We start from the raw sequence: 144,179 nt of genomic DNA, 5'->3' as shown, positions 1-144,179 counted from the left end.
TGTCTCTGTCCAAGTACTTTACATGCAGAGAGGCAAACCCAGTGAGGATGCATGGGATGTCATTTAAGGGAAAATAGTGCTACTTCTTGCTTTGAGTTTTGCTTTAGGTTGAGGTTTCCAAATGGGCAGCAGAAAAATGCCACTTGTGATAGAATTGGTAATTTTTTTTAGATATTTTTAAAGTAGAATCAGAAGCTCACTAAAAATAGAATTTCAGGGAATTTTATATGTATTTTCTTTAATGCACATTTTGACTAAGGATTACAGGGCCATCAGGTATTTAGGCACTTATTACAATATTGGGATATAAGCTCAGTGTTTGTCTCAGGCTCAGAAAAAGATTTGTTGTTATAAGTGGATCAGCTCATGTCTGCTGAATCTAGCTCTACCCAGAATGCAGCAAGAGCTAATGCTTCCCTTCACATACTTCTGTTCAAAGAGCCATGGCTTAATGGAACAGGCCAGTGCCTTATTTACCCAAATGAAAAGAGAGTTGTGTTGAATTCACTGCATAAGGAGTTCAAATAACTTATAGAAAATTGTCATAAACATGAAGATAAAGAGACCCAACCAGCTGGATTAAAAAGGTCTTGCATTGAAATTAGGTTTTCCCATAAATTGATTTTAAAGATTACCTGGGGCAGAGTAAGGAAAAGGCAAGGGTGATCCTCCAGCCTGAAGTTCAGGCCCCCAACCAGGGTCCCAGTGAAGAGCTCTGTATTTGAGGAAGGACCGGGCTGTATTTGCACAGACTCTTCTCTGCCGTGTCTCGTACAGGGCTCCCGGTTCCCCAAACCCTCTGTGTTACAGGCCTGTTTGGGTAGGCCCTGCCTCCCAGCTGATGTGAGTTCAGTTCAAGCAACGCACATAGCTTGAAAACCAAGCTGTGAGATGGGGCGGGTGAGCACTTTCTCAGTACTGAGCCAGGGAAGTCCAGCTAACGTCTGAGTCTGGGTACATAGAGGAAGATCCTCCAATTTCTGAGGTTATGCACAGCCTTTGTATACACTTTTCTTTAAACAGCTGAATAAAACACAGAAGTGATCCTTAGAATAAAGATGAGAAGCTGGGTCTTTTCTTTCCTAACCTGCAAATTGGGGAGCAAAACCGGGAAGGTTCTTGTTATTATTTAAGAAAAATAACAATAAAAAACACATTTTATGAAAACCTGTTGTAGAGAAGACTTACTTTATTAAAATGCCTAATAAATTACTTAAAAATCATATTATCAACAAAAGTGCAGTTTATTAGAGCATTTTCTGTATTACTAATGTGGGAAGTAGGTATGCTAGGCATTTGGATCATAGGTATGACTTCAGAATAGGGTTGATCCTGGACAGATACAAATATTGCAGTCAGCAGCAGCTGGCTTGTAGTCTCTTTTTAGACCTATTTGTTAAGAAGAGTGCAGCCTTTCCTTTGTACACATAATATTCTGCCATGTAGTAACAAAATAAGTGGAGATGAATTAATGCATTATTAAAGCATCTTATTAATAAAATAACAATTCAGAAACATCTGCTTGCGCAAACTCATTTAGTGAATAAACCAGTCTTTGGATACTTGTGGAGATACAGTACATGCAAAATATCACCAGCGGTCTTACCATATTTTACCAACTAATTTGAAAGAGTGTAATTTATTGATACATAACACTGACATTATTTTAATGCAGGCCCAAGCAAATATATTTCTTTCTCAATTTCTCTAAGATTACAGTTACTTTATACTTCATGCAAATAAGGCTAATGAGGTTCACTACTTTAATAACATCTTTTTCTAATCTCAGAAGTAATTACCATCAACCACTTAGTGTAGATTGGACATTTGGTGTATATTTGATGAAAACAGAATGTCTACACTAATGAAAATGCAAATGATGTTTTTTATTTGTATTCACTTATAGGAGATACCTGCAATGTTTAGTGTTTTTTTGTATTAAACAAAGAAAATAGCTGGAGATTAAATTAGCTACAGTTTATTAAAAAAATCCCATGAATTGCCACCACACAGCTCTCAGTCACAGTATTAGATTCTATCTTTTTCCTTTTGGTTCTCTGCTGATGATCATTTTCAACACCACTGTTTGTCATGGAATGTATTCAGTAAAAAGCTAGAGAGTGAATGTCTTGTTTGAATTTTTTTTCAATACTAGTGATACAAGAATGGTCACCTGTACACGAACGGCAAGACTATAAGACAGTACAATAGGAAGTGTAACCTGCACACAGAAAAATGGAATATTTTTGTATCAGGTAAAGATTCACCAATAGAATATGATCCAAGTTCCATTAATTTAAGGATTTTATGACCTCACTATGCTGCTGTTTTCCCCAAAGCTAGTTGTTTGGAATTACAAACAAATTTTTACACAGTCTAGACAAGCTCTGATCTTCTTTTGCAAATTCTATAGAATTATGTGGACTTTACTGTTCTTTTATGTCCTGCTAAAGAATTGATCAGAATGGCTCAACAAGTGGTATAGAAAAGATATATTTTTCAGTACATTCCATAATAATTGTCTACAACACCTATAACATTTCCCTCCTCTTTTTTAGAATGTCCTGGACTTTGGAAGTCCTAATTTCATGGCAGTTTCATTGATTCTCCATATTAAAAAAAAAAAAAAACCCTAAAACATCTTTAAAATTCTTGCTGCAGCCTGTGGCGGACTGATGAATGAATTTTTTGCCTTAAACATTTCTTGGTGCATGGGGTGCAGGCAGGCCACAACCCCGAACAAGCCATCTGTCCCTGACGGAAACAGGACTGGGCTGCTGCGACCCCCGAGATGGTCTCCCTGCGACCACCCGGGACACACCGAGCCTGCACTGAACGAGACCACAATCGGGCAGAGACTCTGGGATCTGGACTGTAAATTATTGTCCGTTTTTAGCACAACTTCTATAAAACCTGCTTGGCATGAGTGGCTAAATTTGCTGAAGCCTTAGGCCGCACTCCCTAGTTTGGGGAGAAAGGGCCCAGAGCTGCTGCAGGCGGGAATGATAAGGGCGTTACCAGCAATTTGCATTCCTGTGCACTGCTGAAACAGTGCTAATTGCTGGAGTTATCACCTTCTTTGTCAGGACCTTGAGAGCTAATGGCTGGACCTAAGAATGGAGACACACCTGTCAGCAGAAACGGCAACAGTAAACGGCCTACCTAGGGACAGTGATGAGACCCAGTAAGGAGCAGGAGACCCCAGACCCAAATATTACTATTGGTCTGAACTACCACGTGAGGGGTGGGAAAACTTAATTTGAAAAAGCTATAATTGCCGAGGGATTTCTTTGTTTGCCCCCCCCCTCTCGCCCCCTCTCTCGTCCCTCGCTCCTCGTCCCTCGCCGGAGGCCCCCCAGCTTGAGCTGTGATTCCATCGGACTCAGCGGAACATCATCGGCCTCGGAGTGGTGGTAGCTAGCTTCCTCTCTCCTTTTCCAACTTTTCTCTATCTTTTCCCCTTACCCTTGTTCCCTTTTTCCCTTCGCCTCCCCTTCGCCTTCCCCCCCCACACACACACGCCTTTTCTCCCCACTTCGTGAAAAATAAAGGTAAAAGGTTGTACGATATTTGACCGGTTTTAGCGTCTTAATCTCGTCCTTGGGATCGTAACGAAACCCTCCCGATATTGGATCGGGACACAGCCCTAAACCCCTAGTAGACTTTCTTTCTGGTCTGTTATAAACTCTTAATAGCATCAGTACGAGAGTCACTCAAGAAAGACTTTGCCTGCTCACTATTGTCTTCACTCAGACTCCACCAGTAGCACGCTGAAGCATTTGTCCTCATATATCCTAGTGTGTGTAAATTTACTTTCTTCATAAGCAACAAAAAACTCTGTATCACTACTGGATAAAGTACCTTGGACACCAGTGATGTCCTCTGGATTTGAAATATTAAAAACCTGCTAGCTACCCATTTTCTCATACAATTTAATGCATATGGCGTAAATTTGTTTAAAAGAGTAGGTCAATCGACCTGTGTCAAAGGAGGACTCCAGTTTAGCCGGCTTCGTATTTCTTTTCTGTTAGATGTTTTGAGCACAGGCTACTAAGAATTTCTCTTTTTAAGATACGTCTTTAAGCAAGTATGTGGCTGAATGAAATATACACTGAACAGCCAAACTTTTCTCAGTTATATTCTTGGGATGATCCTCAGCAATATTTTGCCTTACCAGCTGAAAGAAAACCCTAAGGAAAAAAAAATCTATAGCAATTAAATAATCATATAATATGTAAAAGAACACAATCAAGAAATAAAGATTAAGCCTCTCTTGAAAATCAGCTTACGCTGTAAATTCTGTTATAGATTTGGTTGGTTTTCATGCTGAGTAGAAAAAGTCAGGTATAATAAGAGTCAGATGAATCAACATGGCTTAGTATTAAATGAAGATAAAAATAAAACAAGTAAACATGAAAAGAAAATTGAAAGATCAATTGATGTGAGCAATAAACTTCAATGCTTTTTTTGAAGCATAACCTCAGAAAAGAAAGAATAATAAACAGCAAGAACATCTAGATTAATAAGAACAGTGATGAGCCAAGATGACTACAGTATTTTGAAAATTGTTTTCTGGCACTTTCTTCCCTTTATATGTTAGAATAAAAACATATAATTTTTTTGCAATAGAGTAGCAAGCAGCAATTTTACAGCATTTGACACTAGAATGCTTTATAAAAAGAAGTAAAAAAAACCATTATGAATGAGGATGAGAAGTTAAATGGTTGCATTTTGTTACTTTGGGGTCATTAAGTGAACATACATACTTTCCATATATAATTGGGTAAGAAAAAATTACTATGTAGTATACTCAGAATAAAGTTAAAGTCTTTTTATTATTACTATTATTATAATTTTCCAAAGCAACTGATGAAAAGATAACAAATTCTATGAAATACTTTGAAATCATTAAGAATAAATCTTTTGTTGAATTTTGACTTATGCTTTATTTTAATACAATGCCATTAGACCTTTTAGACTCCATCTGACCGTGTTAATGATTATCTTTCTTCTCATCTTAGTGGTTATTAGGCACTATGGCCCTTACTTCAGGAAAGCTGGGAGCACGTTAACGCTGTTGAAGTAGAAGCTCAGCATGAAATTAAGTAAATGCTTATGAGTTCTGTTAAATTAGAAGAGGTTGCTGAATCAATGTGTTAGGCTTCATCTGGACTGTAAAACATACATGTTCTGAAGTTAACAAATATGAGTTCACTCATACATCCTGACCCATATCAGCTGAGGAGATGACCGTGTATCATTTCTACATTTCTTTGTTATTAATTCCACTTCCACACAAACACAACATGATTTAGTGAACTCCTGATGGTCTATCAGGCTTCTGATCTGGATGAGTGGACGAAGACTCTGGGCTTCCTTGTGGCATCTCTCAAATAGAAAAGTATAGTTACAGCTGTAGAAATTCAAAGAGACAAATCATATGGAAAGAACAGTCTGACTGGTCACTTTGAGGTAACGATCTGTTCCAAACATAATGTAATTTGAGGTGGTTTGTTTCCTGTCTGGAATTTCAGGGAGGCATTATGTGGAAATAATTCATCTTGTAGGTTTCTTTTTACCCCAGTTGGGGTTGTTTTGCTCATTGTATTTACTTTGTTACCTAGAGTTATTGAGCATTGGCTCCTTAATTACATTGATTAGAATTAATCTTCCTCAAATTTAGCTGCCCGAACGTTAAGCATGTTGAAGACTACAGTGAGTCGCTGAGTTGGATAAATACGTTGTCACAAAAAAGTCCTTTGCATTATGAGGAGTGAAAGAGAGTTCCAGAAAGAGTTAAGAGAGAGACCAGCTGAATGCATAGGGCATTGTAAATAATTGCAGTGAAAATAAATGTAAAACTTTTGGGGAAAAAAACAAATAAACAAACAAAAAAAACCCCTCCAAACATATCTGAACTGCAAAACATTCATTTGTTAGCATGTCCCTGGTCTGATTAGGGAGCCTATTTAGAGCAAACTACAGTTCCCTTTCAACCAGGATGTCCAGTTTTCTTTTAAGTTAAACTGTGGTGTGAGAGGGAGACAGTGAACATTTATGTCTTATTCTGACTTGGTATCTAGATACACAACTTTATTCAAAAGTTGAAAAGTGCTGTCACTAGACAGATTTTGACATTGGTTTAATTCTGGCCATAACAGAATGAACAAAGATTGCTATCCTAATACTTCTTTTGCTGAGAAAACCTGCACTGAGGTACATAAAAAGAAGAAATAAACAGCTACTGCAAGCAAAGAAGTTAATTCATTTACTCTCTGGAGGACCAAGGACTGCCTGTGAATCACATGTCTACTGATGTTCTTTGTGGGTACAGCAGCTTTACTGCTCAAGGCTATGGCTTCAGGGTCCTGCCTTCATGGCTATGCTCCTGGTACCACTTTAGTTATCGTATCTGTCTAACCTTAATTTTCACTTGAGAGATTGTATTTATGGAGTGAATAGAAATTGAAAACGTTATTTAAACTTCTAACACATTATCAGCCAAATGTTTTTGTTGATTCAAAACAGTTTTATTAATCAACTCAACCAATGGTTTCCACAGACTCTTAAAAAAAGGGGAATCTATTTTTTATCTCACTCAGGTGTTTCTGATTCATGGGATTTTAAATGTGTGAGCACTGTTAAAGGCTACTTTCATCTCTAGTTTATCTCCTTTTTTTTGTCCCCAGATACAGTTCAGCTATTTTTGATTTTACATCTCCATAAAATGAGCTGTTAATGATGTTGGTGTAGGTTTATGGATTTGTTGGATAACCTAAACAAACAAACAAACAAACAGAAGTTTAGGCATCTTTATGTGGTCAGCTTGTTAATCTAGACTGGTCTTTGAGCAGGGGTATGTAGCTTTAGCAGTACTAGTCAGCTGTTATACAAATATCTCTGTTCTCATACAAGAGAGAATGTCTTCTGTCAGCTTCATAATGAGGAAGTGGTATCAGGTAGCACACAAACACTGCCAAACTGAAGTCCATAGTTCTGTTTTTCCCCATTCTTCCTCAACATCAATCTCCCTGATCTCACAAGTAAATACATTAGCACAAATCTCTCCCTCACCCTCCATAACTGTCTGATCAAGTGAAGAATGCAGACATCAACACCAAAAAAAAGCAGATATAAAGTCTAACCTATTTGATGACTTGGCATACCTACTTAATGCTTTCTTTATTGTTGTCATTAAGAAATGGAGGATTAAACTGTTTCTCACAAAAATACTAGATTTTTCTCAATATTGTTCTTCATATTTTTCAATATTTTTATTTCTTCATATTTTTCAACTGAGATACTAAATATAATCAAGCTTCATTAGAGCTAAACATATTTCCTCTCTAGAGTCTAATGTTTTCAAATGTGTATTCTGCATTAGGTTCCCAGAGAAAGAGGATTTTGAAATGTTCTCTTGGCACTTTGAGATATGTGAGGCGTTCATATAGAAATTTCTGTAGCTTTTTGAAAATGAGAGACATATCCTAAATCACAGCCTCATAACACTGATCATATGTTTGTTACTTGGAGGAGGAAAGCATTCTTGTGTTAAGTATTTCAAGGTTGAACCTTGGGTATTAATTTTAAAAAATGAGCTTTTCTAATTTTCAGAGTACCTCATTTGACAGGTATAAATGGTTTATTTGTCCACTTAGCTTACTTTTATGCAGAGCTAATGGTCCTGAGAAATTCAGAGAGTCTTTCTTGAGTTCTCAGCAAGAACACCACTAATGGGCAAAGGTGGTGGGGAGGGAAGAGTGAGAGTGATGACTCCTGCATTAGTTTTATCATATGCTGAGATGACTCCTGCATTTCATACACACAAGTCCAGGCTCTCTGATGTCTGCAGGAGAATGTGATAGGTTCTCAAACACCTTGTACCATAAGGGAAAGATGCCTGTGGCTACTGTGGCACAAGGCCTTTTAAAAGTTCATGGAAAGTCTGGTCAACTTATAACTTTTCATAGGATGGACATGTTCCCACAACTAGCCTTGGGGATATCCTGTTTGTTAGGGTTGTCTTCTGTCAGGGCTATGACGTTCATGTGGTACTTTCTAAGTCCTAGTCTGTGGGACTTTTACTCCTTTCATTATTGATTAAAAGTGTATCATGCGAGAAGGTAGGTGTGTGCCAAGACTGGAAAAATTGAGATTGTTTCTGGTCCAGGTAGAAAACCATTAATTTCAAGTGAATAAACATACTAATTTGTCTACAAAATTTAGATGATGATGTCTTTTAGCTGTAGGGGATGTCTCACTACCTCTGAATTAAGTAGAAGAAATGTAGCCAAGAGCTTTTGATCAGTGCAAAAATTACAAGTTATTTTGAATTTTGGATATCACAACATAGATTTTAATTAAGGCAAAACACCTGAGAGGCTACTTTGCAAATATCAATATAGCACGGAAATCCAGGAATTTCAGCACAAGAAGATTAAATACCTTGTCAAAGGTCACTTAGCAAACCAGAAAGAATCAGAACTGGAAATCAAATCTCCTTACAAACCTGTATTTCCTGTTCCAAGAGAAAAGACTTTGTTCTGTTATCCTTTCTTAGTAAAGTAATATATTCCTTATTAATTTTAAATAAAAGATAAAAGCTCTGTGTTTCTTCACTCTATGATATAAAAGAAAACATTAATAAAATACCATCTAGAAAGGGAACATAAGATTAGAAGTAATGCTTCAGCCACAGGGCCTTCCTTGAACTGTAGCAAAATATTGAACAACATTAGATTAGTGTTGCTTCTAATCTTTTAATTTCCTTTTATTTTTTTCAAGACTTTTAAAAATCCCAAATTCAAATGATCTGGGGACTTGGTCTCTTGAGTACAACAAAGAGTTACAATGCCTTTAATAATACTATGCCCCAAGCCTTTTACTCAAAAACAATTTTAGTTTACGTTTAAGTGTTCCTACCAATATATCACATCTATCTGATTTTCTTACAGTCTTTATTCATTCACCCCCTAGAAAAGAACATAAGCATATGCTGCACTTTGAAATAAGTCCAATATGTTTCTTTACTTGCTTGCTTGTTTTGGGGGTTTTGTTTGTTTGCTTGCTTTTCTTTCCAATGAAACAGGCATCAGTGTGCTTTGCTGGCATAAAACTCCAGAAGAACTGCTACAAGGGACACAAGATAGCAGCTCTTTAAAATAATTGTCTTATGCCTACCTTTATTTGAAATATATATATATATATATGTATATACATATATCAATGAAAAATAAATGTCATGAAAAGCAGAAAAAATTGAAAAACTATGACCTGTCCAGCTGTATTTACCTCCCTTTTGTTCTCCGTAACTTTTTGAAACATTCATATATGGAGCATTATTTTTTTCGGAAAGAAAACTCTTTATTACTTTCAAGACTGTGCTTGAGCCCAGCTTTACCTTTATCCAAACTGGCTGCACAGAAATCAGCTTTTAGAGGCAGACTTACTGAAAGCTTCCAAACAAGGAATGCAGAGCACTGTAAGGTCATTTTATATAAAACCAAAAATGACTTATTTTTCAGTCTGGCTAAAACTGCCTGGTTGCCATAGGTCCATCACTATGAACTATTATGATTTGAAATCTTATTATGAGACCAGCATCCAGCAGTCAAGTTGATCCCCTAAAATTTCAGAAAATTCCAGCATTTATGTCTCAGGACACTGCAGATACATGTGCAGTACATTACAGACTATGTTTACACTTCTAAGCTACAGGCAGCCTGGTGCAAGCACACAGATTGCAAGTCATAGTGAAAGTTTTGCCATAGCTCCTTGTCTAACTCTACTCACCATGCAATCTGTGTGCTGAGAGGGCCGGCTCCCAAATCCTATATCATTTTGGAGACATGTAAACAAGATTTATGTTTTAACTAACAACTAAGGATGAATCACCTTTTATCCTAAAACCTGTGCGACCTACAGAGTCTGCTGGCAAAGTTCTGAAGTGTTTTTGAAAGAGCGGATCCATTGCTGTTTTGTATGACTCTGAGGAGTCTAAACAACACTGTTTTATTTTAATCACAATGTAAAGAATGAGAATAATGAAAAGTGGCACCTCTACAATGAGAAGGCATGTCTAGAAGAAGATCAGACAGAAGTCTATCACAGAAATGCTAAACATGCTCAAGAGAAAACTGTAAATTCAGGTTTAGTTTCATCATATGCTAACCTCAAGTCTTAAAAGTCTGACATAGTGGTGGAAATTAAAAGTAAATCTGGAAAGATAAATAGGTGAAAGAGAACTATATCTGATAAGCTCTTTGGCTGTACTCAATTGTTTACAATAGTAGTTTTCATAATTTTACTGAAGAGCTGTGTCCTCTCTCTAAATTTCATTTCTTATTAAGAATAAAGGAAGGAGAAGAAGCTGGCAGAAATCCTTCAGTCAAAGAGGTAAATATACTGTTGAAAATGCACTTAAGAGAGAAAATAAGTAGCCTTTTCACTTTTTGTGTAATTAGTTGTAATATAGCAACAGGAAGGGTATAGAGAGCAAATTTTGGATGGCACAGCATCTTTCATTGAAGCACATTCATGAAAATCTTAGTGATAAGGACACTAAACACTGACAACAAAGTTAGCATTGTTGAGTTCCACATTCATTTTCTCTCAGTGATTTCCGTATCTGATTTCATCAGTTTTTGAATTTGAAAGTTGATTTCTTTTTGTTGTTTTTGTCCTCTCTAACTGCCAAATACATATATGCCACCAGGCATGTGAAATGAAAGCTGTGTGATTTCTAACTTCTAAAAAATTCCAAAGCACGTGCACTAAACATTTAGCTGATAATTTTTCCTGTTGGTATTCAAGCAGAAAACAATAATACTGTTGTGCTTTTTTTTTAATAACCATGCTACTTTTTAAGTTGATGCGTAAGTAAAACCTTCTTTGATTTGGAAAATAGCATTTGTATCTAAAAACTGCTTAAACTCACAAAAAAATGGAAGGGAGGAGAGGAAATAACATGTTGCATTGTATTTCTCAGATAGTTACACTATTAGCCACTACATTTTATTTTTAGATGTGCCAATGAGCATATCTGTAAAGTAATAGCTTCTATGACTTACAAGTGTCAGATGTTATCTATTGCAAGCCAGGGAAGAAAAACATCTCTTCTCTATGCTCTCGTTATCTTTCATGGTGCATAGGCAAAAAAGAAGCACTCTGAAATAGACGATTTTAATAGAAGCCAGTGTTTGATATGAAAAGTGAACACTGACGAGCCTTCCATCAAATCAATTATCTGAAATTTGTAAATAAATTACTCAAAATTGCTCATCTCTGCAGATTTGTGATGTCGCTACTTGGTTTCCATGTTTAGAATTTGGCGCTAACTATTTATTACCAACATGAATTTGGAAGTTAGTCTATGAAATCAACGCCCTTATAAATGACTGGAAAGACCTTTCTATGAATGCTAATTTAGCACTAATTACTTTCTTTATTTCTCTGAAATCCTAGATCATTTTCCAGAATTCTCTTACTCTTTGGATATGACAGTTTAATGATCTAGCATCTAGAGAACTACGTATTCTAAATGTAACAAAATTGTGGTACATATTCTTGAGTCTAAGTGTAAAATAAATTAATTGATCTAAGGCTGTTGAAGCTGTTCCAGTTGTCTAGATGTGTCAGAACACAATAATAAAAATAACAAAAAGTAATTTAGAGCATGCTTTTAATTCAGGAGGCAAATAAAAATAGACTCAAACGCAAGTAGATGTAGATGAAGTAGATGAAATATTATTAGCCTGCTCTACAGATAGCAAATCTGATCAAGAATATTCTCAAAGTTTCTGGCGTTCTTCTAGAGGCTCAGAAGTTTACCTGCATGACGTTTCGTTGTGTCACTGGCATACAATTACAGTAGAACATAGAGAATAAAAGAAAAATAAAATCCTGGAAGTATGATAATCAATTTAAATATCTACATTTTATGAAAAAGAATTAAAGTGTTTTAGCACATTATATAGATCTTTAATAGAGGCTTGTGAGGAACTAGGGATAACTTAGATATTTTCCCCGCCACACTACATATGGCAGTGTGGGTCAACGGTTAAATAATACATGAGCCATAAGCAGTGCTGTACAGGGTAGTTATTCTTCTGAAAAAGTTAATTCAAAGAAATGGTAGAAGTGGGAAAAGTTATTGGTGAAATGTAAGGACAAATGTTGCAAAATTAGGCTACCTGAAAATCATAGAAACTGTTGCTGAACTGAAACAAACAATTAGTTCGGCAGAGGAAAGAACAAACTATGAGAGAAATGCACTAAGACCTCACACAGAAATAGAAAGAAATAATAAAAAAAAGATTTTTGTATTTTAAACTAAGATTTTCATGGAAGATTTTTCATTTCCTTTGAACTTTTCTTTATCATTTCATTTTTCAACCCCTCTCCCAAAGCAACAAAAATACCAGAAATATTTAGTTGTTAGGTATAAAATTTTGATTACTTGGGCTTTCAATGATTTCTCATTAAAAAAGATTACATTTTTAAGTCTGAATACTTCATCTATTTTTAAAAATGAAAATACGCTGATAGCGGCTTCTTACAAATAGATGTTAACATATAACACAATAAAAATATTGTCTTTTAAAAGCAATGCCAAAAAAGGATGAAACTGATAAAGAAAGAAGTTAATATTATACTTTCAAAGTCAATGCTTGAAAGCTTAGACTGAGTGGACAAGAAACACATCAAAACAGCTGTTAACACAGACTGGGACTGTCTTGCTCTCCTCTGACCTCATGTTCTTATCCTGTCATACCTGACAAACTCATGTGAAAGTCATGCCATAGTCTCAGATTTTCATTAGCAAGACATATATCTACAAAACTGATATAATAACTGCAAAAAACCTCACCCCAAAGACCTCTACTAAGAACTTGAAAAAAAAGAAGTCATTTCAGTGAAACTGAATGAGCGAGTGCCATCGACAGTGATACTTGATGATGTAAATCCTGTCACATACGGAAAAAAAAAGAATTTGTCATTCCTACCTGGTGCCAACTATCTGCCCTGGGATATCAGCTAAGCAGCCTGATCAACCCAAAGGACCCTTCCTATACAATTTTGTAAAGCGCAGTCAGAGAGAAAGAATTCCAGCTATGTGGGATCCTCTCTCAGGACGGCCTTACATGGAATTTTAGAATATTTTGGAATTTTGGATTGCCCATTACACAGACAGTACAGGGAAAGCTTGTCATGCTTTAGAGAAGTTTAAGCTGCAACAGTCTTCCTTGGGGCTAACAATTTAACTATTTGAGCACTAGGTTATTTTCTTTACATCAATTATCACGCTTAGTCTACTGTCAGCCAGGCAAACTACCATATAGGCAGTGAAGTTTATTCTGAAAACCACATAATCTTCAGACAGCCTGAGGTCACTACGGTCAATAATCTTTGCTTTTGTTCTCTAATTAACTGTCTGTATGAGTGGGAAAAACACTATACACAAAAAGCACAAATCTCATATCTCTCAGTCTTTGAGAAAGAGTCAAAAATGTGTGTGGTACTCAAAAACATCACCAAGGTTTTTCATACAGATTACAGATGTAGAAACATAACCTCATCATGCAGAAAGTGGAGTCTCTTCCCTTGACCCCTACACAAACAACTTCTTTCACTGATTTATGAAGTCTATCATCTTAGCAGAACGAGTCTGGTAACAAGTTACCTTGGTGTGCCCCCTAGTGCTGCAGAAGCCTATATCTGCTCTCCATGTGATCTGCACTGAGGAGGGCAAGGCATTTTGCGTAAGCTCTGACCTCCTCACCAACAAGAAGGATGAGACTGCTACTTCTCACAACTCTAAGCTTTACCGCCCTTAAGAGGAACCTGATTATTTCATTTACGGTTCCCATTTTCTGGCCTTTGGCTCTCCTACAGAAGTTACTGCAGCCCCAGAACAGCAGGAGACCTGCTGTGGCAGAGAAACAATGAAGCTCAGTCCATGACCCCTTTTATTCTTTTCTCTTTTTCCATCATATGAATCCTTCCTTCATTCTTTTTGTTAGACATCTTTTTATGTAATGCTTTCTCTTTCTTTGATTTCTCAACTTGTGCAGTATTTCAAAGCTCTTCATTTACAGCAATAACAGTTCTCCATTAGCTGGGATCTCTCGTTCTTCATTCTTTTTATTTGCAACAGTAATAATAGCAAAACAAAACAAGCATCTGCTCAACTGTAGTAAATTATCTGTCTTTCCATACTTTGTGCAGAGTAAAAGTATCTGAAGCTTATTTCATACTGTGAATGTTTTCAGGCTATAGTCTGCCCAACATAAGTATCGCTTAGAGGCAAAATTTAACTTTTGTTCTTTCATCGCTAGTTTGAAGTGTACAACTACTCTCCCATAAAATTCTGTAATATCCAGTCCTGAGTTTCTATAAGTCTTATATGACCAATTACTTACAAAACAGAGCACCACTTGAAGAAACATGTGATTTATAATGCAAGGTCCACTTCTGCAATTTGCAGTGCTATTGAATGCTGTTAGAATGGTTAAATCACAAAATCCTAATGTTTTTTCCTCTGAGAAGCTGCTCTTTTGAATTTGACCTTTAAGAGTATATTATATCTAGCAGAACAAGCTTGGGCTAGGCTAATACTACAGTTCCTCTCTGCAGAGAGGTACAGGCAGGCAGATAAAGGTGTGTCAGGGCAGCCGCATGTGAGCCGGTTACAATTCTGAAGCTGCATAAAGGAGCTGAGTTGAGCCCAAGTTAACATACTTTCTTCTTAACAAGGGTTTATTTCTATGCTTGAGTTTCTAAAACTGCAGCTGGCTATGCATACATATAGATGAGCATAGTCATGGTGACAGGAGAGGATCACCTCTTACCTCTATCCCACTTCCGTTGCCTTCTCAGCAGTGTCTCCTATAGGAGAGCACACTAAATAACTTTTTGTGCTGCATTAGGCATCACTTAACAGTGCATTTTGGGTGAACTTGTCAAATCTTCCTGGACCCTTGCAGAGAAGCCCTTATTATCTACATCTGCATTACAGTAAATTATTTCCAGCTCTTGAAGAGTGTGGATTGACAACCAGGCTAACTTTTTTTTTACAGTTACCTTTACTGTGACTATAATTTTAGTAATAGGAGGTAAAAGCAGCTTATGAGGCAGGTACATGATGCATTTACATTAGAATGGTTGGAAAAAAAAAAAAAAAAGATGTGAGTCTGAGCTTATAGTCCAACCGAATTGATGAGCATTTCTAATAACTACAGGTGGAACTGCCTTGGAATATATAAACCTTCAGTTCCATAATGGATCTATACCCACTTCAGGAAGAATGTCTCCTGAAAGCATCAAATTTAGCCTATCACATATAGAAAATAAATAAAGAAATGTCTAGCCCATAACCAGACAGCTCTCACTTTTTACAGACCAAATACCCCAGGTTGCTTTTGGGTGATGGCTGGTCAGCTTGGGATTCAGAAAGGAACCCTTGCTGGATATTTTTTGAACATGACTATTCATATTTATCTAATGTCCCCAAGCCAATAAAAGCCTTTAAGCCAGTAAGTTTTCAAAACTGTGAGAGGACCTCTGATAACTTTCAGATACTCAATATTTGTTTCTTTCCCCCTCATCTTCCTTGGCTGAGCCCATAAGCATAAACCACAAAGAAACCTGATTTGTGGATGCTATATTAACAGTTATGTGTGATTCAGCAGAAGTTTCACTTGGAGAGGAAAACAACTGTGAAATATGGAAGTCTGCAAGCTTTGTGCGAGTCTATTTTGAAATTAATCCTTTAAGAAAGAATAAGAACTATTTGCAGAATTGGTTTATTAGAAGCTGAAAAAAAAAAAGAAGAGAATTTGGAATAAAGACATTTTATGTGAGAGTAGTGTATTCCTAACCAACATGTTCAAGTGATAATGGATATAAACTTATTAAAACCTAGAGTTAAATATCCCATCCAGCTGCCACTGAAAAGTTAATCACAGTGTGAAGCTAATCCTGGATATCAGGATTTTCCCACCAATAAATTCTGCAGTGTATAAAGTAGACCCTACTGTAGCACATCTATGCTTTACATGCTAAGACTTGAACCCATATGAACCATCTTAACTTTAAAAAAGAAAAGAAAGAAAAGAAAGAAAGAAAATGAAAAAGAAGCACAATAATCAGCATTCAAGTTAATATAGGAGCATGAAAGGATCTATATAATCATCTACTTGGTGGAAGCTGCTTGTGCAATAATTCTCAGTAAGCAGTGGCTCTTCAGGTCTCTTGTAGAGCAATAAAAATTCACTACTTAAATAGATGAAAAACAATTTTCTACAATCAGCAGAAAAGTAAAAAAACCCAGGAGATATAGCTATATGTCATTTGGATGGTTTCAATAACTTTACAAAATAAGTTCAGCTGATGAAGGCTTTCCACACTGCACATGAACATACTGCAACAATGAAGATATATTAGAGTGGTGTTCAGAAATCAAGAGCTTAATCTTACCATTTACTCTCATGTTTTGCAATGAGATGCAGAAACATAAGAGCAAACTGATAAGGTTCTCAACAAAGTTTTTAGACTGGTCCAGCAATGGAGAATAGCCCTGATATAATAAAAGTGTTGGGTTTTCAGAATTGTTTCTGTAGCATACCAATCTATAAAACTGTTATGTTAAAGCATACAAATACAAATAGACTTAATGAGCCCATGTGCTCCTGCAGAATTTCCAACACTGTTATTATTTAGTGAGTTTTCCCCCTCCATTAGTCTAAGCAAACCTGCCTGAAATATTACCACTAGTAAACAGCTCTGTATTAAAAAAAAAAAAAAACCTGCAAATATCACCATAATGACATTATTTTAATGACTGTTCTAATATGGTTTCTAACAGTATAGATGATTGATTGCTCCTAGCTAACAATCCTGTCTCAGTAAAACTGAAAATATCTTTTAAGAAAATCAGTAGGTACATTTTTTCTTTTCTTTTTTTTTTCATATAGGACAGGGTTAAGTATGCACTGGGGGTTCAGTGTATCAGTTTCAGGTGGTAGGGATTTAGAACATGTGCTGTAAATTGGATAATTAGCTTTTTGATGAGGAAGCATGCAGGGTGAAAAAGAGGCATCTGAGACCAGAAGAAGGAAGTTTTTGAAAGCTATAATGTTAGACTGATCAGGACTGTTGCCTGGAATGTGTCCCTGCTCAAAGATTAACTTAAAAACTTGAAGTGAAGATGGGGTTGAAGAAGATAATTGCTCACAGAAATTGTTTTCCTATGCTTCAGGTTGTTATCACATATGAATTTTTTGAAAGCTCAGAGCATGGTTCAGAGGCGTAGTGTCATTTTAAAACAATCACAGGGGAAAGAAAATTGGTGTTTGTATCTCAGATTCATCTCTAAAGCTTACCTTTGAATTTTTTTTTTTTTAACATCTGTAAAAGTTTTGTTGTTATTGTTGATTGTTTTTACTTTTGGTTACCTGATGTGACTTTGTCTTAATTTTCATCTTGAGTTAAATGCCTTCTTTCCTGCTCACCTGTGTTCTTTTTTTAAGGTACAGGCTGTAGGGATTTCCCTACAGCAGCTGTTAAAAGAAATAGTAAGAAGATAAGTATACAAGAAAACCCTTCAGATGTACCTGGGTTCAACAAAACTTTTTCTGGGGATGTGCCTGCTTCTGAAAATAGCTGGGAATATTACAACCCCAGTAAGTCAAAAAATTCACATATGCTCTATTGCTTCAAACTGTGATCAAAGAAGGAAATAAGCAAGAATTGTGGGTTTTAGGGGATGTTATTTATCTTATCAAAAAAAAAAAAAAAAAACCAGAGGCTTTTATGCTTTCTCTGTTGACATATGTATATTTCAGTGTTGGTAAGAAAGTTGTTTGCACGTCTTAAATCATCAAAAAACAAACAAAAAGCCTATCCTTTGAGCTCACCAGTGTACTAACAGCTTTCCAGATAAGCAGATGGTTGTGCTACTTATCGTGTAACTTTTCTTTTTCTTAACTAGAGTGTTTCTGGATATAACTATTACATTTAGAAAAACTTGTCCCTAAAGTTAAATTGGCTAACACTGCTTTCCCTTCTGAGTTAGCTAAACAAAAGAGATGATAGTGAGAATCATCTTGTGTATGAAACTACACTCAAGCAGCTACTACATCCTTAAGTACAGTAGTGGTATCTGTATCATTCTGTATTTCTACTGTTTTAAGCTTAATGAATTCATCCTACTATATGTAGATAGTTTAGTCAAAAGGACCTATTTAGGTGGCCTAGTCTAAAACTCAGCCTGAAATGAACTACTATTGATCTCTTGCTGACAGAGGTTTCTTTGACTCAATTGAATGTTTCCATCCCTGCAAGGAAGGGGGTTATTGAAGAGGTGAGAGTGCTTGGAATGCCTAACTTTGTTCTCTGTTAAAAGCTTAAGGAGACAAAACTGCTCGTTGGGGAGGTAAGCATGCTATTGCCTTTTGACTGGACGATGGTAGCCCTAAGTTACTGTCTGTCTGATTCTAAATTGTAAGAATATTTCATATTTGCAAGTAGGTAACACATGGCACTTCTGGTATGTTTGGATTCAGGATGAAGTGAAAGTCACCTCTGCCAGAGCAAAACACCTACAAATAGTCCTATAGAGTTGCAACTCCTTATCGTTTCAGCCTCTCACAGAACTAACTGTTGGTTAGCCCATTCCTCTAGCTTTTTCAGGTCCTTAAGGGCAGCCTTACCCTTTGGCATATTGAGTGCTTCTATCAATTTGGTGTTCAATGTGAACTTACTAAAGGTGCCCTCCATACCATTGTCCAGGGCTTTGTTGAAGATGGTAAACAGCATTAGGCCCAGTACCAGTCCCAAAGGAATGCCACTAGTTGGCTGTCTGCTGAACTGTGAAGTGTTGACCTCAATCCTTTGAGTCTAGTGATTCAACCATTTTTTCATCCACATTACGGTCTACCCATACAAACCACACTGATATTTTTCAACTTCTCTCCCCAAAGCTGTTGCTAGCCATAGATTCCTAAGAGGCCTGAAGTAAGATCTATTTCCATTCTTGTATGCCTGAACAACATTTTTATATTCTTCCTGAGTAGCCTGTCTCTGCTTCCACCTTCTCTATGCTTCTTTTTTGCATTTCTGCAAATAAAGCAGGCATGACAGAAAGACAGCTTGGCTGAATGGGCACCAACTGCATTCCTGCACCAACTATATTTTAATGAGGTTGGTTTTGATGATCAACTAGCTCCTCTGGGTGCTTTTCTTCTTCAGAGTAGTGTCCCAGGGATAATATTTACCTGTTTTCTGAATAAGCTGAAATCTACTCTTCTGAAATCCAGAATCTTTATTCTGCTATTTACTTTCCTTGCTTGCTTCAGGAATTTTAACATCTTCAAGTGGTCACAGCAGACAGGTTTTCCACGAGTGGTCAAATCCTTGACCATTTCTGGGTGAAGGACAGCACCTCCTGTAATCAGCCCTTCCAAAACATGCACCGAACAGTTGTTATCTGTGCATGCTAGAAATCCCCTGCTTTGCGTGCACCCTGTGCAAGGACACTGTGTTGCATCTCTAGCAGATGTTGGTGTGGCTGAAGTCCACTATGAGAACAAATAGGACTTTTTGTCAATTATTTTGTTTGTTGTTTGTTTGTTTTTCTCTCTTCTTGTGTAAATTATCATACGGATTTGGTCATCTTTTGCTTAAACAACTCCCAGAGACAGGAACATCCATTCTTAAATATTTTGAAAGAAACTATCAGACTTCAACTGTCAAATGATTTTGAATGTAAATGATTAAAAATAAGAATAAGGAGTTGGGTTGGACCACCTGTACCAGTGATTCTAGGCTCCTATGAGTGTATGTAATGATATTGGAAATATCTTCTACCTTAGAAACATCTTTGCCACTATCAGGTCCCTGTTAGGAGCTACAAAATGATTTCCAGTATGTTGTCATGAGCTTAAGAGATGTAGTAAAATATCTATAACATGCTGCTCTAAGAAAAGAAGATGATAGTAAGCATCTCTGATGTCTCAGCAACAGCTAGAATGTTGTTAGTTGTCTATAATGGTATTTTGTGCCCTACAAAGGGGAAGTGTGGATACGTGGTTTCCTTTGTTTGTTTTTTTGGGGTGTGTGTGTGTGTGTGTGTGTGTCTGGATCACAGAAAGGAACATCAAGAAAATGCTCAAACCAAAAAGTGCACACCTGTCAGAATTCTTTAACCTACTAGATCAATAAGTAGGAGTAACCTGAAAACCTAAAACTGATTAAGATTGTGCAGTATGGTCTCTGGAGTAAAGCCAAAAAGTGTGAATTTTACAGGAAACCTCAGGAACAGTTGACTTATGCCCTGGACACTGCAAAATAAAATTAGAAAGGTGGTACAAACTGGATGGGCTAATTGGTGTCAGGAAGTATTCCTTTTCATTTACTCTGCTACTCTGGCCTCACCCATGTTATCAACTTTATCATTAGCCTGCAAGGACTTGCTCCATCTGCAAGGACTTGCTCCATCTCCAAGGGTTGAAGTGGAGCGCCATGGTGGTCTGCTAGAGCAGATATTTGGTGCATTTCGATTGCCCACACAATGATTTACATTATGATGTTCTCCTCCTGGACAGCAGAAAAGGAAAGCAAGAAAGCACTAAATAGATTTTTTTTTTTTTTTCCTATGAGTATCTCCTGTCTCTGAAATTTTTTGAATATCCGTACTACAAATGCTGTTTCTGAACCCATTTTTGAGTTCCAAAAGTTTTGCAAGTATGTAGCAGAAGGATTCACTTGGTGGATCTTCTTCTGAAATATTTGCTATCTAATAATTAGGTCCTTATTGTGCTACACCTTCTTCTCCCAGTTGCAGTAAGTATCGCAAAATGCTTCTAGAAAAAAAAAATGTAGGCTTCAATTTTTATTTATTTATTGGAAACACTTCGAACTCTTTAACGTATAGGGGCACTCAGAAGGCTGAGGAACTCTTGAGCTTCAGGCAGGGATTTGCAAACTAAAAGGTATGGTGAAAAGGCAGGAATTTCATATTATGAATTTATTGTTATGGAATGCCAAGGATGTAAACACATTTCTAGCAAATATGTGCAAATCATATTGCTTCTAATATTGGTTACTTTGCCCCTGCTAACACAGAACAACAGAAGTATCAGTTCTAACCTCTTCTTTCAGAGCTGACCACTCTTCCAGAAATACTTGAAATTGCAGAATGAGGTTACTTGGTGCTTGATGGTGATTTCTCTTTGAAAACCTTCTATGGAGTGTATAGCCTTATAGCCAAGTAACTATGGAGATGACACTGCTTGTAACTGGCCACAGGCTTGGTGTTGGGTTAACAACATAGGCCTCAGGACCTGCCAGCTATTGCCTGGACTTGTCTTGGTCTGACTGGAGATCTGTTTTACCTTGTTTAACCATAATAGTCACCTTATCACTAGATAATTGCTTTTATCTAATTTATTTTAGCTTTGCTTAGCTTTGTATTATTGTGTGGTGTAACTGTGTGTGTATAAATATGTACCTATTAATTGATATTACTAACAAGTAGTTATTTTGTGTAGAATCAGCTATCTATGACACTGGAATAAAATGTAGTATGGAGGAATACTGGCATGGAATGAGACTAGAAGCCTTGAAATTATGAACATGAGCATATGAACAGCTCACCAATGGTTAATTACCACTCATTAAAGGTATGCAACCTTGGAAGCTGGGTAAAACCAGCTTTAGGGGTAACATGACAAATAAGTATGTAACACATGTTAAATGCACCATACATAATACTTTCAGACTTGCAAACCAATGAAGAAAGATCAAGGCATGGAGCATGTTAGCAAACATATAAAAATGCCCCCAAGTAGCTCTTCGCACAAAAAGGAAGGCACAATCAACATGAATATTATATTCTCCCTGGCAAAAGACCAGCAATGCTGATGACTTGTGGCACCAGAGAAAAGGAATAGATAATAGAAGTTTGAGTATATGTCATTTAAACTGTATATAATTTGAACTTGTGTTAGTATCGTTATAATTGGACTAATAATAACTTCAGTCAGACTAACAAATTCTTGCCTTTGAAACAAGTATGTTTCCATTTCCTATAAAAAGATTTTGTTTGTAATAAATTGGAGGGAGTTCAAGTAACCTACTATGCAACTTGGATGGAACTAATTGATAATACTCAATGGAGAATGCCATAAACACTTCATCTCTCTTCCCTTTATCTCATTTCATTTTGCTTCTCTACAATTACCTGTTCAGCCTTAGTCATAGGCTGTCCTTTACAAAGTTCTCATAAGGAGGAATTCTGTGATACCTACATTTACTAGGACTTTCTGTTCCATTCCCTTTAAGGCAAGGCAGGGTCAAGGTGGACCTAGAAAAGTGTTATATAAGGGGAGAGGACAGTGTGCTCTAGCACATGCAGAAGACTTTTTTTTTTTTTTTTTTTTTTTTTTTTATGGAGCCTTCTCCTTGAGCTGTGCCTTTAACTTACACTTCTTAAAAAAACAAAACAAAGCACTCATGCCCTCCTTATCTAGTTCCTGAGGATGGGGGGAAGCATCATAAATAAGAAGCTAATAGCTTTTCACCTTTGGCAGTGATCACAGTCAAGTTATTCAAAGTGATCTACAAAAGCAGAACAGCTTAGGTGAACACAACATTTTTATTTAAAATGACTATTCAGATATATCAAGGAAGCACAAGCAGAGCTGCAAAAATTAACTAAAATGTGTAGTCCAGGGAGCTGAGCAGTAGACTGAATATTTCAGGACCTACATCTTGTTTCCAGCTTGGCAGCACACCAGCTACATGAATCATTTGACCTTTCTTGGCCTTGATTTCATGTCTCTTTCTCTGCCTTTCCTGAAATTTATGATTGCAAAATAGCTACTTCCAAGAGGAGCTGACTGTGAAACCTTTAGCTGTTAGTAGAATACAATAAAGCAATACTAATCACTCAAGACTGCCAGATACTACTGTCAGAGAAAAATATTTGTTAAATTGCTAAAAATGATCCCAGCCATATTTGAAGGTATGAAGACAAAGCAAAATCCTTGCATCCGTATCAGGGTAAAGAAAGCAGATGAAGCTTTGGGAGTGGTTCATCAGTGGGTTAGAGTTCTCAGTGATGTGAAGGAGACTTGTCCACAGGAGTCCTTCACTGTAGAATGTCTGTCAAGTATAAGCTGGTCATGTAAAGATGCTGTGCTCATTTTGCAGTCCCATAGAGTATCCATCCTGCCCCAAACTTTTGGGACATGTGAGGGAGCGGTATACTGGATCCACAGCAAAAGAGAACGCAGGATAGGAAGGAAGGGATTCATCTCAACTCGAATAATCTAAATTATAGACTTTGACTTTAATCTAGTTATCTAGGCTTCTGCTAGTGAATCGCATGACACTGGCACTTCCAGACAGTGATTCCAAGCATTCAAGTCAGAATAGATGAATAACTTGCATTAATTTTTAGACGGCTAAAGTTGGATGAGATGAACAGCTGCGAAATCTGTGTATTTTGTGGTGACAGAAATGAATTTACTCATAATAACATTGGAAGAGTGCATCATATTTGTATGGGTAGGTTTGTATATCTTTAAGTTTCATTCAAAAAATTTCTGTAGTATCCTTTTATCTATGTAAATACCAGTGTTTTTTTTATAAACCAATCCTATTTGAATCCACACATGCAATATCGTTTAGATTACAGACTTAATATTATTAAAGCATCACCTAAATGACAATTAAAATGTTTCAGTATTAATAGCCATTGACATTCATTCCTGGTCTCTGCTATTGGAGATTTTTGTGAGACAGTGATGGTTCTTAATTTTATTTATGCTTTTAGTGCCATTGCTGATGAATATGCTCCTGAACCTTTTGCATATTTCTGACTAGTGCTATAGTCTATGTGCTGTGGGGAAGGGTTTCATACTGATCTCATGGATAAGTGGTCTCTCTGCTTGTATGTGTATTGTTCCTGTACGCACTGTAGGTAAATCTTACTGTTCTTTGTAATCTGTGTGTATGAGACATAGGGCTGATATAAAGCCTAATGTGACCTTTTTTTTTTCTTTTCTAAATGAATGAAAGGATGTAGATTATTGTTGTAAAATGTTTCAACTTTTTTATAAACACAAATCCACTATATTTTTCTTTATAAAATATAGATTTATAGTTTTTTTCTGGTAGAGAAATCTTCCAGACTTTATTAATAATTGCTCTATTTTTATTCTTTCTTTCTTTTTCCATACAATTACTATTCATTCATATTTTGGATCAAGGGTAAAATGCATTCTTTGCCAGTATGTAAAATCACATAATCTTCAACTTTTTTTCCTCAGAAAGCATACATTAAAACTGACTTTGAAGCATAAAATGCACACTGTCTTTTCAGAAATATTTTACTCTCATCTGACAGGGTTACCCCATACAGTTAAGGATGAGTGTTGAAACAACCGCATTTTCAATGCAAATTTTGAAAGCAAAGCTAGGAGTGTAATGACAGTATCTGTGAGAAAAGACAGTAGGAAAATTATGTGAATTAAAGACTAAGTTTATCCTCAGTGGCAACTAGGAGAGCTTCGCAGTGTTATGCTAATAAAAAACTACATACTGATATACAAAATTAAAATCAAATTAAACCATTTTATTGTGGGTGAATTGATGAAAAAGATCCCCTTTTCCAGTCTCAACAGTAGTCTAAAATTGTGATGTGCTATCAGTAAGCACATTCTTTTTTCATTTTTTTTACTTTGAAAAGCTGTATTTTTAACATTTATTAGAATATGAATAGTCTTCATTTCCTTGACTTTAAATACTAAAACTGATAACCAAACACTTTAAGCCCCTGTGAGCTAGCACCAAAAAAGAAAACCTCTTTTCATATATTTACCAGTTCTTAATCTTTCTCATACCATGTTATAGAAAAAGAAGTCTATAGGAACATCTCTCCAAAGTACTCATAAAGAAAAGCAGTATGTATGATCATACCTCCTTTGACCAGTTGATAGTCTCCCTTACCATTCCCTCAGACAGGTTGTGAGCTGCAGAGTATAAATTTACCATCCACTATCACACTTGTACTTTTCCTTTTTGTCCCTATTGCAGATAATTCCAGCTATTAACTAATTTTAAAAGATAAGAGTAATGGAGGACTCTCTTGGGAAAACCATTCCACAGTTTAATAGATCTCATCATCAGAAACTTCAGCTTATAATTTACCCTTTGTTAATTTCATACTATTAAGTCTTGTGATCGCTTATGTGTTTACTTTTGGCTTCCTCAGAATTTTTACTTTCTTCAAATAAATAGAAACTTCCATAAAACCTTTCTGCAATCATTGCTGAGCTAAATTATGTACAGTATATCAAAAGATGTACAAACATCTTAGGCGTTACTTGGTCAGTTCAGTGATTTCTTTCCTTTCTCATATGTGGAAATAAATCAATAAGTTTTACTTTGAATATTGGGAATCCAATAAGTTGAGGCCCAGCAGCAACTGGAAATAACTTCTTACTTTGTGACAAAATACTCCCTGTCCCTGCTGTACAAACACAGTCTTAAGCCTTTTCAGCTAAAGGTTATTTAATAAACACAGTAAGGTCTTTCATATAGAAGTCACTGGTATGACAATGGGATGTGTTGTTTACAAAAGTTATTTATCATTAAAGTTAATTGTTTACAGTGAATGGAGGAAATTGTAATACCAGTGCAAACATGCTTAGGTATTTGAGGCTATTTCCCCATCTAAACATACAAAATCTCTAGATTGACAGAAGTTCAGAGGCTGCTATCATTTTTGTACTAAATACAAACTGAAAGTCTGAGGAATTAAGTCCACTGGGACCATTTGTGGAGGAAGGACTTATGCAGGGTTTTGAAACCTAATCTCTAAAATATACTTCTTGCCATCTCCAAACAAGTGCTTGCAGTTACTCTCTTTTTCTCTATCCCTCTCCATGAAGAAAATTATTAAAATGCACAATACTATCTCAGCTAGGAATTATTTTGACATATCTGTTTGAGAGCCACTGAATACAAGTATTAGAGCCATTAACACAAAGCTTTTTTGTTGTACCTCTCTCAGAGACATTTTGGACCCGCTCATCCATATCGGAGTCTTAGCATCAGACTAGAGAGAGACAGTTTTTCCTTAGGAAGCACACGCTGCTTCATCTGCTCTTAGTCAGATGACCCCAGTATTTTTCCAATTATGAATATCATGAATAATGCTTCTGCCCTTACCAGACTTCTCGTCAGAAATCTCTCCTGATTTTCAAACTCCTCCATGTGTTTTATTTTTTATCTGACAGGAATTTAAACTCTGCACTGGCACCTTTCCACTTAGCCTGCATCCCTTCCTTTTCTTTAATAAACAGCAATTGTAGCAAACATCGCATGCTTGTATATTACATTCCTTTTTGTTCTTGTATAAGCTTTGTCTACTTCTCTAATATATTCAGTAGTGCTTACCTTAGAACTTATTAAGAAAAAAGGAAAAAGAAAAAACACTTCATTTTCTTTATCCTGATGCCAGTTTTCATCTGTGGAAATATTTCAGCTGATTATATGATGCAGATGTTATAAAATAAGCAGCTGATGGAAGAGAGTTTCAGAATGATGGGATCATTTTCTCAAGAACTGGGTTAACATTAAAGCATTTTACTATCTTATTATCTAATCTTGTACATAAAGATTTATGTTCACCATCTTAGCATTTTAAAGATCTTTAATACTGTTACAATAAAATTGAGTACTGCAGCTAATTTTATACTCCATAATAAAAAAAATCTGTGCTGGTAAATCAGTCATTTTTAAACTCTTAATAAAAGTAAAAATAGCCAGATGTGGATAGTATTTTGTTGTAAGTACACTGATATATAATATAGTTGATTGCAGTATTTAAGTTGAATGTTGATTCTAACTTGAACTAATTTTTTTTGTATATTGTAGTTGCTAAATTAATTATTGGTTTTAGGCACTTACCAATAGTTCCATTAAAAAAAATTAGAAGATACTTGCTGATGTTGTAATAGGTCTTTATTTTTACATTGATAAGAAAAAATGCTTTATCATTCTAAGAAAAATAAATAGATAATTCTGTAAGTCCTTCTGGCAATTGTTTTAGAATGTCTAAGGTCTATTTTTTCACATAAGTATATTTATATAATGAAGCATTATACAAATATGCATGTTTTAACTTTGGTTAAATTAATATATTCAACAGCAAAAGTCTGTCTTAACTTTGGAAATAGTTTAAAGCTTACAGATGATAAAATATTTACAATATTCATTTATGGCTTCTAGTCCTCTTGTTGTACTTGCAGGATCCAGATTTTCAACACCCAGAACTGGGCCTAGATTTTCAAAGAAGCACAGTTTGTGTTCAGGCACCTAAATAACAACTAGATTTTCAAAATGGGAAGTGCCCATCCCTCAGCTCATGACACTCCGGGCATGATTTTCCAAAAGACGTCCACATCCAACAGTTTCTAGAAGAAAAAATTTATTTTGGTGCTTAAATGTGGCCTGATCTGTGTTTAAAAATCCAGAGTTGGTTTTGGTTGCTAAGCACTCGAAAAAAATAAAAAAGATAATAAAAAAATAAAATAAAAACAAAATAACTAATCCCTCACACTGCTATGGGAAGCATACATGCTTGCAAGCTGTTTAAATTGAGGTCCCCAGTCTGTAAGGTACTCATAATTCTGCTCCATATCTGACATGTTTGAGCCTAAAGAGCTGAGGGATCCAGCCAAAGAGCCAGTCCCCTCAAAAGCATATGTTTGAAGTGAGTCGTATGGAGGAGCACTAGGATCAGTATTAGCTTCTTCAAGCTTTTCTAAAATGAATTGCCTGAACACTGCACTGTCGGGTCCAACCTGCAGAGACTGTCTGTAGAGGCTGTGGATTTCTGTGGTGACGGTCTTTCGAGGTTTGTGCATCCTCATGACAGTACCGGTCCTCAGTGCTGAAATATCAAAAGCTTCTGTGTCCTCCTCTCCACCTCCTTCATCATCATACCTGACAATGTTCTCTCTGAATTCTTCCATTTTCTCCGAAAACAGAGACTTCTGCTGCTGCTGCCTTATGGCTACAATTGCCAAAATGAAAACTGGCAAGAAAACAAAAACACAAAGGAAAAAATAAACAGAACCAGAGACTCTGAACATGCTTGGAAACACCTAAAAACTGGTAATGTGTCTTAATATCGGTGCTATTGCAAAGTGAAGCTATCTTCACAGATTTATAGAGCTGTAATCTTTATGGATTTTATGGTTTTGAGATGAACATAGCGTGTGATGGTAAAATGGTTACAAAGGGAGTTATAAAATGGGTGAATGAAATGGAGCCATTCTTTGGGTAAATGAGAGTTTGAAGCAGTGAATAGAACACAGGTTACGCTTTTTGAAACTGCTTTGCTTTATCATCTAATATATCAATTCCACATTCAAAATTTAATTTCTTTATCTCTCTCTCTCTCTTTCTCTCCCTCCCCATATCTCCCTCTCAGATCAAAGCCTGAGGAAGGACAGATGAAAAATGAAAGAGAGTTAGTGAGATATCCTCCTCAACTGGTAGGAAATAGTGCAATTACACAGACTATTTAGGGTGTGGTTCAATTATTTCTATTACATTGGTTTGGATATTTGAAGACTCACCAAATTTTGGGAGGTGTTGTAGAAATGCTTAGTTACCACCAAGACCTGTGAATCAGAGCAGCTTGTTTCTCACATATTTGAACTCTTAGACTTATTTTCTTGTTTTTTCCCCTTTATTTAGAAGCATTATTCTTTTTTAATATTAGCTCATTTCACTCTGAGCTGAGTTATCCATTTCAAGTACTCTATTTACAGAAATTAATGACTTCACTTTTTAACTAAATTTAACTGCAGTTCTATTTAATAAATAAGTAGATTGTGAACTACAACTCTTTACTTGAGACATAATATGACAAAACTGCTACCATATTTTACCTCACTCATGGGAATGAGATACCTGAAGTATTTTATTTCTCTGTATTTATTATATATTGTACCATGTGAGTGGGAAATATTAACACCAAACTTGACAACACTGGAAAAATAAATTTCTACAATACTATGCTACATTTACAAAATAGAAGGAGTAGTTTCAGTTCTCCAAACCCTTTGCATGATGAACTCTTCTAATAATAAATATGATGATACTGGCTAAAAGAAAAAAAAAAAAAAAGAACCTTTGGATTTCAGACTATAAGTGACAAAGCATATTATGTAAAAAACATTTCTTATCTAATTTTAAATAACCAACAAAATACTTTACATGATTTAATGCATTTCAAATATGCATGTCTGTGAAGAGTGTGGTAGATTGGTTTCTTTCTGTTTGTAATTGATGCGTGTGTTTGTACTTCTGCTTTGACTTTTGTGGTATACATTGTTCCATAATGCACCAAGGGTTAATTCCATCTGCAGAAAGGATCTCTCTGCAAGTAATCCCGAAGCCCTTGATGAATATTTCCATTGATGACCTAAACAATGCAGCGATAGTGCCTGATCCTCACCCCTTTAAGTGCATAAAACAAAGTGACCAGGCCCAGATGTACCACTGCAATCAAAGAAAACCTTGAAATTCATACTAGGTGACCTGTAAACTCACACCGACTGCAAGGTGTAATACAGTGATGTTAGTCAGGAAAGCTGCTTTCCTGTGCCAATAATGAAGGTTGCCTGGGACAAGGGAAACTCCGATTCAGATAAGGTGACTCTGGAACTGCGAGTGAGTCTAGAAACCGCAAATCTCAATCATCTGCTCTGGTTTTCTCTGTTGGAAACCAGGAGATGGTAGTAGGGGAACTCGTATTTTCCTGGACTTTGATATGGAGTCAGGATATGGCTAAAGTCTGCTCAAGGGGACTGTCATCTAGACATAGTAATTGTGAGCTACTCTTGTTTTAATCCCTATTCTAGCTACTAAGTGTATTCTTAGAGAGAAATAAAAAACATTCTGATTTTTTGTAGGCCATTGTATTTCTGCAGTTCCTGCATGCCACATAATCCTGATAGCCCAAGGTCATGTAAAGATGCTGATTCACAGTTAATAGATAAAGGTGCTGCTTCTGGGCAACTCGAATGAGTTTGTGGGACTGAACCGTAGGGTTCTGTTCTGCGAGAAATTTCAATAAGTTCTCACCAAGAGATTCAGTCAGGAGGCCAAAGGTTCAACAACAAGAAATAATCAGAGCCAGCTTCTATTCCTTACAGTAAGGAAAATCAAGCCATAAGCTTACAGACAGAATGAGGAATATGGGTGATCTTTAATATGTTTAACTTTGTTTTTTGTTGGTACAAAGTCAAAATAATTCCATTAACTTTGTTGGACTTGTCTTTCTTTTTGCATTGCTACAATGACAGATCTAAATACAGCATCAGAATAGAGCTGCCAGCCTTCATTTTCAAGCCTCACAGCTTTCCTATGGTTAGTGATGATATGCTTAGTGTTGTATGCTGTTATTTATAGACTAGTAGAGGTCATACTGTATAATGAGGGTAGATAAAAGAATGTTCTTTACCTGAATATCCTACATGGAAAAAAGTAGGATCTACTTAAAACTGCTTTGTAATTCTTTCAGAGACAGAGAAGTTTAAAAAATATTACTAATTTTATTTGGTCTCATTAAGAAATACATTGGGAGAATAATTATTCATGAAAGTTTTCTTTCTTAAGGCAATGTAATTTCTGTTACTATTACTTCTTTCTTTCCTGACATTACATTGTGTAACTAGGTATTACAATGCAGTTTTCTTGTTTGTTTTGTTTCAACAAAATTCTAAAAGTAGGGAAAAATATAACTTATGCTAGGTCTGCAGTTTATAATAATGATTTGATATCATGCCATTTTAAATCAGTGAAATCCCGATTCTATCTGTTTTCTGAATTTGGAGTTGTTTGTTTGAAAAGTTTCATTTCCAGTAGAAAAAACTGTTTCCTCATCATGACTCATCAGTTGTTTTGTGATATTTTTGGATACAGCATTTTATGACATGTTTATTATATGGCATAATGTGGACATGCCGTATTATTACACAAAAAACAGGGAGTTTGAAGTCTTTCTTTGTTTCTTTACTGAGTCTGGCCTCCAGGCCAAAGACCACCATCAGTGACCAAGCTCTAAACTCAGTCACTTGCCTGGGAACACAGATCTAGTCTACTAACTACCTCACTCCTTTTTCATTTTTGGCCTCAGAAACTAGCATACCTTAACCTGCCTACCTCTGATAGGCACAGAGTTTGAGGATGGGCATTTAACCCTTGGAGCATGAATAGAAGTTCAGTATGCCAACTGTTATAATGTGTCTGTGTCATCACATAATTTGGTATCCAAGTGCTGCAGGAATAAAAGGTTCTATATCCCGTTGCTGAAAGATAACAAACCCATCATAGAAGGGTTTCCTGCTCACTCCATTGGTGAGAATTCTGTTTCCTGGCTGTTGTCACTCCACTAGGGCTTGTGGCAGCTGTAGCCCTGTGGAGGGCAGGAACAGCCAGCCTCGGATGGTGGGACTGGTTTTGTGGGTGGCCATTCACCAGGTATGCGCGACAGGGGCTTCTCTCTGCAGAGGTACAAGCATGCCTCACAAGCCACCATTCTTACGTATTTAGACAGCTCCCAAACCCACATCTCACATCCACGGCTTCCTAAATGTAATGGAGGCTAATTTGAAGTCTCCTGAGAGGAAGAAGGTGATGCCCAACACTTGAAGAAGTCTGAAGATGCTACATTATTAATTGAGAGAAACTCCCTGTTTATTTCTAGAGCTAATATTGCTTCCTGATAGTATCAGGGTCCTTTTTTTTTCCTTTTATTATTTTGTTCTGCATGTTATTATTTGCTCTACAGTTGATATAGCTAAGGCAGGATGAGTAGGGTTCTGCTCATACTAATCTAATTCTAATACAGCCTTTGGCTTTCCAAACCTTTATTACTACTACTGCTGGAGGAATAAGAAGGACCATAACTCTACAAAAGCCAACTCTTAGGGCCTTGGTTTTTTTTTGTTTTTTGTTTTTTGGTGTTTTTTTTGGCTTAAAACCAGAGAAAAGAAAACTTACAGTCAAGAAAATAGCAGAGAAATGAAACATTTGCCTTATTGTTATTTTTCTCAGTAGGACAGTACTTCCAGTCTTCCACTCTAGGGGACATCTTTGCCACATAATAAAGACTACTGCAAAAGGAAGCAAAGTTATTTCACTTACTAGTACTTACCTAGGAGAATTAGTACGCAAGCCAAAACAGCAACTAAAGCTTCTGTACGCAGACCCATGGAATACATGAAAGCTCCATATCGACAAAAGAAGATGTTAACTTCAATGTCACAGTCACAGACAGTGATAGTTAGAGTGTTTGTGCTTGTAAGTGGTGGGGTTCCATTATCCAGAATTAAGATTGGCAGGTAGAAAGAAAGCTGCTCTTGTCTGCTGAAGCCATATTTTGCTGTGAAAATTCCAGCAGTGTTATCTAGAAGATAAATTATATGCATGATATACATTTATCACTTTTTAACAATGGCAATAAAATCCAGTGATATCTGACTGTACTATTTTAAAACAATGGTACTGTGCAAAACTGCGTATTAAAAAAGGTAAGAGAGTTAAGCCACGTGCTGATAAGTGTTATTTTGGTGTCAATCCTGAATAATTGCATTTATTTTGACAGATATATTCAAGGTGCAATAGGAGCTCTTTTTTTATTGTTCAAAGATAAGAAAGAAAAATACTCATTCAGTATCTAATGCCTGCTCAGACTAGGTTCTTAAAATGGTTCCATGTAACCAGCTGCTACCAGTCCTGCAGTTCACAGATGAACTATAGACAGTTTACCAATCAAAAGGCTCTGGAAGTGTGTCTGATAGCACAGAGAGAAGGCAGGTGGCAAGGGAAAGGAGAGAAAGCAATAAAAGAGTGCCCTAAAATAGTCATTTGTTCATTCCTTGACTTAAAACTGGAGTTAGCTGAACTCATACTACTTAAACTAGGGAGGCTCTTGTCTTGCTTTGTATTTAACTATTAGTGTTCAGAAATTAGCTCTGTCTGAAGCCTAATAAGTAGTATAAGTGTACCTTCTGCCGCATATCCACTAATTCAAATTTGAAACTTGTCTTAGATTTATTTTTCCAACAAGCTAAATTATCCCTGCCTAAATCTGTGTATAATGAAAAGAAAAAAAAGAAACATATAGAAAGAAGAAAACATATATGAAAAAAGAAAAAAAATGGATAAAACATATAAATATGTACATGCTGGGATTTTTAATCATGGCAGGAGGAATTATTGCATGTATGTACATAGAAAAAACATTTCTACAATTATCTATCCAAACAGTCTATCAAAGTTAACTACCTCATATTTAAGTCCACCTGGGGTTCTTAGTCATAGTTCAGAGGCTAATTATGAGATAAAATGCTCCAGATATGTACACTAATTTTTGCTTTTGTCTAAGACTATCCCAGTCTACCCAGGTATTTCTGTTAATTGCAGCAGAAAGGGAAAGACTGATGGCTGACCCTACTATGTTTGAAAAGATTATTTCCCCACCGATAGCCATCGAAAGGAATCAGACCTACACTCTTCTGTGTAGCTCTGCTTGGAACTTGTGCAGGATGCCAAAGAGATGGGAAAGCTCACTGTATTGTACGCAATTTGACATTAATGTAGCAAGTTTTCTCCCGGCAGTGAGAGAGAGGTTAATGAAGCTGGGAAATGAAATACACACTAAAACATTGACTTTAACTCTGGCAATATTGAGAAAAGTAGTGTGCCATTTAACACAGTCTGAACTTTCCAAAACTTATTCCCATTGATTTATTCACCCAGTCAGAACATTCAAATAATTAACAAAGTCAATAAGAACAATGTGTACTTTAGCTGAGTCTGAAGAAGCTCTTCTTCATAGTCTCAGCAGACTGAATTTAAGTGGTCTTCTTTCCTGAAATTCCATCAGCTATTAAACTTAAGTTTTCACTTCAGGTTGGGTTTGGTTTTTGTCACTCTATAGCATTATTCTTAAGAATCTCAATTGATCCAGATCCGAATAGCATTAAAATACATATAGAAGACATTCATATGATGTCATCAGTAATCAGTATACATGATTTAAAATGTGTTAGGAAATAAGATTACATTCTTAGGTATTTGTTTTTAGAATTTTGGTTTTGCTGCAGTAAAAAAGTAACACACCTGCATTAAAAGCAATTTTCTGTTTCTGGCAATCTTGTTTCTTAGAAAGACCAGTGATTTTAATATGAAAGTTTATATTTCCACATGCTACATTAAGAAAACAATGATTAAGGAACCCCAGTCTGTTTTTGATCTCAATTTTTCTTTCTTTCTTTTGGAATAAAACTATTTTTCTCTGTTTAGGTTACTTGGTTAAAAGGGGGGGGGGGCATAAAACAAAAACCCAACCTCCTAAACTCTTTAGGATTACTGAATTATTGTTAGGAAATGAGCCTCATGATATGTTCATCTCTTATACCAACATTTCTACTTTCTTTTTTTTCCTTTTTTTAATAAAATTGGTGACGCTGGTACCATTAGAAGCATGACTCTCATTAGGAAGGTCTTAAAGAGCCTATATGAGTGACACTACCTTGATTATCTTTGACAATAAAATGTGAGTTGTTTGTGGCCTCCTCAGCCAAGGAGAAGAAAAAATGATGACCTTCTACTGAATCATCTTGATCCACTGCACTTATGTTCTGAATTAGCTGGAAACATAGATAAACAGAATTATTTAAGAATAAAAGTATTTACTTGTTTTTTAAAACAATAAAAAGGCATATTGTGCTATATTAAACTGTTGATGCTGGAGATGGGCTCTGTGAATATATGTGCATGTTATATGCACTCACAAATACACACATGCCATACCCAAACAAGTCTCACTGAGACTTGCTGATGTTCTAATATGTATTAAATCATTCTGCAAATATGCTGCTTTGATTTTTCATCTGTTTGAGAGAGGTAGGCATTAAAACTTTGAGAAAATATGAAAAATTTACCAGATCAAAAGACAAGGAGTAGGGGTAAATAAAGTTTCCCTTAAAAAAAAAAAAATATATATATATATATATATACAGTATTTTGTCTTTTCTTTTTTCCCAAGATGAAAGTATATCATTCTATATTTGAACAAATCCCTCTATATGAAACCCATTTCCTTCCAGCCCACAAGACACATTGACATCATTTGGCTTGTATACTGCAGTTGCAGTAAGTGAGATATGATTATAAGCTCATGTGCTGAATTGTTGATTCTGGATATTATAACAGGTTGATTATGGAATTCCTTGGAAGGGTTCCCCCCCCCCCCCCACAAGAAAACAAAAGAGCTTTCTCTTACAAATACATTAAACCAGATTGCCATATGCCAGATGAAAAGCAAAATTTACATTTTAGCATTAAAAAGAATATCGTTCATCTTTGTAAATAAACAAACACATTCTAGTTAATATAATTAGTAATGTTTCTGGTTACAAAGAGCTAATATTTGTCACTTTTATCAGTGAATATTCAGTGACTCAAGCATCACAGCATATAATAGCCAGAGAAGATCCTCACCAATCAGGAGGAGAGCAATCTGATGCAAGCCCATCAAAACTGAGAAATGATAACATCCATTTTAAACTCAGACTCTTTTTTGTCAGTCACCTCATGCTTTGTAGATATTTGTACCCAAGAGATTTCAAGTCTCAACTCCCCTCAGACAGGTGGCACCTGAATGCTACAAGGGCTATTTTAGAAGCAAAAATAGTTGTAAGTCAATGGAAGTAGACACCAGCCTTCAACCTGTGTCTTTGAAAACCCTTTCCCGATTAAACTATTTTTCAGTCAAAGATCTAAGATTTCAACACACATTCTTTTCCTTTTCAAACAAGTTGAGTTTGATGAAATCATCACAGCAGAGTGCAAAATGTGGTACATACCATAGAAGCATTGTGTTCTTTGCGCTTTGTCCTTTTTATACATGAAATTTATTTCAAATCTATATTTTGACCCCATAGACAAATGAGGACTTCTGAGATTTTTTTTTATTGCCACTAACGAGATGAGTGATTGCTCCGCGATGTACCTGGTAACAGTGTACAAAGAACGAAGCTTCTCGAGAAAGTTTTCCCTTTCTTCAGAGCAAAAAAATTACATAGCTAAGGTGATGTAAATAAGCAAGTATAGGCACAAGAGTCAAGAAATCAGAGTAGTGTAATAACCGATCCCTAATATTATTTTGAGAGTAAATCATTATTTTTTTTTTTTCATGGAATATAATTCCTAAGTATCAAGAGCAGTTAAATTTCAACAGCAATAGAGACTGAAACTCTATACATCCAGTCTAAAACAGGAACAGGTAGCACATTTTCCTAATATTATTTGGCTATATACCTCAATAAATTAAGCAGACTTTGCAGGTCTTTGCTGAGGATTTGCTAGTGACTTCATGTTTACTGATGAGAAAAAGCTTAGTATGGATGTGTTTGTCCCTACAATTCAGGGTTGATGAAGCTAGACTCAATATACAGGTTAATACAGCAATATTGTGCAGTAATACAGATGTCTTAGTCACATCTAATATACTCTTATTCTTAGCTTGGCTCTTAAATAGGGAAGAGCACCTCATGAATTCAGCTCTACCATACTAATGAGATATCTGAGTTGACTTATTCAGAGCTTGGTCATGTACCCCTGCTTAGCAGACTGTTTCTTCTACAGTCCTAGAATTTTCTTAAACTCAAAACCAAGTTTCTATTTGTTTATGATTTCAGTGGCATCTTTTTCTATTTGGACAGTAATGTGAATTTCAAGGAAATGGGTGGAAAAAGGGTTTGAGCAGACTGTTTCAAAATCTATTGCAAAAGTTGTTGCCCATTATTTGCAATTGTTATGAGCAATTTAGCATAAATCTTATGGTTACTGGGTTAATGAATCATACGATCATTTTTCACCAGTGTGTGTAACGATGTAGCTTACTAAGACCCTGATTCTGAGATAAGAATCATGGAAATTTCAAATTTCCTTATTTACTACAACTTACAAAAATGTGTTAACTATAGATGTGATTTTTATACTCCCATTTTTCATTCTGATTAATAGTTATTTAACCAGATATTCGCCATATGTTTGGAAATTATATTTTTAGGAATCTATCATTTTCCCCTATAAATTTTAGCTATATGTGAATCAAATCAATATAACTCTGAGGAGCACGTCTGGCCTGAAGAAAAATTCCATTGTTTGATCTGTCCTGTACTGTTCTACACAAACTTAAGGTTCCTTATGGCTTTCTAAGTAAACAAAGAAAGTAGTGTAAATGGCATGTTGCTTCTGCAAGATTATACCATATTGTGACATTGACTTGGCTGAAATTTAATTGTTGTAGAAGTTTTCACTTCAAATCTCATTAATCTAGAAGCTTAATAATCCAGTATCCCATTTGTAAAACTACATTTCTCTAAAACTGAGATTAATTTAGTGGATTCTTTTTGAAAATCTGATTGAAGTTTATGATGGCTTGGCTTCATTCATTGTTTCTGTCCAAAAATACTGTGAACCCTGCTGGGGACAGCTGTGTTCCTTTCAGCAAAGGTTAGTGAGACTTGTCATAATTTCACAAAAAACTGGTGGCCTAGGATAACTCACTTCTTGAATCCATCTGATTAGTGGACACTTTCCACCATAAACATCATCAGTGGTGAAGTCTAAGATGTTGGTAACAGCCTTGATATCTCAATGCTTAATTATTTTGTATAGAAGGGATTTTCCATTAACCTTCTGAATAGCTACTGGAGTATTGTTTGTCCTGCAAAGAGCAGGTCATGGAGTAGCTGACTTCCTGATATTCTTAATGAAAATTCATTGAAAATGTATTTCCTCAGTCCAAGTTGTCTCACTGAATTGGAATTATGGAAAGATCTAGAAGGAATGGTAAAACTTCTCTGTTAAAGTCCTTTCTCTCCCCCAAGTTCAGCTTAAGGCATAGACTGCCCATCTGAAAAAGAGTGCTCATTAATTTTGATGCTACAGTTCTCTGAGATTTGGAGTCCTTTGTATGTACTTCCATGCAAAACTGTAATATTAAAAAAAGCCTTGCCGTTCCCATGTTCCCATTAGATAGAAGGAAATAAGAACTGATTGGCTACCTCTCTCCTTATACTTCATAATTGTAGCAATATCTTAAGAAGATTCTTGTTTTCTGGTTTTTTTTTGTTTTTTTTTTTTCCACTCAACTTCCCTCAATGAAGTGTAGAGCTGTGCTGTGTTTTACAGGATGTAGGAGACCAAATCATACATCTGTTTTGGGAGTATATAACTGCTTTTGTTCAAACTGGCAGAGGTCTTGCAAGCAGCTGGATTTTTCTCATGCCATGAAGGAACACTTCCTTTGCTTAATAATGTTTGATGACCAGCAGTTTGACACATGTAAAAGGCAAAATATCTACTGTCATAATGAACACCTGCATTCTCCAAGCAGACCTTCTACCTGAAGACCACAGTCTCTTTTGGCTGCCCCTATCCCTTTATAGAGGAGCAGGTTGGCACAACATTGATCTGAGTAGGTCTCTGGACCTACTTCAAGATATTTCTGCTCAGCTATAAATAAAATGGTGAAGAACTCAGCAATGGAATCACTATTATCAAATTCATGCCATGATATTTAAGTAAGTCTCTTTGTTTTTATATGCTAGCAAACTGTCTTTACCTATTCCATTCCTGTATGATCTGATACTGTTCAATCATGATCCATATAAAAAAGAATAAGGAATTTACCATGGACAACTGAGTCCACATTCTCAAAATGTTACACTCTGTCCATCTGCAGGCAAAACTTCGAGTAAGGATCTGCTAGAATATATGACATTTCCAGGGCTTTACCCACCTTTTTATACTCTAAAGAGATGCCCTCCTTACTTTTCTTTCTTTCTTTTTTTTTTTTTTTTCATCACTGCTGCTTGGATGTTTTTAACAAAACAAGGTGCAATAACAAGTATTGTCTTTCTAACCCATCAATTTAACTTCTCCACTATCAAAAATATTTTTACACCATGACTGGAAAGGATCTGTTTTGGTGAACTGCTCATTTTTAAATTAGTCATATAACCCTAGAAACTGGTATTCTTAAAGTTTCACCCCCTTTTCTTCTAGGGCCATTTCATATTAGTACTCTTTACTTTTACAGTAACTGATGACTATTTTATTAAATGCTAAGTACTGAGTAAATAAATGAGTTTTTGTTCTTATCTGTAACTGTAAGTGTTTAATGCATAATCACTTCTTTGAATCTAATAAAAACTACTAAGTAAGCTGCAACATCAAAGTCAGTTCATACATGATCCTCAAATTACAGAAATTCAGAACTGCCAGAATAAATATATGTTAGAGAAGGCAGTGCTAATTCAAAATGTAGGTGTATTCAGTGCAGCTTGTCTTTAGCCAAAATATGTTTCTTGCATGATACAAAGAAAGACCAATATCTACAAGGGAATTGAAATTACCATACATACAACTGGATACATTCTGGATGCTCAGCTTGCTTACATGTGGCCTGCAAAGATGTTTGATGTAGCTTATTTCAAGCTCTCAAGCTGCAGCTTCAGGCTGAGTCAATTAATTAATGCCTTGGGAGTAAAGCTTACTGGATCAAATCCTTTCCTGCTGGGTTGTCTGTAGTGTTACTTTCTGGACAGATTTGGTCCATTTTGTTTCCTGACCAATTTTATAGATTATTGTCTGTAGAATTCAGTAGTTTGTTGAACAATATGTGTTGTTCTACACACACATAAAGGAAAGCTACAAAGAACTCACACTACATCATGGCCTTCTCTTACCATCATAGACAACACAGTTATAAGGGCAAAAAGATCCAATGTGAATCAAAATGGAATCCTGCATTTGGATGGCTTATAAACATAATTTGATTAGATCTGATATTAGCTATTGCTACAATAGAGTAGAATTCTATTTTACATAGCAATTTTCATGCTCAAGGTATTTTGAAAGTAATATATTTAATAGTTGCAGTGCAGTGAAAGTGGTTTTACAATGTGCAAAAGAACTATTTGTGGTTAGTGTACAGCTGGCATGGATTATAGGACTGTTCAGAAGAATAACAAAAAGTGGATAGTGTAAAATTCATTAAAAATGTCTGACAAACATGATGAATGGATTTAGAATGTTGCCAAAAATACCTTTTCCTTTACATCCATTTTTTTGTTAAACTCTTGTTTCAGATGATAGTCCCAAGAACCCAAATCTAATCCTTCTGTTTGAATGTCTTCCAGAGGCTAAACTAAAGTTGTCTGTACCTTGCGCAAAACCATAGTGCAGGGACATGAAGATCAACACTCATTCAATAAAACAGACAAAAATTTTTTGATAATATTTCATAGAATAAAAAACTTCAAAGCAAGCATTTTGTTCTTAAGCTATTGTTCACTGCCTCTGAGTTTGGATAATTAAGACAACCCTTCTTAATTAGTTTTATTCATGATTTTTCTTTATGATGGCCTAGTATACTTTAGGACTATGCACGAATAATTTATATATCACATGACTCTGTGTTGCTTTAATATAAACCTGGCTGACACCAAGCAAAAGCCCTCCAAGCTCAATAAGACAATCCATTTTTTCACAAAGTCTTTCCCCCTGCAGTGCTTTTCCTTCCTTCCCCCCAGACACTGTAAGCTGAGGAGTACAAATGCATTTTGGAGTATCCCACCACCACAGCTCAGACACAACTCAGCAGAGATAAGGAAAGGAAATGAATTCCAGAGGTGCAGAATGTCTCGGGGAATATCCCTCAGCATGTCTTTTTCCAGTTAAATTGGAAGAGATAGCTACTTTAGATATACTATTTTATTTTACTTTCTATACAAGCTCTGATTGTAACTCATAACATGAAAGCAGTTTCCTGAACTGTTTTGAATTGATTGTAGAAATATGGCCAAATTAAGATATTTAATTGCCTGATTGTGCCCTTCAGTTGCTTAAACTAATTCTTCTGAAATGCAAATTATATTATTCAGTGGACAACCACTTTTAAACCTCTTAGCTTCTAGCTGATGAAAATAAATAAACATTTTATGTAAGTAAAAAGTAAAAAGATGAATAACAACTGTGAAGGAGTGTTAAAAACATCAACTATCAATTCTGGTTTAAATCTTAAGCATTAAATAAAATATAATCTCTGACTGATAATTATGCACTTCAGTTACAGCTTCCTTTTGTTCTTCCTAAGAACATTTGTTAATGGGAAGTTTATTTAGCATTGCTCTCTTTGAATGGCCTCCAAAGGCTTAGCTAATGTTGCCTATAACTCTCACAAAATTATAGCAAAAAAAAAATCTTATTTAGAGTAAGTGTTTTTGCCCATCCTTTTCCTCCCTCATTCAGGTGTTATAATTTTATGCAGGAATAATCCTTTATTCTACTCCCAAAGAGTTGTTTTTTATCATCATTATTATTACTATTGCTATTATTACTACTACTACTAGTTTTCCTTCTCCTCTTTACAGTGACTTACCAGTAGATCTTAAAATACTTCAAGAATAGCTTCATTTGTTTTCATAAAGTAGCCACTACTGGAGTAACAGATATTATCTAACACTAAACAGCTATGCAGTGATACCAGTCTTAGAAAATCAACTATCAGGCTTTTTACATAGTAAGCAATTGCAAAACATGACCATTTTATAAGCATCTATATTTAATTTTGTGGTATTCTGTTCTTTAACTTGAATCATTAACACAGCAAGCCTGATGATTTAGGAAATCTGTTTCTGTGTACTTTAATTTTTTTGTTGATGCAATTAGTTTATTGCTATGAAACAGAAGTTTCATAAAACAACGATCTATGGACTCCATCATTTGCTGAGATGGATGGTGTCAGTAAGACAGGAGACAATGACGTGTCCTTTGCTTTGATGACTGTTCTTTGACCTGACAATGAGTTAGCTGAAGGCTAGAGAACTGGCTTGCTCCAAATACCTCTAAACCAGGATAGCATTTTCAGAGTGGAAGATTCCCAAATGTAGAACAAGTGAACCAGGTGCTGGTAGAGGAACATATAAACAGATGCTGAAAGCTATAAAGGAATTACTTAGGCAACAGGGAAAGCTTTATTTAACTGCTCACTAATCAAGGTCAAAGTAAACCAAGCCATTGTAAAGAGAGAGGCCCTGGGATTCAGAAGTCAAAACAAAGCAAAACCATTCGAACAGGAGTGTCATGGTTATCGCAAAGGTCTCTTTTGTATGTCCAAAGAATGCTTTAGAGTAGTGGAAGAAAGTAGATTTTCTATGTCTACAGCTTTCTATTGTTCATGTTGTACCTTTTTTGTTTTACTATTAAAAAATGTGTTTTTCTTTTTGGTTTTCTTTTACAATGTTCTTTTAGAATCCTGAGCAGAGTCTGGCTGTATGCTTGTGGCCACTTTGGGGCTTAGACAGCAAAACTGGATCACTTACAAAAACGTATAGCTGAGGAGGAAAGCAGGTAAAGGAAAATGAAGTTTCAGCAGTGTACCTGGGGGATTAGGACAGCAATCTGATGTGACTGCATTCACTGTGGAAACGATAGTGAACTTGTAAGCAGGAAATGAGGAGAACCTCAAAGGAAGGATACTTCCTTGACACAGCAGTTTCGTAAGTAGCCATCTAGGGAAGGTATTGCAAAGGCCATGACTTAAGATCTTTAGCCTTCCACTGAATTAGACAGGGTTTGAATGTAGTTTACAATGAACAATTTATAACCAAAGTATTCTGAAAAAAAAAAACCATTCTTCTAGACTATGCTATCTTGTTGCTGAAATTTCCATGCCTATTTTTTTCGCTTCTGTGGCGTTACCATAATTCATATCTGTCTTTTATGTTGTTTGGTTCTTTTTAGAAGTTTCATTCTGTACTTCTCTATCATCAGTTTTGGCAGACAAACAATGAAATGTACTGGTTTTGTTTTAGAGAGGGGAAAAAATGCACGCCCATTTTCTCAAACCTAAATTTCAAACTACACATCTATCTAGCAATAGAACTACATCTATCTAGCAATAGAACTAATTTTGGAAATAGACAAAATACAGCCTGTGCTTGCAATATAGAAATAATCAATGTTAAAAGGAAATCACGACACCTCCGATCATTTGTCTAGTTTATTTCAATGAGAAAAATGGTGATTAACTCCTTTGCACTTACCTGGCCAGAAAATGCATTTTCACATACAAATGTTTCATAGTATTTAGGGAATTCTGGTGCATGGTCATTAACATTGAGAACTTGGATGTACACATTTGCTTCTGAAATCTTTTCTGGATTTCCTAATGGTTAAAAAAAAGAAAGAAATCTAAAGTTGTAAGTAATCTACTACCTATTTTAAAGAAATGTACAAATTAGAAATCTTTACTTAATTCTTACACCAAAGAAAATAGTCACTGAGACCTACAGATACATTTTATATTATATCTTTTTAAATATACCTGTTCAAATATATCCTATAATATGATTTCTTAGTATGTTTCTGATTGGGTTTTTGCTCCAATCTCATAATCTAAATTTCCAGCATCAATCAGACAGTGTTTTCTTGATTTCTAGGGTCGTATTTACAAAAAGTTTTTTTTTTTTTAAACCCATCAAGTTAAATTACAATAGCATGTATAGAAATATATAAGCATATTTTATACAAAATACTGCATTTGTTCAGTCATTCATTTACCAGGTTGGAAACTGATTTAATGTAAAAGTCTGATCTGGATAAATTTAATAAGGTTTTGTTCATGCGGAACATCTCTAGCTCATGGATAGCACAATGATTAGTCAGAATCCTTTAGGAAATTCTGTTACTCTTCCACATCTCCTTTATTATTTTGAAATATTGAAGTTTTTAGAACAATTTTTTCCCAAATATACATATTTTCAAAACACTTCTGCCACTGCTAGCCATGGAATAATTGCAGTGTATACTCATGCTTAATCCTAGTTGTCAGAAGACTGAGACTGCTCTAAAGAATACAGTTTGAATGTGGAACAACAGAGTTGTTTTATTCACTGGTCTACAAACACTTATTTGTAAAGAATTTGTAAAGAAATCTGATTTTACCCAGACTTGACTAAAGTATTACTACTGACACACTTTATAGACTGAGCTTATAGCTTTGTTTCAAGTATTATTTCCTCAATAGATTTAATTCTTAGGCATTATGTGTTCATGAAAGCTGTACTGCTTCAGTCACTTGAGTATACTCTACTGCTGTGGCTTTAGATATAAAAGCAGTGTCCATATAGCTTATTCCTATTTGAAAAGGAAAATAAACTGTGGCACTATAAGGCACTTTTATTCCTGTATTTACTGCATTTACACAAGGTTTACAGCTATAACTATCTCAGACAAAGAGAATCCAGATCTAACATGATACAAAACTTGCATGTAGATTAGGCCTAAAGAAAAAAATATTGCTTATGTAATAAAAATGTTCATCAATATGTCACCTGAAACCAATAGAAGGAACATTTTAGGGTACTGAATATCTCTTGGAAGCCTTGCCTATCAGTAAGGGTTTGACCTACTCACTAGGGTTTGACCCGCTCAGATGGCGTAGCTCTGCTTTCCCTACACTTTAGCATACTACTCTAGTACCTAAGACGTTTCACTGCAATGTTAATGTTGACGTTAAAATGATTTTTTTTTGTTGGATAAGGTCTGTTTACTTCCGTGAATAAAATCATCTTAGGGCATTCCAGGAATACTAAGTAAGTTTATTTCAATCTGCTCTCAACCTACTAAATAAGTTTATTTCAACTTGTGAATGACATGCTTGGTCATTCACAAGAATATTCATATAGTTAAAATATGCTGCATGATGTGTATTAGTATCGCTGCCTCTGACCAGTTCTTAGGTTCTTAAGGCTGTTTCTTAAGTTAGTCAAACAGACCTTTAAGAGAAGAAACAAAACATTCTCGTTTTTGCCTTCCCCCTAACAATTGGGGTTTGGTTCATTCTTATTTTGCTTTTTTTATGTATAATTGACTAGTTGCTTGGATCAAACATTTGTTTTCTTGGATCTTATGGAATCTGTGCTGATTGCTTTGAGTCTTTTGCCCAAGGAAATAGCAGCAAAAGCAACTACCACGGAGATAAAGGGCTAGATATGCAGCAGTTTCACACTGACATTCCCCCTGTGAAATCATCAGAGCTGTTCTAATTTCCAGAAGCTTATGATCTGTCTGTGTCTTCCTAAAAATATTTCATTTGGGAGATGACATTTCTCTTGTTGAAGCCCAACATACATAAGATAGGCAATGATACGGTGCTTGGTTTATTGTTTAAATAAATGTAAAAATTAGCATGTATCCTTTTTAAAAATACTACTGAGAAACTTAGGACTGACTTGTTTAGAACTGGCTCCTGACTGGCTTGTTCAATAAGCTTCATGGAAAATGTATTGGTTTTAATGCCTGCCCTCAAATGCCTGCAGGAACAGTCAGACAGTACCTTCCAGCCTAGAGCTGCCATTCACACATTTATTTTCTTTCACCAAATTGACCTTCCTTTTAATTTATTTTTGGTAATGATCTTCATTCTGTTTCCTTACGTATTTGAGTTCTTTTTTTTTTCAGCAGTGTGTACTTAAGTAACAGGGAAGAAATTTCTCACATTGCCATTGGAAGATAACAGTATGGCAGTTTTAAATCTTTCTGAAATATTCAGAGTTTTGTTCTGGGAGGGAGCAACACATTACCAAGAAATCCCTGCAATACTGTCCAGAGATTTAACTAAGGCATTGAGTGAAGCAGATGACTCTGCCAGTCCCTCATATAACTGGGAAAGAAAGTAGGCAACACTTGCTTTGCCTCACGCAGGAAAACAGCTCTCAGAATCTAAATACAGCTATCATACTCAGGCCCTACATTAAGCTAAAGATTTTTCAAAGAGCAGAGAATTTTTTTGTCATAATCTCCATGACAGAAATCAGAACATGAAACACAAGGTCTAAGAAAGCAGTTTGTCTTCCGCAATAGGCTGTATCAGCGTAGAGAATAAGTCGATGTTTTAATTACTAGAGACAAAACTGTGTAACTCACTCAGGAGCCGAAGGGAGTTGTGTGAAAAAAGCAGACTATCTCTAGAGACAAAATAGAACTCAGTATTTGCAGAGGATGAAGGAAAGTTAGGGATTGTCACCAACCAGTAGAAAGAAACATGGAATAATAATGATAATAATTAAAAAAAGAAAAAGTTCAGTTTATGATTTGTCTTTCTTTACTTCCCAAAGGAAAGGGAGGCAGAATTTAGTGGTAAAATTAGAAAACATAGGAGTAATGTAAAACTTTAGAAGTCTGTCAACAAAAACATATTTCACCAAAGTGAGATAACAATTAGACATTAAATTAATGACATAAACCATGACTGATATCTCCAGAAAGTCATGAATACTGTAATCATGTATTACCTCTGAAACCCACTATGAAAAGTTTTCTGTGCGAAACCCTATGGGCAGATGATTCTATTGACTCTTGTGGGTAACTCTGCTTAAGACTAATAGCGCACTGTTCCACTGGACATATGAGAATCAAAGGAAGCTTAAGTCAGTTGTTTCCATTGCATTTTTTTTTGGTCATTTATAGCTCAATTGAGAGAAAGCTGAGGCAAGCATTCCTCTTCTAGATTAATAAATTGCCATTCCATTATCTTTGGTTAATCACTGTCAAGTAAAGCAGATGGCTTAAGGGTTTCTTGCTTCAACGTGTTGTTAGAGTGCTGCTATTTTGGCTTGAATCTTGTACTAGGTGGAAGCTGGTTAACACCAAGTAAAAACCAAGCATATAAGAAACTTGATTTCTCTTGAGCAAGAACTCTCCTAGGCATAAAGTAGAACAAGACTGAACAGACAGCAGGCTCTTAACGCTTGAATCATACGTCCAGTGGATTAGATCTATTTTGGGGTACTTTTGAGACCTGCTATTGAGGTATGATCCAATCTGATCCCTATTATAACAATGGATGCAAAAGGCTTAGGCCCTGTACAAATGCTAGGACATCAGTAAGCCCGTAGAGAAGTTGCTATTGTAATGCAGTTTCAAGATTTGTGTCACCTACATGGAATATCTACTGTGGATGAAGTCTAGTGGTGTTTTGATTTGGCTTCAGTGTATCCAAAATATCATCCACAAAATGTCTTATATACACATTAGGATTATATTTCAAGGAATAAAATGCTACTAGTTGATGATATAAATGATTTCAGGTATGCCCAGACCAAGGTATGCCCGACCTAACTTCGATGCTTTGAATATAATTTTATAGACAGTGACCTTACCATTGTTGAAGAATAAAGAATGAGAATATGAAAAGAAAAAGGGCTCAATCTCTCTACAGTAACTGTCATTACTGTGAAAGATCTGCTTCCTTTTACTGCAGGAGACACTTATTCATTTGTAACATTCGGTCCTTTCCTTTTTTATTGTTTAGCTAAACAGAAAAGTCCAGACCGAAGTCATCCTGCTGTGTTTCCATAGAGCTATTCAAGGCAGGACAAAAATATGCCAGAGATCTATTTTACCATCACCTGCCAGCTGTCCAGCAACATGAGAAGTAAGATACATTTATGTTTGAAAACTCACAGAGAGGCTGAAAGGAAGATAACACTATCAATTCCCAAACACAAAATGGAGACTCCAGTGAATATTGCTAATGGCTATCCTATATTAAACTTCTAGCCATACTATTCTGATCTATATAGAGAGAATACTTCCCTTTAGCACAGTGCAATTGAGGAATATATGTTTAAAATGGTCTTAACAATAAATAGCATTAAACTGAAATTCAGGATGAAACTAACATGCTAAAAATATTTGGCAAAATTTGTTTGATCTAGTGATTGGCCTCCACTTTCACTTTTTTTTTTCATCATTCCTAAGAATGGATGGGATTAGTTTTTTACATAGTATCCTAATAATCTTGCTAAACTGCATTATAAATCAGTAGCTGTTAATTTTCTAGAGTGTTGTCCCAGAGTCAGGGCAACCAGATAACCAAAAGCACAAACAGAGGTAATTTGCATTTGACTTTCAAACAAAACTGACAGGTGAAATCTATATAAAGGATGCTTCACAGATTTAATTGTCACTGAAGAGAAGTCTAGCTGATTTAGGCCTTGCATTCACAATTAATTTGAGCCACAGGTTTCTGACTGGAGTTAAATTAGACCCTGGCTAATTTCACACGAGTCAAAAATCTAGTGTGAAATTAACCAGGGTCTAATTTAGCATAAGATCTTGCACTGCAGGAGCAATTCATTTGCCTCAGTGTAACTTGAAAGCATTACAATCTTGATTCTATTACAATTTCCCTTTTTTTATAAGGTCATCTTTTATGAAAAAGCACAGGATGTTGGAGCTCGAATACATTCTGCTTCTATTTAACTAATCATTTTAATAATGCTCCTTAATGTAACAAGCAACAGTAATATAATGAGAAAGAAGCATGTATTCTCCATTTAAAGAAGGCATATTCAGATGATAATTACAGCAGCAAGATATAGAACACAGTGTTCTTTAAGTTTCTTACTCACTTGTTTCTGTGGCTGTAACAGTTATGTTGTGCCAAGCAGCTATCTCTCGGTCCAGAGGTTTAGTCGTAATGATTGTTCCATTGTGTTCATTGATGCTGAACAACCTCTTTAAATACATGCCATGGACAATAGAATACCTGCACCAAAAAAGTAGAGAGATTCCCTAATACCAAAATGTTCCGTCAGAAAAAGGGACATATAAAGCTATTGTCAGCTGAGAAAACAGACCTGTGCATATATACATATAAATGTGCGCTGCAACAACTCAGAAATCATGAAAAATGTACACTTATAAACATTTAAAATTCACTGCTGCTGAGATCAAAGCTCTTCTTTTTATAAAACTAAATATGCCTCAGATCTATATTAATGTGAACTGAATCTGAAATGCATTATCCATTCTTATTTCTAAGTCAGGCTCACAGCAGGTGAATGACTTCGTTGAAAAGAAACAGCAAAAGTGCCACTTGTGAAATAAGTAACACTAACAGCTAAGCTGAGGTATAATGGTAAATCCATTTTGTCATTGCTGACATGCTCTGATGCTGAGGGAATGGGCATTAGAAAGAAAGACAGACAACTATCTATAATGAGGTGTCGCCAAGCCAGGGTACACAATCCTAACGTAAGAGATGACTGCAAATGAGTCCAGGGTGCCAGAGTCTTAACTTAAAAGGCTGTGGATGCTATGTCCATATGTGGACATGCACATGCATACATACATACACGCATACATACATACCCCATTCGATTTGTTAAAGTATAACCCCTTGTCACAGGCCAGCGATGGACTGAAAAAAGACACTAAAGATATTGATTCAAATGGAAAGGGTATGTACAATTATTTTTCATGATATATAAAAAAGAATATATGTCACAGTTCCTCACAGAATCTATTTAATGGAAATAAAATCTGTTTAAATAGTTGAAAGATTCTTACTGTTCCTATTTGGAATTCCCACATTTAATTATTCCCTCTTTTATTCTATCTTTCATTTTGCTTGATAATATCCTTCCATCTCATTTTGGCACTCAGGACTAGCTCAGATTATGTGCCAGCAGTTGGATGGCTCCCTTACTTATTATTTATAGCTACCTTTTAGTCTGTTTGGAAAATCAGCAAGATGGTAAATTAAAGAATCATGGTAACATAGATTGTTCTTTTTATTTGAACCAAAGGATTGCCATTTAAAAACCTCTATTTTAGGGATTTACACCTCAATCTTATATTTTCAAATCAAATATTTTCTATTTATGTGAATATTCATTATCTTCACTGAAAGCTTGTTTAGGGTTTTCTGTCATTGTTTTTCTTGATTGTTTTTGTTTTTATCTCTTTTTTGACAGATAATTTTCAGAAAATCTGTGTTAGATATTTTTAAAGTATTTTTCATTATTGATATAGTGTGGTTTTCTTGCATATTTTTTTTTCTTTTATTTTTTTGCAAACTGGGGCCCAAAATGCAGCACAGATGTTTTTTTCATGTTATAAGTAAATGCTCTCATTATCGATAGTAATAGTTTAGTAATTGGATGCCTCTGTGTGGTACTTTTCCCAATAAACTCATCTTTGCATTAAAAGTGCCTACCTTTATTTTAAAGAAACTCAGTGGAGCAATATACACTTAAGAGTAATTGGACTATACAGACATACTCACTTCATAACAAACTCCATCAAAATGTTTCAGATTCATAGATATGTACTGTATTTACATGTTTTGTAGGAGATACTGAAACATCTGAATAAACAACAAACCAAATCCAAGTATTTTGAAAAAAAGTATAGTTGTATTTTTATTCTTATCTAATATAACCTATGACTGGCTTACTAAATAACAGTAAATTGGTATAAAAACAAAGTAAATGGTGTTGCATTGACTATACTTCTGAAGCATGAATTACAGATAACGATATGATTTTTTTGCTATTAGGAATCTGTTAAATTAATCCACTGCACCATAAGTTATTTTGCATCTCACGTTTTTCCCTGTTTCTCAGGTTGTCTAAATTGCACAGTACATGGTGACATCAAGTAACTCAACAAGCTATTTAAATTATAAATCCCATGTTAAAGATTAATTACTTTCCTTAAGATACAGCAAAATCAGTTTATAAAATTAAAAGCCTGTGGGATCTTTATATATATATATATATATAAATATCTCTGTGGGGCAGCTGTGGTAGCTGAAGGGAACTGGTGAATTTTGGTCTTGCTGAGCAGGGTAGATTCCCATCAAGATGTTCTGTTTCCCTCTTCCAGCAATGACTCCATCTCTACTTTTCTCAAGAAGTATTTGGGAACAGATTGGAAAACCTCGAGGCACTTGTAGTTTTGGCTATGGTACCCTAGTTCCGCTGTTCTGCTACAATCTCTCCCAGTCCACTATTTTAAACACTGTCCCATCTCAGTGATTGTAAAGATGCACAAACAAAGCTCATTAATTCAGTTTTTTGCTAGGGGTCAGGATTTAACCTAGGGTAACCTAGATTATCACAATGAAAGCACACTTAATTGTAATCATGAACCAAAGAAAGGAACCCTTGAAATTTATGTCACATAACTATTCCTTGGTGCCTTTGGACATCCCAATTATATCTATGTATGAGACCTATTCATGTTCTAAGTTAGATACCTGACTGGGCTGTCATCATTGTCTGGATCTCTAGCAGTTACAACCCCTACCAATGAGCCACTCTCAGCCCCTTCAGCAATCTCCATCACATAGTTCTCCAAGGTGAAAACTGGAGGTTCATCAGCATCTTTCACATTGATTTTGACAATGGTTGTGTCTTCAAATGGTCCTTCTTCCAGAAAACGTTCATCAATATACCTGTTGACAACTCTTGCTTGAACACTGTATCTTCTCTGGCTCTCATAATCCACCCTCTGTTAAGAAACAAAGTGGAGTTCGGAATATTTATTTTTTCACATTTCAAATTTCACATTTCATTGGACTGAAATTAATAATAGACCAATGCCTGGTGCAAGATTAAAGACAAAATAGTGCTATCTTCTTTTTGAATGTTTTATAGGAAGTTTATTCCAAGATTTCTTTTTTAACCTTAAAAACACTCTAACAATTAATTTGTGGCATACTTTAGTTGGCTTTCACTTATAAAGATTGATTTCCTTGGCATGGAGGCTTGCTTTATTGTTAAACAACACTGTGATAGAAGTCTTCCCATAAATTGTCAGCCCAAAGCAAAACAACCTCCTCTCTCGGTACTCCTATTTCCATTGTAGGCAGAACTTTAATGAACGTTATTCTTGACTTTTGTATAAACAATGGAAATCAGTTAATCTGCAGGAGTTAAATTGACCCAGAATACTTCCTCTTCCTTTATGATACCAAGATAAATCATTCAGTAAACAAAAGCCTCTTAAATATCAATTCATAAATCTAGTATATTTTGAGTGGTTTTAGTACATTTTAAAAGCTATATCATGATAACATTTCCACTCAATCCACTGTCTATCTCCGTATCTTAACATGTTTTGGCTTCAGTTAAGATGCTTCATCTGCCAGTACTGCATTTAACCAGTAACAGGAAAAAGGTAAAAAAACGAACAAAAGGAAAACCGTATTTCTTTCTTTCCCCCAATATTCCCATCAAATCACGAAGCCTGTAGAAAGAAAAAAAATAGTAAAATCCAAAGGAATAGGCACTTTTTAAGTCTCTTGCTAGTTTGAGGAGGTTCTTTCCAGTATTTAGAGATATTCAAGTAGGTTTCTGAGATCTCACCTTTTTTAATAAAATAATTCCTTCTTGAGTCTCATTATCAGTAATGATGTCAAAAAAATCTGTGCTATCTCCTTCAATGAAATAGTTCATGGCTGCATTCTCCCCTGTGTCGCTGTCTTCTGCCATGACTCTGCCTACGGTAGTGCCCACAGGAGCTTCTTCAGAGACGCTCATATAGTAGAGCCCTAAAGAAACATATACTGACACAATTCAGTGATCTGCCTAGTTAATAGCCGTTATAGCTATGATGGCATGAGGCTGTCAGAAAGTTGGGGAAAGGCACCAGCTTTTATTAGACACACTGATGGACTTTGGGGGCGGGGGGAGACAACCTTTCCACCCATGAGCCCTTCTCTCCCAGCCCCTCTTTAGGAGTAAAGGGCTGAAGTGAATAAACTACAGCTCTACGAACAACCAGTGGAGGGCAGCACTTCCTAACTGCATTTTATTAGCTCGTACTGCCAGCCGCACTGGCAGCTCTCACATCAGCTGGAAAAATCCCTGGAGCAAGATTTCCAATTCCAATTCCAATCCCAAGATTGTGGAATCCTTTAGCAAAGACTGAAGATAGGAGCGAAAGAGGGGGAATGAAAACAGTTCGAAGTATTCACTGCTTAAATTTTAGGCTTAGGTAGTGCACACTATGTGGAAAGCAGTTTAGTAATGCCTTTGACTCCAAAGGCTAGTGATAAAAACAGTAGCCAGAAGTCTTGGATAGTAGTGGAGGTTTTTGCTCTATTTGGAGTTTGAGCTTTTCTCTTGAAATTTGTGATGCTGAAGACAAACACAGACAGACCTCAGTGATCTTAATAGAGCTGCAGTAGATCTAAATTTCCTCAAGTCTTCAACAACTGTAAGTAGCCTGTACTCACGCTGTTGAAATTTAGGTGCATTGTCATTGATGTCAGAGAGGTTGATGGTAACAGTGGCTGTTGCTGAAAAAGCCCCTGCTTGTCCAACCATATCTTTGGCTTGGATGATGACCAAGTACTGATCCTTTGTTTCTCTATCCATTTGGGAAGACATTCTGATAACACCTAAAAATGAAAAGTACATTTTTATGGTCCTGACATTCAATAGTCACATTTTTCCCAAATCTGACCACATAATAAGAGTATAAAATGCATCATTGGACACAGTTATGAATTTACACTCTAGACAGTGCACAGTACACCTGTCCTAATACTGGGAACTGGTACTCTTGGCAACATCCAAGCTGTATGGTATATCTATTCTGCAACATGCTTAGACTTCTGGTCCCACCACTACACTAGGGAGCAGAATACATCATATCTCTCTTCTAACATATGTAACAATTTTTCTTCCCCCCAAATCAGGATTTTTGAGGGATGTTACATATCTTGGGTTCCTCTAATATAGAGATAGGAATGGCCACATAATGGGCTTGAGGGGTGTTAACTCGGAAGCGCTCCTGGGCCCATCTGTTGGATAGGGTGCTCAGAATCCAACTCTGTTTTCTTTAGCAAGATTATTGGTGAAATAAATTGTTGATTCTCTAAAGAGAGTGAGAGAATGTCTCATGCAGAAAAATGAAATTTTTGAAATTATGCAAAGACATGCAAATGTAGGATGATAGGAGTTGATATTTGTGTTGAATTGAAGAAATAAAATGCCTATTTTTGCTTACATCAATATTATGATATTTTACAGATTGATTTTGGGCTACAAGGGTATTTTGCAGTACCTGTCTTTGGTTCCACAGAGAAATAAGGCTGTCCCTGAATAAGACTGTAAAGCAGACGTGCACTATTCCCATAAGAAGGATCATCATCATCTGTCGCTGTTACCTGTGTAACAGATGTACCTAAGAAAAAAATAATATATATCTGTGCATTAAACATGTAAAATTACTCATTTAAATTACTTATTAAGTCTCTATAGGATTACCTACAGGTTTACTGTTTTAAACCACTACCCATGCATCTTTTTCTATTTTTTTTTGCTATTATCTCTTTTCAGCCTGTTTCATTTTGTATAAGTTACTTCATAATTACACAGAATCAACATTTTAAGAATCTTTTAAAACACCACTTATATTAGCAAAATTAGTAAATGTCACCTTCTAAAATTCATCATTAAAAAGGGAAAATGTTTCTTCAGCAACTCTTTTGGTTCCATTCAAATTTTCAATTAAAATTAAAAGAAAAAGCATATAAATTTTCAATGATATCTTTATTTATATTGCTTAAAATACTATGTATCTTACTCCTTATATCCTATTTTGTAATATGTGAATGGAGCATAGCAAGATATTTCCCTTCCCCTTGTAAATTCTTCAAAGAATTTTATGGAAGTTTCCCATAGGAATAGGAAAACAAAACCACCTTATCACTAGTATGACCACTGCATGATTGAAAGAAATAAATTGTTAACAAGCAAAGCAGCCAAGAAATATAACAAGGCTCTGATAACATTTTATATTCTTGAGTCTTTAATGAGCCTTTCCCAGTGCAAAAGACATAGCAGAAACAATCTGCAGAGCATGATTCATCTCTGGCTAGTAGTCGGTTGTATCCTAGATCCAAGATTAGTAGCAGTCTCATGGGGCTATCAGTCACGATTGTCTTTTTAAAGGAAATATTCATAATAGCATCATTTTATAATGTAATCATTATTTTTGTCCTTTTTTCTCACCTAGGTTCTGCATAAATATGCAATAGCACTCCTCCTGAGGAAGAGCAGGAACTCAGGCTACTTTCTAAAACTTTCTGGCATATGTTCACATGGTTGCACCTGAATACCAGTGTAGCTAAGCTGGAGGAGAAAAGAAGAAGACAGGATGGGGTGAAAGGTGTTTGGCCAGAAACACCTTTTCTATGGCAAACTGAAAGTTTATACTTGTCCCTGGTAAAACAAATATGTTCATTTCTGATCTTTCTAATGTTTCAACAGTTTTACTTCTTAATAGATCTGAAGAAGCCTTTCTAATTTAAAGTATGCTGAACTTGGTGAACTAAATATTTTGATTATTTTCAGAAGTATTCTTTTTTTCCTTTTCTCTCAGCCTATATTTCGCTGTCAATTTAGTCTACAGAACTCCAAGTGATTCTATAATGTGTGCTATCTTCCCTCAGCATGCAGGCACAATTTAGAGTAAAATGTTACCCATTGCTACCAAGTTTAAGAGTGAGATACACTTAAAAACATACCTATGATATCAAATTTCTGATATATGTTATACACACACACACGCACGCGCACACACATTCACGCGCACACACACGCACCCCTGTGCCACAGATTTGGTATTTTATTTTTGTGTGTGTGTGTTTGTGAGTCCCTATTGCTTTGGAGAAATGTGAAAGATAAAATGACCGACTAATCAGAGCATATATATTCTTCATAAGTAACAATATTCCTTACTAAGCCTGAAGAGTAAAGGAAATAGAAACATTCAGCTGCACAACTGTTAACTCCATACCAGGTGCAGTCAGTGGAAACTGTTCTATTTAAACTAACCCTAAATTCATGCTCTAAGATAATTCATCATGAAGAGAACACAGTTCTTTTGAAAGAAAAGTGAGTGCTAGTTAGGAAGGAATCCAGCACTGTGGATAATGCAAGGTGCAGTCTGTTATAGATGCCTTTTTCTGGTATTGAAACCCAAATGCAAACATGAATTTCAGGAATGGACTGTTTATGGCACCATATTTAACAAATAAGGAATAAGATACAACAAAAAAAGAATATATGATTGCAAAGCTGATTACAGCTCTTTGAATTTCACTCATTTAAAGATAGATTTATTTTCTACACAGTTTATATCCATTAGAAAGAAATCCTGAAACTAAAATGGCATTTGCTGCTTCTCTAAGCTCCAGCCTACTTTGCTTCTTTGTTGATTCTTCCAGCGTGTGATGGAGTGTGGGAGTTTGGCGTTTGTATGAGTGGGCTTAGTGAGACACAACAGGAAAATGGAAAGATAAGCAGACAAGGGGTATCTAATAAGGACAGGACAGATCTGGAAGATGAGAAGAATGCTGGTCTCCTGCATTCTCAGTAGGAAGATTTTATTTCAAAACTGGGGTGGCAGGAGACCACATAAAGGTAGGACTGTGTTTTCTCACATTTCTTGAGGACAGAGATCTCATGATCATTATACAAAGTTCTAAATTAAATATGGATTGAGCAGTGGGCAGGAAAAAAAATTATCCCAAGATTAGAATTTTTTTTCAGTTTTTAATTTCACATTGCAATGAAACCTATTTTGCTATATGTGTTTAATCCATACTAAACAAAACAAGCCATTTCCTGAATGGAACCATGCTCAGCTAGACATTTGTTTTCGAGTGATAAGAATTACAGTGCTAATATTATGTTCTCAATAAGTCTGAAAACAAGTTTAAGCCATTTTTTTTCACTCCTTGCTTGAGAGGAAAATAATTGAGCAGATTCAAAAAATGTATTTTAAAACAATCAACTAGCACATTTTTCAAAAAAGCACCTCCTGACATTCCAGGCATGAAATGTCATAATTGACAATATAATTATAATAGCACTTTGCATTATTTATGTGAAAATGAATATGATGCCAAAGAGGCAAAATAACTGAATATGTCTGTGAGCTTTAAAACATATATATGTGAATAAGGGAATCTGTGTGACATTGATATGAAGTTTAACCCCAGGTATGTGTCTTCAGTGCACAGAAATGTCTTAAGCTACATAGTAAGCATGTTTACACTTTCTTTACTTTTTATTAGTGTCTATTTGAAACAAACTACTTTTTGCTGATTGCTGTATAAGATTTTTCTTTGTATTACTAGAGCTTTGGTTTTGCCCCTCTTGAGGAAAACATAACAGTGCAATTTATATCTTGCAGACCATTAGGTAAACTATAGGGCACTCATGTATGATATAGTTATTCATTTTTCTAACTACAGCCTGAAATCTATAAAAAGATTAAGTACTGATATATTATTGCATCTGACTCTTAGCCATTCTATCAGATATACTACATTTGTATAAGCTTAACAGCTATATGGGAGGCACTTAATGTAAAATCATACCAAATGCCTGGGGAAAACCAGTCTTGTACTCCCAGAAGAGTCCATTTGCTGATACACTTTTCATTTACTGTGACACTCAAATATAAAATCCTAATAAAATTTAATACTGGAGATAAAAGAGAGCTAAGAAAGAACTAAAATGTGTTCTAATTTGTTGTCACATTGGTATATATATTGATATTTGTACCTAACTTTAGGCATTTTTTTCTAGGGAAAGGTTAGACAGGTTCTCTGAGGCAAGTAATACATGTCTGGCTGTGAATTATTCTCTCTTTGCTTGCTTAGTTTCAGACACAATGTTTACTAACAGTGAACTGCTTTCGCAAGTGCTGACCACACTTCTTGAGCATGTTTTCTGTAGGAGAATTACTAGGAGATCGCAGGTCTAGCATCATTGCGCCAAACTGTTCCTACAGAGCTCTGAAATGGAGCAAAGGACAAAGATAAGTCTCTCTGCTGGACCATATCATCTAAACTAATTCTGGTCTACACTCATACTAAGCCAAAAGAAATTCTAGTTTGTGGTGAAAAAAGCACTGAGAAGCACTGGTATAATGAATCAATACTATATTGATGTTGCAAATTTTGGTTGGTTAGTGTTTCCATCTGTTGAGAAGTTAGAAATCTCATTCTAAGGATTAATCCTTTAGGGTGCATATTGAAAGAAGTTTCCTTTCAGAAGCACAGTCCCTACACTTCAAGAGCCAGGGTAAGTTAGCCCGGAAAGAACTTCATGGACTGGCTCGGCTGTTTCATGTATTGGAGCTGCCTGATTTAAAGCTGGACAACGTACCCTCACATTATGTTATCGTTTAAGCACACCTACTGCAATCTTTTGTCTTACATGAAACAAAATATCTTCCACCACAATGACTGGTATAAAGGGGACTATATAACACTTCCCCTATATTCTATATACCATAGATACTAATATACCATTAGTGTACTAGTGTGCATATGGGAGAAGTAGGTGAAAGAATAATCTCTAAAATAATGATTGAATTAATGCTAAAGAGGTCAAACATAGAAGTGGTATAGAAAATATTTCAAGATATGTAAGAGTTGACCTAGATTCACATATCATAACTGGATAATGACAAATCTGTGAGTTTACTATTTCAAGCAGTTTGTGTCTAAGGGGGATCCACACAGGGAGTTAGTGTTATTTTTTACCTATTCTGAAAAACTGGGAGAGGGGTGTTACTTCCTTTTTTTTTTTTTTTTTTTTTTTTTTTTTTTTTTAGATGCAATTATCCACTTTTCTGTAAGACAGAAGCTTTCTGGGAAGATAAAGTAGGAAGGATTTCAGAAATGAATTGTTGATATAGTTCTTTGAATGGTTACAGGTCTGGGTGAGTATATATCAAGTCAGATGAAATTACAAGCTATCTTAAAATCATTTTTAAAAGAGACCAACGGCCTCATAACAACAATTTACCACAGAAAAAAAGAAAAGACACACACACACAAGAAAAGCATTGTCAAAGTTCTAAATTTGTGTAATCTCAGATAAAAATAACCAGATGATTCTATGCAATAAACTAGCCCCTTTGTTATAATGGATGCATCAAAAAAACACAAAGGTACTTGGCAGGAGACCTGTCTTCTCGTTTCTTAACTTGGGTGAATGATCCAGATACATGGGCCAGAAGTACCCTCTGATCCACCAGCAAATTGTGTTAGAAACTGAGTTATGTGACCAAAGGCAAGGCTATTCTAAATTTGTGTTCTTTCTTACAAGATCAAATGTTGAAGTCTTGAGACAAACAAGTCTGTGTAGAAGGAAGCAGCAGAGAATGAACAATCACAGGCCCCCAAAATGATTTCCCTAATAGAAGTTGGGTAAAAGCAGGGTGACCACAAGATAAGTTGGTTAAATGGATGTCTTTTGTGGCTATTGTTCACAGTGATGGTGAGCTACAGGTTCCCTGTAGGAACTGGGATATTAATGCTCCTTCTGATTAAAACCCAGGAATGAATATCCTTGTCTTGTAACCAGAATCTAGGCTGGCAAAGGATGATATAGTTTACAGCTCCCTGTGAAAGATACAATGAATATGCCCTAAAAGTTGAGCCGGTAACGCTGAATGATGCATAGTTTTTATTACCTTTTATGATCACTGATGCTATTGAGCTAATGAGCTCATTAATTCACACAGTTTTAAGTAGCACAATATTTGAATTTCTTTTCAATATTATTTGCAATAGAAATAACCAAAAGAGAAAAAGGTAGGAATTAAAAAAAAAGATTAGTGGGATTCTTTCAGTAAGTCTTAAAGAATTCATTTTTCCTTTAATTTTCAGAAGAGTTATTTGGAGATGATAGGATCTATAACATGCTCATTTATGCCAGCTGCTTTCGCACTTTGTTTTTTTTAAGGATGTGTGTGTGTGTGTGTGTGTGTGTGCGCACATTTTTGCCAGACATTATGTTTGTTTCATATTTGTTGTATGAAATTTACAGATACATGGCAGATCCAAGGCCAGATCTCTTTGACTGTGTAGTTATGGGGTAGAAGGGGTACAGGTTAAATTGTTCATCTTGACAAGAAAATCACAGTTCATGTGCTTAGGAAATCTGAAGACTTTCCTTTACCGCACACCATCCAACCCAAACAAAGGGAAGATGATTGATAGTGAAAGAAGGTTGGCAGTCTAAACAGGTAGGCATCACACACAATGTGAGGATGTTCATAACATCAGTCCCACATCAGTTTCACACCTTTCCTGTCCTGAACCTATTACTTATAGGAAGCAAACTGTCCTCATCCTTGGGGGGCGAGTGAGTAAGTGCTTGTGCTGTGAATGTGATTCTTTTCCAGTTACAATACAATTTATATTACACAGTGTATAATAAAGGCCTATTGTTTAGTTATTAAGCAGAGTCAGAGTAGACTGAAGGAGGCTGTTGAGTACTTTTCAGTTCAACTGAGCTTATAAGTACTTAAAAAAGCTAACCAAGGTTAGAGGCCTTTAAAGTTTAAGTGCATGCTGCTTTTCTTTCACATGGCTAGAAACCTGAAGAGCTGACAAGATATCATACATTGAAATCATACATTGAACAATTTTGTAGATATTAGGCTGGTGTCCTGATGCAAAGAGTAATGAAATCTGTCTGCCTGAAATCTTCTCTGCAGTATCAACTGGCTACACTATCCTATCTATTTCAAAGTGCAATGCCATGTTTTTTAAACACGTATAAATTTCAAAGCTGAATCACTGACAGGAAAGAAAATTCTCTATAACCAACGCAAACATGAATCCAGACAAGATTCTGCAAAAGGACTTTGATACATATAGCTACCTAAATATTTAAAGGCAAGTATGTTAAATCCTAGTACTCATATCCTTTAGTTTAAGCAGATATCTTTGTAAATTTCCAAGCTTGTAAAATACTCTGACTTCCTTCTCACTGAAAGGCAGTCTATAAAATATGCTATTAAGATTTTATATGAACATAACTATCCAGAAAAAAAGCAGGAAATAAGGAGTTTTGTACATAACATGTCATACCTTCAGGGGACATCTCTGGAACGGTAGCCACATATGGTCCATCCAAGAACTGTGGTTCATGATCGTTGATATCTCGAACCTTGATGATAAATTCCGACTCAGGTTCAACAGGAAGGTGAGTGTTTCTGTTAATTGCTTGTGCTCTTAGAGTGTAGAAGGATTTCTTTTCTCTATCCAGTTTCTGCATCACTGAAATTTTACCACTATATTCATCAATGCTAAAAATGCTTCCAGCTCCCTCCCCAGTCAAAATGTATTGTAGGCTGCCATCTTGCTTGTCTAAATCAGATTTCAGCTGTAAGTACAAAACAGAAACATACAAACAAACAAAATAAAAAACATAACACACTTTAGGAGGGATAAAGTTTTGAAATATTTATTTTAGGATTTCTTTATTTTCATTCTACAGTGAACCCTGTCACTAGTAAATCTTATTGGAAACTAAGGTTTAAAAACAGCTACTGTCACATTTCTAGCCAGACGTGGCAGTTTTACTTTATTGATGTAACTGGCTTATAAATGCATGGTTAACCTAAAAAAGGCTGCTTCAGCCGCTTTGGAGTCAAACAAATGAATGTAAGTACATGCCTTAGCTCATTGCTCTATCAGCTCCGATAGACTTCTGCTGAAAACAATGGAAAGCACATTAAACATTATCTCGAGTGTGCGTCATATATTTTCATATTCTTTTTCTACTCAGCAATACTAGGTGTAAATATGAGAGAGTTCCACTTACATTGAAATATTAAAGAGATATAAAGCCATTCTGCAGTATAAGTCTCTATTATTTATTCTGAAATAAATTGATAGACATTTTCCATTTCCTTCCAGGATGATCTTCATCCTGTGTTGTCTTGCCAAGATGAGTTTTACAATCATATTCTTCTGACAAAACTTAGCCCTGGAGACTATTGCAGTCCAGCTGCATTTGTTCATGCCATCAAAATTGTTTTGTTAGTGTTAACAGTATGTTATAGCATTTTTTATTTCACTTTCAACTGAAATTCTTAACATGCCAAGCATGCACAGTCGAGTTTTATGGGAACAACAATTTCCAGCATATCATTAATTCTGTATTTTTTTTCTTTATTTGTTTTGGGTTTAGAACCAAAGATGTTACTTTATAAAACCTCTAATTATTGAAAAATTCAGTGTAATATAAAGCCTTATTACACTTGCTTCTCTTACTAAGAAGAATGTTTTAAATGTAAATGATATTTCTACCTGTTGGCTTCAATAATCTCACTCTTTTGCTTTGTTCTTACTAGTTGTGTAAGGCCAATGACATATAATCAGACATGAGACCTGGCAGTTCTAGGCCATGATGGCAACCTTTCATCAGTCAATATACTATCTCTAATATAATGGATATTATCTGGCGGTCATGCAGATGAATAAGAGAATATAATTTTTGGAAACATAACCATCACAAAAATATTTACTTGTTATATATAAGGGCTTAGCCCTTACTAAATTATACAATATATTCAAAAAGATTGTCAGTGATTAGGTTTAGGTTTGCAGATGAAGGAGAAAATTACCTTGGCTAACTTATTGCTGGGGTTTAGAAATAAAGTTAATGCTCAGCTTTGTTTTTCCAGAAATGTAAGTGTATGTGCACTTGCCATTCTGGAGGTCTGTCAGTTAGCCTTCATTTCACATTAATGATTTTTTGGAACAGAGGATATCCACAACAGAGCTTTTGTTAAAGACTGCCTGTCCTCCTAGGGGAGGATCGTAGACTCTCCAGAAAGTATAAAGAACAAATGCTTGCTACCTACCAGCTCTGCCCCTTTCTGACCCTGCAGGTCAGTGTAGGATGTGTGGTCACAGAGAGGAAAAGAAGTAGCTGTGGGCTGTGAATGGCACACTGCCCTATTGGATATACTCACACTACTCTGGAATAGCATTTAAAGTTTCAACAATCATTTTAGTTATTCTTTGCAACAATGCCCATGTCTTTTGGAGGTTTTCATAATGCACAATCATTTATACACATAATCTGTACAGTTTATGCAGAATGTGGTTAGGACACTGCTCTGAGGAACACAGTTCTGAGTTCTTGCTCTACCTGAGTCATTGCAGTTTTCAAGCCTAAATTAGGCAGAGTTAATATTCCTTACCAATATAAGAGAGACAATTTTCAAGTCTATGGACTTTAGAATGCTTTTAAAAATGACCAGCTTAAAGTCAAATAGTTTCCACCCAAGTGGCTATATTTAAAGTCGTGGCAGGTCTGCTCCTCTGTGAGTGATCTGGCCCCACTCATTTTAACACAATCCAAATTTAACACCTGGCTAAAGGGCATTGCAGAGCTTTTTTTATCTATAAATCTGGGTTTCCTCTTCAAGAACACCAGAGAATGGTAAGGTTGATGTAGATGTAAATCTTTACCCTAATATGGAGCTGAGATTTGGCCCAAGAGTGCATCAATCCCTGAAAGACTGGAAGCCTGCCTAGGACTGGCTATTTAGACATAATCTGTGTGAACCATTTCACCCATGATTATTTCTCCCTAAAAGATTTTCATGGCCACGGCCGTGTTAAATGAGATGTCTCTTAGAAATGACATTTATAGAGGAAAAATACAGAAGGTTCTCTGCTTCCCTTTTTATTAAGCTAGACACAACAGAATAAGTGGTCTTCCATTGTAGATGTGACCAAAGAATTTAGGTATTTGCTTTAATATCTCTGACATTGCAGTGCTGGTTGACACATTCTTTTCTTCTTAAACCTGGTAATGGAAAAGGATTCCTGACTTTATGTTAAATGAAATTTGAAGATTGAACTCTGAATCAGACTGTGAAGAGAAGTTGTGATATGGAATACTGACAATTAATAACAGAGACAGTTTATCTCTGTATTTTTGTTGATGCAGTTTCCTGCAGGGCCTTATTTACTAAAAGAGTTTTTGCTTGCTTGTAGACTGTCATAGACTTACTGAAAGCAGAGCATATTCCAGTCGGTAGACAGCCACAAGTAAATGTGTCTGATTTAAACAGTTAGACTGCAATAAACTAACAAAAATCCTCAATTAAAATTGCAGATAATTTACCTATAGCACTGTGAGGAGCAGAAAGGCAAAATTATAAACATGGTCTAAAGCTGTATGAAAATACATGACATTTATGAAATTTCTTTTGAAGGAAACTGTGTTTTCCAGCTACAGGAAAAGTAATAATAATAATAAAAAAGAATATGTCTACACTTGTTCTTTTAGAAGTGAGACATCATGCTTCCAGAATAGTTACTTCGAAGGGGCTGTGAAAAAGTAATTAATGAATTTTGAGCCCTTTGGGCCCAATTAAATTTTAGTGCTAGTTAATTAGCAGTTAAACTTATTTCAGTTCATTCATCTAGAAAGTGGCTTAAAGAAAAGAAACTAGATCTCAAGATTACAATTACTTCTGGCTTACAAAAATAAATAATAATAATAATAATAATAATGATAATAAGCAGAGGGAGCGTGAAAGGGGAAGATAAGTCTCATTAAGAAAATTATCTTAAAGCACATTTTTAAAGGAGGGTGAAAAATAATTGCTCGTTGTGCTAAAGCTACGTTAATCTAATGAACCATGCAGATTCCTGTAGCTTCTCAGTGGTAAAAGGATTTAGTATTAATCTGCTTCATTAAAAATTAATGAGGGGTAAATCAGCTGCTACTTAGTGTAATAGAAAATCATGCTAAATACTGTTTGTAAACTACACTGCACTCGATAAGGCTGCTTTGATGCTGTGCCAAAAATAGCACAAGCAAATTGCCAGATGTTGATGAATGAGTCCTCAACTTTCATTCAGATGGCAAAAAGGAAATTTTAAGCTTGATGCCTACATCTACTGTGTATGGGTTACTTTTAGTACAGAGTGAGTTTGGTGCCTCCTTGTCAGTTGAGTTGGATGAATGTAGGCCCTTGGCATTGCAGTGACCTCTAGCTCATGGAGATGTCTCATTCTAAATCAGGTTACAGGAAAGGGCAAATGTCGTACAGCCTGATTTCAGCTCCCTCAGCTCCTCCTCCAACCTATCTTGATGTTTCCCGATCGCTGGAGACACTTGATTTTCCAAGGCAAGGTAGTAAGCTGTTAATCAGCACGCTAAATCAAACCTTGTATCTCCTTGCATCATGACATCATACCTGTCCAACGTATAAAGGCGTCGTTGAAGTCTGTTCCTCAGTCGCAAAAAGTGGCTCCCATACCCAGCCACGTTTCACTCTTCGAACTGCTGTGAAAGACTGATCTGTGTTTTTAGTACTTTGCTTCTGCATGCTTGGAGTGCAAGGCCAAAGCTGAACCAGCGTCAGCACAAGACATAGCAACATGTAATAATTCATGCTGAAACCTCCTTTCAATCAATTTTCATCTCTAGAAGAGGAGAAATAAAAATAAAAATCCTTAACAAGGTATTTCTCTGCCCTCCCTTCTTTACGTATTGATTCTATGCTAATGTAAGGGTTGGTTTGTAGGGTTAAAACCTCCCATTCCTAAAAGGAAAGAGCTGGAACAAAGTCTGTTTCTGATTAAAATAGAAATTCTTTTAGAGACTCAGTGGTATAAGTCTCAACTTTCTTTTATATCCTAGGCAGGGACTTTCTATGCAAAAAAGGAAAACCATCCTTCAATTAATTCATCTTCCAAATTAAGCTGGGTAATTGTATTGTGTAGCCTAGCAATAATTTGATTGGAATAATTGTATGTTTCTGCTTAGACAGGGCTCATTTTAAGCTGCAGTCACAGAACTGCCTGCAGGGTGAACAACTAGCCTTAGTGGCCCTAATGACTGACAGCTGAAACAGAGGAGTGCAGAATTTTTTGTTTTTAACCTCTTCTTTCCCTCTTTCCCAACTCAGCAAAATGCCTGTAAAAATGCCTAAGGAGCTAGTGTGCCATGAAAAAGCAGCAAAAATGTGCACGTCTCCTTCCTGGTCGATAGGAATTAAGTGCCATATCCTATTCTACTCCCTGCAACATTCTTGTCTTTAATTAAACAAAGGGTAAATATATCCTGGCAGCCCTAGGGTCCAGCAGCTAGTTTAATTGGCACAAAGTATTCCTTCAGAAAAACAAGTCTTTTCACAAACTATATGCTATTGGTGACTAGTGTTTTTTGGCAAAACTAACAAAACTCCCAATTTTAAATAAGGTGCAGTGTTTGGTTGAGAATGATCATGTTTTATGGGGTCTAAAATTCTGTACCACACACTTTTTACTTCTTAAAACCTTACTTGAAGAATAACATTTCCTATGCAGGGACAGAGTCTGGTTCACGAATTTATTCCATATTAGTCATTTTGTACCACACATGGGAAAAAATATTTGGATGCATTTATTTTAGGCATGAAAAATCCATGAGCTTTTTTACCTGTCAAGCATAAAATGTGAATTAATGTAACTTTTAAGATGATGATTGAAATACTAATGCTATAAACAATATCTTTCTTTATACAAAGAGAAACATCATATTTGCTTAAAATGATAGAGATGTCACGTAGACATCTCTCTCTTTTCTTCCAGCAATTATACATGGTTCTGAACATTATTCTGTTTAAATCTGGATACAAATGTTTGTTGAGAAGAATAGTAAGGCATAAAGAACTGTAGGTCTTAGACTCCTGATGGCAATTTCTTAGGTTTTCTGTTTTCCAACTTTAAAGCTATAACACCGCTAGAGAAGATTTGAATGGAAGTAAAGGGAGTTAGGTAATCTCTTACTTTAGTTTTCTGTGGAAGATTGCTTATTTCCCTAAAGCTACAATAATAATATTTGTGGCATGGAAGATGACACCCACAAAAGCTCAGCCTGGGTCTCAAATAAAGCCTAAGAGAGGCTTAAAAGGCCTCAAGGTCTTGAACTGTCTCTCTGTACGAAGAGTGCATTTCACTCTAAGCACTAATTTTCACAAAATCTACCATTGAAAATAAGTTTTCATTTTATTGCAGTACATAGCAAAAGACAGACAACTCAAAAGAAAAGAAGTAGTTCAATAGTCAAAGAGACCTTTCAGAGGAATTGTAAAGAAAATTATTTCAACCACTATTTAAATGAGGAGACAGGTGGTCAGTCTGGTCCACAGCAAATGCTGCTGGCTACCCATTAGCTTGTTTTTCAAGCATTTATTCTGACACTGCCCACCTAGTTCAATGAAGTATTCTTGTAGGCTAGTATTTCCTGCAGACTGAATTGCAAACAGAGAGTCATTAGCAGACTCCTCTGACAGACTCTGTGTGTATACACATCAACTTGATAAGGGTATAGAATATGACTACACTGGTCTGCTGTTGCCCACTTTTTGGCAATACACTCAGCAGTTAGCTATCAGTCATGGACAACTTAAAAAATTTAATTAACATTTGGTCCATTTCAGGGTCCCCTGTTCCTAGATTGTGTAATACCCAATGATATATATATCACATCTGTAACAGTGGGGAAGGATAAACATTTTCAGATTTTGAGGTGTTGCATATTTCATTATTTGTATAAAATTTCTTTTGCTTACAAATATAGACTTTAAGCAAATTATTGTGAAAAACATAAAGGCATATTATGGAACTGAAGGTTGTATGTCTTTTTGTTTTCCTCTTCACTACTAAATCAGACATACTAAATTTGCCTTTAATTTCAAGAACTCTCAAAGCATATTCCCTTCCAACATCTTCCTACCCATTTGGCATTAAAAACCTGTCTCCAGCCTCTGATGAGCACTTATTGCAATTCTCTATAGATCCAATTGTTCACTTGTGAAACAATCACCTTCTGCTGTTCTCCAGACTGTAATTTACGCTCAGAAGTATCATCCAGAAACTAATATCTTGTTCCTTGCTCTATTTCTCGTCTTTCCTTAAAAAAACAAATTTTGGTGTTACCTACTTAAAAAAAAAAAAAAGGTTTAAGGTGAGTCTGTGCTGAGAGCACTGACTAGTATTGTCTCATTATTCCATTGTACTCTTCTGTCTTTCCCTATGCATCAGTCATCTCTTGTTTTACACTTAATTTGTAAGCTCTTTGTAACTGAAATGACCTTGTATTCTGTGTTATAATTGTAATATGGAGCAGAAGGGAGGCTTAGTAAAAGCACAGAGCTTTTAGGTGATATAGTAATGTGAACAAATAGATAAATTCTTAATAGAATAATCTCTCATTAAAAAAGACAAATGTATTTTCAGAGATGAGCAAGTAAGCTATCATTAATAACTTCCCAAGGGAGTGAGTGAAATGGGGACCATTGTTCTGCTCTTGTCCTATTCTTCAGAAAGTACATCTCCACTTTCTCTGTCACTTGCATTGGTTTGCATTGATTTAATAAAGACTGGTACACAGAAAAGAGTAATGAGAGTATCAGTTTTAGTTGCAATAAGTAGGCTAAATCTTTTAAAGCAATATATTCCCTTTACGCTCATCATGAATTTCCTATAGGATAGGAACTGGTTTACCTTCTTGGCATAAAGTCGCAGAGTACCTTGTTACGTGTGGTCCAGAACTGTCTCCAAATCAAATGCTGTTACTATTTGGAACAGGGTATTAGTTTTCACTGTCTGATTAGTTTGACATAGTTTTGAATTCCCTTTACTATAATGGTAGCTAATTACAAATGATGACAATGTTATTACCTTCTAAAACATTTTAAAAATAGACATAAATAAGATGTGGATAAATTATGTTCCAGTTCTGTGGATGAAGGATAAGAACAAAGTACCTTAATTCTGTAATAAAGAAAATTAATTTGGTTATAAGTAAGGCCTTCTAATCAGAGGATAACAAAAGAGTGGAATACAGTAACAGAGAAGGTCATAGGTACTACTTCACTAGACACTGTTAAGAATATCCTGTATATGTACTTCATCCTGTTCCACTGCTGAATTTTGAAAAAAAAAGACTTCTGAGAAAAATAGTGCTCTCTGTCTCTAAAAGTGCTAAACAGAACCAAAAACGTCAGACTGAAATATATTCCTTTGGTGAAATTTGATGCTGTCATTGCTTATTTTAATAACATCAAAGAAATAAAAACAAAACAAAAAGTGGAACAATTCATGTCAGCCAATCAAATTCATTAATATCCTATTGGGAACCAAAACAGGATGGCACTGTGTAAGACAGCAGAGAATCTCTAAGACAGAAAGTGATGATGTGGTAACTATGATCTGTGGCCAGAATGTGTGCACGTGAGTTGCCAGTGATCATGATGTGCCTTTCTCCCTATGTACCAGCAGCCATGATGTGCCTTTCTCCCTATGTACCAGCAGCCATGATGTGCCTTCTTCCCTGCGTACCAGCAGTCACAGTGTGCCTTCCTGCCTATGTGTCAGCAGCTACGGTGGGCCTGTCCTGCTGGCCTGCCTGCCTGCCTGCCAGGGATCAGGAGATGTCTTCCTACCTCTCACACGATGCCACAATGACTAGGAGATACTTGGAGGAGTGGCTGGGCTTGATTGCTATATAACTGGCCATTGTGTTTTTCAATAAAGGATCTTTGCACCACCCTACCTCAGGTCCATGTCGTCATATGCTGCAATATCCAGCATCTGGAACACAGTTCTTATGTATAGATATAACATATCTGGTTTCAGTATAAGTTCTGTGTGTTGGTCTTGGTATGATTATAATGAAATTTATCTCCCTTGTATGTTGTTATCTTTAATTTTCACTTAGGAGGATAAAGAGGAAAGAGTATTTCTAACCAACACCTACAGATTACTGTCATAAAAAAAAATGATAGAAAACTTCATAGTTTCAACTCTACATTTGTTCAGTGGTAGCACGTCTTCTGTACCACAACTTTTGCTCTACTTCTATTTTATATGGTTGATTACTGATAAATCTAGTGTATTATAATGCTTCTTCTCTACCTTCTTCCCAGAAAAGATTGTATTTGGACTCATTCTCACTGTCCACAGTTTGGGCTGCACACAATCTGGCTGACACTTATGCTACGTTACTTTTAGATTTCCCAAGAAATAAATCAAATATAGATCAACTCATCTAATTAATTATAACAGTTTTGATACTTAAAAAATAATAAACACTTTTATTTTCAATCCATATGGAATGAAAAATGATAATGACATAACAATGATAAAATCTTCCAGTGTGTGCCAAGTAGTAGCCTTAACACTATTCTTGCTACTTCTGATGATTGCTGAATTTCACAGAGAAGGCAAATAGATAATAATAATTATTACAGGTTTGGTGTGTTAGAAACCATTACCATTTTCATTACTTTTTAGTTTTGCAGTCAGTGCAAAGGTAACTCTTACGTAAGTCTTCCATTTTTCATGAATTTCAGGAATACTATTAAAAGGCAGCAGAAAAAGGCGTACTACATCCTAAGAAATAAATATGGTCCAGTTAGCTCCAACTATGCTGGATTCTTCTTCTGGCTCCACTGATAACTGTCTTTGCAGGTTGGAACAGCAAAATATCGATGCTGTGGCAGTAATATTTATCTGGACTAGTAAAGAGCAAAACTGGGAAGAAATAACTAAAAAAATTGCAAGAATTTATTTTGTTGTTTAAACTTCATTTTTTGCTATATTCCACTGTTGGCATATGCCACAGAAATATAGTGTGTTTTTTGTGTGTGTGTGTCTATGTGAATCTGTAAATTTTATAACATCTCTGCTGTAGCTCAGATCACATTTTCCATAATGCCCTTTAGCTTATGTTTGTCTGTCTGATTTGTTTTCTTTATTATTAATTTAGTGTTTAATAATGTTTTCTTTTTAACTATTATTTATACTGGATCTGAATATTTTAATTTAGTCTCTTTTTACTTTCTTGTCATTTATGCATTTTTTTTTTTTTTGAATGGTATGTCTAACAAGTGTGCTGAATCCAACTCTACTGTGGCTACCAGAACTAGCATGTAAAATATAAAAATATCTACAGTCAGTTAATTAGGGCTATCTCAACAATAGCCTTCCCAGTGTGTTGCATGAATAGCTGATTAAAAGCTATTGCTTAACCTTGAGAAGTGTCTTCTTTAAACGATAACTTGATGTGACATTTGACCAAATCATATTGACTGGTAGTGCATATTAACACAGTGTGGTTGCTTGTGTCTCTACTCATCACCTAGCACTTCAGTTATATGGAGAGCAATTACTTAGGTGTTATGAATGTGGCATAAATTTCACTTCATTCTAATCAGTACATTATTTTCTCCATTTTGTAAACATGCTATTGTACTTTTAGGGAAGGCCTTCAAACTATTATATAGAACTGCCAGAGTAATTATCTGTCAGTTATGCATGGAGAAAATAGCTTTAGATAAATGAATTTGTTAGTTGATTAGTGCCTTTAAGTTTGTGGATTTTAATCAGTGTAGAGTTGATTGACTAGAAATCCTGTCATTCCAATTGTTTTATAATTGTTTACTGATTATCTTATCAAGCAGTATATTAACATATAACATCTGACCCCAACGTTTTACTAGAAAATCTGTGAAAATGCAGAAAAGCCTAGATGCCATTTCAGGTGACAATAACCTGAGTCTTCAAAGCATAGCAAACAGTTGGCAGTTCATACTAGAGATTCCACACATCTTTTAAAGTACCAGATTGTGATGTGATATTTAATTCTCAAATCTTATATCTGATATTAAAAGGATAAAAGACTTATAGGGAAAAGTAGGCTATATGTTTTAAATGGGAGGAAAAGGGTCAAAACTGAAGCATGAGATTTATTCCAGTGACTGGAAAAAACAAGTGGAAAAGCTGATCCTGTTCAACACACAAGACAAAGGAGATAGTGTAGAGGATGGGGTGACATATTTTGTATTTTACAACCTCAGGCCGCAGCATATCTTTGGTTGTTATCATTTCCTCAGTATAGTTATAGTAATCACCAAAAGACATGAGTAAACCAACATGGAGAAATACAGTAGCCTTTTTCTCAGTTAAAACTGATAACTATTGCCGCTCACGTAGTTTATTTCTTCTGAACTTTGTCATATCTAACTGGCTGTACTAGACCTATTTTGTAATGTCTGCAGGCATACAAGATAAAATATCCAGTCTCTTGTCCTTTTCAAACCTGCTCCTTCAGAATTTTTAGAACCAAGCAATTGGTTGCTGATCTGCAGTTTCCTGGAGTTACATGTACCTGGGACAAGAATATTACATATGTTCAGTGTTTCTGGATCCACTTCAGCACCCCTCAGGTTACTGCTGCCATTGCTGAGAATCTTTGGATAAATATTCTTGTAATTTTGGAAAGGTAAAACTATTATTTCACTTGCTACTATCAATCATATTACGTGGAGCTGAAAATGCAGCTTCGGCCACTTCATTCATGTCCTTGGGAGAAGGAGACACACATCTTCCAATTGCAAATCCTTGGAGATCCTTTAGAAATGGGCAGCCTGGCAGAGACTGCCCTGCCTGTCTACAAAATCAGTGGAGGGAAAGAAAGTGTCAGCCACACCACTCTCAATAACAGAGTAGAGTTCTGTGGGGAGGGCAGATGGGACTCTGTGAGACTGCTTTATTTCTGTGGCAGTAACCTTTGAGAATGATGGTCCAAATGAGCACTGTATGTGGGTGGAGCTACAGGGCATCTGATATTACTGTGCTCTTTCCCTGTGAGTTCTTTTGTTATTGTTTTTTTAGCCAGAACCAAGAGAGTATTAAAGTTAAATCTGGAACATCAGAAAGTAATAAAGGAAAACTAAAGGATTCCTTTGGAGTCTACTGAAATTCCCAAAAGGATCCTGAAGATATCACCAAAAATGGCACACTGAGGAGCTTCAGCAGAGTCTCTGAACATAATTAATCTTTTAGGATTTCTCCCAGGTAGGTGTAGGAACCATAGTTTCTCCACATGTTATTAACTGAAGAATTGAAGTTGACTGTTGGTCAACTGTTTCATAGACAAAAGATTCTTATATCCCTACTTCATTTTCTTGTGAAAGAAAAACAAACAGAAAAAGAAAAGAAATGTTAGTTTTGCTTATAACAAGCCATATAAGGATATTGCTGATGCTGCTGATTTGAAACAGGTGGTGTAAACTTAAATAGAAAAATATTCTAGGACTGAACCATGATAATTACGGAAAGGGAGCTTGTATTAAAGATTTTGAGTGTAGATACCCCTAAAGTTCCTTTGGATTACACAGTTTCTAGCAGCAGATATTAATACCTGGTTTAGAAATTTAATGGAGTTGACTAAACTGTTGACTGAACAGTTTCTAAACATTGATAGGTGAATGATCGTATTTGGTTCTTTTCCATATTTTGCCATACAATTACATCCTACTTTAGTCTAGATGTTTCCAAGTGAAAGAAAAATTGAAATGCTTACCTGAGAATTAAATGTTATGAGAAATTGTGTTCATTTTTGGCACTCATTCAATAGTTTCAGCAATTTTATTTAGACTGAGAAATCAATTTGGTAAACAGATGCTGAGATGCTAAAAGATTCAATTATGTCAGTAGCTATGGTGAACTATACTACTTAAAAATTAGTAAATGGTTATTTTTAATACTAACTTTCCTTAAATATGAAAATTATTTATTTTTAAGATAGTTTGTAGTAATGAAACTTCTGAATAAAAACATATCTTTCACCATAAATATTTTGCTCATTGAAAAGACTATCACACATACACAGTAAAAATAAAAATACTTGCCTTCTGGTATTTTCTTTTTTTTGCAGAGAAATAGCAAATCCAATTACAAGATGTTTGATTCACTGGGCAGATCTCCTACTGGAACATTTTTGGCTCCACAGGATACCACTCAGTACTGTAGAACCACTTGTCAGCGTAACGATGTAAAGGACCACATTCTGTGATTCACACTTGAATCTGTTTGCCGGATGATTTTCAGGAAAGCACTTCATGAAATAGTCCAAAATTGTCTTTAGGATTCACTTTCTTTTTTTGCTTTCATTCATAATTACTCCTTGCATACATTAAGACTAATAGTGCAGTGGTTTTTTACCATGGTTTTTAAAAAGATTCAACTTCTCCAAACATTAGAAACCCAATGTTAAAGAATAGTTTCAGCTAAGCTGATGGTTTTTGCTGTATTTTCCCTTACTGTTAAATTTATGGTTTTGGCTTTGGAGTCAATTCTCCACATATAATGAGGTAAAACAGATACACCTTTAAATGATGTCATCCAGGCTATACCAGTAGGAAACCTGACTGCAAACAGATTCAAGTAGTACTTGCTCGTTGTTGAGCAAACTTAGCAGGACATGTTTATGAAGTAAATATAAAGCATAAAACCAGTTTCAAACACCTTATGAACAGTTAAATAACCTACAACTTCACATAAAAAGAAAAAAAAATAATTTTCAGCAACTCATTTTGTTTACTAATAAAATGCTGCTATTGAGGCAAATAAAGCAGTGAACAATTACTTTTAACAGTATGTAGGGTTTTCATTATAAGGTAGAAAATTTGCTCTGATACATAACAGAGTTTAAAGATGCAATTTAGATTCACGAACAGACAATGGATCTTGCATTTTTATACGAAAAACAAAAAAACACTGTTTAGCACCAAACAATCCCCCTCCGCTCACCAGCACGGTGCATGTCAATTGGAAAATTGCTGAAAGAATGTGTCATCCCTCAGAAAGGTTGCAAACAACGTGAGACAGGAATAAATAGAATCTGATTGCCTCTTGGTAGAAAAAAAACAAAATGAAGAGTATTTACAGTTTTCAGAATAGTGATAATTAGAGATTGAAGGCCTAGTTGTCAAACTTGTTAAAAAGTTAATATGTTTTTTCGGGGGGGGGGGGGTTATTCTCTATCTTAGTCTAGTCCTCAGCTGGTGAATCTTCCATTATCTCCCACAGTGGAGTAATATCAATTTCTCTCCCACTTAGCCCTCACTGATCGGAGGCTTACATCCATCTTTAGGTCTCCCTCAATTGTTCTTTCACTGTTCTGCTCTATCACCAGGAACACATCTCACCCCCTTTCTTCACTCATACTGTCAATTATGTTAAAGGCTAATATCTTTTCATACCAAATATGTATCAATCCAGTGTAGTTCTTCTTTGATTTCATTCAATTTTGTAGACACTTTTCAGACCCTGAGATACTCAGAACTAGATAGGGACACAGTATTAGGTTATCCAGGCCAGGTAAATGGTGTTACGTAATCAATTTCATTCATCCATGTCAAAGATTTTCAAACTGGATTTCTTTCCTTTTCTATTCTGTTTGGAGGTGTGCAATAAAGTATCCCTGGTATAGTCCAAAAAACACCAGCAGATTTACAAAGTGTATGGAGATTTGCAGACTTTTTTTTTTTTTTGGAATAGAATTACATTTTTATGAGATTCACAAAACTTATTCCTGAAAACAGAATGTCTTTTCTAGTTATTGATATCCCCTCCTCCAAACAGTCTTCACTTTAAAACTATCTTTACTCCTGTACTCCTGTAGTCTGGAGATGAGTAAACCTCTACTCCAAATGCCTCTGATGTTATATAAAAAAAACCCCTTCAGTTTCATAGTATCCAGGACCTTGATCTTAATACTCTCCATAGTTAAGTTGCCTCTTGTCCCTGTGGTATCTCAGACCCTCAATTTTGTCCGTTTATGAAAAGACTATGTACTTTCCCTTAAAATGGAGTCTCACTTTCCCCTATCTGCTTGATAGCTACTTAGGACATGAAATATACGTGTGTCTGTGAAATGACGGGAAAAATACTATTGATACTTCTATTATCATTCAACATAGTTCACTTGTTACCTGTAATCAAATTAAAATATCCTGGGACATTCTTATTAATTACAGATTCCCTTTTGCCTAAAAATCCATTAATCAGAAAGTCAGGAACATCACTATAATTAATGTCAAAACTTACCTTTCTAAAAATCATTGTTCAGGCTGAACTGTGTTGTGGTGATTTTTGTACTATACTATATCTAGGTTGGAAATAGCCACTCTTTGCAAAGTTGTTAGCTCTGCTTTGAACACCCACATCTACTTCTGGTAAAATGCTGCCTTCCTAATGCACTTTTATCTTATGTACTTAAATTCTGTTCATTCTTCAAATATATTACATTATTTTAGTTGCAAAAAATCAGTGAGAGCAGTGGAGAATTAGATTCAAATTTCAATATTACCAAACACTTCAAGGATGGTCCCAAAAATCAGTTTTAATATTATTAATAAGATTACTTACATTTATGGTCTAATGCTCTTTGTAGAAAAAGGTTGTCTTCTTGCAGCTGTCTTTGAAGGTGGGGAAATATTTTGTTATTTCTCCTTGTTTTTTATTCTATTATTTCTTTAACCCCTCATTCATTCCCTTCCTTTCACAACCAGTTTTTAGCTTAGTAAAACAAGATTCTTCCTCTTCCTCTGCCTAGCCTACATCAGATGCTCCCTTCTCACTCTTGAAGGCACAGAGGCTCCCTCCCCACTTTTTGATATTCTTAATTTAAAATCTGTTGGTCTGTTTAGACTTAAGATTGACTATCTACCTGTACACCTGTTCGTCCTGTCCCCACCACTGTAACTCATCTGCAAAAGTTTATTGCAACTTTATCCAAGTTTCTTTTTAACTTTCTTCCATCTTTGTGTGTCATTATTCCCTCTTTACCTGTATGAGTCTGTCACTTCTCTGTTCAATGTTATCTCTCAGTCATACCTCTCTGTACAGATTTTCGTTTTTGATATTTTATTTCACAGAACCCTATTGTAAAAAATAAATGGTTCTGCATTCTATTGTTGAGTCAGAGTCCCCATGAGTCATTCAGAGGGTAATTTTGTCTATTTCAAGAGTAACTATAACTTTGTAGCCTGAGCTTTTATATTTCGAACTGAGCAGGCATTCTCAGTCCCTTATGTATTATTAGAGTGTTAAAACGCATAATCAAACTCAACTTTTTTAAACTTCATTACCTTCTTTTTCTGACACCCAGGAACCTTCTCAAGCCATAAAGCAAGCACAGAGAGCTAGAAACAGGAGTTCCTAGTAAAAATAAATCTGGGCTAGTATGAGTCAGAACATGAGGTTTAATAGGGTAGGAATCATAATGAGTAGTAAGTGACACGAAAAAGCGAGCGATTAGAAGATCCTGGCTTTTAGAATGCAAAAATAAGATAACGATAATTTGACTTTCTCAATGTGATTGGGAAAGAGGCTAAACGCTGAGGCAGACCTGGACTAGAAAGGAAACCTGAAGCGTGGTAGGCCACTGGCAGTTTAGTCCCTGGGAGACACTCACAGGATAAATTTCCTCCTTGTTTGTGCATGTTGTTGTAGAGCAGGGCTGTAGGAACCAGCAGTCGGTTCTGTTGAATTTTTCAATCTTCTCCTCAGCATTAAAAGTCAATTAGTTAAAATCTGAAAGTATATCCAATTTATCTCAATTGAATTATTCAGAAATATTACTATTAAAATGATTTTTGTCCTTTTAACTGTAATCTGTAGGAGCTGCAGAAATTCAGTGCAAGAGCGCCATGTCTGGCAGAAAGTAGCAGAACACTCTGTATTAAGTATTCTCCCAGCTGTTTCAAAAGAATATTAAAATCACTGACGGCTGATGTCAATGCTGTGAATTAGTACAGTTCATTGTATGATCAAAATAGTTTCTACTGAGCAAAGGAAGTAAGAGAAAGGATTAAGAAAATTTATAGAAATTACTGTGATCAGACCCTCCCTGAGGAAGTGATACAGCACCACTACCAAAAGAAGTTTTGAAGCTAAAAAAGAAACAGAGATTATGGATAGCAGAAGTAGTCCCAGAAGGTTTAAAACATCCATGAAGTACTGTGTTGAAAAGCAGGTGACAGAAAGTTTAGGAGTTGAACTAAGGAAAGAATATGAGGCTTTAGCAAATCGTAAACTTATCCACAGATGCTGTGTAATTGAACAGCTAACAGCTCCTAGATTTCTGTTTCTTTTAAATAATACCTCAAAATGTGTAATGGCAAAATATTAATTTATTGAATAAATAAAGAATCAAAGTAATGAGATAAAGAAAAAAAAAGGAACTAAATGAAATTTGAAAGTATACCAGTAAAATTAACTTTCTGTAACTGATTTCTTAACTTTATTTGTATTTTGTTTTCCTAAATAGAAGCAGCTAGGCAATATTGTTATCTAAAGCAATGTCTGTCCTTGCAAACTTGCCTGTAAAAATTAGGCCAATATGGTATTCAGTAGGCAAAATATGAGCAGGAGTATTTCTGTCATGAGCATTTCAGTCAATTTAATTTCCATCTATATTAGTAAGTTTTATGTCACCGTAACTTCAGCTAGCCACTCGTGGAGAAGAGCAGTGGAAAAACAAGCAGGGATCCTATCTCCCTTCTCTCAGTCCTTTAATTAGCATGTATGTGAGAGGAATAGGGCTATTTACACTAAGAAGTAAAATTTTAAGAAAATCCCAGAATAGAACAGTAAATATGAGTAACACTCCAAATCAAATATCTTGTGTTTGGAGATAGGCAAAAACCTTCATAAGAAGTCAATTATAATTACCAAAAGTAGTTATTGAAGGTATTAATTGGTAGAAAATCTGTTCATAACTATTAAAGCCAAGTTGAAAGTGTTCTGAAACAGCTTAATGTCACTGCGATTTTGGGAAAGTCTGTCTGTTTTTTGCATTAGGTTTTGAAGATATTCCTCGTTGTACATTTATGTCTATTCAACACATCATAGTGATGTGTGTGGACTTCATATGATGCCTTATGTGGGGTTAAAGTGCTTCCAGCTGAGACCAGATTGTAGGAGGCAGTTACATAATTCTACACTAGTCATTAGTATTCTCTGGGCTGATTAAAGTGATAGTCATAACCCTCTACATGGAACTTTTTTTTTTGTTTTGTTCAAACTGATGCATATGATTTTGGGTAATTCTGTCAGAGTTCATCCCTTCACAGCAGTTTATGAAAATTTGCAGTGAAGAAAGCTGTTTTAAAGTCCATTGACTTGAATGGCTCCTTTCCAATACATGTCTTGGCCTTAGATTTGTCCACCAGCATGTCTGCTTTGTAGACATTTTCATTCCTTATTTAGCCTTCCTCAAGCCTAAGAGCATTCTCTGGTTCCTATGCACCTTCAGTGCACATAGATATATGCATATGCATGAGCCCTCAAAGATGCAATGATTGACTAAATGAGATTGTTTAAAGCTGCCCGCAAAAATAAGTCCGTACAACAGAGATTACTGAAATAGGTTTCTATGCATATCTCTCTCCTTTAAAACTAGTTTCATTCACATGGTTCTCCTTCTTTTAGGAGTCTCTCAGGGTTTCTAACTGTTTAATTCATTACAAGCCAGCTGAAAATGGGCAGTCCATAAAGTTGCCATAGTAACTGATTGGACAAAGACTTAATTCACTAGTTTATATAAGCCAGAACTCATATCCTGCAGACAGTAATGGTTTTAAATTATTTATGTCCACAAAGTCCACAGCTAATGGATTATATATATATTTAATAAATAGGTGTCAGCTCCTTAACAGTGAAAAATGGGCTTTGATTGCCTCATGCTGTTTCAGAGGTAGTTGTGTGTTTGATAGTAAGCCGGTCAAAAAGTCAAGGGGAATGAAAAGGAGCAAGAAACTATGGTATGGTAACAGTAGTGCTTTCCAGGTCAAGACAGGTTAGGCATTATGCTATTTATTAATAGTTTATTTTGAAGAAATACCCTTAAATGAGCTGTTAAATTCCATAAAAAGTAGTGTGGATTTACAGTAACAGAAAACAGTGCACTTTTGCAATCCAGTGAAAACAATTGACCTGCAGTCTGTTGTCGTTTTTCCAAGTTCACACATGTAATTTGTAGGGACACTGCTCAGATAACAGGTTGTGGAGCAAGACTGTATGAAAAGACTCCTGAAGTATGTTTTATGAATCACATCATTATGTCACGGTGTGATTTATTAAGGGGTACTGCATTCTGTTGCATTAAAACAAGAGTGTGGCATACCCGTCTCTTACGCTAGGTCGTATCAAGGTGGGAGTGTCAAAAATAAGTAATAAAAAATAATGATATATTTGCTTAGTTCAGAATAGACCCAGTTTTTCAACTTCTTGGTCTCGAACTGAAAATCTTTTACTGTGAATTGAATGGAGATCACCCACTAACAGATTACAGATGTATTTTTCTCAGTCCACTTAATTTTGCCCTCTTTCCCCTTGCTTTCTGCCTTATGCAACATTTAGCAATTGGGCAGATTAGAATCATCAACCAGGCCTGCTCTACTATAACTTTCTTAAATAGCACTGGTAAATATAGATTTCATAAACATCCTTTTGGAACTTTGCAATAGTAAATGGATAGAAAAGACCTTTTAATCATTGAATCTACCTATAACTTCAATATCTCACAGAACCAATGCTATATAATTTAATTCCCTAGGTTAATGAATTCTACAGCTCTTTTTCATGAGATTCCTAAGTACATCAGTTATTCATTTTAATCCTGCAAGTGTGAAATGAACAGCCCAGATGGGAATTGCAACTACAGCTTTATTTTATTTTATGTTGCTTTATTTCATTCTTTTCATACATTTTAATTCTAGTGCCATCTTTCAGCAAGGTGTTGAACCTGAAAATTTTCCCTGCACATTTAATTCAAAGAGCAGATTGTTACCTATATTTCTCCGTGGGTGGAATTCCACTGCTCATAATGCTTTTAGATTTTATCATTAGATTTACATTTCTTGTCATGCCAGCTATCTCCTACCATTCCCTGTGGTTTGGGTCCTATTGTAGATTCTTGCACAGTTCTTGTAAATAGGCAATAAATGGGATGTGAGAGAACAAGATGCTGAAAATTATTCAGAGAAATAAAAGGAAGGCTGAGAGCAGAAGTGAAAGAAAACAGGAAAAGGTCAGATACAACACCACCCTAAATTTCAGCTGTTGTCCCCACAAGAATAGTTGTTTGTTTGTTTTTGTCAGCTTAGGTGAGTTCCGCTTTGACCAGGAAGCTCCCGTGATTGCTACAAGATAACATAGGCAGCTGCCTTAATGATAGATTTGCTCTCATCTTCCTTCTATACATTACTATACTTCTGTATACAGCCTATACAGCACATTTTTGAACTTTCAGACGTCCCTTTTTTGAAAGTGTTTTCACTAGAAGAAGTCCTGCAATTCAGGAATTCTGAAATAAAGCTAGTTTATATGTCTTTTTTTTTCCTCAAAGGTTGTTAAAGACTGTATGATCTCTTTATTTTGTGTGCTAGTGCCTATTATGCTTTGAACAGCAAGAGTTGATTTTGAAGAAAGTACCTGTCTTCTAGAAGCTCAGAGTTAAAAGCCAGCTCTTAAATCTGATTCCCAAACCCCAGAAATGTTTAAACTGCTTTCATGAAGGACATCATAAACCACTGCAATGAACAGAAGCATGTTTTCCTATGCAAAGTATTTACAAAATACAAAGATGTTCTCAATTATTGTGGGCTGAAACTTCATTCAGTGATGCATCACAATTTCACTAGTGCTTTGTTTAAAAAAAAAAGCTAGGCAGAAAATATTCCAATGACTGTCTGAAAATTAGTGTAGTGAGATAGATTGAGCTTACTCCCTGATCTTACAGTTTTCCTGCAAAAAAGGATGTACAAAAGAGCATTAAAAATATTTTAGTCTTGAGTTCTTCCAATTGTTGCCAATAACTTTCAGCCATGAAGGTAAATTCTGTACATTTGCCCTCTCATTCTGCTTTAAATTACTTTTGTGACCTCTTCAGCCTTAACTGAAATATGATTCAAAATGTATGTTGTTGATACTTATTATATTATTGTACTATTTCATCGCCACAGCTGTGCAGTAACAAAGTATAAAAGCAATTCCAGTATCTTAAGAATGGCACAGAAATCACACTCTCTGAGTAGAGGTCAGAATAGTTATCCAAGAAAGAGTGCTTGGATAGTAATGTAAAGAAAAAAAACAAAAAACACTGGGTAGGAAGTATAATTTTCAGAAGAAATAAATATAAGGGTTTAAAAATTTCTAAGGTGAACAAGAAAATAAACAGTGTGTATAGAGTAGCTAGTAAATCTAATATGTTAACTTTACACGTTGCTGAAAGAGAAATAATGCCAAGAAAAATTAGGTAAAATTAAAAGAAACAAATATATAAGATATTTACACATTTTCTCTGGAAGAAAAGAGGTAATATGCCAGCTAGAACAGGGAATAGGTAAGGGATCTTATGTCTTCTGAATTTGGCTTTCAGGATGTCTTACCGTTTTTTGCTTGATACAAGGCAAGTTTTACAGAATGCACACAACAATATTTTAAATGAATAAATGGAACAGAACTATTGTTTAAAATCACAATTAGCTTGGAAAAAAAAAGAAAAATACCTTGAGGAACTCCGAGTTGTTTGAAGGTTGAAAAATTCCAAGCTGGCCAAATTCTCTGAAATGTCTAGAAGGATTATCTTCCCCTGTTGAATAAAGAATAATACAAATTTTGAAGAAGGGGTATCTCATAGAAAAACAATCAGTTCATATCCACAGCAGAAGAGGGTATATTTAACTGCAGATCATATCAATAGATTTTTTTCAAATATTGATGTCAAACTGGATGGTGAACTATTTGCAGCAAGAATCACATAGAGGCCAACTAGGCTTTGTGAAAAGACAATCTTAAAACAAAATATGATCTATTACCAAGATTCAATCTATTTGGATTTACAGTACCATCTCTGTGGAAACAGGAACTGATACAGTAAACAGGCCAGATAATTCATCTGCAATTAAAGTATTTCACCTTGAAGAGCTCTTTCTCCACTGGCTCCCATCAGAAAATTGTTTTACATTAAAAAATTCTGTGCTTTTTGCACTAACTGGGAAATGAATTGTAAGCAGGCCCCTTTTTACCCCCTTGAATTACTACCTTACTCTTCTGCAATCCTCCTAAAGGTATAGTTTAACATGTTTTCTTTTCTTTTCTTTTTTTTTTCTTTTTTTTTTTTTTTTTTCAGTAGCACCACGCGTTTAGGCTGCCTTTTCCCTTCCTCTAGCGCAGTCACATTTGTTGCCTATGGTCAGCCTCTCTTTCTGTTTGAACCTATGAATTGAGAATTTGTATGTTATGAATGGAGCAAACCAAAACCACAAAACAAACAGCCCCCCTCCTCCCCCCGGTTTTTGCCAGGTTATTTCGTACTTGCGTCAGTACAATAGCAGAGAAGTTTTAAAGGCAGAAATGGCATGATAGGGAAGGAGAGTGACTGAGATGCTTACAGTATGTTTATGGCCTTACCTCTTTACTCAAGATGGTACTGTTTCTGTTCAAGGCTAAGGTTACTGTCTTTCAGGTCATGGGCTTCTCCATGTATTCAGACTGTTGAATATCCTAGCACAGAATCCAAGAACTACTACCAATCTCCTTATATCTAAATACAAATGCTCACCCTTCTTTGCAATGCTAGGACAATATTTCAAAAATAAATAATGTCTAGGTTGGAACTATATTTCTTCAGTTGTTTGTTTTCTATGTATACAGCAGACAGATGAAAAGAACTGCAAGGAAATTAATATTTCAAGCTAATGCCTTTTGATAGGCTTTAGTGCAATATCCTAATTGATATCTAAATATCACAGAGATTGGCTCTGTATGATATCCAGTACAAAACAGAAAGTATATGGAGTCTAACCACTTAATATCAAGCACAGTTGATAACCACGATTCTTCCTGACTTGTTTATTCTTTATAGAAAGAGGTCTTTGACTGGGTTGAGTTTAATAGAGTAAGTTAAACTTTATAGACTTTGCCTAAGATTATCAGCAAATGGTTATTCTGGTAAAATATTCCCCTCTCATCAGTATAATTTACAGGAAGGTTGCAAGAGAAAGATGCTAAGTATCACCATTTATCTTTATTGCAGATCTAGAAATAGCAGAGTTAGGGCATACCATGAATATTAGAAGCAAAGAACAAACTAAATATATACATATATATACATATAGTTACTATATTTTTTTAAGTATTTCAGAAGTTCAAAGTGTAAAATAATTTCTTAGGCTAAAACTTATGTTTCTTTAGCACACCATTAACACAGTACAATGTGACTGTACATTCAGGCTGTAGCCTTGTAAAAAAATCCCCCACCTCACCAAATTATGTTTGCAAATTAAGTAATTATATGCAATCTAAATGAACAAGCAATCAAATTCAGTTTTCTTTTCTTCATATACTCCCAATCAAGTCTTTAAATATATTTTAAAAACAAACATTATAAATAGTAGTAAACACACAGATCGATATGCAAATTACCAATATATATCTATAGCTAGCTCACTTATGCAGAGGGTCTGAGCTTCTAAAGTAACTACTGTCATGGTTGCCCTCTAAAGGTCTTTAAGTTGTTATGACTTTAGTGTGGGCCCCTTTAATTTAGCTTTTCTTCTTTATCAATTGTTTCCATGGCATTTTGTTACCACAGCTTAAAACTATGTTGGTGTTTGAAAATACAAATGGCATTTTTCACGTATGGAAACCAGACTATTTAGCTTTTTTTTCCCCCAAAACTTATGAAGACTTGTGTTCTTTAAATTCATTTTCTCCTCCTCCTCCCCCCCCCACCCCCCGAAATCGGGGTGGGAATATATGTAATTTTCACCTAACACTAATTTTGAACAAGATCTGTTAACTTCGTGGAGCAATACTGGGCATGACTGCCCAGGCTGTGATTAATAAAACCTCACATAATTTATCAGCAGTTTGACTGCAGCTTGCATGCTTGAGCTGCACAGTGTGAGGGGCAGCCAGGCTGGGCTAGCTCAGCGTCTGCTGGTTATCTAATCCTCCCAGCTGCGGGAGGACGCAAGCCATCAGGGGCTGCTGAAGCTGTCACCTGTGGTTCTCCCTTGTATCAAGCAATCAATGCGTCTGACTGGCAAATACCTTGCATTGTCTTTTACGCTGATGAACTTGCCAACACTTGAAAGGCTTCCGGCCTTTTACACCTATTAAGCAAGGAAGCAATAATGCTGTCCTCTTCTCCCTAGGGTTTTCTATATGCTACCTCTGACTGTGTCCTAAATGAATCAAGAAATCAATTTGCAGCCTCTCTGTTTCAGTTAAATCAAACTTATTCACAGTTTCTGCTGAGTAAAAAATACCCAGTGCTTCTCCACAGGTACACACTGCCACTTTGACAAGATACATCAGACCCTTGGCCAAACTCACTATGATCAAAATGTTTTATTTTCCTTTTTTTTTTAGCTTTCTTTACCCCACTTATATCACCTTTTATTAGTACAATTTGTGTGAATTAATGCTACTCCTAGAATCAGTGCCTGCTAACCACAACTGCTAAATGAAGTGGAAAAATTAATTTTATTACCAGAAGAGCAAAACATAATAAGGAATAAAGCTCCTTTTTGTTGACAAATTGTGACTGGAAGATGAAAGATTACAGTGTTTGTTACAGACTCACAGATGTTATAGGCCTGCAAATAACCTAAGAGTTTGTCTATTTTATTTCCATGCCTGTGAATGATTATTGTTTATGACATGGTTACTGTTTTTGTTTTTAATAATACAAAACCTGAGGCTCCCATGTTTTCTTAGGGTTTGATTTATTATTTTAAACATCAAAAGTTAAAAATCTGGTGTAATACCTACATAGGCCCCCTCAATAGTCAGTGGAAAGAGATAGGCATCTGTGTTTTATTCTACTTTAAGAAAGATAACTAAGAAAAGTAGTCTAAATCACCCTCTTTATTTCCCTCTAGAGAATATCTTGATAATTAACCTAAACTAATAAATTTTCTACTAGATATGTACAATCAGGTCAGATGAAGTGCATTCTTTATACTATAACCATCCTCACAGAAATATTTTATTTTTGAGGTTTTCTTTTTTTCCCCCCACTTCTGAATTCATATTAGGAGTATATCTCTCTGTTCCTGTCTCAGATAAATTTTGCATTTTAGGTAGAGTTGAATAATTTTGCTTAAAGTAAATTAGACCAGAACAAACATAATTTATAGATATATCATCTTAAAATAATGTTTGGAATTCTGTAAAATTCTAGAAATAGTGACATTGAAACATAAAATAAGTACTTGCTAGAAGCAATTTTGTTTGTAGATAATCTCCCTCTTGGATATAGTACCAAAGGAATGGATATTTCTTCACATTTTCAAGTGTGCGTGTATATATATATGTATATATATACAAATAAAATTTCTTCCAGAAACCTTTTATCATGTATTTTGAATCCCTACCTTATCACAGATTATTATCAGAATATTTCGCCTCCAAAGGATTTGTATGATTTATGATTAGTATGATTATTATCATACTAGTAGTGTCACACTACTACAATATCATACTATCATACATGCATCATAGATGCTATTTCATAGTATAAAAATAAAAGAAAAATGTTTCTTTTGGTTAGAAAAAAGCAAAGCAAAATTTTCTATATTTTTGCACTTTATAATTCTCTATGCTTTTGTCACATATATATATAAAATTCACATTTTTCATGCCTCACAAGTTAATGCAATACTCCATTAAGTTGCTTTTCAGTCTTTTAGTGATAATCAAGCCATCCTGCAATAGGTTTCTCTACATGAACCTGTGAAAGGTTCATCTTACTTCCCCAGTTCAGGTGCAGCGAGCATTGTTCTAGCATAACCAACATAAAAATAAATAAATGAGAAAAAAGCCACACAATTCAATAATTCTTTTAAACACAAAAATTGCAAATTCATAGAAATCTCACTTTGCTTTCTGTAAAATGCCACCAAAATTATGCCACCAGAGTTTAGCTTCATATATTTGCTTGAAAAATATTCTTTTTTGCTCTCTGACATTTATGAATAGTAACAGTCAAAGTATAGTCTATCACTCTTATGACGCAACACTTTGTGCTGTGCTGCCTTGTTTTCTTTTGAAATGAAATGGACTGAACCAGGCTGTAGTAACCCAGACTTAGGCAGTGTTCCTCCACTTGGAAATCAGCTGTTATTTTGCAAAGCTACCTGTCGGAAAACAGAACAGAAGAACAGGGATTCATGACAACTTGTCAATTATTCACATCTCTGAATTGTTTACATTTCCAGTTTCTATAATGTATGTGAAAAGTGTTATTACAAATTTATATTTCAGGGCTTATCCGAATGCTTCATACATGCGACAAACCCATACTTGTAGGCACTATATTTGGGTAATATCTATTCCTCCTGCCTTGCTGTAGGTAGTCAATGTAACTTTGTTATTCGATCCATACTCCTCATATTCCTCAAACATACGCAGTATGCTTAAAGAGTGTTAGGAGAATACGTGGAGAGGCCCTGAGATTTTTTGTATAAAAAGGTGTCATGGTTGGAAATCAATTTGTTAACACTGCAGTATTAAGAGCAGGTAGATATGCCTATGGGTAATTTTGATGATCGTTGTAGAAGAACTAACTTATGTGTCCTGTTGAGAGCAGACATTTCAGCATCTGACCTGGGGTAAACACCTGCAGCTGACAGAAACCCCCATTACATCAACTTGCAGTACCACCATATGTTAGCTTACTGCATTGAGGTATTTCTTGAGATATTTTCTACCTTTCCATATGCAGTCATCATAGCACACGGCCCGGGCTGGGCCCAGCTGACAGCAGTGCTGGCACGCAGGCTGCATTAGCCCAACCAGACAGGGAGCAGCCTGGGGACAAGCCCAGAGTGGCATCTCAAGTGCAAACAGCCCCTTGGGGGCTGCAGGACCACAGATGGTGGAGAAACTCCCCAAAGAGTCTGGGGTGGGCGAGGGCTCTGGCCACAGCCGGGAGTGGGCGCCAAAGGGGTTCAGCTGGGCAAGTCCCGGTGGGGTGTCCCCAGCCTCGGCCTGGAGCTCAGGGGTCTGGGGACCCTGGGGAGAGGCGCTGAGGGGTACAGGGCCAGCAGAACTGAAGGGGTATGTGGGGGGGACTGCAGGGGTATTTGGGGAGAGGGACTGCAGGGGTGCATGGAGGAACACTGTGGGGTATGTGGGGGGAGATTGCAGGGACACCTGGTGGGTGGGACTCCTGAAGTACCAGGGAGAGGACTGTGAGAGAGACCTGGAGAGACTTCCAGGGCTCCACGGCCCTGTGCCCTGACACTGCACCCCACGCCTCAGAGGGCTGCGCTAACCTGCCCAGCCTCTCCCCTGGACCTCGCCATCTCTCCTGCCATGGGATAGGGGAGTCATGTCATTCAGACAAATTGCATGCGGTTGTGATTAAAATGTTTTGGTAACTGAGTCCGTTTAGTCTCCACACAGTCAAATTGGTCTTAAAAAATGACAGTCTTGCCGTCTAGATTCTGTTTTCCCTTAATCTTCAAGTGGAAGAAAAGCTTTTCCTAAGATCATCACTTAAAAAAAAAAAAAAAAAAAAAAACGGAATATTTGAGTAGAATAATATCACGTGTAAGGCACCAGAAAATGGGTCTAATTTTATAACATTAGCACACTTTTGAAAATGCACATATGAAAAGCCAAGCAATCAGCACAGTTTATGTGACATTTCCAAATGCTATTTATATATTTCATGGGTCAGTCTTTTATGAAAATAGCTGTGTACTCCAGCTATCTAATGACCTGGTATTTGAAACCAATTCAATTTATATGTTAAATTTGATGTTAGGGGAAAACCAATACACTTACCACATTTTTGTTATGTAAGGCTGGTTGTCATCTTAATTTGTCTGGAAATGTCTCTTTATTTTCCAAGGGCACATCGTGGGATATAAAATAACATAAATCATTCTAGCTCATCTACCATTGGGAATTACTGTTAAGGGTAAATTTTGGCCTCACCAATATATATCACAGTGATACATAAAAAGAGCACCAGCCATGCCCTTTATCTTCTCCAACCACTATCTGCATCTCATGGAGAAAGAGAGAGTGAGAGATCAATCTTTTGAAGATGGACAGGCAGTAATTGAAACTAGCACTGTTTTCCAAACTGTTGGCAAAGGCAGGGGTTTTAGCCTGCATCGTGTTGACACTCATACTTCTTTTCTTCCATTCCCCCTCTCAAATTTTCTATGCAGTCTGAGGGATGCCAGGAAGACTGGGAACTATGTTGTGAATTCATCTATAGTCACAGCTTGCTTCCTGAAGTAGCACAACTGCTTGGTACCTCTAACCGGAGACCTCGGGGCTTTACCCTAAATCCATGCTCTAGAATTTGCTTCCTTTAACAGTTCCTCTAACATCACCTTTCCTTTTAAAGGAAGTGCAAAAATGGAAACAATAGCATTTTGTAAAAAATAGGAATGGTAAAAATCCGGGAGGAGATTAACTGATACCATTTCCTATCTCCCTTAGGAAAAGTAGGATTCTGTGAGGGGTCTAGCTGTTTCCATTGCTTCTGATATTGTGGGGAAGAAAAGATACTAATTCTCACAAGCCTAGAAGACATCCTATGACTGAAGCTAACTAATATCATCAAAACAGTTACAGAAAACTTCTTCATCGTTCAGCATTCAAAAGGAAACTCTCCCATTTTGTAGTTTTATGGGTAAAAATCTTAGTTTCTCATAATATTTTTTAAAGATAACTCTGTTACCACTGAAATCACTGTCTAGAAATTTCTGTGAGAAGGGACCCAAATTAACTTTAAACAAACACATATAAGAATCATATTTTAAAAAGTCAGAGTTGGGCAAAACCCATTAAATTTAATTGGATTCCTGTCCCTTTTCCTTTTTACTCCTCCTTCTCAAAGAATTAATTCTGATTTAATTATGGAGTTACTCTGTTGTAATTTTCTATGCTGGAAAAATGTAATTTCAACACCAAAACCAATAAAGGCTTCCACAATGATGACAAACTCTTGGGCAACATGGCCTCTTTTTACGTTCTTCATCTGAAGAAAAGAAAGAGAAGAAATTTGCACTGTCTAGAGATAATTTCCCATTTCGTATCAACTCCAATGTCATGAATAATACTCAAAAAACAAGCAAAGTTATGACTGCTTCTCATCTGTCTCCATCTTCTCACAAATAAATATATACAAATGAGTAAGGGCACTAGAAATCTGTAGCAGTGTGTACATTGATAAACCTCATGACAATATGTAACAGAGCATGACTCTGTGTACAGGCATGCCTGTTTATATGACTTTGCAATAGAATTTCCCCAAATGTGCAGAGAATATTTAGAGTATTTTGGGGTATATAAAACGTAACATGATGATAAGTCATGATTTTCTTGGCTTTATTTATACAGTTTGTTGGCTGGTTTATGGAAATATTCAGAGTGCTTTCAGTCATCCAGCAATCAGAGATTAATGATTTAACAGAGATTCACATCTCTCATGTTTCACACTTTTTCATGTAAGTTTAGTCACCACAAGTAAAACTCCCAGGAAGTGGGTTCTGTTCACTTGTGACCAAATCCAGTGAACAATGCTCCATTTAGAAAGTAATATATGATATAGCTCGTTTTCGTACCTTCATATAAATTTTGATTCTGCTATCTGATTTAACAATCCTGTGTAGAACCATTTTTATGCTTTTTTTTTTTTTTAACAGTTTTGCAAATGGCTTTTATATGTAAGGATATCCTACTTAGACTTATGAACTGTGGGACATGAAAAATGTAACTTATTGCAGTGCAAATTGTTCCTATCATCAATTATTCCACATATCCTATTCACGACTCTGAAAAGCTTCTCTGCAGGGAAAGCACTGTGTATGCAATGAAGAAAAGAGACTAACTGTAGTCTGTTTTCCATTTGCCAAACATTATCCCTTTTAACACTTTTTATTTAAAGAGAATGCAGCAATTGGCTACACCATAAGAGTACTGACAATGAATAGCGACAAATGTTCTTTATAGTGCATATGAATGAGGGCAGGTTATTTAAAATTGCTATTCATGTTTAATGGAATTGCAAAAATAGTGTTGAACACAAAATTGCCAAGAAGAATGAAACTTCAAGAAGAACTTTAAATTTCTATTTCAAATCCATGTTATTTATCATTTACTGTCTTCTTAAAAATGTGTAAAATGCTGGAAAAAGAGTTGATTTTGCAGAGAGATTTTATCCTAGTTAGATCTGAATCACAGTAAATTCATCCAGTCAGTGCTCAGTCACACTGAATTCAGTTATTCCTTTACTTCTATTTTATAATTTACTCTTGTAGGATACGTTTTGGCTGCCAACGTTTCATAACGCCATGTAAAAAGTAAAAAAGTAAAACCGTAAAATGACAAAAGTAAACACAACTCACATTTTCTCTGATGTTTAGTTAGTATGTCTTAAGTCGTAATATCTGTCACACAGAAACTGGAAAATGCCAATACTGCCAATGCAAAAAAGAGTGTCCTCAAATAATTAACATCACATCAGAATATAGATACCTTATAGGCCTCAATGAAGATAACCCTAGCGATCTTATTTCAGCCACTGCTGTATTTTCAGTTTCAGTATTATATTTGCACACACAAGAACAATCTTTTACTGAAGTTTTACTTTTTTCCAACTGAATATTTTTTATGCTGTTCATCCGAATGATTCCTATGCTATTGTCTCAAAAAGGGCATGACATAACGATTAGATCAGTGGCCTGTGAGTGAGAGACCCTCATTTAACATCACCTTCCATATATAACGTCTCTGCTATGTCTGTGTCCACGATGGAAAGCCTAGGAGCAACGCCTTTTGCAGACACTGTGAACATTTGCAGCTTGTTAGCATAGTAATTCCTTTTATACTACAGGCCATTTGAATGCAAAGAGGAGACCTGGATCTGTGCATCAAAAACATGCTTATGTTCCCAGCTCCATCCCACTCGGTCTTGTTCACACTGCTCAGTCCTCACTAACTCCCTCTATAAAGCATATGTACCTTGCCTGCTTGACAGGACCTGGCATAGCTGCTTCCACAATACTCAAGGCTGTTACAGTCAGGACAGCTGACTACAGTCCGTAGTCTCTGGCCTCTAAAATAATTCATCGTCAGAAACAAGTATTTTGTGGGGTAGACAGTTGAAGGGATGAATAAGAAAGACATTTCCTTATATCTTTCTTCTGTTTAGCATCGTGTAGGTGCAGGAGCACTTAGGAATGTAGTTGAAATATTGAGAAAACTAAGGGATAGTTGTGGTACCTTTTACTGCCTATGGTAGGAATCAAAACTTTTGGTGATTGCAATGTGAGTAAAATAAGACTAATGCTTTTCAGCTGCAACAGAATTAACACTGTAATTCTGGATTACCTATTGTACTGTTAGAGCTGTTGGAGAAACTATCTATTTTCAATTAAGCTGATTCTAAGAAATAGGCAAATCTTCCTGATTAGAGTTAAACGAGAAACTTCCACAAGTATTTATAGTCAACCTGATACAAAGGCTACAAAATGAAAATTTCAGTCCAAAAAGTTATAATGTACCAAACCAACTAAACCAGAGGGCTACAATGAAAAGTAACAGGTAGCCTAAACCATGGATATCATTAAAAATCTGCCTATGTACCATATCACATACTGCCTTATTATTTCAATATCAAGATATACTGACATTGCATAATATTTCCCTCTTTGGTTAGTAATTTTCAACCATTTCTGAAACAGAGATATAGTGTTTTGAATCTGTTGTAAAATATTTTACATTATAGCAGGTCTGAATATAAAATTTGCATTAGAACTTCAAAAATTACCTAATATTAGGTCAAAAATAGTTACACTTTGGTTCTAAAAGTGTGCTGCTTTCTGTAGATTTGTAATTTTGTTCTTCAAGTTCAAGTTACTTTTCTTAGAGTATTTAGAGGGCAAACCCATCTTTCTTCTCATCCTTTACTTAAAAGTGATTCCAAGTATGGATTTTCATTGTCTGCTAGTAGTTATTCTGATACATTTTTTAGTCCATGAAAAAGTCTGAACTCCAGACACAGCCCTTTATCCATTTTATGTAAATGCTTGGTCCAACACTTCCTACAGAGAACGGCTGAACATTGAAATGTATCAATACAGTTTTTACAATTGAGTCCACAGATTTTTTATTTGTTTTTATTTATTTTTTTTTTACACACGTATAAATTGTAAGTAGTTTATCTGGAATGCATTTGTGACCACAACTGAGTTTAAATTACTATCTATTATAAAATAGTGGCATAGTCCAAAAGCCATGTTATTCCTAATGGTTTCATACCAAGATAATTTGTAAAACTGAACAAACTGATGGATATTTTTCATTTTAATGACTAGTCAACAGTTTTTAAATATCTCTGGCTATATTCTACTGTTTTAATCTTGAAAATAGTCTAAGCAGAGAGTTTTAACATGAAAAATAAATTGTAGCTGTACCTCCTAGTAGCAAGCTTAGAGAAGAAACATGCAAAAAATTATTTTGATAGTGTACTGCACTATTGTTTGAACATCTTGCTCATTAACTATTTGCCATTTTACACTTGTTATCCAATAAAAGCAAAACTATCCTTTTTTGTTTGTTTGTTTGTTTTTGTTTTTGTGATATGAAAGACATTTCAGTTACCAGATGTGGGATTTTAAAGTGAAATGGCAGTAAAGCTAAGAAAAAAAAATAATAATAAAAGATTCTTGTTGCTGCAGTAGAACACAGAACAGCAAGTCAAGGAACACTTCTAAGTGTTTCTGTAAGACAGCAGGTGACTTTTCAGTCATCTTGATGTCAGTCTCAGAAATGGTGAGCATGTTTTAATGACAGTCACTTAGATGAGAGTAGATGAAATCTTCACAAACAGTCTGTCAGAGATGGGGGTCTTGCAGAAACAGATTGATAATTATCATGAAAATTTTAATGTACGAGGTGCACAAAAAACAGGTCTAGTAATGATTTCATCTGGTAAATCCAACTTAGAAAGTTAGATATCTACAGCTGTAGAAGTTTGATTCTGAGGCAACAAAAAAAGTAGTTTTCTCCCTCTAGAGGTTTTGGGTGACTTCTAGTTTTTCTTTGCCTTTCTTGGAATTTAGACTAGAGACAACCAGATAAATATTTTAAATTTGGTTGGTGAAGATAATGAAGAAAAAAAGATCAAGATCTTACCTGTGTAACTCCAGAGCCTTCAAGGTTTAAAGAAATGGCTAGCTTAAAATTCAGATTAAACATCTGATGAAAAGAAGTAAGCAGTTCTTCTTTACTTCACAGATCCTTCGAAAGCTTTAGGAGTTACAGCTTCCTGCCAGAGTAAGTCACTTCTGCTTTTAGTTTTGGAAACTCACAGTATGACGCTGCTTACTGCATGCTATTTTGGGTGCCCTGAGTAAAACTATGAACACAGGCACTTTTGTGCAAAACATCATAAGGCCTCTCTGATGTTCATTCAGAGTTCAGAATTAAAATGCAGAAGGCTCTAGCAAGCAAAATACAAGCTGATTTTCTTTTTCCTTGTGGAAAAATAAAGTACTCCCTGGCAAGTAACCAAGGTGGTAAGAAGGTAATTCATCTTGTGTGAGAGTATTTTGCAAGTGAAAGGGACATGCCCTATGTTTAAAGATTAGTCAGGGAAACAAGTGATCAATTTAGAGTACTCACAAAAGTTAGTAAAAGAAGAAAGTTTCTACAGTTGTCTTTGTCCTTTCTTTTTCTTTTTTTACTCCAGCCTTATTTTTCTGAATAATTTCTCTTCAAAAATCATAAAATCCTCACACCGGGGGAAAAAAAATGCAAGGTATTTTTTTATGTCCTTTTTCAGGTATTTTGGCAGCCTTGTGAAATAAATTGCTTTATTTTTCTTGCAACTGTCTAATAAAGTTAATCTTTGTCTACAAGTCTAACTAGAGTTGTTATTGAAATGAAAACTCCCCTCAAAATCTTGTGTAAAAAATCATGCAACATGTTATAACTTTTTTCATAGAAATTAAGTTTTATGTTAAGTGGATTTAGGAATTTTGACTAGTAATTCAAATACTGATTACAAAGAAATTAAGGTTCTTTGGGGAATGTTTAAGAACTGTAGATTACAGTAACAATTCTGTAATGTTTACAGATGGCTTACATTTGTGGTCTGATAATTTAGTTCTCAGGGCTACACAAATATTAAATGCAACAAAAACAAACAAACAAACAAACAAACAAACAAACAAACAAACACAACCCTCATGTATGGGAAGTCTTAAATGTTAAACCAACAAACATCATATTTGTTTTACTTAAGTATTCTGTTAATGCTAAACTAGAAAAATGATTTCCTAAAGCAGTTTAGATTTTTCCACTATGAAATTGTTATCTTAAGGGATAAATATGCCTTCAACCAGCAGATTTGGTTTTTTCCTCCTGAAATTTCCTGCTTTAAATAGAAAATTTTGAATTCCTCGGAAAAGTGACCTGTTCCCCTTTCTTTCTCCTCCTCCAGTGAAAGAAAATTTAGTAACTGTTCTTAGGTGGAAAATGAGAACTTCTTGTCAGTACTTTTGTCATGCGCTTTTAACATATATTTTTTTCTGCAAAGGAAGGAAAATAAATTCTGACTACCTCTGCAGACCTTACTCAGACATTCAGAATCTGATGACCAGAATACGAAAGATGCTAGGTGTGGATATGTGCTTCTTCAGCATATCTAGTATTGTAAAAAACTAGATAGTGTTGTCAGGTCAGAGAACAACAGCTGTGTAGAACGTAGTCTACAAAGGAAGGAGTTCTGATTCATGCGTATGTGAGGTCTGGTATAAAGCGCTAACAGGACTAACACAGGATCACTGCTGCATTTATGTCTACATGTCAGGAGCAAATCAGCTTGTTCCAGAAAAATTAAGAAATGATATCACAGTCCTTAAGACTCGAAATGAATTGGTTTAATGTAACACAGTAAAATTGTCCATCTTGACACAATCAGAAAGTAATATATCCTCTACAGAAGTATTTTGTTCATAGAATACACCAGTACCCCAGTCGGTTTTGCAGCCCAACAACATTTCTCTGAGTAGCTAGATTTTTTGAGGTTATTCAGAGTTATTTCTCAGTCTTTTGAGGATTTTATCCTGTTAACTGCTGCTGTATAAATTATTAACTTCTTTATTAGGCTGGAAGCGAACATGCAATTTATCAATTTACATACAGTTTATTACAATAAAATAAAAATTATACAATTTATATACAGTACAGTTTAACAAGTAGATGGATTGGCTAATATTTTCTTGTAATCAGAGAAAACATGAAAATTAAAATTATACATCATGAAGGTCTATGATAGCACTGTATTTTTAGTATTATTATTTTTTTAAGCTAAAACCAAAAACAAGGTGTCAAAACTCCAGATTTCTTTTTAGTGCTCTTAAATTTAAGCGTTTGGTCTGTGCTAGGAAACACCATGTTTTCTCCTTATAAAACTTGATGTTAGATTTGAGTGAGGGAATCACCATAATGTAAGATCATATTTTCATATTTTCTGCACTTTTTATCAAGCATCTCTTTTTAACAACCAGGAATATTTAGGAAAAGCTGAAATATAGTAAAAACAGTAGTACCTTACTTTTCTTTCACAGTCTGACTTCAGCTCTGTACTGGTGCAGTACAGCTTCTAGAGGATGCAAAATAAAATAAAAAAAAAAAAGAAAAAAGAAACGGAAGAGGAGTTGGCTCTCTTAAGACCTGTGGAAATAGAAGCATGACAGGAATTCAGTGATGTATTGACATTTACCTCCTGGAAATCAGATTTTTTATTGATAGTACTTCTCACTGTCTTTCTAGAAATCCAAAAGAGGTTATGTTTCATTCCCTAGGTCAGAATTAACTAGACATAGGTAAAAGAAAGGGATAACGCCATCGTTGACAGTTGGTAAAGAAGCTATGCTCGTTTACTGAGAATGCTGAGTCTTGCCACGGGATGCACTTTATGCAGGATATGCCATGTGAACAGAACAGAGGGAATTTTGACAGGAGGTAGATAGTGTGCAGCAATAAGAGAAAGTCTGTACCTTAAAAGAAGAAGCCAGGTAAGAAGGTGGCTTCTCAAAACTATGACAAAATGTTTCTTAACTGAGGAGAGAACACATTATCTGGTCTGTTGTCAATACAGGTATGAAATTGAGTAGGTCCTTTTGTTAGATCCTTTGAACATAAGAAACATGGTCTTCTTTGTGCCTTTCAGGGTCTATCTATGGATAGCTGATGTGGAGAATGGCCCTTCGGATACTAATGTAGATGGAAATTACACCAGCTAAATCCAAATGTAAGCTCATAGAAAAAAGAAAAGCGCACTGGGAAGATATTATTAGAAAAGGAGTGTATACCCAGTACGGTGTTTGCATGTAATGAACAGTTTCTGCTTCTCTTTTTCTAGGCACATTTTAATTACCAGCAGCCCTTTTTGATATTAACATTGAAAGAAAATAATTTGGACTGTCACATATTGAAGGAAATAATTACCCTGTTAGCTCTTTACTGATCTCACAGACCATGTTATTTCCTGCAGAGAGGGATCTCAGCAATACGGTAGCTTTCAGCAGCCACTGTCACCTTGACTGTTGTCACAGCTTCCCTCCAAGGCGTGTTAAAAGCTTAACATCATCTTGCTCCACAGGGGAGGTCTGTTGCTTGCTGACAGCAGCATTAGTTGTGCAATCAAGATGAATGGGCAACTCAGTTCCTGAAAAACTTATGACAAGCTTTACTCATCACCTGAGCAAAACCTCACTGAAGGTCTGGAAAAGCTGATGAGCTTTATTTTATCTAAATAAATAAATAAGCTGTCATATAGACATTGGCAGTTGTGAGAGAAAGTTCAGAATTCCAATCAAACTGTCCTTTTTCTTTCTTTCTAATTATTTCTAATGCAATTAAAAATGGGAATTTTATCTATTCAAAATCTTTTATTAGCTTAAATTAGCTGATTGCTTGGAGGCAAGATAATAAAAATGGTGAAAAAAGTAGGATTAAAATGTCTCTACAAGTTTGAGGTTTGATTACCCATTGTCAATTGTAAAATGATGTCTATTCATATCTTTTAATGCTGAATTTCTGTTCAAATATAATGAGATTAAGCAATTGTGTTTTGTAGTGTATGTGTTCATATTCTTGCTATAATGACTTGAAGGAAGACAGTAGCAGGCATTTGGTAGAGTTAATTATCTTTTTTAAGACAATCTATTCCAATTCCCACAAACTCAAAATGAAGTAACATGAGAAACCCTGAGGCATTGTTCATTTTTAAACAAAATAAGGCACAGTATATATATATATGTATATATATGTGTGTGTGTGTGTGTGTACACATATAAAAGAGAATTCAAAATTAAAGGATTAAAAGGGGGTCATTTCTCATTTGGGCAGATGAATGAGTATGTATCCTCATCTTTGAGTCTGCCTACTTAAAAGACAGAGATCACTTGGACTGATCTCAGATTTCACTCTCTTAGGACTCATTCAGTAGGGCTACAAGTAAAGATGGAGATAGGAACTTAAATGGTTCTTTCTTGAATCGTTTTTGATTATAGGGAGAATTCAACATACCAGTAGATCCTCTGGCAAGGTCAAAAGACTCAAGGTCTTCCCTTCCCTTCCCTTCCCTTCCCTTCCCTTCCCTTCCCTTCCCTTCCCTTCCCTTCCCTTCCCTTCCCTTCCCTTCCCTTCCCTTCCCTTCCCTTCCCTTCCCTTCCCTTCCCTTCCCTTCCCTTCCCTTCCCTTCCCTTCCCTTCCCTTCCCTTCCCTTTCCCTTTCCCCCTCCCTTTCCCTTTCCCTTTCCCTTTCCCTCTCCCTCTCCCTCTCCCTCTCCCTTTCGCTTTCACTTTCGCTTTCGCTTTCGCTTTCGCTTTCCCTCTTTCTTTCTTTCTTTCTTTCTTTCTTTCTTCCTTTCTTTCTTTCTTTCTTTTTGAAAACTCTTGGAAAACCAAAAGAAGTCTGGGGGGGGGGGGGGGAAAGGTTGGGGGGGGGGCCTTCTTTCCCTGTTGTGTCATTTATTTGCTGTTTAATTATTCTTCTGCTATGTCCAGGGGCTACATATACCCAAAGCAGATGTTTAAAGGAATTTCAGTGACTGGCTTTCAGTATTATGCAACAGAGGGAGAATTTCTATCATAGGGCAGAGGGAATAGAAAACAGATTTTACATCCAAAGAAAAACTAGACTTTATTTTTTATTTGAGGATGTTTGTTTCCTGGAAAAGGTGAAAAACAAATAAATTGCATGTATATTAGTTTACAGAGAAGAAGAGGCAGTGGTTTTATCTAAAAATAAAGGTAATTATTTTTTAAAAAAGAAAACACTTAGCTAACAAAGCTTCATACTTTGGAAAAAGTTCAGTGAAACTAGTCAAATGTCTACCAAATTCTACGGCAGTGCCCTGTATAAATCAGCATCTTATGTGAAGAGTTAGCTAACGGGTCCTGTCCTAGGTTTTTCATGGGAATGCATTGTTTCTGTGAACTGAAATTGGGGGTGTTATTTATATCTTTAATTGGTCTCTGTTTAACCTGCAGCTTATGATATTTTTGTTTCATATGCAGCTTATGATATTTAATGGTATATTATGACAAAGAAGATTTACTCTTTGATACTTTTTTATAAATGGTATTTCTAATTTTCAAGTAATAAATTATAACCTTTACAAATATATAATGGAAAAAAAAGATTATTCAAATATTGATCTGATACCAGTGTAAGCTGAATTTATATAATGCAAAATAAATAGATGCATCCATAGGTAAACAAGTAGATAAAAAGTCAGAGAGAGGGACAAAGCTGAAGTTTTCAAGGGTAATGATTCCTCTAAATCACCCATACCCAAATTATGCCTGTTCAATCTGGAGTGGGCATTTAGGATTTGCATCAAGCAAAGACTGGGAAGAAAAATTATTCCAGGCTACGTAAGCAGCCAGCACAACTCTGTAAAAAGGCAGGTTTGGAGAAGGCTTTCTGTAAATAGCAGCAGTGGCATATGAGCAAGAGCAATTAGAGCATTCATAATATTTTCATCTTCTCCAAGGGGTGAATAGTGGGTCTGGGGTGTTTAGGTTATTGGGATTATTGAAACTGAACCTTTTGCATTTCTTGATGGGCTTTTTGGGGGGATTCAGATGTGAGGCTTCCCAGAGCGAGTCAGCTATTTCCACTTCAATAAGGCACAACTCTGAGGGGAGCCAGGTGTGACCAAGAAAGAAAGGAGAAGCAGGGCTTCAGGAGGTGCATAGACTGAGACTGAACACATTTTTTTACACTCCAGAACAATATCCTGTTGCTATACAGGGTAAATATACTATGCCAAATATCAGCATTTCATTAGATGAACAATTTTTTTTCACTTTTTCTCTAGTAATATCACTGCAACTAAAATTCAGTTTTCATAAATATGCATTATAAACCACAGTTTTTGGAATAGAAAACAGAAACTATAAATGAGTCTGCAATCATTGTATATAAACACAAAAATGAATGCACTTAATTTACAATACTAGTGAGACCCCCTTCTCAAGGAAATATTTGTAATCAGTTTCAAAGTCTCTTTGTTTGTTTGTTTATTATTTATTTGTTTTAATATTTAATGGCAGCTTGAGTGTTTGCATACTTTTTTTCACTTTATGATTCTGTGCTTTCTGTGTTGTGAAATTCTTTTTTTTTCTTTTCTATATGGAGAAAAGAAGTCAATGAATCACAACAAAACATAATTACTTAGAATAACTATCTACTTAGTAATACATGTGAAAAGTCACTGGAAATGGTGCATAACGTTCTTTATTAAAAGAATCTGAATATCAAACTATAATCATGCCTTTCGAAAGGTGAAATATTCTCCTTCTCCTTCCCCTTCCACTTTCGCAAGAAAACCTGCAGGGTGATTCCCTGTAAGAATGGAGTTCCCATATTTTTATACAGTGTTTAGACTGAACAAAAATGGAGCTGTGGTCCCAACTCTGCCTTAGCCTGAGGTCTCCTATTGATGATCACACCATGAGAAGAGAATGAATTTAGCTGATATCTGTAAATAAATGGTTCATGGTCTCTCATCCATCTCCTGCAGAGGTTAGCAGCTACTACTGCATGTGGATTAGACTGTGAGTCAGAATTCAGTCATGGATTATCATTAGATATGGTGAAGAGTAACAAGACAAATATTTCTTCACAGTTATTTAACACTGCAATCCTCATACATTTTTTTTGCATGTATAAGAAGTCTGGTACAAATGTTAAAAAGACTATTTGATCTCTGCAGTAGGGAGACAGATATGTAAGTAAGTATTAATATACCCGTTTACATCTAGAAAAAAATGGAGAATGAAAGGAGAGGAAATATTAGAAATATTTACCACAATTTCATGAAGCATGTTAGGATAAAGATCAAAGCTATAAGTTATGACTCATCTGCCCAGTGTTCTGCTCCATTACCGTGTCTCTAGTATAAGAACTGGTGTAGGGTTTATATGGCTAGGTCAGCTTAATTTGGAATACACGTTTATGCACAAAATTCAGAGACACAAAAATAACCTTGTTGGGTAAGCTCAACAAACTAAATGAAATATTTTGGTTTCAGAAATGTCAAAATGTTTCTTTTTTTCCTTTTAATTAAACACTGTGACATTTCCATTCCAAAAATGAACTGAAATTAAATAAAACAAAACAAAATGAAATGAAATAAAATGAAGGATTTCCTGTCTGAAGAATTTCCAAATGGCAGCATTTCATTCCACATCCCACCAGCACAGCCAAAATGATAGTTCTCCAACTGACAACTTGGAAGACAATTGTGAAATGGAAAGCATTTGAGATGAGCTGCTGAATGGGGAGAAGATCCAATTCTTATCCCTGCTGCCAAGCAGAGCTGCAGGGGAAGAAGAAAGCAGGAGGCCAATACTCTTTCTTTATGTCAACGAATACTAAGAAGATGGCTCAGGAAGAATGTCCTAGAGTTAAGCTGCATGGACCCTAGCTAGCTGCATGGACCCTTCCTCTCTGTTTTTTGGTATGCAGGCACAGGACAGGGGAAAATAGAAAGGCATTTATTTTTTCCTACTCTGTGCTTTTCTAAAATGAAAAGTCCGGACTTTTTTCTGTTACTCTCTGAGAAAAGGTCTTTCACTCTGCAAATAGGAAAATAAATAACTTTGCTTTGTATGCTCCACCTGGCTTCTCTTTTTCTGGAAATTCTTACCTCTTTTGATTTATTGCTCTCATACAGGAGAGAGCAATTGTTGTTGTTGCATTTTTTTTTCCATTGAGATTCATAGGAAATATCTTGAAAAAGGCAAGTTAATACAGAATTTACAGTTCCATTCTGAGGACAAAAATTTAACCCCAGTTGCCAAAATATTAACATGAGATTATTTTATATGTCATTCTTTACTTATTTAAAATTAGTAGGTTCTTTTGCCCCACAAATGTTATTGCTAATGAAGTAATAATTTAATTTAGTTGTCATTACACGAATGAAAACAACACAGTAATTATTTTTTGCTCTTAATCCTAACCCTTCTTTTTCTTTTCTTTTCTTTTCTTTTTTTCTTTTTCTTTTCTTTTTTATCCAGAGAGTATACGTTTGCTTGCAGTATATTGCTACCTAACACCAATTAAAAAGATTACTGTTTTAGTGGAATAAATAAAAAAAAAGACTGGGTTTAAAGTATTTTTCCACCAAAGAAAAAAAGAAGACTAAATGAATTACTTCAGAAGAAAAAATTCAGTCTATCTTCTATAAAATACAGTGTGATTTATTTTTCTGTATTTGTCACTGTAATATTCACACTGAGTTACTCTTACTTAATAGCTGTATACAAATGTTAATATTAACTGCGTTAATTTCATGCCATAGTCTTCAGGCTTCTATAATTAAAACTAGTTTGAATTTACACTAAAATCGATGGAAACTTTAAAGCAACTACTTTGGGTGCATTAAGCATCAGAATCCAAAATTACAGGCTGTGTTCATAAATAATATAAAATTTTATAGCTTCTGGAAATATGTTGCCATATTTATTATAAAAGAGTTAACATGGCAGTATCTACCACAGATTTATAGCTGATGCAACATAAGTTCATCCTACCTTTAAAAGTCAAAGACAGATCAGATAGTAGTGAATTACTGCTGCTTGTAAAACACTGCATTTTGACCTGCATGCAGGATGGGCAGATGTAAACTTAGCTAGCTTGATTGACTGCTGTGTAACCTACGTCAATTAGACCAGCTGAAGATCTTGACATGAATGTTCATGTAACAGCCCCAAAACGCACTGACCTCTATGAGTCAGAGGCACAGTCAGCTAACAAACAAGACCCGGCCTGATACGATCAGAAGGAAAAAAACAGCCTAGTTGCACTGAGACATTTTATAATAAAATAAAAGTATTTGTAGAGGCTTTTCCTTTTGGCATCATCAGCTATTTATGAATTTTATTATTTGGTGCCATGGATGTAAGATGTTTGTGTGGAGTTCTTTTTTGTGAATATGTGCTGTTAAAGGGCTTTACCCAGAAGAGAGAGAGGAAGATCCCTTGCTATATGACTGTAGTTGATGCTGATGTGTCAAAAGGACAATGAAAATACAGTAAAAGTATAGAATAAAAGATTTTAGACTGTTCTTTCTGGGGGGACAAAACCTTTTTTTTTTTTTTTAACAAAGGGTTAGAGAATAAACAGGAAAGTTGCGTAAAGGCAGAGAAGTGATCTTGTGAATGAAAATTTGAGAGTATTTAGGAAACTTTCTGCCACCAGTGGAGAATACAAAAGAAGCAAAAGACAAAAAAGAGGCAAGAAAAAACAGCTAGATCTCCTCTCCACATTATGCAGAAATCTAGCCAAGAATAAATACGCCATATATGCAGTAAGTAAGCTGGGGTGAGAGGGTCGGGAGAGACTGACTTTACTAAATTAAGAACAGCCAATTCATCTTTCCAAGAATAAACCAGATGGAGAAACTGTGACTGCATCAGCTTGGATGCTAGCCAGACGGAGGACCAGTTTTTCTGGAAGTCTGGAGAAGGGGAGAGCAACCTAGGAGCAGCACAGCAAGGTCCCATTCAGATGAAGAATTAGGTAGCCCAGAAGCAAGGTCAGCCACGCCTTGGGTGCTGGCCAGCTCTCCACCAGCCAGATGGAGAACAACTCATACAGCCATCAGGCCACCCCATTCGGAATTCAGCCTGCCTCCGTGCAAACAGCAAGGCTGTGGGACTTCAAGCAGGGAAGTAAGCTGGTATGAGAAGAAACTGTCAGTGCCATTAGAAGACTCTACTCTTTTGAAAGGGCTTGGGGATTCAGGGAGCTAAATCCAGCAAGGATGCAAAAGAGGTGCTTGAGTCTGTTGTTTGGTACAAAAGCCTGAAGCTCTATTTTCTCTTTTTGACCTTGATCAAATTCCTTGCCTCCTGAAGTGCAAACGAAATCTAATACTATTTACTCAATTTGCCTGGTATTTTCAAAATCACTGGTAAAATTTATTATGAGCACAGCTGTGAATCTGATTGTTCCTTCAGAACTTCAGTGTAGCACGTATATTATTGTTGCTATTAGACTAATTAAAATGTTTCATCTTTATTTCACAAGAAAAAATTTAAATGCTTTTTACTGTTCACTCAAGATAAAGTCTGACAGCTTTCATTAGTATAGTACTGTAATTTATTGGTGTTACTATTGTTTTAAGACTGATATGAAAGACCAGAATTAGACCTAAATTGCAGCTCCAAAATTGTGCATTTTCCCATTAGGCAAAACTCTTTGTGTGTTTTTTGCTTACATGTGAATATTTTATAAGCTGTAAAGGTTAAATCTTGCCCTTGAAGATTCACATTGCATTGCTTTCCCTTCAACAGGAATGCCATGTCTGTATCCAAATGCAGATTTGGAAGCAATATTTACACCATAAAGCAGGGCAATGCAAATATGCCTGAGCTAGTGGAGGCCTGAGTTAATAAGTCTATAAACTGAGATCCAGAAGTGATATACATATAGCTTCGCTAACAGGCAATAGTGCACCAGAAAACAGGGCTTTTTAGCTTAGGCACACTTCTGAGCTTATGTGGTTGTGTGTATCTTGGTAGAATTGATCTACTTTGCAATAAAATAACAGACTTCAGAGTAGTGATAAGTATAGCTCTTTATCTCATCTGCCATCCTATTCTCAGTGTCTCAGTATGTGTGTGCAAGCTAAACGTGTGCTGCTAAGCAGGGCCCCTTGTGTGCTGTGGAGACATAGTAGTGATGCAGGGTACTTGATAGGAATATGAAAGATCACTGAATCCAGTAGAAAGAGGAATGTCGAGGCCAACTCAATAAACAAGGTAACCATAGCTATATAGTTCTACATGACATCGTAGGGACTTGCCAGCTCGGTTTCTTCTAGCACTGGTATCTCCATTTTACCATCTCTATTGAATCATAGTTTCCCAGTGAAGTAAATTCTTACATCCAGATATTGCTTCAGATCTTTGCTATCATCAGTCTAGATTGTATGTTATGGAGAAAGTAGCAGTTTAAAGATTTACAGCTCAATAGTTTAAACTGTTACAGAAAGAGAAAATAAATGATATATAGCAATTTAAATTCTGCCTTACAAATATGCCCCAGATACACTCTGACCCAGACAGAATAATCTCTGCAGGGGTCCTTGCATGATATTCGTTAAAAAAAATCTACTACGTAGGAGCCTATCAAGACAATTAGTTAATCAGCGTACTGTTTATCAATGACCTATTGATTGTCTTTGGACAAATTAGTCCCTCTGTGATCCACTAAATTAACTTTAAACATGTTTATAAGACCACCTCTTGTAATAAAGCAACCAACTCTGCAACTTGGATCCAACAAATTGTTAACTCGAGTACATATGAACTTCAATGTTTCAGAGCTTCAGATTCTTTGTTCATCAGATTGGTTAATGCTTGGTCTCTGACATGAAGTTGTTTAGAATTTGAAGTGAAAAAATTGTAAATGTTTATAAGTAGTTATTCATTTGGCTTTCTTCAGTCCTCTGAGCAGATTAAAAAAAAAAAAAAAAAAAAAAGATTTAGTACACACATGCACACACGATATGGATAAGAGATGAAAAAGGAGAATGTTCCCCTCTCATTTCTGTTAAGACATTCAAAAGAAAAACTTAAGACATTAAAAGGTTCAGTTTTGTAATTTCTTGGAGGTTAAAGCATGTACTTTGCATATCAAAAATAATAATAATGATATTCTTGATTAATTTAATAAACTTTAATCTGCTTGTTACAGACAATAAACTAAGTTCTTCACAGTATGGAATACAAGCAATTTTTATCATGTCAACTCATTGAAGTAAAAATTGTTTTTTTCCCCTGGCTCATAAAACTTTCCTGAATGTACTTGGATGCACACTAACAGAATCCAAATATTTCTTCTTTAACACAGTAAATATATTCAGCTGGTAGTCTAGTAATGATGTTTCCAATGAAAGTTATATGATCTTGTCCATAAATGTCAAAAGATCTCTGGTAAAAAGAACACACATTAATTTTTCACAATAAATGTACCTCATTAAGCAGCTGCAGTCAATACGTAAAGTATTATATGCCAGCAAGGCTATTTTTAAAAGGCCAACTGCAACAAAAGCAGCAACAAAATATACAGAATGATATGCCAATATTCATTGACCAAGATACTAAGGGTTTCTCATCTTGTATTTTTTTTATGCCATATAACACTAATTTTGCGTATTACCTTTATAGCTTAATACTCTACTTATTTCAATCTAAAATTTTAGAGTCATCCTCAATCCAGCAATTTATGAGGGAATGTAGAATAATTCAAAACATAATTTATAATTTTTAAAATTAACATTTCCTATTACAATAATAGTATTCATTCTCTAGAGGTTACCGATATGACATTTCATTTTCATTCATATTTGACCTTCTGCCCTTTTTGCTTCTAAGGCCAATGCATTGACACAAACCAATTCACTCTTTAACACTGGGTCTTTACTGCTTGATTTATTTCATAACTCCTTTAAGCTACTAGCAAAAGATATGTACTCCTGATGTAAGTCTGGAAAAATTAGGGGCACTGCTCAAGAAATAAATTCATTTGAATGTGCTGCCCCACTGGGTTAATGATATCAGTTTTTCATATTATGTGCAATCACACCTAGGAGACTCCAATGAACAGCAGTTTCATTGTGTTAGGCACTGTACATACAGAGAAGGCAGTAAGTTCCTTCATCCAAAAAAGTATGTAATCTAAATATTTCAGTGAAAAATGAAAAGCTCTGCTGCTTAAAAGGTTATATCTAATATTCACTGAAATATTGATTAGTCTTCAATATCTGATCTGTTCATTTTAAGCAAAATCAAAATGATGCCAGAAAATGGATTTTTTTTAATCACTAATAATAGGAAAGCTCACAAAACTTATGTTCAGATCAGACTACTTCTAGTGCAATGGACTCATCATCTGTGAATTGTCCAGTACCTGTGGGTCTGAGAAGGTGCACATTTTACAAGAACACACCATTGTATAAGATTTTGAATATTCTTCTTGGTGACTTAGCAGATCAGAAAAAAAAAAAAAAAAGAAAAGAAAAGAAAAGAAAAGAAAAAAAAGTATAGGAGCCACTCTTCAACACTTGGGTAATGTCAAGCACAGTCCAGGTAGTAATAAAACTCTGTAGTAAGTGATTACAGGATAAGATAAGTCCCACTATTTTCTGAACCATCAGTATTGAGAGCCTTACGTTTTTTCAGGTTTCTCCAACATTTCCCTGAAGACAAGGAAAGGCAAGAACACTTCCTAAGAAGTACGGTAGATCCCATAGAAAGGTCAGTTTTTTCAAATGGTGATAATATGGCAGGCACATGGACCTAAATAACTAAGCCTTTCAGGAGACTGAAGAAGCTGACTGTGGAGAGATAAACCAAAATCTAAATAGCTAATAGTTTTAATGTGAGTTTGAGAATAAGGGTATATCAATAATTACAAAAAGGAAAAACATGAAGCTAACTTGGACTCTGCGGGTCTCTGCAAAAGTGAAGGGCTCTGCCAAGAGCACAAGGACTGGCTATGATGCACTTCTTGAAGAAACAGGGAGTAAATACACGCACAACAGATTATTTCCAAATTCTATTGCATCCAAAGCCCCATTCAGGACAACGTAGTAAGATGGTGTGACTACTCTATTTGTTTCTTATTTCACAAAACTTGAAAGAAAGTTGATAATACAAGCAGATAGAAGGAATACTATTTGCTCCACCAATTTTTTCCAGAGTGAGATAAATAACAATCTGTTATAAACTAATAATCAACTGTACAAAAAAGAAACCAAAAGAAACTACCTAGTAAAATACAACAGTAAAAAATATATTTTGATATTGAAGTGGATTGCTGAAAACAGACAGTTATTTTTAAATATGGCACCAAATTAAGGAACAGTTGATATTTACAATGACAGATGTTAGAGATCATTATTCTAACCACCGGCAATATTGTATCTTATAATAACCAATATATTAACACAAAATGGTGTGGGAGCAAAAGGAAATGTGAAAATACTCTGAAATTTAAGGGCAATAAATGCTGTTGATGAATCTTCATTGGGATTTTTAAAATGTAGTATATGCCTTAAATGATTTAACAGGCAAACTCATGCATTTCTCAATAAAAGAGAAAGTGGGAATCAGCACCATTTGAGTAGAAAAGGAGCCTATGCGCATAAATCAGTAAGAAAGTTCACCAAACTCTCTGATTAAAGAATGAAGAGTTAGGAACTGCGAGAGTGAAGCCTGATTATTTAGTGCCAAGTGGGAAAGAGCAGATCATCTCTGCAACAGAGCAGATGACAAACATCATTATTGTGAACATCAATATCAACATGTAAGTTATACACACATTTGAACAGTGCAAAGGTAATACTCCCCAAAGGGAGATGTCACACTCTGCTGCTGGCCAAACAAGGAAAAGAGCTACATTTACAGCACTCTATTGTAAATATACTGTTTTAGATTCAATGGGCCACTCAATGGAGATGTCAAAAGAAGAATGTGAATCTACACCAGTAGAGTATCTGGCTCATAGCACAGAAATAGGGAGAAATTACTTGCCAGAAAACAAATAAACTAAAAAACCCACAGAAGATTTTCAGAAAAAGCTGCTTAAAGACAGGATGTGACCTAGCCTCAATGATTCAGTAGTAGATCCAAGTTATTATATATGTGTATATATATGTATATATGTATATATACACTTCTATTTATTTATTTATTTCCTAGAGTCAACAGCTACAGAAGCTATAACTCTGAGAAAGAACATCTGAGAATGGTCTGCCTTTACTCTCCCTTGTTGTTCTGTTTTACTTATCCTTAGGTTACAAAGAAGATATTCTTTTTAGGGAGTATGGTTTCCTTTTTGATGATGATAGTACAGCAATAATTTAAATACACAAATTCAGAAGACATATAAATAAAAGGCCTGGGATTACAAGTTTCAAAACTATAGGCTACTGTTTGGAACAAGATATATCAATGAAAATAAAAATAAAGACATTGAAGGCCCTCCAGTTTATATGAATGCAAGGTTTTGACCCACTTTTTCAAAGACTTAAAAATCTTCTACAGTTCAAACTTGATTTGATCATCCCATGTTTGTGCTTTAATATTACAATTTAATATGCTTATATTTTATTTGTCCCTTTTCTATTTTCTAATAAAGAAATTGAATCTGTAAAGATAAAGGAGACAGGAGGGGAACGACTTACATAATGTAATTCATACAAAAGTGCTGTAAGTGGCTCATTTAGATATAGTTTTGACATATGGGCTAAATTAAGACTTTAAATAGTGCAATACATCCTTTAATGCAAAAGAAAGAGTATAAATGGGACGCAATTAATGAACAGCAAATATAAAAGACATTCTGGAAAAGCTATAAATTGCTTACTAAAATAAACCAGCAAAATTAATAAATAATGACTCTTGTAGTTCACTGTCATGTCCGCTTAGCCACAACATCCATCAGAAAAAAATTGTGCTTACACCCGGTTATTTTACTTATTGAAGCTGCATGGGCGAAAACTCTGACGAGGATAATTGTAAGTCTTTTAAATTGCCAACACAGAGGTAAATCAGAACTTTGGATAAAAAAATGTTGCTCCTTCTAGTCCCACATACTCATGCTCAGCTCCCTCCTTCTGCAGTAGCAGAGAGGCATTTATCTAAATGCTCTTGACTGCTTGGTGTGAAGGGATGGCTTTGGACCCCTTCCCCTGCTAGGAGCACTGCCTGCCTCTCCCGTCCCTCTCTCTGCAGATGGCAGAGCAAAGGCAAAGCAGGCAACTGCATCACGCTGGGGGATGGTGAAGGGCTCAGGGAGGAGGGGAAGTGGCCTCTGTCACAATTCAGGAAATACTAGCGTGACAATTTTTTCCCCCAGGGCCTTGAAGGAGGGTCACAAGGCAGCATATCTGTGCATTTAACCACAGAACAATTAAGACAACAGAAGATTTTATTCCTTTCTTATAACTGTTAAAGCTACCGCATATTATCACCTTGTGAGATTAAATAATTCACTTCAGGCTTCAGCAATTTTATTTGCCGCTTAAGGAAGAAAAACTGATGATGTATTGTGTTTATTTATATTACGGTTATGAATCATGACTTTAGCGCTACCATCCCAAAGCAACGTACAGTTCTGCTTTACATGATACGAAAGCTACATGAGATAGTTACCATCTCTTCTTTTATTAGTGAACTATCATTTTAGTTCTTCAAAAACCAACAGATTGTTTGATGTAGATAGGTACGTATAATGCAAAATGTGAAGATCATTTCTTCAACTGCTCTTTGTTTTTGATACTCTCGTATTTTTTTTTCTTTTTCTTGCAATATTTTTAATTTCTTCTAAGGCAATCTAGACAAACCTACATCTAAGGCTCTATCACCCTTAGCAGGGTCTCATATTTAAATGAACTTTTTTTTTTTAAAAGCAGTTTCAATCTAAACTGTATTTCTAGTCTTTTTTTTTTTTTCTTCATGCTCTCTGTAATACAGATAGTCCCTTTTTATTATAATTTTATATATCATTCCCCATAATACTGTTTCTGAGGTTGCTGGAATGCTTTCATTTATTGTATACAGAGTAGCTTCTCTGTGTCTTCCAACATTTCCAACTTTTTCCCTCCAAAATTATTTTTCCATTTATCTTTTACACACTGTTGGAAATGGTCATATACTGCAATACCAAAAAAAAAAAAAAAAAAAAAAGGAAAAAAAAAAAAAGAGGGAGAGAGAGCGAAAGAAAGCATAAATTGCATCAACAGAAGTAAAACAGGGCCCACATGCTCTACCTTCGGTCTGCATATTATGATCCAAAGAGTCCTTGATCTGAAACCCAATAAATGATAGAAATAGCACAAGAGGTTTTCCAGAGAGAGAGGAATTCTCTACTGAGAAGAAAAAGATGGTCTATGGACTTCAGTAAGCTCCCAGCTACAATTGGCATCGATATCTTTCTTCAGAACGTCTGATTTGATGAACCCCTATCTTTTCACTAGATTTCTTGTAAGCAGAAATGTTCAGATCATTTCTAGACATTTTGTCATCATTATTACTCAGCTACAGAGAGCTTTGCTATTGTTTTAAAATGACAGTGTCTTTCTTTTTTTGTGGTAGAAAGTAGTAGAAGTGCTTCCAGAGTAATACTGGAGCTGTTTTACAGTTTTAGGGACAAAAGTGACAAATTTTAAAGCTTCTCTGATATTCAAGCCTTCAGAAACATGGGCATATGGAGGTCTATATGTGTATATACTGTTTCTGTGCACTATAGATAGCTATGTTTCTAATTTTGGTTTTGTTTTTTTACCTATTCCTATTCCGCCAGAAAAAGACTGCGAAATCTAACCACTGAGGTATATTTGATTTCTTATCTCTGCACCTATTTGCAGGCCTGAACCTTTCTATATGTAGTTTATCATAACCTGTTCGCTTGTGTTATTGTGCTTTGGCCACTTTTTGATAATTGTACACTTAAAGCAAAGATGCATTTGTCTGTTCTGGGAACTTCACGTGAAATGAATATCAAATACTAGGTTTGGTCATTCAAGCAGTCTCAGGAGAAAACAGTACAATAATTTATATTTGAGTTGACAGTGTGGCAAAATATGATTGAGTGCAAGTGTTGTATTCACACTCTTCAATGTAGAAAAGTAAGCTATTCTAAAGGAATTTATAAATATCACAGCGATGGTAACACTTCAAATAAACTAATAGATATAAGAATGTTACATCTGTGCATTATTAAACCATCTAGGCAAGAAGAGTATATTATTATAGGTAGGACAATCTTCCCAATTATAGGTAGGAAAAGCCTATATGATGAAAGGCTTATCATATAGGATATTTAAAAAGACCTACCGAGCTTTTGTAGTGTTTAATAAAGAACAGCTTAATCATGATAGGGCAGTATATTACAGTATATGACTTTAACATATTTTTAATATACTAAAAATTGCTAAGAATGTAGAAGAAAGGAAACAAAAAACATGAAGGAATCAGATAAAATATTCTCCGTGATCATCATGGACAGGACAAAAAATAATGGACCTCATTTTAAGCAAGAGACTGCAAGGATAGATATTAGAAAAATATTTTCTAAGAGTAAGAACAATTAACTGCTATTTCTGGGTTATAAATCATAGGCTTTGGGGTAGAGGTGATTTAAATAGTAGTTTACAATGTGATGTAGCAAGAAAAAGTTTGAGGGTGATAGCGGGCTAGATGCAGAATAGAAGTTGTGTATTATCCATTTGGCTTTTAGATCAGACTAGTGAAACATCTGTCAACGATGTTTTAGGTTCAGCTGATTCTGCCTTTGGGCAAAGGAATGATCTAATGACATGTTAAGGAACATCCCAGTATTATTTCCTATGATTCTAGGGTTCTAGGAAGTTAATTTAACATCCTGTCTTCTTAATCTCAGATGGTTGCCAGGACAGTTTGTTTGAAAAGTCAGTTTTCCAAATGTAATAAATTGTCCTTAGCTGATCCTTCCACCTATTACCCATCACTTAAAGATTGAGCTATACTGAATAGATGTAGATTTTGTCAGTCTTCAATGGCTTTTGAATCCACTGAATGAAACATGAATGCATCATTTTCTATATCGTTATCTCACTAAAAGAGTTTCTGAACTCTTTTAAATCTTCTTATGTCTCTGGTCTCAGAATGTTCTCTGTTCCTATTCTTATCCCTTTGTAAGGGGTACATCGACATCAGATAGACCGGCATCAAAACTAGTAGGGATGGTGATTTTGATTTGCATTAGTCACTATAGCAGCTGGATCTCATTTGAAAACCAGGCCTGTTTCTGAGTTCATCATAAGATCTGTAAAAAGCATAACACTTTCTGTCCTCTCTGGATCATGACAAGGGCCTAGAAAGGGGTGACATCAACCATTCTGTTTACATCCAATTTTCATTCTGAAAATCAGTGAAATAGACCAATCAGTAGTTTTTCTTCCATCAGAAAAGTTATTTCATTTTTGGATTAGGATTATTTTAAGAACCTTCTTGAGACTTATATCATTGCTCAGTTAGAAATTACAGTTTTAGGAACCTGTCAATGAATATGCCATTCACTCCTACACAGAATTAACAATGTCAAGCCGGACAGACAAAAGAACAAGCTGGGAAAGGTGTTTCACATACTCACATAAATACATATATTTTTAAAGTAAATATTTCAGAGCTGAGTAGTAATGGCAGAGTGTGAGGCTTATTTGTAATGTGCAGGTCTATCTACTTTAAATAAAAGACCTTGCATAACTCCCAAATGCTTTTTTTTGCTCAAAGATAAATAGCCTAGTGCCACTTATGGAATATCCTAAAGTGCTTCACATCAACAAAAGTTACTGTCATAGGTATCTGAGTGAATTTTTGCTTCACATTAGATTATTATTTATGTCAGCCCTGCAGATATATAACTCCTCTATAACATATTTTCATTAAGATTTAATAGGTTATTCTTAACGAGTTAGTTTTTTTTCTCTCTTAGCAGTTTCCTTCCTTCCATAGCAGCAATTGTTACTAGATAAAATTGTATTTTAAAAATTAGTGTACCTCAGTGGCTTTTTTTAGTGAAGAGTATGTTTCCGAACTGTTAGTAGAGCAAAATTTAAGAGACAATCTTATAAAGGCTGGAGTACACCCTATTTTTCATGTGGTAGTATAATAAGAAGCAACATGACAGGCTAGGAGGAAGAACCTTCAAGTGGTAGCTACCTGTGTAGAAATGAAAAACTGAGAGAAAGAAGTCGAGTGACCTTGCCCTGTCATGTGGGACCATACTCCTAGATCAGTGGACAATTCTAGCAGGACACAGGCACTTGCCTTAGTGACCTCGACTTGCTGTTGCTGGTGGGTGTCAGTTAGTGTCATAAAGAATGAAAAGAGAGGTGGACTGGTGATAAATAGAAAAGAATGGTGGGGAGAAGAAAGGAAGAGAGTTTTACAGAAATTTTAGAGAAATCTCTAAACAGTAAGAATCCTAGGAGAAGCACTGGTGGCCCAGCAAATGTCATATTTGCTGGAGGGGAGGGGGTGAAGGTAATTTTATTTATTTTATTTTTGTTTCATGAAGTTTGGGTCTCATACAGAAAACAGTATTTCACGGTTATATATGTCCTTCCATGCTTTTCAAATTGTAATAATAAGAATGATTCTCATGAGAGAATAATTTAATTCAGTGCTTACCTGTCTCTAACACAGAAGGCAAACAAAGAAATAACTTGGCAATGCATAGCAATTCTGTGCAACGAAGAGGAATCTTGCTTTGTTAATGACTGACGACCGTATCAGATACAAGACAAAACAGTCATACTATTTTCTTCTGGGGTTCAGCAGATTGCATTTCTTTTGAACTCCAATATTGTCAAGGAGAAGAGTGAGCTATTAGCTTTGTTCTTATTTCCTTCATTGTCTAATCCATCAGTTGGGCTTTTTGATCCAGAAGAGAACCCCTGTAGCTGATGTACTTTTTAGCTGCATCCCATTTTAAAACCAAAATGGCAACCAAAGAATAGCTGAATACATGAATATTTATTGTTTCTTCTGTGTTAATTGAAAGCAATCATAAAATGGTTTATCTATGAAGTATGCTGTGGTGGCAAAATATGTTCCAAAGATAGTAGTTATAAAATAAACCACATATTTCTTCTGTAATAGAGGATTTTCCTTTCTTATATCTACCTAGTTTATATTAAATCTCATAGAGTAAGTATAACTTAAAAACCACTGTTAAGCCTTATTTTAATGTCCAAGACTGAGGTCATATTGTTAGTATCCTAAAATCTTCTTTATTTTCAATCCTCTTTAATTTCGGGCTCAGATGTCTCTTGATTTTCACTCTCTTGAACATGACGCACAAAAGGAATATTTTATTTCAACAGGAAGAAAGACTCCCATTTGAACACCTTATATTGAACAAAATGCCTATCTCTGTAATTCTACTGGCTGAATATATTCATAACGTCCTTTACATCCTTGTTGGTTTTCTTAAATGAGTAAATACCAGTGTGAGCAATGGCTACATACTCTGGTTCTAAAATGCTCTTATTGATGTTTTAAAAATAATATCTGTGATTGTCACTTCCTGTTATCTCTGGTAGTTATTCTTTCTTTTTCTGCACACTCAGCGAATACAGGCAGCTCCATGTAGCACTGGGAGATTATGCCCTCTGCTGAGCAATATGCCTCTGCCCTAGAGGATGCTGAGTAGTGCATCTTAGCCAGCCAAGAGGACAGAAAAAAATATACGCTCTCACTGGCTTGCCAAGGGTACTTTCTCATCAGGCAGACAAAGGTTTTGAATGTTTTTTCCTATTTTTCTTTTAATGACCCTTAATCTAGTCTTGTGTGCTTCAACTGTATCCTGCTCCGTATTTTGTGGCAAAGCTGTATTTAGGCTTATGCAAGTAAGAGTTATAAAAATAAAATCATGGTCAAGACCTTGGAAAATTATAGACACAAACACAAGTACACGACCGCACAGGTACCCATATGCATGCCTATTTGCATCTATAACTCCTAAGCCTCATTACTTCTTCCTGCAAACAGGAACATAGATTTTCTTGAACATGCCAAAAATCAGTTAACCCCAAATATGGTTTAAAAGCTAAGACATATGAATCATATGGAAGCTGACTGACTTTATCATGAATGTGGTCTGTTATCAGTGCAAGCAGGCATCTGGCTGTATTCACTTTGATTTTTTTCTGTTGAGCTTTTTTTACAGATGTAAACCTGTTTTGCCAAAGCAAATGCAGTAGTAAATAATATAAACTAAATGCTTTTTATGAGAAAAGGAATGGTGTCAGGGATCTAGCTGAAGTAAAAGCTCCATGAGATATAGCTTTCATGTCTCCTGAAAGATAGACTCCACAGACAAGGAAAAATAAAAGTCTTTCTGGATAAAAAGAAACAGCAACAACAGTGCAGGGATGGGGGTGGGGGAGAGGGCCAGCCCTGCGAGGCAGAGGTTCATTTTTCCCCCCACAAAAAGCAGTTCAGCACACAGTGGCAGATGTCACCCAGACAGGGAAAGTGGCAAGTGGCCATCTCAGCTCTGTTCGTAACTTCTTTCACAAGAGTCAAGCAGCTTTTTCCACTCCATTCAGCATGCTTGTGAGTGCTTGATTTGTTCAAAAGGCAAAAAAGGGCAAGAGCTCCAGAATTCAATAGAAGGTCAGAATGGCAATCTTTTTTGCTGGGTCGGGGTTCCTTTTATGCTATGACATCTGGTGCCATTGCCAGAGCAAATTAGAGCAATTCAAGCCACCAGCAGGGTAAAGAAGGTTTTCTGTTTTTACATACAGCAGAGCTACAAATTTGAGTACAGGAACTGGGGCTCCTGATAACTCAGCGTAGCAATAGATTAGCTACACTTGTTTTACAGATTCATGCTGCAACAAATGTAATCAGTTATTAAGTTAAAGATGTCCATCCTTCAGTACAGCCTGCACAAAAGGAAGAGAAGAAATAATTACACTGATGAGTTTGCACTTCATTTTCAGCCTGTTGTTATGGCATGGAGCACTAACAGTTCGGAGAAGTCACACTGCAGGATACATAGAATGGCTCCCCTTCCCCCATTTGGCATTTTAATATGTGTGACTAATGTAATGGCATTTTATTCTCTATTCCAGTAAATAATAAAGCTCATTTTACTCATAGATAAGGTTGAAGACTCCTAAGACTATTTGGAACAAAAAAACAGTTACTGATATTAAACATTTTTCAATATATGATCTTTTTAAAAAAACTATATTCTAAATTCATATTCTCCATTTACTCTCATACTTAAATACATAGAACCAAATTCTTTCTACTGCCTGGAAACAGGAAAGTTGCACAGTTAATACATCTTTTAAGTACATTAGCTGGAGGCAAAAGCAGGTCTTAAACATGTAATCTCTGCTTGTTAGTGGGACTCTCTTCAACAGCAAACAATTTATTGTGTCATATTGGACTGAATATTACTTTCAGGAAACTTTTACAGCTTTTAGTGTTAAAATCTTTCTTCTGCAGGAATTCAATTTCCATTTCGATCATATAAGTTTCATTTACGAAATATACCTTGCTGTAATCTTTCATTCAAGTGGAAAAATTGGGTTCTGATAAGATTGAGCAAAACTGTATGCATAATACCAAGATCTCTACCCCATTAATTAAAAAATATAATTTTCTTAATACTTCAGGCTTTATGGTGCCCTCTGTTAACTCAGCATTTGTATAAATCTCAGTTTCCGTTTCAGACCTTATTCTGAGAAGTGTCTCTAACACCTTACTATTGTGTTGATGGTCTTCAGATGATGACTTTGGCTTGTAATACTGAGTTATGCACTCTTCAAATCCATTGAAAGTTTTCTCTTAAATTGCAGATTGTTTGACTGACAGCATCACTATTATATACTTCTAGTGGGCTCCTGAATAGATTTATAGAGTAAAACTAAGCCTGTGAAAATGGATCTTTAAAAATATCATTGGTACCTTTTAAATTTAGATGAGTCATTTGCTCATGCTTTGATATGGAAGAACTACATTCAGTCCAGATTGAGTAGGACTGGAGGGCTTAAAAACTGAGCTCTAGTGACACTCTAAGATTAATCCATCACTAACCTTACAGTAACTCTCGTAACTCTACCAATAATAACAACTTCTATATTTTTTGCTTTCTTTTATATCCTCAAATGCAATTTTTTATTTTACAGAATTGTGATCTCATGCAAATAACATGTATTACTGACATAGTTCAAAGGGTCGTGGTGCAAGTTTTTCACCCTGCTGTGTATCAGTTCTCATTTGCCAGTGTTTTCTCATTACATCATCTGCAAGTAGACATGATCCTGCTTTGCCAGCACAACCCTTGGTACTCAAGGACGTCAGTCATTGAACAGATCAACAGCATTTTAAAAAGCTTTTGGGAAACTGGAAAATGTTTCCTGAACAGCTAGATTTACAGAAAAATGTCTTTCACCACTAGTTATCCTGAAGATTGCACACACCCCTTAAGATGGAGACCTTATAGTAGGGAAATTATTGCTTGCATAACCTGGAAGCTGAATCACTATAACTAGTTTCTTTTGTTTGTTTTTACGGCTTTCAGCACAGCCACTAAAATGATAAATTCAAACCTGTTGTGTTAGAATTTTACTGTAAATCCACTCACTTCATAGCAGAATTTTAGGTACTAATCCATAAGACTTCTAGATTCTATATGTGAGACTCAGGTAACAGAGATTGCATTATTTTCTATGTCACCAAAACAATAGCAGTGAAGATAAACGGACACATCTATTATTAAATGTAACATAGTATGAATGGCTGGGTAATATATTGCCAGAAGAAGTCAGGCTGAGCCTGGGCTTGCTAATACAAAGATCAAAACTGAACCTACCCGGATGTAACCCACTTATTAATTCATCTGATGGAAGGGGGCATGCTACCAGAACTAATTTACATTCACATATGTGGCTGCATTTGGTCCATGCTAACATATAGGATAAGTATGATGGACCTTCTGAATTATCAGCAAAAATCTGGGAATATTTTTTATGCAGTATTTGGCAATGTTGGGTTAAGTTATCAGCAAAGTTCTGTGAGTATTTTTTATTCAGTATTTGGACAATGTTAAGTATGATGGGTTAATGTATTTTAAAAGGGTTGTATGTCTTAAGCTATATAAAATGGTTACCAAGCTGAGAAGCTTACATTAAGCTGAACCTAACCTTGTTTGTAACAACCAGAAATCTTCATTTCAAATTAAAAGCAAATACTACCTCCTCTGAGGTTCAGCTCCATCGAAGACAAGCCATCTGATCATAGTGCAGGTGCTACATCCCTTTATTAACATGTATCTTTCACCTTTTTTGGAAGTACGCATGTAATCTCAATTTAGGATCAGTGTCAGCAACTGTTTTGTGCTCTACATTATGGACCACATGGGAGAGAGGGCTATAAGACAGTTGGGTTTCACAGAGCATATTTTTACCTAAAGGCATTTACTTAGAGGAAATATTTATTTCAGAAACAATATTCCTCATTTTTATTGTTTCATTGGAATCTACACATTCTTGGAAATAATTAATGTCAGTGGATCCTGAGGAGAGGAACAAAATTATCTAGGGCCTTTATTATGATAAATTGTTTCATGACATTTGACAGCAACAACTTCCTTAGACAAATGGGTGTTTTAGGATACTTGTTTGAGGTATTATTTTGCTCTACAAATGACATCCATTTTACTTTTTCCTACAAAGACACTTACCACTTCTTGAATATGCTGACAGAATGTCAATCAAATTCAAGAACTTTTCTGTTCAAAATGCACGCCAACCAAGATAACCTCTTCATTAAGTACTTTCAACTAACCTTCCTCCTAGGCTAGTTATACCTTTTAACTAGCCTTTAAAAAGATGCTTTTTAAATGCTCTGTAATTAATATTAACCTGTTTGATTAGGGCAGAGGAAGACATTTTCACATGATCGATGTCATAACACTCTTCTCCAGAGGTGAAAGAAATGACTTTTTAAAAGTGATGGTACTTTCTATTCTCTGTTTTTTTTTTTTTTTTTTTTTTTTGTCTTACATCTTCAGATCTCAGGACTTAAGCTGAACCTAAGGACCTGAAGATCAGTAACCTGGACCTAAACCAAAATGGCCTAACCATCAATATCCAAAACTAAGATTGCCATCTTGAGTAGTTATTACTAGTAAAGCACAACTACAGTTCAGTGTTTGAAACACACTCAGATACTGATGCTAAGTCCAGGAATTGAAAGAACTGCATTTAATTTATTATAATAAAATGATTTTGAATGGACTTTTCCATTAGTCTCCTACTCATTCTAACTGCAACCCTGTACTGCAGTTTACTGAGACATAGGATGATGGGGCATTTGCAGATATAAAATTACTTTCATTATTATTCCTAGATATATTTCTAAAAGTGGATACCTGCCAGTTCTTATTGCCATTATATACTTGGAGTGCGTAGTTTCTCTCAGATAGAAGCAATGTGCTGTTTCCCAAAGACTGAACTTGCCTTCACAAATAGATTTTTTTTTTCTTCTTCAGCTCACTAGAGTGGATAGAGTCATTGTGCAAGTAAAGCTAAAGGTTTGTAGAAAGTCAAAGCAGCACATTTGGAATCAGCTGTTCAGTGGCAGGTCACCATTCCAAGCGTAGGAGTTCATGTAGGAGTTACTCTCCTCTCACCTTCATAACTAGAACAGCCAAGACTTCCCTTCTCCAGTGCTTTGGAAACATATCTGTCTGAATAGGAGGTTTGTCTACCGGTTTGTTGTAGAAAATGACAATAACTGTCAATAAGCTGACTTTCACAGAGAAAAAAAAATCTGTAATTCTTTGTTCTGTATGTGAAAAGTAACAGTTATACACTGTCCTCATAACAGTAGCCTGACACAAAAACAGCCTAGTTTTGCTGTAGGCATACAGCCAAACATTTTATGCAGGCTAACAATAGCAAATGATTTCATAGGCACAGGATCTGCCCTGAGCTCACCCAGAAGCTTGAAGTCATTCACTCAAGCTCTCTGTTCCACTCAGTCCTTTTCCCCTTGTGCCCTTCATTGACATCCAGAACACAAACCATCTTGACTGAATTTGATATTTATATGAAGTTCTCCCTTGCCTGAAAAGATTGGTTTTTTTGCCTTTTCTTAATGTACACAGCTAAAACTCAGTATCAAAAATTTGAATTCTGAGACCTGAGATAATCGACATACCTTTCATTTGCCAAAAGAGAATAGAAATACGATTTTTTTTTTCAAAGGGGCAAGTTAATTTTCCATGTTCAAGGATATACTACTTGTGAATGTGATTTAGACTTTGGATTTTAGGTGAATATAGCAGAGGTGCTAAATGACATATTGAAAATCACTGAAACTTTAGTTATCACCTGACACTACACAAACATACAAGCAGTGGTAAGTCCCACTGTGAACTGCTAACATTTCTCAGACTTGACCTGTGGGATTAAGTGGGGTTACTGAAAGATATCTCTTACTCTAAGAAAAGTAATATGATAACTAGAAAGCACTGACCCAGGCACTTTGAAGTAAAATAGGACACCTGCTACAAACTGCCTCTACATGTGTCGCTTATTCCTTCTTTCCCCTCTCTCTGATACTCCAAGGAGCTGTGCAGTGCCTGGCAGGAATCACGGCCCCAAGGAAATCTTCTCACTGATTTCTTTGGAAACTGGACAGGTGCTCCCAGCCAGCTTTTTGCTATACTTAATGGGTATAGACCTCTAGAGTAAAAGAAGACTCCTTTTTTATCATGGGCCTTTGAAAATGTGTTTGCCTGTTTGGATTTTGTGTTTCACTAGTGGAGATGTACAACACAATGTATGACTTACACAGGTGGTGGTGAACTGAAAATTTCAAATGCTTAAAAAAAAGATCAATGCAAACCTTTTCAAGATTGGCCATCAGATCCAAAGGGAATCTTTTCTTCAAAGCTATATATGTTGCTGGTGGGTGATGGTGGTGTGTGGGGTTGTTGTTGTTTGTTTGTCTGTTTTAAGTTCAGGTTCTAATGAGCCTGAAAATATCTAAGTATGACCATTTCTTCCCTTCAGTTTTAAGTGTACATGCAGTCACATTCCTGCTGGTTCTCACATCAGCTATTTGACATGTCTTAGTCAAGAAACGTTTCTCCTTTCAGTGGGATGGCAGCATCCCTCTTAAGGGACAAAGTGACCCTTCCAGAAGATTCTGGTTTTAGCAGATTATAATAATATTTCAAAGATATTATTTTCTTCCCAATTTAGTTTCTTTGTATAAATCTATAAAAAACAAGGAACAGTTAGCAATGAATTGTGCCATAGCGTATCACATCTAAATTGTTTCTTACTAGTTTTGTGACAAAAAAAGATTTAAACTATGCATTTCTAACCTAGATCTGAGGTCAATCTTAACAAATGGGTATGCTTTATTGCCCCAGACTTTTAGAAATAACCTCTAAGAGTTAGATGGGGCATTTTGTGTATTCTCCCTTGACTTCTTTCTTGTCTTTCAGTTAAAGAAAGAAAGAAAAAAGTACACTCCCACAATACACCAACCTTTCCTTTGTAAGTTTTCCTTTTTTGTATACTGCTTGTTTTCCTGTCTTCTCCACTCCTAGCTTTTCTTTAGGTTCACTTCAGCAAGAAGACCTTAATTTTAAGGGGCAGGAATTGTTGGGTGAACTGGTGATAATAACTTGTTTTGCTTCCCACAAAGTTTCCCTGCATTTTGAATTATTCTAACATGGTGTTTGCATGTTCATATTGTCTTTTGCACAGTACTACTATACTAGTTCAATAGCATTTGTGATATAATTCACTACATTTTCAATAATAGGTGCTATTTCTTCCATCTCTGTAAAACAGCTCATGCTAACCCTTTGGAGTTACTGTGAAACAGAAAAGTTGTGTTTTTCCAGTATTCCTTGGTATGATGATTATTTGCCACTGAATTTAGAACATATAAATATGTTTTGGGATGTGGTGTTCCAGTCTCGTTACTCATATTGAGCACTATCGGGAAGGATCAATGATAAACATGTAGAGTGAAAAGCGCCAACTGTGATAATTAGCCTTATGGATTGCAAAGCATTCCTCAAAGATGTAGATAGAGACCTGTAGTGTGCCACAAAGTAAGATTAGATTGCAAGGAAAGTGAAAAGGAAGGAATATATGTTGGTGTTTCTTTTTACACCTGTATGACCCACATGGTGAAGAAAAACCCTAACGTATCTATGTATTTTAATTCCATGTAAGAACAGATCATGAATTGGATTTGAACACACTTTATCTGAAAGTTTTGTTCAACAGGTTAAATTCTCAGCTGTGGGTGTGATAAACTTGGCACAGGTAAGAAAAATAAAGTATATCATAGATCTAATTGAGCACCCTTGCTTGAACTGTGGGACTGCTGTGAAGTTTAACAGACTTTGAATCCCATATGCCATGAGTTTTCTTATGCTGCACAGGGATAAGTTCTGTCCCTGTCTGAGAAGCACAAGATCTAAGCTTCCGTCAGAGATTCGGATAATCCTCTTGGCATCAAAGTGCCCAGACACATTAGGTCTTGGAAATAAGGTTTGCCTTCCCCAGATATTTCCAGGAGCCTTGGCTGAAGATGAAATTCTTCCAGCTTCACATTTTATGATTTCAAGAATACATGGAAGATATGCATATCCTATATACAAGCACTTCACTCACACTTGGAAATAAATTACTACAAGAAATATATGAGAAGTATCAGGTAAAATTAATAAACAGTTAAATATCCCTGTCTTAATAATCTCATTCCTTCAAAGTGTTCTGGAATACTTTGGGTAGCATACTCTGCATTTCAAAGGTTCTTTAAAATCAAGTATTTTTGTACTTGTACCCTTTATCCTGTGTTGGCTGGTGTTATAATTAAATCAGAATACCATTCTACCTCCTCTCCACCTCAAGACCATCTTTTCTAAACACATGAAATCTATCACTTTCCTTTCCTTTTCCTTTACAAAGCTCTCTCTGTGATCTTGTGAATTTGGCCTATTTTATATTGTTCCTCCAATATCATGTGCTTTTGCTGTTCTGTGTCTTATAAATTTTCACTGCTGAGTTCTAGGCCAGAGAAGATAATATCCATTGAAATACTGTAATGATCCCTCTGAGAGCAAACCAACTCCTAAGGGCATCACCATTGCCTGATGAGAACACAAAAGTGCTGAGCTCCTTCATTCCTGGCCAAAGAGAGGTTTGTTTCAGCTCATCTCTGCCAATAGTCAGTTGCAGATTTGCTGAAACATTCTATGACATACAGGTAAAAAGAAAATGAATTGAACTTCATAGCCTGTATCGGACCTCAAAAGCTGTGCTGGCATATTGTTTGGTTTGGTTTGCTCTAGGGGGCTGAAATTTCAAACATTAAATGCTTCATCCTCTTAACTGTTTGGGCTTCACAGATTTTCAGCTGCCCATGATTTATTGTTTCCAAACTTTCCATCCTGCCATATCTCATTTCTGTCCATTCAAAGTATGAATTATGCAGCTAGGTTTGCTTTGTATGAGATACTTCCCTGCTTATAAGAAAATCCACTATCTGGAAGAAGTAAATTTATGCTAGAAATCAGTCTCATTTTTAAACTGACAAGAATTAAATGCTGAAATCATATAATCAATGTCCTGTTGAACTCTGTCTCTGGAAGTCTTTAAATTAAGATGAAGAACCTTACTAAAATAAATGTTATAACTCCACCAGATGCTATCTATGCTCACGTATTTCAATAATAAATTATAATGTAAAGCCTTGAGCTAGATCTAAGAATTATGGGGGAAATCTGTCACCTTTACAATTCAAAAGGTGACCAAAATGTCTGATCCCGGGGCTGGAAACTGATTACAGAATAGGGGTGCCTTGCTATCTCTTTTTAACTTGGTCAACTTGGTTTCCTTTGATGAGAGCTGAAAAAGGGAGTGCAGAAGAGGTCCTCCACATCATACAAAGAAACCTTTATTTGGAGAGAATCTTGGCTGCTGCTCAGATTGGCCTTAAAGCAGCTTTGCAGCAAAAGTGAATAACTGCAATGCTGAGATATCATTGCTAAAAGTATAGTATAGTATATGGAAGAACGAACATTTTAAATTCATCCAGCTTCTTTCCACTATTGATTTTAAGCTGGTTACTTGTTTTATTTGTATAAATTTATTTTAGTCTTGCCTGACTTCCATAAGTATCATTTTTTTAAGTTGCTGAGTACTTATTTCTTCCTTGAGGAAGGCATCCCAGTCTCCTTTTCTTCTTCTTCTTCTTCTTTTTTTTTCTTTGTGTGTGTGTTTACATAATAGGGGTCTCCTGCAAGAGTAAATAACCATGAAATTCTACGTTATACTAAAAAAAGGTTTTTCCTTGTCCTTTCTAAAGTAGAACTTGTATGCAGAAGAAAATACCTTTACACTCAGAAGAAAAAAAAATCAAAGCTGTACTCAGTTCCCCAATCATTAGTTTTCATGTTCATTTTGTAGATGTTGATGGAACCTGTAAACCTGGGCTTTTCTCTATCCAAAAGATAGAGTCCCCCAAAAGAAGGATTCCAAATTATCATTCAACCACATCAGATCTCCTAGGGACCCAAACATAACTAAACTTGAGAAAAGCGATTGTTAAAGTGAAAGCTGCCTTTTAGAAAAGTCAAAGAATTATGATGGGATGTGCATGATTCACATATTAAGAATGACCAGTCTTTAGAGACAACATGGTACAAGATAGATCAGTGTCACAATGTTTAAGAAATCTTGTTTTAGGAAGTGGAATGTAGTTGATTTGAAATCCAGTTCTTGATTCTAAGATTATTGGCTGTTGCTCAGCTGCTTACTCTCAGCAAGAAATCAAAATACTGCAGCTCAAATAGTGCCACAAAGTATATTACGAAAATGTTGTAGACTCTTGCGCTTAAAAAATGCAAGATATCCCTGTGCTGAATTAGTCTTATTATCAAGATTAAGCAAGTAAAATGGCAAAGTGAGAGAGCAGCAGAAGCAGTTGCTGTGCTGTCAAAGGAGAATGCAAATCTGTTTTTTATATTACTAATTTATTTCATATTCAGGATTTAAAATTTACTGAGGAATCTTTTTGTCATGTCATCTGTCACAGACTGGCATTAGAGAGATGGAAGATACAAAAATTAAAAATCTGCTTGTTACTGTAAACTAAAGAGCTTGAACAACATCTATCAAAGACAGACAGATGGAAAATAAATAAGTGTTAGCCAGAGCCAAGTGATCTGTGCTGATTTTCTTTTAAACATTTATTAAAATGCTCTAGATGCAGATTTACTTTCTTTTGCCCAATATTTATTGTTATTTCTTTTGCCATGGACTGGAAACTGCAAACACTTTGATAAATTAATTATAAAGGTCTGTAATTTTACTCTTGGTTTTATAAACACATCTACAACTTTGCTGAAGTACTATTTTTCAACTTCTTACCAGTTAAAATCCTTGATGAATTAGCACAGATGCATCCTATACCAGCTGTTAAGAAAGATACTCTTTCTTTGGTGAGTCATAGGACAAGGTATCTGTCATTAGCGGAAGACAGATATTGCACAAGGGACCTGATACAAAGATAGCTACTGCTGGAAAAAATCTTTTCACCGATTCAGTAGTCTTTAAATCAAGCTACAGATGAACTCCTGTGTACCTTCAATCCATAAATATCTGAGCTTTTACTTACAAAGAAATGCATCAATTTATTTGTTAGTGGATAGCCTGAATGCTGGTATATTTCCAAATTAGAGCTAAACCACCCATACTTTGAGATTATGCACTGTCGAAGTATATACCAGAATCACCTGTTTTTGTAGACAAAAGTGAAAGATGTAACATTTATGATGGCCATACTACTGGACCTTAAACAGCAAGTGCAAGGAAGTAGTACAAATTTAAAGAATGTGCTCTGACACATAAGGCACAGCGGGAAACCTCTAACAAAGGAAACCCAAGTGTGTACAAAACAAAAATTCAAAAGGCCTTGCTGAGAGGCAACTCCGGTTGCTCTATCCAACAACTGCATCAACAAAGCTGATGGGAATGGAGAGGACCTGTTGTGGCTACAGGGGAAAGAATAAAGAATTTTCTTGAGGAACTTCAAAACTAAGGCAGAAGCATGTGAAGGAAGAAAATCAGGAGATTTGGGGAGGGTGAGATGAAGTCAAAGAGAGTGTCTCAAGCTTATCACATATGAATCTAAATGGAAGACAGGGGGCCTATCTGAAAACAAAAATTAAGACATTTTCTAGGAAATGATATTCATTGTACTCTAGCGCAATGTGATATACTTACTGAAGTGGGAGTGGGGGGTGGGGACATAAAAGATTTAGAATTAGCTTTAACCCAGCTGGAAAATGACCTATGTATCAGCATATGAAGCATGTTGAACTTGGCTTCTCAGTGCAAAGAAGTTGTCATAAAAGCTAATACTTTTTTTCTACTCCTTTATGAGGGGATAGAGAATAATATGAGAAAGTGTATTAATGTAAGTTGACCCTCATTTTCAGTACAGGGCTGATTTGTCACTACATTATTCCAGTTTTGTGTCAGCAAAGCTCCATTAAAATCCTGTACTATCGTAGCGTACAGATAGCCAGCTGCATTACATTTTGTTTGCAGGAAAAGAGTTCATCTCTCAGCAAAAGTGTATTGGTTGCTGGCATAGCATTCTCTGTGAGACACTCCTTCCTCTGCAATTCCCTCTTCTGCAAGGGCAAAAATAATCCCAGTAGTTCAGTTTCTTGATACGCTATAAAACACGTGGGAAACATCAAAATCTCTCTTTCTGCACTGGGTCCTAGAGCTATACTAGAATGATTTTTTTATGTATTAATCCCATTTAACTTTGTTCACGTAATTTAGGAGTTGGAGGATTCTTAGTTCTTTATTAAATGTTGAGTCACCCTCTAGCAAATCTGTTAACATATGTCAAGGTCCATTTTCAGGCACTTAAGCCAAATGTACAAAGTTAGGTCAATTTGGGGTATTGCCACATCAGATTTCCATGTTACTCTCCCCAGACTCTCACAGCTACAGCAACCCAGCTGCTAATGGTGCAGTTATAGAAGAAGCTGAGATCACCTAACAGCTTGCTGCCTCCAAAAGGGTAATATCCTCCTTCCCCATCTCAACTACTTCCACGCTACTGGCTGTACAGCCCATCAGAGCCTTGAGCCAATTCAGTCCCTGTCCACGTAATGGATCAATTCAACTCATTGAATCTGGCAGAAAACAAACTGACAAGGAGAGCAAGCAACTTTCTGTGGTTACAGCAAGTGGAGTAGGTTTACCAGGACCCTTGTTTCACAGACTCAGATACATATTTGATCTCAAGACATACGCCACAGCTGACACAAAAGATGAGGTGGGATTGCACAGCTAAGAGATGGGGTTGGAAGCAGAAGGGTGGAGGTGGGGAGGAGAGAGGGAAGAGTAAGGGAGGAAGAAGAGGGAGATGCTTCATCCCCTTGCAGCAATACAGAGCAGTTAGATTGTATCAGTTGGGTCACTGAACTGCACTCAGAGATTGACTCTTTTTGGTGTCATATCCAATGACTGCATTTTCCCTCACTTTCCATTTTTAATATGGGATCATTCTGGTTCTCTAACTACACCAGTAACTCATTTGATCTGCTATTTAAGTTCCTATTTCCCAATTTTTAAAACACTTGCCTAGCAACAGAAGAAAATCTAAATTGTCCTTGTGTTTAATTACTAATTCCAAACAATACCATTTAATGAGAAATACCTCCACTGCCTCCCAAAATTAATGACATTTGTTAGTTTTCATGTAAATTAAGTTTTACTTTAATTGTGCTACTGGATTTAGAAAGACTACACTGCAGTAACAAATGCCTAACCCAAAGAAACTGAGACAGTTAGAAGCCTGCAGTGAACCTATTAATTAAAAAATAAAATAGAAAAAAGGCTTCTTCTGCTTTTTTAACCTAAACATGCTTCCCTTCTCTGCGACAGATTTGTTTTGTTCATTTCCCTTGGGACTCGAAAAGCTAAACAGAGAAAAATACTGAAGGCCTGTTTTTACTTACATGTAAACTCAGACTTTAACTTCCATTTTGATCTTTACTTTATGCATATCTGTAGGTGGAGACATCTCACTAGAGTTAAAGACCACCTTAAATTTGAGCTAGCAGGCCTACCAGAGGTTCTGGCTCAAACTGAAGAGCTCAGTTGTCCTGTGCTGCTATCACAATCATCCTGTGGAGAGTAAATTTGCAAAGTTTTTTTAAAGAGTGACCACTGTCACTCAAGCGAGACTCACTAGAAAGGCATTAGCTTGAGTGTGAAAACTTCAGTTAACATCACTGAAGAGAAGCAAAGATCTTAGACAAGGGACTAATCCTGAGATTGCTCTAAATTGTACCACATTGTACCTAAATTGTGCTGTGGACCTCAAAGGAGTGTTGCAGTAGCCAATGATCACCAGATCCCTTCACCAACATACTTTAATCTAGACCTACATCGAACTCCAAGGAAACTTGTCTTTCTGAATGCATTTAATTCTCAGTGTCTTTGATGAAGTTCCCAAACAGTGCTAGCTCTGATTGTGGCTGTTTTGATGGGAAACTTGCTTCCGATGAAATGAACTGTTATAATCACCACAGTCATTTTACATGTGCTAAAGGAGAGATGTTGGACTTTGAAAAATGCTAGTATCTCTTGAAATGAGTTAGATATGGAGCAACGAACTACAGATTAAAATCATTCCACATATTGGAACCAAGTGAGTAATGAATTTTCAGTCAATCAATCAAAATTAAGTTAAAAAAAAGTTAGCAAATTTAGAATGTGGATTATTTTCAAATGCCTTTCAAGAAACTAAGTAATGAGTCCCTAGTATTGCATGCACTCTTTTCTATCACATCTTTTTGCTGCATTAAGTTGAAGGATAAAATGTATATACAACGGGTACTGGGAACTAAGCAGTTCACAGTTTGTGGTTTTAATTGATTTGGTTATGGGGTAAGAAAGGTATACCCATGGGAATAAGTTGAGAAAACATTTTCCTGCTCTGAAATATTGTTATGAATATTTGATGAAAATATAAAATGTGCCTGCCTGACTAAAGACCATTCTTCAAATTTCAAGAGGTGAGTCCAAATCTAGTTTTCCAGCTTATGAAAGGAACTGATATATGTTGGTGTCAGTTTTCAAATCTGAAGAACATTTTCTGGCATTAAGGGTCTAGGAGTAAATAGAAGATTGGAGCGTGTCTCATACAAAAGGTAATAAAACCACAGAACAAGGTACAAGGAAATGAGAATAAAGGAAAGAGTATAAATGATTTCAAGAGATTCCTAGGATGCAATTGTTTCTCAACAAGGAAGAGATTGATGGATATGATGAAAAGGTGAGAAGTTGAATTGTGGAAATAAGATAAACCTAGAAAAAAAAGTACACATGCTGAGCTGCTTGGGCACTTTATATTTCAAAAGTGTCTCGTGTTCACTAACCTGTGATAGAATTCTTTATCAGTTTGATTTGATCTTACTGCAGGGTGCACTGTGGCAGACTTTTGCCAGAGCTGCCCATTGCTTCAATGAGAGCTGCTAGCTAGAAAGTGCAATGCTGTCTTTAATTATTTCTCTTGAAATATGGTGCCCTATTGTGTGTATTAGGTATTATTTTTAAATAAGACTCGAGCCTTCAAGAAACCCACATGAGGCCAAGTTTAGCTGAAGCAGTCCTAGTTTTTTGTATGCTATTTTAGGGGGACATTTTCTCTTTTTCTTTTTCAGGATGTTTAATGTGGCTTGATTTTCATTTTGGCAGTCAAGATGTCCATGATTTAGCAACTCTTACATCTTTGTTCAAGTCATATCACTACAAACACTACACTGCATATAAAACAGTATTGCCTAGCCCATTTCACCATCCATTTTTAGTTTTTAATTGTAACAACTACTGTTCAAAGACATGCTTGTAGGTTTGATATTAGACCAATCAGCTAGCAACCTGGCCTTAAAAGAAAAAAGAAAGAAAGAAAGAAAGAAAGAAAAAAAGAAAGCAGTGCAAAACCCTTTTTGCTGCCCATTGCAAATGAGTGAGTGGTGGAAATGTACACATTATTTCACTTTCTTTCCTTTTTGAAAGTCAACAAGTATATTCCTCCTTCTTCCTCTTCATTAGAGCTCCTCTGCTATAGTTGGGCATTCTCCACACTGGTAAAAGCCAAGGAAAGAACAAAACTTGCATATCAAACTACAAAGTTAGAAATCCTAGTATACAATGCTGAAAGGTATAGCCTTACTTTTGCTTTTTGAAATATTCTTTGCTTCCTAAACCCACTCCTAATCACTCTAATTGTAATTTTCCAGTTGTTCTCAGCTAGAACAGCATCAGGCCTGTAAGAGAATCACTTATGTCTAATCATATAGTCTGTATTGTCAAGTTTCAATTGATATGCTTTTTCTATTCATATACTCTTAAGCTTAGAAACTTCTTGTTCTTTTCAATTACAGAAATAATAGAGGCCACAGCTAAATCAAGAGAGAAATCTGGCAAATAAAAATACAGCACACTGTTTGCATGTGTGTCTACTCTTTCGTTTTGTTTCTTCTGCTTAGTCTGTATCTGTGTCCTGTTACACCAACTCATTTCTTGTGTTAAATGAATAAATGAATGTCTGAACCCGGGAAGATAAAAGAACACTTTTTCTTTTCATTTGCACTTTTGTTTTAACACAAATGTCCCAAGGTTTGTCAATCACTCCAACCCTCTGAATCCCTTCAGTCTGGCTATCGCATCAGCTCAGTTTCCTGAAAAGACCTTGTAAATATTTCGTGAATTCTGTCTAGAAACATACAGGGGAAAATGTTTCTCTCAGTTTGGACTGAGCACTGTGGCTCTGATTCAGCAAAGCATTTAAAATAAGCTAATCTTTAAGCATAATCCTATTGAAGTTAGTGGTATGAGACTAATACTTACACTCATGTTTGAGTGCTTTGCTGGATCACAGCCAGAGTACCCTGCACCTTACAGGACTGAACTCCTTCTCTTTGACACTGGCCTAAGGCAAGATATATAGAGATGTGTGAATATATGTCCTTTAGAGTAAAGAGGTTAAATACAGCATTATTCTCAGGTTTACTTCATATTCCATCTACTAAAAGACATTCTCCTATTTCTTAAAATTCTTACCAGTTGTACTGAAAGTGAGGACATTACAATTCCAAATCAATCTAACCTAGTCTGTCACTCTCCTTTACTTTTTTGATCATCCTGAATTTTATAACTCAGGAGACTCAGGTCAGGCTGGTGTTCTGAGCAAAGGTAATTTGCTAACACACATTTAAATCCCTGCAATGTTCTGCTAAGAAAGACTAATGTAATACACAACAGATTCAACACGTATCCAGTGCAGGTATTCATTTTAAATGAAAGTACATTTTACGGTTTGGGCTAACTTGAGCCATTTGGGTCTGAGTGAATGTCAAGTGCTTCAGGCAGCTACAGTTAAATGAATGCTTCTGGTACCTGAATGAGCTTGCTTAAAAATAGCTTGAATAGCGAGTCCCACTGTTCTCCATGCAATATGGACATGTCCTGAGCATTTTCCGATAAAAAACCACATAATTCACGATAGAAACACTTGAGGTCCGGTTTATATAGAACTGATTTAATTAAGGACACTCAAATAACCACTATTTCTGGAGGCATATTATTGACTTGATGTGATATTTAGTATGTGGAATATTCATAACTGTAAGAGTTAGGAACCAAATTTAATTCAATTAGATAAATTGAAACTGAAAACTGCTCACAGTTCTCTCAAAATCAGTTGTCATATTTCTCTTATTTTCTAATGTATGTCAAAAGCACCCAGTGCACTCCATCAGGCACAACAACTATAAAATCCATAAAAGACATGAAATGATTGCTGCAAATAACATTTTTATTGGCTATATCACAGAATATTTAAAGGTAATCTCAAATCATTCTGATGTGAGTAAGATTGGCTGTAAATGCAGATTCACTTGAAAGGTGTTTTTTCCCTCCCTTTTCTTTATTTTTTCACTTAAATATTCTTGACAAATTTAAAGTCCGTATTCTTCATCTAAATATCAGCCAATCAGACTTGTTATCTGCATAGACTAATGCTACATTCCAATTATTATTTACTTGATCATAAAGCCTGGTTTGATGGGATACAATCACTTTTCTGTTCTCAGTTGCCTACTGAATGATGACATTACTCAGAATTCCATCTAGATGAGCCAAATGACCTAACCGGTTTGTCTTCTGCCATGGCAATAGCTGAGCTGAGCTGAAATGTCAAAGCAAGCTTAGTAAACAAAATCTCCCTTTTATGTAACTGAAATTATGCTATGAGAAGCCCAGTAACATTAGCTATAGAAATTGTTTTACTTCTTTCATTTACATGAGATAGATATACATATCCGTGCTCATATGTATTCCCATATATATTTTATATAACAATATTTCAGGATTTCGTATTCTAAACAAGGGGAAATGAAAATGCTCAACAACAACAACAACAACAGCAAAAGACACTAAGTTAAAACCACAGCACAGTTATTTTATTGTGTTTTCTACAATAATCTGTGTCTTTATTCAAAGTTTGGGCAGTTTTCAATTAAGTAAATATTTCTCCCTCTGCTTATTCAACTGCTGATCACTTTCATTCTGCTTCTTCTATTTACATTTTTTGTCTTTTTAACAAGTCTAAGTTAAATAAGCTATGAATTAATATTAGTATAATATTAGTGGAAATAAAAATAAACTGTTAGCCTATGAATGACCATAAAAGCTTATGGTTATTTATATTGCGTATTGTGATTATGGGTCACACAGATATATCCAAGCTAACTTTAAACTCTACAGCTTGTTAGCAGTGTAGTTTTGGCAGCATTGAGCTGGCTGGTAAACAGCTGTCCATTGCTGCTTATGAGGCCTATGTAGCTGTCACTGAGCTTGCTTTGTTGTAGGTACAGTTTTTCCAGTGTTCAAGGTATCTAGTTAAAAAATAGACAAATAATAATTGCATGCCCTGCTGTCATATCCTGGCTACCCTACAGGTTTACACAAAATTACCACCTGAAAGGACAGACACAGTCTTCTAGTTTGTTTCAGATACCCAGAGCTGCTTTTCCAAACACAAATATTTTAAACTCCAACCCAGTCCCAGCATACACGGTTTTGGCATCATGGCAAAAGTCTGGATAAGTAGTAGTGCAGTGCTGGTAACTAGATTTTCAAACTATTTTACTTTTTCTCTCAGTATCATTCTCAGCTAACTCTAAATGAAATTAAACCATTTTGAGGCAATTGTTGTGTTGAGGCAGTGTTAATTATGGCATTTCTATAAGACGGAGAAGTAAAAGTAACTACTAGCGTCAGCACTAATTCACCTTAACTCAACCTGTTTAAATTTCCCACTTCACAACTTGTCTGTACTTTTGATTTTAGGCAGATTCACATGCCCCAAACGACATAATGCTCTTTCCATGCTCTTTCCATCATAAGACCATATTGCTAATTTATTCCATATCTTCTTCTAAGCTGAGGATTAAGATTGAAGTTTGGCAATCTGCAAAAGAAGTCATACTGGAGAATCATTTAGGGAAATTAAGAGTATTTGGTTCATTACATTTGTGGCATTGTTGTGGCAGATATTTTTCTTTTCTTTGGACAGTAAGCCTGTGGATATCAGTGTCTGCAAGAAATGTTGTAGATTCTTATTGATAACATTCACTACTGGAGAATCTGTAGATTAGATGTATGTCCATACTGATGTTGTAGTGCCCTCTTACTGCATGACAGTGAATCATTTTTGAAGTGATGCTATAAGCAATACATGACGCCAGGGATATTCTTACCACATCATGTATCTTCTACAGCCAAGCATATGAACCTAAGATGGAGAAGGAAGTTTCAAATTTGAATTAACATCTGAATTCATACTAATTCACATTTGAATTAATTATTTGGCAAATTAAGTAAGCTGGTTAAGTGCAGCTATGAAAGTCTAATTTTTAAATTCACCAAAGTTTGTCTTTTGCTTCAAGAATGAAATAAAATCAAGTAAAGAGGAAGAAATAGTGAGCATAGGCTACTATACTTATACCTTCCATCTGGCCATACCTTCCAGTTATGGTCATCATTCCAAATAAATAACTTCCAGATATGGTCAGCAGCCTGAGTTCATAAAGCATATTGTATTACTATGTATGTATATATTTCTGTGCACAGACATATATGCAATAATGTTGGCTATCTTCAGTACAAAAAGTCACCCAGAAGGATTCTGAAACATTCAAAGCACGATAAAATCCACGAAAAACATTTCACTTAAATTGTATTGTACGATTTAAAGATAAACATCAGTCTTATAACTGGTTATTGCACCTATATTCTTTTAACATGTTTTTCATTATTTCTTGCCCCCTTTCACTTTCTCTCAGTTAAATCTGATAGAGGTATAATTAATTTTAATATCCCAGTAAGTCTACCACAACAACCTTGGGAATCAGATAATAAATGGCCTACAACAGCCAAGCCATGTCATCAATGTTATTTTACTGCAGTCTGATATTCCTTGTGCCATTCTAACAAAGATTGCTGTGTTTCACACACATATAACCATATTGACAATCAATCCCATACACTCTGGCTTTCTTCCTCTATTTTTTCTCATTCTGTATTACCATTCATTACATTCATTTAGATATTTAGTGGTACCCTGGCTGTATGAAAGAGTTAAATTTTTAAAATAAGGAGAACATTTTTCAAATAAAGCCTTGAACATAGTAAGAACAAATAAGTTCTCTTGTGTCTATTGACAGGAAATCATGGTTGGATGTTCAACAACTTTAATAATAGCTTTCTGAATATTTGGAGTCCATCTATCACCAGTTTAGGTAATTCATTTCACATTTGAGACTTAAAAGAAGAGGACACTGGGAGCATAAGGAAACACTTTTCATTATTGAAATAGTTATATATAAATGTCCTTAAAAATATTCTATTCCCTATTTTTTGATGAATACAAGGCATGTGACAAATTAATTGTGATGAGACCACTGGTCAATCATGTCAGAATGAGACTAACACACTGAAGGCCTGAAAATTAATTTCAAATCAGATTGTTACAGTACAGACATTTTCTAGATAATGGTGTAGCAGAGGCAAGAAATTACCCCACACAATAGCATCTTTGAAACCCAGAATCTTGGAATGGCTCCTTCCAACAAACAACATGGTAAATCTGGATAAACTTGGATGGCAAAAGGTAGAAAAGGTAGATTTATGGCTTGAGAATTTATTGCTTTGATAGTTTAGTACTGATTCAATTTGGTTATTGCATTGGAACAAGTTGCAAGGTGATAAAATAGGAATAACAATCTTACTACAGAATTTGTACCCTTTTCATAAGCAGAAGCTCTAGTCAGTCTTATGAAAATGTGGAATGATATATTTTTTTGCCTGCTCAGTTTTGAAGAAAATATTTCTGTTGGTTTTCAGACAGCAAGTTGTAAGCCTTGGATAAACAAAGATTACTTCCATTCCTAAAGGAGTACTTCCCACTGCAAGTTGCTTTATTCATTATCAGCTTGCCTATACCTTGCATTGCACAGTCAACGGCTGCACATCTCCTCTTTAGTTTAACTTGACGATTTTGCTTTTGTGTTTGCTGACAGAAACATCCTGATTTTTTATCAAAAAATGGGGGAGGAAAAAAGTCGATACTGATTGTACCAGTTTTGCCTGTAGCCTAATGAGACAGACACTTAGACAAAATTGTTGACTCACAAGTGAAGGGTTGCAAGGATAAAACAAGTTAGAAGAGGCACTTCATTCCCTTGTGACATCATGTCAAGCCCAAGTAATACTGTTTTGTGTGAAAACAAGTTAGATAATATTAAATGTGAAAACAAGTTAGATAATATTAAAATTAAGCTATGCACACACATATTCACGTATACACACACTTACACACAGGCACTCTTTAAAAAAAAAAAAATCAAGCAAAATAGCCCTTGCAGCCTAAACATTACTTCATATAACGCAACGAGAGTGCTGTTCTTTGATTAAGCAGTATGTATTCCAAGCCAATAAAGGAGATCTTTTAGGCATTTTGGTGGTTTGCTAGGCCTGCTAGGTACCTTGGAAAGATATATATTTCTATTAACTCTAAACCATTTAGGTCTGTGCTTTTTCCTGGATCTGCCACATTACTTCCATAGGGTCTGTGTAAATTAAGAATGAACTGGCAAGGTTTAATACATATCAGAAAGGGGAATACGCAACCTTTTCACAAAGAAAGACACTTTTAATATCAAAATGTGATTTTTACCAAGCTTAAAATCAGTACTAGAAGTTATCAGAGTTAAGTATAGCAAATCCTACCAGTTAAGATTGTTATTATGTATAAAAGGTCAGCAATTATGTCTAACTTTGTTCAATATTGTTTAAGCAGGGAAAGATACGGTCACACAAGGCCTCTAGATTGTGTTTCCATATACAGTACTGTCATTTCTCTTTTGCAGCCTGCAAACAGGATTATAGCTCTGGAAGAATGGAAGAAGAACACATTACATTGCTAGTTTTTTGGCGGACTTGTGGTAAAGGTCTGGAAAGTATATTCTGTTTAATTAAATTTTTGAATAATTCTACTTCTGGGAGTGTTATCATTAATACTTTAATCAAAATTCTCACAAAGAATTTATCTGTGTAGATATACTAGTGTATTTTTGTAAATATAGCAAATTATATTAAGAAAATACCAGTATTTAATTTCTGACTTCTACTGTTAGAAACTAACCTGCAACATCCCAAATCTGTTATTGCAGAGCGGCGTGATAACCACAGCTGTACTGAATGAAAATCAGTCTAATCTTAATTGAGAGCTCTCCTCTTGTTTAATTTCATTGTGTTATCCTTCACTTTAATAAAATAGGTTGTGCAAGTATAAGCAAGTATAAGATCTGATTTGTAGTAAATAATATTTTTGTGTAAATATTTACTTAATGCTAAATGCATTTAATATTTAAAAACCTTTTATAGCTTTGACAGATTTCAGTATCTCCTTTATGATATTCTGCTATATTATTTCTTTGTTTATATGTATGAAAATTCTGAGAAGACAGATTTATTAAAGGAAAAACAAAACAAAACAAAACAATCCATAAAACCCAAGACATACTTAGATTTCCAAGAGGGATCTTACTTTTCAAGTACACTAAAAGAAAAAGAAATACCTCTCTAATCTATTCTAATTCTTGGCATGAATGCTTTTTAATTTGTGGATCATTGACCTGATAGATGGGAAAAGCAATGGCTTTTTTTTGGAGGGGGGAGGGGGGGCGGGGATGTCTCACGTCAGTCTGTTCCTACAAAAATAGATTAAGGGTTCAGATTTGTCTGGACTCTGCCAATGGCAGTGTTTTGCTTCTATACGAAATGTAGGATTACATTATAGCCAAGGTCTGTGCTGCTACTGAATGTGATGTTCATAAATGTCCTTGTAGGATCAGTTGTACAATTTGTGTGTACTGCAATATACTAAAGCTTCCAGACACAAGCTTTACAGTGGAACAACTGAGTCATCCTGAACTTTAACAAATTGATAAAGGGGAATGTGGCTTTCTCTTTATAACCCTGAAGGGAGCGAAGAATGAATAGTTCCGGCTAGTATATATCTCTTAAGCAAGTAAATGGAGAAATCTAACTGAAAGATTAAGCACATCTAGGCAGACAGTGTGAAGAAAGGTGCTGCTGTGAAAAAAGAAAAAAAACCAGTTCGGTTTGCTTCATGAAGGTGATAAAACCAGATTTAGGCTATGAAAAAACATGCAATTTTTGTTGTCCATTCTGAAATACATAATTCCATATCATAGTCCAAAATAATAACAACAACAAAAAGCAACCCTCCCCATCCCCTAGCTGCATAGGAATGCTTCTAGAAACATGCTTCACGAAGGCATTAAAGAGTTTACCCATTGTTGTTGTTTAGTTCCATAGTCATAATTCTCTTCATAACATCATAATAAATTGTTGTAATGAGACAGACTTTGCAACACCTTTGTGTGAGGAAAATATTAAATGCATCCCAGGCTCACAAAAATCTGCAAACATTTTAGGTCTAAGGTGATGTAAGGAGAAAAATGTGACTCCACAATAGGGAAGAAAGGAAAAGACATGGATTCTGGTTACAGTTACCACGTGTCTTCCAGCTCCTTTCCCGTGGAAAAGAACTAACAGGGTTTTTTTAAGTTGTTTGTTTTGTTTTGTTTTGTTTTGCTTTGCTTTACTCCTGTCTTTTATACCTATGAGCCTTCTTGTAGTGAGCCAGGATAAGAAGATGACTGGACCACATTGCCTACCATGTAGAGCCCACAGACCAGAATACTGAAGCCCTGCCTTGGTTAGTCACCCTTACCACTAGCTACTGAAGCAAAAAGAGTGAATGGATAAATTCTCTTCTGATCCTGGGAAAGCATTAGAAGAGCAAAGAGCATCAGTTATGATAAAATGAGTATGACATTGTGTATAGAGGTCTATAATTTTGGGTTGAAATTGAAAAGAAAGTCAATACTCCCCTATTTTCCCCTGTTTCTGTGGATTTCCAGGTTCTCAGGGTGGAAAGGGAGTACATGAATCACCGAATACAGTACTCTGCTCTAACCATCATAAGCTGCCTTCCATTGATCAAATGGATCAATGATATTTTGGATAAATATCATAAATATCATAAATTTTTTTGGGGGAAAAGAGTATATTGTCTTCTGATTAATAAGATTGTTCTTCCAATTACCATCCAAATTACTCTCTGATCAGTTTTTACCCGCCTGATCTTGATTTAAACCAAATCTACTGATAGTGACCATGTGAAGCATAAAATGAATTGAAGTATTTTCTGTGTTTTTCTTCTAAAGCTGAATTGACAAATTAAGAAAATCTATGGCAATAGACAGGAAAATGATGTTTAAACAATTTACTCACTTTTAAAAATTCTGATCTGTTAACCATAATTTTTTTTTCCCCTGTCCCACAACAATCCTGAATTATACAAGGATGAACAACAACCATTAAAAGAATAATAGTAAGAAAAAAGGCTTGATAATCCTTAAAATATTTGATCTGGTCAATTAATACTTAATTTTAATAACTTAAATCTTTTTTTTCCTAAAATGAAATAAATTCTCAAACTGAAAATAATTTTGAACATATAAACTTGAAAATGTTAAAACAGGTTACATTAATAATATAAAAGCAGATTTTTTTCCTTTCTGTTTAAAACACAGACATTTATGAATATGTATATTTTCTCATCTATTCACATTGTTTTCAATAAAACTCTCCCCCCCAGAAAAAAAAAAACAGAAAATTCCCATTTATTTGTCGTTAGCAATTTCATAAATAGGATCACTTGCTTTTGAAGAATAACATTTTAATATCAACAGTAAAAAGGTAAGGAAGAGAATTTTGAAGGCTTTGGAATCTGTATATCATGAGAGTTGCTGAAGGCTATCATTTCTGATGAGGTGGATCCAATACAATCTGTACTGAAGCAAGTGTAAAACATGTTCAGTGAGGCCTGGGTCAATCTCAGTGAGCCATACTTTAATACTCACTCAGCGCTGTTTGCTGCAGAAACTAAGAACAAAGGCCTATGACTTCCTTTATAAACTCTCATTTTCTTGCTGAGGCCAGAGCAGAGCAGACCTTGCTACAAGCTATAGCAGCCTTTCTGATTACTGCTTTCGTACTCTGGTTTTCCTGATACAGTTATGTAGGGTCTATTTAAACATTTGTTGTATTGCACTCAGTGCAGACATACAATACTTATGTTTCCCCATAACTAGGATCTGACATGATGCATAGGCAAAACTCAGTATCCTTCAACTTCCAGATCTTACACAAGCTACAGAATATCTCAGCCAGGGTTTGAAGATGTTTTCAAAATCAGGTACTGAAAAATAGAGGGAGCCAAGATTCATAATTGAAAGATAATGACTGAGGCATTCATCTGTGAAGTGTATGTGTGTTTTCAATTAGTTGCAAATGTTCTTTACACAGTTCAGCGTATGCGACAGGTTAGTCCGAAAAAGCTGCACACCCTTTCAAACAAACAGAGACAGTCTTCAGGACAACATGGACTATTTGAAACTACAGAAAATATACAAAAAGATAAAAGTGAGAGGAGGAAAACTAGGAATATACTACCTATTATGATGCAGTAACAGTGAGGTATAGAGAACCATAGGTCACTTCCAGTTATCAATCCTACCCTTTGAACGTGCACAGCACTTTCTCGAAAGTGCCAGACAATTAGATGTCATACGCATTTGATAATCTGTTCCTAATGCCCAAAATAGGTAGTCACATAATTGATAATATTATTTCTCATCACACTCCACTTATATGAATGAACCAGAAATTAGTGGCATTTATGCCCACCCTACAAAATTAATGAATTTTATCATTATCTATACCTATATGACCCCTTCGTACATATGAGGAAGTCAGGGTTGTGCTACTATTGAGACCAGCATTCTCTCCCTCGAAAATGAGCAACCCAAGGAAGTCAAAAACAAGCCCTGAAGTTTAGAGGGAAGGAAGTTAGATGTGCGAGTAGAAGCTAAATGTCATACCTGCTCTCTTTGTAAAATCAACTGTTTCCTGCTGTCATGGAGTTCCTGGTGGATTCTTCTTCTATATGCATCTGTGTCTCAGCATTCACTCATTTTGTCCATGATGTATCACTATCAGCACTGGGAGCTAAACTAGCATCTGTGGGATATGTAGTATGTTTTGGATGAAAGCTCTCCCTGTTACCTTTAACAATGACAATTGTTCTGTGTATCCATTGTTCTGCATTGGCCTTTGGTGATTAGAAACAACATTCCCAGCTGCAGTGGAGAAGGATTTTGAATAAATACTGGACAGACAGTACATACTTTTTGAAGTCAATTCCTTTTGAGTTTTAAACTATAAGCAACATAGAAAGTTTTAACATTTTTTACTTACAGTGTCTAAATTAGGAGTCTACTCACAGACTCATACTGCCTAATTTTAGTAGCTGACAGAGATATCTAAGTCCAGACTTGAGATCTCAGACCTGAGAGGCTTCCACTGGTTGTATCCACATTGCAGATACATTGGTGACATCAATCCCATCTGCACTGCACTTAGGCAAAAACATTTTTTTTCATTCAGAAGCTATCTATATGGCTTTGTGTCCCACTATGGCAACTCCTTCTGGTACAGCCTATCTGCATCGTTCAATCTTCAGAAGTGTTGAGCATGAAGAAACTTTCTGATGTCTGAGTCATCTCACCCAGCTATCCAAGCAAGCTGTCTGTTGCTGCTGTTACTGCTAGAAAAATAGTTGAGATCTGTAACAAGGAGACTCTCAAAATCTCTGTATTCTCTGTTCTGGAGTCACATGTATTAGAAGCTAAAAAAAGCAGAGTAATTTCTCAATTTCTGTTCCTTGACACTGGGAGTTTCTGCAGCCAACCTGGATAGGGAACTGCTAGTACACATTCTGGCAGACAGGATCACAGAGCTGCTGTGTTCCCTTTACCTTCTCAGTGGTAGTCTTGGAAGACAGAGACCAGCACTCAGTGGTGGGATCACATTGCTCCTCAGTTATGCACACTTACTTGAATGATTTGGCTAGTAAGATTTGAGTCTTAAAATGAAAGTCAAGCCAGGGTGGCAGTAGAAATATTGTGCTGTAGCATCCAGTTTAGGCTTACACTCTGATTTGCTCTTCTGAGGAACCTGCCCCTTCTCATTGACACTGTGGAGTTTAATATCATCCTCAATAATGACTAGTACCTGATATAGTGGTTGCATTTATAGTTGTACAAAGACACTTTCATTGCAGAAGAATCAATCAATAACAGAAACTGGACTCTATTTGTGATTTTTAAACTTTGAAATTTGATGATGACGCTCAGTAACAATTCTTGCAGATCCAGAAAAATTAGTCTTTTTTTCCCTTCATTTGTTACTGGTTCCTTCGTAATGTTTCATTAGGTCAACAAAATATTTGCTACAACTTGTTCTTATGAGATGAATTTATTGTTGACTAAAAGTGCAGTGGGGAAGCCTTGTGATAATTATTTATGTTGTTAAATAAGATAGATAGATAATAAATTTTATAAATAGGTAGGGATTTATAGAGGGAGAGGGGAATCATTCCTAAAATTAGATGCTTACAATCACACTATGCTCCAACTTCAGAACTGCTTCCTATCTAGTAGAACACCCCAAATCCACTCTACAGAAGTGGAATTTGTTGACTATCAGTATAATTAACATTCAGAATTTAAATCTAGTTGTGAGAATGATAGCATTATATTTAGAAGTGCCTTTATTATATCTAAGTAATGTTGGCATTCACCAACTTCATTTAATCTTATATGTACCTAATATTGCTCCATAAGATGCATCTTTGCATAGTAAAATAACTTCTTCTGACTTGATGTGCTAATGGGTTTTGATATTAGTGGAGAAAATAGAGACACTCAAGTTTCCAATGCATTTTCAGGCATTGATGTAGTTCGTGGTAGATAGGTGTTTCATGGTGTTGGTGGTGTTTTCTAACATAAATTCATTCTAGTGTTTCAATATTCAACAACTATGCAGACCAGAAATTTTTACAATGCATTATTTTCCAAATGAAATAGACATTTAATGTATATTAGGTTTTAGTTTATAATTATATTTGTTGTTCCACAAGATTCATCTGTGGAAAAAAAGAAAAGAAAAAGTTATATTAAGTTGTAACTTCTGGTTTTAATTTCAGTGAAGAATGATCATTTGCTTCTAGCTGTTCTTTCACATGTTCATGTACTTTTAGAAGTTTTACAATGGAAGCAGATGCTGAGAATATCTACTAAAGATATTTTGTACATCTGCATTTGAAAAATGTAAAGAACATGTCCTCTTGTTAGGATCATGTTCAGTACGGTTCACGTGACCATTCACCATCTAATACCAGTCTTTTGACACTATTGTTAATTAAAAAAAAAAAAAGCCTCTCGAGAGGTGATAATTACAATACTTGTCTATCCACATTTCTTTTTTTTTTTTTTTTTTTTTTGATAATACATTGACTTATGGATTTTTCCTGTCTAGTGCAGTTTCAAAGTTTAGTTTGCTTTTAAAAAATATTGGCTTTGGCTATGGTTCATAAAGAATCTGGAACCTGGATTCACTGCCTGAGAAAATTCTCTCAGATCTTTTTCCTGGAAGAAGGTTATGCTTCTTGGAGGTTATACTTCTTTTCTAACGACTGACAGAGATGAGTGTCATCATTTAATGGTTCTAACATGCAGGTTTTGTTTCTTTTATACTTTAATTGGTGGGTATAAATGAGCTAGACATTCTTGAAATTTATTATACAGCAGTCACTGTTTATTAAGC

At 35.6% G+C, this 144,179-nt stretch overlaps 1 protein-coding gene across 5 annotated transcripts; it reads right to left on the bottom strand.

Moving 5' to 3' along the window:
* Positions 1 to 27,012: 27,012 nt before the first annotated feature.
* Positions 27,013 to 141,498, bottom strand: LOC112990816 (cadherin-19). Of its 5 annotated transcripts, none has more exons than XM_064507156.1 (15): positions 141,395 to 141,498; positions 96,244 to 96,367; positions 82,162 to 82,244; positions 65,008 to 65,236; positions 60,872 to 61,166; positions 54,034 to 54,153; positions 53,201 to 53,365; positions 52,329 to 52,513; positions 51,218 to 51,471; positions 48,585 to 48,721; positions 43,212 to 43,333; positions 34,622 to 34,739; positions 32,240 to 32,491; positions 28,015 to 28,105; positions 27,013 to 27,482 (listed from the first exon to the last, which is right to left on the bottom strand). In XM_064507156.1, exons 4-15 carry the CDS (start codon positions 65,203 to 65,205, stop codon positions 27,404 to 27,406), a joined length of 2,016 nt encoding a protein of 671 aa, XP_064363226.1. In that variant the 5' UTR covers positions 65,206 to 65,236; positions 82,162 to 82,244; positions 96,244 to 96,367; positions 141,395 to 141,498; the 3' UTR covers positions 27,013 to 27,403. The 5 variants fall into 5 exon arrangements, with proteins under 5 accessions (XP_064363226.1, XP_025968594.2, XP_025968595.2 ...); XM_064507157.1 differs by lacking the exon at positions 27,013 to 27,482 and adding an exon at positions 28,653 to 28,697 and having other exon boundaries at positions 28,063 to 28,105; XM_026112809.2 differs by having other exon boundaries at positions 27,013 to 28,105.
* Positions 141,499 to 144,179: the final 2,681 nt, after the last annotated feature.

This window comes from Dromaius novaehollandiae, chromosome 2 (assembly GCF_036370855.1).
Source record: "Dromaius novaehollandiae isolate bDroNov1 chromosome 2, bDroNov1.hap1, whole genome shotgun sequence".
Classification (NCBI taxonomy): Eukaryota; Metazoa; Chordata; class Aves; order Casuariiformes; family Dromaiidae; genus Dromaius; species Dromaius novaehollandiae.
The sequence above is the reverse complement of the archived record's forward strand: the minus strand, read 5'-3'. Positions and strand labels throughout refer to the sequence as shown.

Excerpts from the sequence above, each read along its gene's own strand:
- LOC112990816 (XM_026112809.2), bottom strand. The coding sequence starts at position 65,205 with ATGAATTATTACATGTTGCTATGTCTTGTGCTGACGCTGGTTCAGCTT. Across the intron at positions 61,167-65,007 it reads CGCCTTTATACGTTGGACAG|CTGAAATCTGATTTAGACAA; the intron begins GTATGATGTCAT and ends TTGTACTTACAG. Across the intron at positions 34,740-43,211 it reads AAAATGCATTTTCTGGCCAG|CTAATTCAGAACATAAGTGC; the intron begins GTAAGTGCAAAG and ends CTATGTTTCCAG.